Genomic DNA, 115,904 nt, shown 5'->3' on the forward strand with positions numbered 1-115,904 from the left:
CATGATTTCGAAGGTCTCTGTGATCCATATAGCCCTATAAAGTAACCTGAATTTGCAGAAGAGAGTAGGAATGAAGGGGAGGGGGAGGGGAAGGGGAAGGGGAAGGGGAAGGGGAAGGGGAAGGGGAAGGGGAAGGGGAAGGGGAAGGGGAAGGGGAAGGGGAAGGAAAGGCGGGTGACTCCATAGGGAACCGTGCGGCACCGCGGCCCGTCCTGCCCGGCCGTACGAGAAAGGCCCCTGTACGGCCCCGTAGCGCGGGGGGGCGGCCGAGGGGGCGGGGACGCGCCGGCACGGGAGCTGCTCCCCGCCCCTTACAGGCGGGAGCGCGCGTGCGCCACGAGGGTGCGCCACGAGGATGCGCTCGCGCCCAGGCCCGGCCCCCGCGGCGGCTCTGACGGACGTGGTGAGTCCGCCCCTCCCCTCATCTCCCCTTCCCTGGGGTAGGGATCGCTGGGTGGATGGGTTAGTGTTCGTTCGTCCGTCCTCGGCGGGGGCGGGAGTGCTCCCGCCGGGGCTGCCCGCCCTGTGCTCTGGCGGGCTGGGAGCTGTGTCCCCACTGCCAGGTGGGTTTGGCGGCGGCGTTTGGGCCTCCAGCCCCAGGGGCGCCTCGGAGAGAAGTGTCAAGGCCCCTCGGGCCCTTCTTCGCACGGCCTGGCTTGTGTCAAACGGGGGCAGCGGCGCCTCCCGCGCTGCCGCCTCCTCCTCCCCGCTGGCAGCTGCTGTTCCTCATCGCCCCGGGGGTCTCGGTCTGCGTGGCTTTAGTCAGGGATTTGGCGGAAGACCTCATCATGATACAGGCAGGCTCTTTTCGGTAGTGCCAAGCAGTAGGACAAGAGGCAACGAGCAGAAACTGATGCATAGGATGTTCCACCTGAGCACGAGGAAGAACTTCTGTACTGTACAGGTGACTGTGCACTGGAACAGGTTGCCCAGAGAGGCTGTGGAGTCTCCCTCACTGGAGATTTTCGAGAACTGTCTGCAGGCAATTCTGTGCAATGTCCTCTAGGACGACCCTGCTTGAGCAGGGAGATTGGACCACGTGACCCACTGTGGTCCCTTCCAACCTGACCCATTCTGTGATCATCCATGAGGAGCCACTATCAAAAGGCCAGATCCTCTCTTCCTCCTTTTGCAAAGCTCTGCTTCTTATTCATGAATGTTATTCTTGCATAATAATAATTCAAATAGAAAGATCTTGCACATGCAAACATTCTTTCAGGCACTTGTGGATCCCACACTCCAAGACCCTATTAATGTAGATAACTATATTATCTAAAATACTTCACAGTTATGCTTCAGGAACCAAACTATTTATTGTAGAACTTTGGCGCTCCAGAGTCACTAAAACCTGAAAGTCCTTTGCCCACAACTAAAAGTGTAGTAGATGATTATATTTTCATCAGGTATGCATATCTTGCATATTTCTCTTTAGAATACTTTTAATGGAAAGAAAGTTAGTCCTATGTTTTGTTTCTTTCATGAGTAACACTAACATTGCACCTGGAAGACTCTCATACTTTGTAAGTAAACAGTTATGTGATAAGGCTTTCCAAAGAGTCATAGTGTAATTATTCTTATAGGTGTTTGGTGGTGGGGGGTTAGAGCAATTAAGGCTGTGAAGCATTTCTTTTTGGGCTTAGATTGAGGAATACCCACACTCATCTGGGCTGTCACCTTTTGTTCCTCTCTGCATTGCCACAGCTGTTTTTGTACCACTGTGTTAAACGTGACTGGGAATTGATCTGTCTTCTGTCAATAAGAGGATGGAATCAATAAGAGGATGGGTTTCCATCTGCATGAGTTCTCTGATGAAGTTCATGTTAAAATGTCTGCAATGAGCAGTTCTGAGGACACAGTGGGGACTTTGGAAGGGGGCAAAAGCTGGGTGATCTCTATGCTGGCATAAGTGGCTCTCCTGTCAAATGTGAAACTTGGCCGTAGTTCTACAGGTTGTGTATGTGTCTACCCCCCTTTTTTTTCCTCCTTCTCCTGAAGCTGTGATTTCCTAATCAAAATGAATGCATACTTACAGATGTGCCTAATTACCTTTCTGCTTAGAGCAGTCCTTGGTTTACTTGAGCTAGAAGAGGACTTATATTATGGGAAATATGACATTTGGATTGAGAAAAAGACATTTTACCCAAAGTATTTCTAAATGGTAGAAGTATAGAATTACAATTTTTTTGTTTAGGCAGGAAGTGTGTTCTAAGGACTGTTTGTAGCAGTAGTCATGTAATTCAGGTACTGGCTCCAGCAACTGTGTGTTGCTGTGCCACTCACTTCCCTGTTTATTCACTGGCCTCTTGTAACCAGAGCAACTGCAATAATTGCTGGTGTGCTGGCATACTGTGGTAAAACAGCAGTCAGTTGTGGCTCGAGAGAAGGCATGTTGAAGTGGCTATTCATTTTCATTGCTTCTTTTTTCTCCTTAGGTAATTCTAGAAGCTATGGATATACTCTTCAGAATAAGAGGAGGCTTGGATCTTGCATTTCAGCTAGCAACTACTGATGGTGTGTCTATTAGACTAATAGATTTCTTAATATTTATATAAACTTTTATTAATAAACTAAGTAAGATATTTATTTTGTTTGCGTTTCACCAGCCATTAAGTGCTTCTTCCAAAAGCTGTAACAATTAAGTACCAAAATGTTATTCTTTATCTCCGTAAATTTTCTGACAGTCTTTTTCCATCACATGTTTTTTATTTTGAGCTTGACTCCAAAGTTGACCCTGAAATTCTAAGCAGACAGAGAATAATTTAACAACAATGAATTTGGTTATAACAAGATTGTATTAATACAGTTTTGGGACTGTGGTCCAGTCTTCCTAGAGAAATAGAGAAGGGGAATAAGTCAACTAGTCAGCCTACTGAATTCAGGTGGGATTGGCTACGGCAGTTCCAAGTGATAACAAGGGACTAGTCCATATGGTGTTAAGGGGCTCCTCTAGTCCCACACTGTTACAGTAATGTGACATCCTCTTCAGAAAGTCAGCTCAAAGCTATCAGCAACCTATTGAGCTGTCATATGGTGAGCTGCCATGTGGAAGGAGGTTGTCTTTAGTTCAAATGTCACTCATTCTGCATTTTAAAAGACAAGTCTCTGCTAGAGACACTGAATTCCATGTTAATGAACCTTGAAAAGGAATTTGGGCTTATTTGAGGTCATGATGTGCAGTGGAAGTGTGGAATAGATTTGCCTAATGCAAAGCAACATTTTGTGAGTTGCATCCTCAAAGAAGGGCTATTTATTTGGCTTAGTTTACAGTGTAGTGAACTTTAACTGCAGTGAAGCAGAGTGGTATTTGAATTGTCCAGATGCATGGTATTCACAGCTCTTAGTGTGTAAATATGACACACCGTTCCTTTTGAAGGCAGTAAATTTTTCTTTTGGAGCAGTTTTCTAATACTGTAGTTTTTACATACTTCTAGTGCAAAAGTTATCTAATACTTACCAAATTGAAGTTAGAGGATTAAAGATATACAGTATAGTCTTTGGTGACTTGTTAGGCTTTTTTAACTTTTTGTATTCTAAGCAAAGGTCTTTAACCTCCTCAGTGAAGAAAAAATGTGGGTAATGTGCAAAAGTTGCTCTGTCATGTGCAGTATTGGTTCAGGTTGTAAGGTGTGGATAAAACTTAAATAGTCAAGTCAAGCTCTGAAAGCCAACTGTCTATACCAGTAATAAAGCTTAAGGCAGATCAGGGTTACAGTTGCAGGTTTATTTTGGCCAGATCTTGGTCTTCAGTTGGAATGTAGGCTCTGCTTTTCCAAGCATTTAGTCTGTTTGTATTTCTGAACGATGATATGAAGTCAGAAACATGTGACTCAGGTTGAATCTTTCCGGGATTTAGTTAAAAGTTTGTCTGTATGTAGAAGTTTGTTTGCAACTGTAGGCTTGGTTAAGAATTATAGATGTGAGAATTGACTGCAGAATAGGTTATTCTTCTGTGATTCATTCAGCTCTTCATATTTGGCATCTGAGAGAAAAGAGAACTTTTGTTTAAGGAGATATAAATATGAATGTTTGAGGCAGACCTGCTAAGTGAAATCTTACATCAGTTTTTGTTTACCTAGTCATTTTTCTCATCCTAACAGCATTTAGGTTTTTATTCCAAGTTAAAACTTTTTTTTTAATGTATGCCCAGCAGCTATAAAAAAAAGAGCAAGGGAATTTTCTAGTCTAATTGTATCCTTATTGTGTTTCAGAGGCATCAACAAAAAAGGCATTAGGATATGTTTTCAGTGATCTTGCAAACAAATTGTCCTCAGAGGTTCTTGTATTAAGAATTTGCCACAGTTCAGTGTATGTGTGGCCTAACAATGGTATGACCACAGTTCCAGATCTGACTGATGAGTCTGCATGTAAGGAGATAACACGATTTATCCAGTGAGTATATTAAAAATTGGGGGGAATAGCAGATTAATTTCTTATTATAGTAATTTCTCTTTCTGTTGATACTTCAGATTTGATCAAGATGACGAGACCAAACGAAAGCCTGGCAAAAAGAAGGATAAGAAGTTACAAGATACGGTATGTCTCTCACCCCAGTAAAAAATTATGTGAGACAATTTATCATTTAAACATTTTCAGACTTGCCCTCCCTGGGCTTTTTTGTGCACAAGTAGACATTGACATGAGTTAAAAGAATCATTTTAAAGTAGAAGCACGTAGAAGTTTGATGTTTCTAGCTTTTTTTTAACCCAGATATTTCATTACTGAGTTCAATATCAAATATCTACAATCTTTCTTTTGCCTACTTGATGCATGTGTAGTTGCAGATGTCCTATTGGTGTCTTTATTCTCTCCAGCAGCAGATAGTCAATGTAGACCTCATGTTGGAAATGACATCTTCTTTAGCTGCTTTGGCTCCAATCATTGAAAGGGAAAATAAGGAACACCACTACATAAATATGACATTACCAGTTGATGTTGTTGTATCTGTTTCTCCAGAAGAAACGTGGGGAAAGTAAGTGTTATCCTGAACTTGTAATTTTTCAGCTTCATTTCTGCTTTTTCTTGAAGTAATGAAGTAAAACTGTATCAGTCATCATTTTAATGGAAAGTATATAGTATTTTTAGAGTGGAATTTTAACTGTGTAAATAATAAAAGGTCATGTAGACAGCTGTTACCTTTAATAATCTTGAGAACAATCCTTTTGCTGCCTGCAAAAAATTGAGTTCATCAATGTCTGATAGATTTGATAACTCATAGCTATTACTTAGCAATGAGAAAGGCAGGGAAATGTTCTAAAAATTCTTGTAAGTATGTGAGGTGAATAAAAGTGAGAGTTGGGGTTTATTTGATGAGTCTTTCTAATCTCAGCCCTACACTAGGGACTGCAGCTAGGTAGGTGCAGATGGAAAACGTTTGAAGCTGCCTCTGTATTTTTTCCTTGTATTTTTCCCATAGGATTTGACTCTGAACAATACTAAATGGAGTGGATAAAATGGAAAAAAAAAAAAAAAGAAAAAAAAATCCCAAACCAAACCAACCAAACAAAAAAACCCCCATGTAGTCATATATGTAATTTTTATTTTGGCAAATGCTCATAATGGTTGTGTTTCTGATAAAAAACAGCATACCTGCACTTTGGAGGATTGAATCACTAGGGACTGGTTTCTGTGTGCAGACATGCCTTGACTAAAGCACGGTGAGGCTCTGCCTTTGCCTGTGGGAGCAGAAGCAGGAAAGTAGTACATTCATCTGACCAGGTGCAGCTATGCATATAAGTATTGCATAACTGCCAGAGCTATGAGAGAAAATGATCCACCATCGCTGCTCTGCTTTTTTAATATTCTCCTTTGGACTTTGCAGGGTACAAAATCTCCTGGTGAAAGCAATTCATGGGCAATTAGATGACATGGAAAGATGTATCATGAAATACGTGAAAGGAACATCAATTGTGGTACCAGAACAATTTCACTTCATGTTACCAGGAAAAAATCATCTTGTAACAATCTCATATCCTACAGGTATTTCAGATGATCAACTGGAAAGTTATAGAAAGGTAAAGCCAACAAACAGTTTTATTTTTATTTTTAATTGTTGTAATTGAAGCAGTGGTAAAGCTTTTCATTTAGTCAATGCAGAATAAATACTAACAGATAATGTTATTTTTTTTAAATTTATTTTTATTGTAACCAAAGCAGCATACTGAATGTAGAAGCTTGATTTATTAGAAGTTATTTTATAAAATATGTGCCAGATCTCATTTTGGTAAGAGAACAATAGAAACTTTAAAAGTACATAAAATTTGGTTTAGATAGATTTTATCTATCCAGTACAGTATTCTTTGAATTTATCCACTTCCATGATAGAATATCAGATTATGTGTAGCGTTTTTCTACATTCAGGCTTTAACACATGTCCTGAAAGGGTTAATGCTGGGAGGGTTTGTTTGTTTTGGTTTCTTTCTTGGGGTTTTGTGGGGTTTTTTCTGTTTGTTTGGAGGGGGCTGCTTTTTGTGGCTTACAGCTGACCAGGCTTAGCTAGCTTTTGGTTTGTTTTTGCCTTCTGGGTTGACACATCTAGAAAAAGGAGGATGAGGTGGAAGAATGTTGTGATGGGGCAGAACCTTCAGATTGAGACTGAGTTCAACCAGGTCACACATACTGAGAGTAGGGAAAGAATATTCTGCCAGCTTAGAGATGTAGAAGCTCTGGCGATTTTTCATTTTCTTCTGTGTGAAGCATTCCTAGGTCTATAAAACCTAATCTAGCCTTGCACTTGCAGAGGCCTCAGGCACTGGTGGCACACTGTCTTTCCTGCTCTCTGTCTGCTGTTCACTCTTACCCACTGAAAGTGTTACCTCTGCCTAAAATGTATTACCTGTGTTACACACATTATCCTAGATGATCTCATCATTCCTTTCACTTTTAAGCTCTGTGAAATAAGACAGTGTATCTCTTTAAATGTGGCTGCTGTGTTATAAACAGGGCTTAAGAGATTTAAAAATAGACTGAATCTGCTTGAGCCATAAGCTCAGTATCTTTAGTTTGTCTCAATACAAGGTATTTGTGTGTCTTCAGTATCAGTTAAGATTATAATTCAGTGTCTGTATCTATCTACACTACTACATAGATAAAACTGTAATTCTTTTCTGTGATGTATTTTATCATACTTCCATAACAAACTTGTTACTCGTGGTATCTTCAGTGGGGCTCCAGTGGCAGGCATTATGTAACAGGACTGCATAAAACAGTGGGCCCTTTAGACAGGAGGTAAGCCTGCATGAGCTTCCCTTGAGACGTGAGATGTAGTAGTAAACGTACATGCTGAATGTTTGGTTAAGCATATTTTAATAATTTGCTAAGCTATGCTGTTAAAATTATATATGTCTTTATTGCTACTTACAATTTGATCTTTCTTGTAATCCAAAATTTGAATTGTGCTCTTTATTTTTATTCGAACTTGCATGTAGGAATTGCATGGGTTATACAATCTGCCTTGTGACAGACCATATTTCAAGAGAGCAAATGCTTATCATTTTCCAGATGAACCTTATAAAGATGGATATCTCAGAAATCCACACTTACATCTTAATTCGCCTGGTATGGAGCCTGGTATGGTAAGTTTAAGTTGAACATTTGTCAGAAAGTACTTTTTATTTTACTTGAGTTTGTTATTAAAAGCAGTAACTTAGATCGTCAGTGTTGTGTAGATGAGAAAGTGAAATAATTGGCCCAGCCTTTTAAATCAAAGGGCTTCTCTGCGCAAAATGGCATTGCTTTAGTTTGCTGTATTTGTCCCAAAGAAATTGGATTTTCTTGGAAAAGGATGTACACATTTTTAGCATGTACTTTAAAAGTTTCTTAGAACCAGGACAAGAAACTAAAACCATGAACAGAGATGTTTATGAGACAAAAACAGGAGGAGTAATCATGTGTGAATAATGACCCTTTGATTCTTCCAAAGATTTGCAGTCCTCAGCTGAAAACTTTTACAGTGCAAGTGACAGGTCATATGGCTTCTCTGAAAGCTGATTGCAAGTGTGATCAGATTCTTTTGTGTTATCTCTTTCTGTGCAGGTTTATTTAGTACATGGTGTGTATAGTTATCACCACTATATGCAGGATGGGACTGATGACAGTGGTTGGGGCTGTGCCTATAGGTCTTTGCAGACAATCTGCTCTTGGTTCAAGCACCAAGGTTACATTGACAGACCTATACCAACACACAAGGAAATTCAACAGGTATAGACCATTTAAGGAGATTCATTATTTTATGCATATTTGTCTAGAAATATTTGTGTAGATTATTTTTTAAAGATCCAATCCATATATTTTGATTTGTGTGATATTTTTAATTTATCTCTTAAATTGAACTAGTGGTTCTGAGTTACTGTTTTTAACAAGTTTTATTATAGGAGATCTGTCTTCAAATGTTTATCACTGTTGAATGACATTATCTGTACAAATAAGACTCCTTAAAATAGTCTTTTAAATGTTTCCTTGGATTAATGTTCTTTTAGAAGCTGAGATTATGACATTTTCAGTGTTTTTTCCAAATGAAAAGAGAACGAAGAACCCAGTGTGTCATACTAAAATCAGTTTTAAAACTGACTTTTGTATTCAGTGACAGTTGGATTAGTCCCCAGATGCTATGCATGAATTTACTGACGCCTTTTGCAAATTTGCCTTTGAGAGCAGTATGCTTTTCCTGGTTTTTGAACTCTCCTTCACTTCTTTTTCTGTTTTGAATTCAACTACATACCTGAACGTGTTCATTTCTCTTAAGAGCACTGAAGAAAAACTGTAGACTTGGGTAACTAATACTGTGTGCCTATCCAGAAATACTGCAATTATCTTCCATCTTCTAAAAATAGTTCTTTGTGTTCTATTAGTTAACTGAACATCTTTAGCAAAGTTTAATCCAGTTAATAAAACAACTTTCATCCTACCTAGCAAGGACGTGAACACTAAAGGTAAAACTGCATTTCCTGAACATTGCTCAGACCAGATCTAAAGCTAAAAGCTCCCAAAGTCTCTGCACTCCTGTAATATTTTTAGGCATCTAGAAGAGAGCAGTAGCCTGCAGGAGACTTTGTGGGCTTTGTATCCTGAGCAGAAAAGGACCCTCTCAAGTGCTGCGTGTAGCATATAAGCCTCAGAACAGAGAAGAGTTTAAAATAAACCACAACTTCTGGTGTATTTCAGTGGCCTCTTTCTCAGAGCACTATTTTATGGATCCTTTTCTGAGATGCTTTGAATAGGAATCCAAGCCCTTCAGCCTATGAAGTGGCTTCTGCAGTGTCCAAATGATGCATTATTAGACAGCTCAGTGCTCACCATCCCAGCTTGAAGTCTGCCTGTGGACCTGGGTTTGTAGTCTGTGCTTATGGACACTGTTCTGTGTTACTGCTTAAAGGGACATTTCCAAAACAGAACCCCAGTGAATGTATTTGATACTTATTTTCTGCTTTTGACTGGCTAGGTTCAAAACACATTTCCATAAATATAAACCAACTTTATTCACAAAAATGTGGTGGAATTCCCTACTATATCTTGTTGCTCTTTGTTTTTCTTCTTCATCATGATGTTGGAAAGGCACTGGTTGATGCTGGAGACAAGCCTGCAGCATTTGTTGGATCACGGCAATGGATTGGTTCAATTGAGGTACAGCTTGTTCTGAATCAGCTTTTTGGAATAACATCCAAAATATTATTTGTCAGGTAAGAATCATTAACTGTTTATAGTAGCTCAGTAATTGTTAAAAAGACTGAATGCCATAAAAAGCAAATTATGATTACAGTGGTTGGGAGAACGGGAATAATTAAAGAGATAAATCCTTTAAGGGTACTTTGTTCATAAGCCTTATATTCCCCCTTTATTTTTTGCTAAATGCTTGCAGATAAAGGTGGTGTTAAATTTCTTGCAGGCTTGGGGTTTCAGTTTCCAGTTGCTATAAATTGCTTAAGGATATGCCAACTGCCCAGTTTCATAAAGCTACAAATGTGGCTCCCATTGGGTGTGCTTAATCCTATAAATTGCCTAATGATATGCAAACTGATATGGAACTCAGCCTATTTCTTTGCATCACATTTTTGAAGCAGACAAAGAGTCTGGTAGCCGCAGAGAACTGAATGCACACTGATAAATTATTGCTGTGTCCACAGAGCTAACTCCTGAGGGTTGAGGCGAATTGCTGAGCAGCCTGGAAATAATGTTCTCTTTTTTGGGTTTGTGTGACAAATAAAACAAGGAATTTGTTTTCATTCTGACAATCTGATCATCTTATAGGATGACCAGAAGGACCATGAAGGACCCTACAAAGATATTTTTGGATAAAAAGAATAATGTTCAGCATTTATCAGAAGTAAAATTACCAGATTTTTATCACAGAGGCAACACCAAGCAGACTAACAAATCCCTGAATATGTTGTGATAAATAAGAGTCATGAAATAAAGAACATATACTAACATAGTGCATATGAAAATTCAAGTCAAAATACTACTCGTGTATTTAGAGTAAATTCCACTGTAAATATTCTAAATAAGCATGGTGATGGGGATTCTTAATCTTAGGAAAATAGCTCAGTTCTTAAATATCTTAATCTTTGTTTCTGTTCCAGAGCTTGTATTTGCAGATGATCCAGCTATTATTTATGATAGCTGTGACAGACCCTGCCATTAGGAAGATTTTTATTCCTGTATATAAGAATATAGAATAAATTCTTTTGTGAACTGAGTAGAATTGCCTATAGTGCTGCCACAAGGGAACACCAGTTTTTTTCAGGATTATGAAAAACCGACATCAATACCGTGCTGGGAAGAAGAAAACGTCATGCATCTTTTTTAGCTGGTCACTGGCAGTGAATGACATTTTTGGTTTGGGTTTATTTCACATAGCACCTCTAACCTTTAATGGAAATAAGACTTCACAGCTGCACCAGCAACACTAGTACTGGGTCCTGGATCCACTATCATAAATGCACCATTTCCCAGAGTTCCAGTTTTGTATTCTGTCTGCATTTAATCCATCTCTCCAGGAACTTGGGAAGTAGGCGTGCAGGCTTTCTTTGGGTTTTAAAAAAGTTAACCACTCTATGAAGAACTATAATGACAAGATATTAAATATATCTGTATTAATTTCCTTGCCTAGCTTTTGTCACCACTTTTGGGAGTACTGTCAGTCTTCTAAGAGGAATATAAGTGTCCATCAGACATATGTCTTCAGCTCCAAATCCTAGAGTATGTGCATGCACTGTGTGCACACCTTTCTCTTACATCTAGATTTCTTTTGTTAGTGGCTGGTCTACATAGTTGAAAAAGAAAGCAGGGAGAATATAACAAAGCTAAGTTCAGTGTTGCTTTTGAACAGATTACTAATGTTATTTGAGATTTGTTTTTCAAAGCCAACATGGGTATGAATATTGCGATTGCTTGTGCAATTACAGTAGAAACTTACCTTCAGAGATGTAATTATATGCACCTTTATCAAGTCCTTATTTTTGTTGTTTCTTATGAAGGTCTGTTACTTCAGACTTCCCCTTGTTGATAGATATGGCCAACCTCTTTTTCAGCCACTTGGAGGGACCTGTTGGGGTTTACCAGCTGTCCCCACTGTGGGAGATGAGCAGCAGACACTTTTATAGAGGCTGGATGACTCCGGATGCTCCACAGTGGCAATGAGGCTTACAGCAGATTCATTGGTCCAACCAGGATCTCTGAGTTGCATTAGAAAACGTTTTTCACATTGTCTCAGGAAGTTTACACAGTAATAATCCAAGTGACCTTCTAATCGGTTACCTATGCAATTAACAAGTATAATGGATAATTAGAGAATTAAGCCTAGTAAGAATGACAAATCTATTGTTGTTTTTCTTACCTAGCAAGGGTTCTGAACTAGCATTGCAGGGAAGAGAGCTTGCTAATCATTTCAAGACTGAGGGAACTCCAATTATGATTGGTAAGTGCTTGAATATTGAAGAAAGGCAGTGAAAGTTCATGGCCTCCATGCGCTGAATTGTATTTCAATTAGAACCTGTTCAATTTACTGTACAAGAGTTAATCGAAACTGTAGATGAATTAAAAATTATGGTTTCCCCAAGGTAGCTTCAAAAATGATACAATTTAGTCTGTCTGGTATCTTTTAATTCAGTATTACTCCCAAGCTCAGTATTAAACATGGTAACAAAAGTCAATCTAAATGGTGTTTTTATAAATTGCTTTTAAATCATCACTTGAGAGCTGACTTCTGCTCTCTAGAGGAACAGATGATCATACAGTTCCCCAAAACTTCCCCTCACAGAAGCGTAGTGTTTCTCTTGCTTGGAAGAGAAGTATATTATCCAAATTTTTTTTAAGACCAGTTTTAATAATCTGAAATGTTGTTAAGGTAAGTGCCACTCCTAAGAATACTGCAACTTTAATTGAACTATTTCCAAGCTGTGGTTTATAAAATTAGTAATATTGATATTATTATTTTCAGCTTTAATAAAATTAATTTTAGCATTTTTTACAATCCGTATTTGATACTCCACAATATAGTGTTACTTTCTCAAATTAGAGGTCCCAGAAGTCCAGGCTTTGGTATGATGATGGTTTAGATTATATGTTAGAAAGAAGTGAGGGTGGTGAGGCACTGGAACAGGTTGCCCAGAGAAGTTGTGGATGCCCCATCCCTGGGAGTGTTCAAGGCCAGGTTGGGTGGAGCTTTGAGCAAGCTGGCATAGTAGAAGATGTCCCTGCCCATGGCAGCAGGGTTAGAACTAGAAGATATTTACGGTCCCTTCCAACCCAAAGCATTTTATGATTCTATGAAATATTCTTTGTCTTTCGGCAGCCTTTTTGTCTGAATTTCAAGAATTTAGAATCCTGTATTGAAAAATCTTTTAGGCTGTAACTTATTTTTCCCTGTAATGCTCTCTTGTAGGTTGGTTTAATGTTTTTTGTTGTTGGAGGTATGGAGATTGGCTGTTTGGAGGTGGGGTTTGGGGGTTGTTTTTAGTTGTGTTCTTTTGCAGATTTTGCAATTCCTGTCTGTTGTGTGGAGTCATTACTACAGTATTGAAGGGGCATAAACTTCTCATGTTATCTGAAAGAAATGTGCAAGAGTTGACCTGTCCCCATCTCATCAAAATATCCCTGTTTACAAGCTAGAGAAAGTTAAAAGTTACTACTCTGCCCCTAATATCCATTGATGTAAATTAGTAGAAAACAGCAGATAAACCTTATCCAGCAATTCTGATTTCTGTTCTAACTTTAGTCATTTTACAACCAGGAAGTTTTCCAGATTTCTTTTATACAGTTAAGTTTCTTTAAAGAAAAAGTGCAAAACAGATGTTTGAAATACTCTTGACTTCATCTGGTGAAAGTGTTGAGGATTTAACCTGCCTTGCTGACTTGGAAGAAATTTGAAAAGTAAATTCTTTACTTACTACAACTAATCTTCCCTAGTTGTAGTAAAGATATGTTATTTAATAGTGTGAAGAATCTTATGTAGGTCAGCTTCAGAATCATCTTGAATAACTAAGCTAATCTGTTAGTAGAAAGTGTTGATGTATTTTTATTTAAGCCTTGCCCATTTGCCAATCTCAGTAAAAAAAAATTTAGCAATTTGTGTTTCTCCTATTTTAGGTGGAGGTATTTTAGCTCACACGATATTAGGAGTGGCTTGGAATGAGATTACAGGGCAAATAAAATATTTGATTCTAGACCCACATTACACTGGAGGAGAAGATCTGCATGCTGTTTTGGAAAAGGTGAGGCTTCATGCGTATATATACACACATATTTATGTATATACATAAATCAAGTAATGTACAGCCAAATACTAATTGGCCATGATATGGCTTCTCGGTTCCTTATGGAGGAAGTGCTGATCCCAGTTAACCTGCATACTGCTATATGGTACCTATTGGCAGTTTCTGAAACTTAGTGTCTTTGTAGAAGATGTATCAGATCAGCAACTGTTATTCATTTTATCTGAAGTAACCCATCTCCCTCTTCTACCCTGTAGTGTATACAATAACTCTGTTTAGGATTTTGAATGAAACAGAAAAATCTGTTCAGCCTGTAAAATGCTGAAAATGAAGCAGAGAAGATAGCAGTTTATTTTAAATTTTAAAAATTATTTAAAAAATCCAACACTAAGCATTCTCAGATCAGGCCTTGAACTATGTTTAAAGGTCAGGTAGTGACCTGTTTTAAAAATGTGGGAGAACTCTAAAGAAAAAACCTCCAAAGAGCTAAAGGGTATGTAATATTATTTCCACATTTAAAGCCACTAAAAGGGATGACATAGCGCATTACAAAACAGTAAACATAGTGTCAGAAATGTAAATTGTGAAAGTGGATAAAATCTCCTATAGGTGTTACATAATCAATTTCTTCTCTGTTCTTCATATTAAGTTGCAAATAGTAGCTTTTATTTTGAATCTCTATTTGATATCCTTGTGTGGGGCCCAACAGAAAAAGCTGTTTTAAGAAACATTTTGCTGGACTGTAATTATCAAAGCTTGACATGAAAACAGAAGCAATTTCCAAAGAATGTGTAGGACCAAAGGCTGTTACAGCTACAGTTGTTGAGAATGGTCCAGGAGGATAGAATACATGCAGAACCTACTTTCCTCATCAAAAGTGGCTGGGGAGGAACTGAGGTGGACTACCATTTTGTAGCTGTTTCCTTCAAAAACATCTCCAGTAATTCTGTGGTACTCTGCAAACTTAAGAGCTTTGTTAGACTGCTTTTTTTTCTGCAGAATCAGGATGAACAGCACAGTTTCTGATATTGAAAGCTCTGCTTGGGGCTGAAATATCAACTATTACCAAAGAAGGCAAGGATTCAGGATGAGAAATGGGAACTGCAAGAATGATTTTAGAATAATATTAATCTCTCTGTAGCAGCAGAAGAGGTAGTGGGAAGGGGGCATGGAGTGCAAGAGATGATACTTCTAGGAACTAAGCTGGGGAGGTAGGAAGAGGGAGAGAGAGTCTCTGTAATAAATTTTCCATTAATGTGTTTCCAGGCATATAGGGAACTTTCTGAAAATTGTCATTGCATTCCATAGCTATCTGAAAAGAATTCATACAGCTTAGTAAAATGATTAGTAAAATAAATCCAATAGAAGTAGGTAAGAATACTAGAATTCATGGTAGATTTAAAAGCTATCTTGCTTTTTCTTGGACAGGGCTGCTGTGGATGGAAGGGCCCGGAGTTTTGGAACAAGGATGCCTATTATAATCTGTGCCTACCTCAACGACCAAAAGCTATTTAAATTCCTCTCTTGTGCTGGAACATGCTACACCAGAATACTAGCTGATCTAGATAAAACTGCCCTGTTATTTATCAAAAGAATGCTTTAAGTCAATCAAAACTCAGTTGAAATAGAAACGTTGCTGGCGTAATTTAAATTAAGAAACTTTTTTTTTAAATGAAACCTCTAGAAATAAGAGTTATCTGCTGTGAACTGCATTCCTTACAAATGCATTTATTAGGCAACTAATATCTGTTCTTTTCCCTAATGCAATTTATATTTATATAGCATTTTTTGCTATGCTAAAATCTTTACAGATTAAATGCCCAATCCTTTTATTTTATGGATTTCTTTCATGACGAAAAGATGAACTGTCCTCTGCCTTTCAGATTCCACACAGCCAGCTGTCTTGTGCACTGTGAATCTGTTCAAAGGCATCGTTTGCTGCTGGTACTGTCAATGATGGCCTTTTGGGAGTGGGAAAAAAATAGCTATATGTACTGAATTTTATGAATTCTGCTCTCATATTTACACAGAAAAAAAATCAAGAGAATTAATTGTCACACGCTCATTTATTTATAGCTGTATGAATACAACTATTGGGAGGGAACCACAACATTCTTCTGTAAGAAGTAACAATAAACAAGCTTTCCTCCTTCTCAGAAGGAGACAATGTCCCAGCATACACATCTGGCTGCTCAATGTATCATCCAGTCATGTTTCTTCAGACTTCAGATTCCCCATATTTCATGTTGGGATTACAGGCTGTTTCTTCTGGCAGCAAGGAAACAAGATCTGTCCTGAATAAACAACAATAAGTCTGTAGCTTCTACATCAGTACACCAGTAAGAGTACCTATTTTTTTCCCCTTTGTTATAGTCGTTCCACTGGCATTCCCCATGCACTGTCCGTTTCCAAGAAGACCATAACCTTAACTACCTATGCAAGTTCATCCTTACTAGCAGGCTTCTATATCTAACTGCTATGTGTCTAAAACCATTTACTTGGACGCTGAAAACATTTAGAAAAATATTCTGGATTGTATTAAACTAACTGTGTTACACACCATCTGATCTTCTCCTCTTCCTGCTTATGGATCTGCTGGTTTTACTTTCTTGTTTCTGTGCAGTTGGATCCTCTCTCAGCAAGCCATGTTTGTCACTTAGCAAGTAGCTGCACCGTCCTTTCAGTTTCATTGTCTGAGTGTGCTGAATTGTCTTGAGGAACTTGGCACATTCCAGAAAGCCATAAGCAAGTGCAAGATCTGCTGCTGTCTGTCCACTGTTGTTGCACAAGCTGAAACACAGAGTTAACAATAACCAATTACACTGGCATATATATTATGAGCAACCACTGATTAAGGGGTATATTTAGACAGATGTATAAAAACAACTACAGAAAATCAATATCAAGAGGGTTTGTCAAGGATAGCATGGGGCTCATACAGAGGGCTGGCATTAAATACAACAATAATTATTTTAAAATAAATTTGTCATCAGACTAGGATTGGCTTATATCAGAAAGGCAAGAAGAAGATGAACACAGCATTGGAATGGAAAACTAACAAGGAGAGATTATGATCAGGAATATTCTCTCAGCAGTTATTACAGAGGTATTTAACATGTAACAAAATAACAGCATATGGTCCATGCTACTTTGGTGCTTATCTCAGTTTCTAATACTCTTATGCTGTAGTCATGCTATATTTGCAGCCTTAGCATGCACATTCTGAACAAGTAGAAGTACTGTGTAAAATACACATCCTTTGATGCTGTTACTGAAATTAATAAATGTAACTCAGCTTACTCAATTTTGGCATCGCCAGCAACAAGGAGAGCGAGACATTCCAAACTTCCAGCTTTTGCTGCTTTATGAATTGGGGCTTCTCCAAGGCAATCCTAAAAACACAATTTACATATAGCTTTATCCCATTCCCCTTCTTCAAATGACTGCTATCTCATTCCTTAAAATGACTGTGTATATCAGCCTGTTGAGAGTTGAGAGAGAGTGTACTTGATAACTGCCATTAAATGTTTAGTGTATTTGTCACCACAAAGTAAAAACGCTGTCCCTTGCAATACTAATTTTTTAACCTTTGCCTTCTAAAAGATAATTTACACAGAATACACTCTGTACACTGATTAACAGCATCTTCAAGCATCATTCAGGGATTGCTGTGACCAACAGCTTGCTACCAGCTCAGAGGTATAAGTAAATTAAACTTTGCAGCTAGAATCCTTATGTGTACTGGAAGTACAAAGGACAAAATTTTGGAGGAAAAATAAATAATCATTTGTGTAAAAGAATTAAATTCTCTGGAAATCTGCATGCAGCACTGTGTGAAAATTGCATTATTACAGCAAATGAAATTGCTAACACAATATAGACAGGATTTCTAGTTCATGCTAGAGCTTACTCTAAAATAAGTGACCCCAGGTACCTCATGCCATACTACTGTTTATAAAACCTCTCTTAGATAAAAAGTATGTAAATAATATTAACTGGAATTACTAACATACCAGATTAGAAGTGGAAGAAATGAAACATGTATTTTTACCTGTTGGTTCAAATTCGCTCCTGTCTGCAGTTGCCAAAGTAGGAAAAAAGCTTCACCACCACAAGCAGCCAGGTGAGCTGGAGACTGACCAAAGGCATCTGCAGGTGCGTTCACAGCGGTTCCTGCCTCAAACAGATTGCTGAAACTACCAGACTGAAATAAACAATAAATCAAAAGACAAAGAAAAAAAGGAAAAGAAAGAATGTTACTGCCAGTTTAAGCCACAGCAGATCTAAGCACACTGCATTATGGCAGGAAACATCCCCCTCGCAAATCGTCGACCTTCATGTTCCTTGAAACTTCCCTTTAAAAAAAAAAAATAAACAGCTCCAAGCATGACATTTTTGGCTTTTAATCTCATAATCAGAAATACCGATCGGCGGCGGCAGCGCCCCAACATTCCGAACAGTTCCAGGCAAAGTACACTTCACCCTGTTCCGTGTCTGGGCTCCCGGTAAGACAAAACAACAGACCCATCTTCCCCAAACCTCACCTCTAAACTGCAGTCCAGCATCAACATCGCCTCCCTTTGCTGAGCCCGCCGGGCTGGCGGGGCTGTGGCGGCTCCGCGGCGGCTCCGCGGCTTTCGGGGCTCCGGGGCTGTGGCGGCTCCGGGGCTGTGGCCGCCCACCCCCCTCACCAGCCGCGCGCGCAGGCAGCTCCGGCTGCAGCCCCCGCCCCCCGCGGCCGCGTCACGTAGGCAGCGGCAGCGCCCGCCCGGCCGCCATTGGCCGCCCCGGGGGCGCCGCGGGGCCGGGGCCGGGGCGCGCTGCCGGTGGCTGTGCGGGCAGCGGCGGGGGCGGCCATGTGGCGCGGGGCGGCTCGGCACGTCCCGCACACACTCGCAGCCGCGGGAGCGCCGTCCCGCCCGCCATCCCAGCGGTGTCCGCCATCCCGCCGCTGCCACTCCCGGGGAGCCTGACACCGGCTGCGGCACCAGCCAGGAGCGGGGGTCTCCGGAAACCCCTCCTGCCGCTGGCAGCCGGGAGCCCACCGAACCGTGTACGCGTCATACTGGTTTGCTTGGTTTTGCTGTAGCTAAGCACAGCCTCCTGTGAGGTTCTGCCATCGTACCTTGGGGTACTGCTGGATTGGGAAGGCAAAACCAAGGCAGACTTGGATCTAGGAAAGAAAGCAATAGAGGATTAATTTAGAATTTCCCCCGAAAAAAGTTCAAGTCAGTATAAAGAAATCCCCTATGCAAGCTCTGCCACTAGGCCAGGGAGACTGACCAGACCTGCCACGCTCTATGAAACCCCAGGCTCCCTTTCAGCGTACACACAGCAAGTTCATCACCAGTCTCAGCAGGACTAGAACTGGTGATGGTGGAGGTGGACACAGCTACCTGCTACATCTCTGCTCAAAACACACTTGCAAGAAGCACAGATTTGATTGTCACGGACTTGAGTTCAAAATGTCCTAGACAGGGTCAGACCACGTGAGCCAAGGTCGCAAACAGGCTTTCCACCCATAGACTTGTCTGTGCTGGAAACCAGAACCTGACACAGCCATACTCAAAGGCTGTTTCCATCAAAAAGAAGTACTTGGAATCTGTTTTGACCATGGTGCAGTGGCATTTCATGGTGCAACCTGCCTTCCCCTCACAGCTCGGTGCCCATGGCAGCCAGGAAAAGCAAGGGTGGAAGGGCTTAATGCCTCTGCACAGAGAAACCACAGTCGCCATCAGTGACTGCTTTGAGTTTCCAAAAACAGTTGCATAACTTCATTTTGCATGGACAGCCTTTGCAAAGATTATGTTTGAAAGCAACTGCCTTTCCTTTCCATGCTGTAAAATCCAATTTGACAGAAGATTCAATTAGTACTAATCATGCTTCACAATTAAAAGACTGAAGACCAGAGCATACTAACCCAGTGTCCAAATGTACATGATTCTGTTTCCTTAGCACTACAGTATTTTCTTATCTGTCAGATGCCTACGTGTTTCTTAATGGAAGTTAACATTACTTAAAAAAAAAAAAGTAATGTATTAAAAAAGATATTATTAATTGCATGGTTTCGATAAACAGAATTAGAGGAAAAGAAGCCTAACAGGCTTCTACCCTTTAGGGTACATATAGTTCTGAAATGAATGCAGAAACATGATGACAATTACCTCTTGTTTCGCTTTTGGAAAAGAAAATATAAATTACTTAAGTAGTGGAACATGAGTGTATACAGCATCACTTTTAAAGGTGCAGAATTCAGGTAGATAGGCGATGTATCAATTCAGCAGAATTATTTCAGTAAGTGACAGATTTTACCTCTCCTTTCATATGGAAAGAAATACACCTGTGTAATTACAAAATGTTGTGGGGGTTTTTTTTCCCCTGAACAGCTAGCCAAGAAAATTAGTGAACAAACAAAGAAAATCCCTACACTTCTAACTATGCATTGTTAGGGAATAATATGCCTCTGCACAGATGCCCAAAATCCACAGTAATTTTTTATGCAATTACAAAGACTCTTCTGAAAACACACATATCCAGAATTAGTTTAAGACTAAATAGTCTTGGATTGCCCAAGAAGTTTGGACTTTTTTTTTTTAAAGATCTTTCCTCCCCTACATTACCTCAACAATTTAGAGGTTTCAAGCTGTACCCAAGGAATCATATCTTTCCAGCCTAACCACCTATACAAACTTTTTTATCCAGTCAGGCACAACTCTCTTCAAATTGCTGCTATTAATTAGTTCTTGAGCTTCGGGTCACATTTTGCACACTGCATTAGTGCCTACAGAACTCTTCTGCCTCTGAATAACTGGTATGTGTATTGGTTATAAACACAGAAGCAACAATTCTCATCTATTTTGTATAGCCCAATCCAAGTGCCACTTAAGAACAAGGTTTCCTGGCTACAGTTGCTCTGGAAAAAAACTTGCTAAAAATTCCTCTGCACTTTGTATCTCAAACCACACATCTGGCTCAGTTATCAAGTAAATGAAATTGGAAAAAATGGTTCTAATAAATGTATGTAAGCATTGCATAAACCAAGGTGTACTGGTGAATCTCAAACCCTTCAGCATTACAAGCAGCTGCACAGCCCAATGTTAATTATTTTTGCTGAAGGGCAGTGTTGCTTTCACAAACTGTTCTTCACTCTGCCTGTTAAATCAAGTAATTTGTTGGTGCTTTAAAAGAAAAAGTTCATTTTCCTGTAGGTCTCTTAGGCTGTATCAAATACATAAAATTAATCAGGATGAATTTTAGGCGTTTTTTGGTACTTAAAGCCAGTTGGGACTGTTGGAAAACGTGATGTAGAGCCTACAGGTTTAACCACACAAATCTGGAAGCATCACTTGTTGCCTCTGTCCCTGTTGCTATAGAAACAGATTACACTGCCAAAAATGGAAGGATGATAATTATCTGGAAAAAAAGGGAAAAAAAAAAAAGATGGGAAAGCAGCTAAAGATTATTTTGAAAGCACTCTTGCTACATTTTGGTATTATTTCCCTTTCTTTAAGAGAGACAGCCAGAAGCGATCAACAGAAGTGAAAGCAACGCCTTACATTTCAGGAGAAATAGCGTCAAACAGCATTTTCCCGCAATTATCCTTTTACGTTTGGTAGTATCTATATAGGGAAAACAAAGTACATTACAACAAACAGTTTCTGATCCCTGGAAGTGCTGAAGTCCCATTTGCTAGACTGAAGTTTCATGTCCTGGTGCCTTTTTCACGAAATTAAATTCAGAGTTTCTGCTCCTTTTGCCTATAGCCCCATTCTGCAGAGCAGTTTGGGCTTCTGCGTTTAATTTCGGACAGGATGGGCAGGAAGAAGGAAAGGTCCGGTGTGTGCCCAAACCGCAGCGTGTCCTGTCACTTACTCCCACAGTTTGGCATTGGACAACGGCCGGAGGTGGAGCAAAGACCAAACGGAAAGTGCCATCGTTACAGTCCCTGCTTTCCTCTTTCTGCCTCAAAGGCCGTGGGACCCCAGCCCCAGCCATGGAGCGGTGCCAGGTGCCGCCACAGGCCGGGCTGGGCCGCGGGGGGCCCCGGGTCCGCAGCGGGGGACGCTCCGGCGGCGCGGGGAGCTCGGACCCAGCGAGGGCTGCGGCGGCGCCCCTGAGACACCGTGCCCCGGCCCGGCGGGACCGGGCTCCCCCCGCCCGGCGGGCTCGGCCCCAGCCCCCTTCGGGCGCGGGGCTCCCGGGAGGCTTCGACCGCCGCTGCTGGATGGCGCTGCACAGCGAGCGGCTGCCGCCGGACTGCAGCGCCCAGCCCGCCCCCGGCACGCCAGGTACCGCTCCCAGCCCGCCCCGGGGTACCAGGTATGCTCCCACTGCTCCCAGCCCGCCCCCGGCACACCAGGTACCGCTCCCAGCCCGCCCCGGGGTACCAGGTACTGCTCCCACTGCTCCCAGCCCGCCCCCGGCACACCAGGTACCGCTCCCAGCCCGCCCCGGGGTACCAGGTACTGCTCCCAGCCCGCCCCCGGCATGCCAAGTACTGCTTCACCTTCGCCGCTTCCACCTGTTCAGGTTCGCTTTTAAGCTCTTCCAGGACAAACTTCAAGCTCACAAGTTTGTGAACAGGCTGTATTCACTGAATGCTTCCTTCAGGCTTTTAGTGAACTTTTGTTTTTTATAACACATCCCTCTCTCTCTTCTAATCTTAGTCTTTTAAAGAATGTATTAAAAAGGGGACCCGGCCACTTCAGACCTTAGGTGTGCTCACTGATGCTGTCCCATCTCTTTGGGGACAAAACCAAATGCACGTCTATTTTTAAGGAGATGACCGCATCTACGCTGCACTGTTTGCAAAACTGAAGGAGTTGCTGGCGTGGAGGGCATCAGATGGAGATCCTCCAGCACCTTTTCTGGATGGACAACGGTACTATGAACAGGTTGTGCTTTCCTTCTCTTAAGTAAATATTACAAAGTTGACAATTTTCAATACCATTTCAGTGGGAAAAGAGACATCTTAAAAAAAAAACCTACAAGAGGTTCCTATGCCTGTTTGTATCCCATTAAAATCCCACCAGGTGTTCCCCCTAAGTTTTTTTTGCACTTTCCCCAAGCATCCAGTGATGTTTTCCAGTTCCCTCTCAGGTCTCCTTAGGACCAGATGAAAAAGAAGCAGCCTATCCTTACAGTTAACTTTCAAGCCAAGTTGTTTTTTTTGGCCAGCTGACTGGCCAAGCACAATGCACTGTGTTTTCAGTTACCAGGGGTACTGATCCCTGACCTAGACACAGCTTTTGATCTTTGTTCCCCACCTAGCCACCAGTTTTGATGAAACTTGTTGAAACATGTTATCTTTGAGATTCCTGTCCCTGCCCACTTCAGCTAAAATTGGTCGTCCATATCTTTGAAAGCAGGTGCTCAGGGAACAGTGTAAGACTGGCTGGCAGGTGAACTTAAACCTCAGCTTCTTGTGAAAATTAGAACTTAGTTCAGGAACATGGAAAAGAATGGAGTACAAGTACTGATTCAGGTATTTTCCAGTGTGACGTGCATGGATTCAGTACTGTTTACACTGTAGCAGTGGCACAGTGTAAATCAGTCTCAGGGTTTGCAGCAAGAAGAGAATTAACTCACTCAGGGTTTCTGCTTTCTGGGCCCTGTCCTTCATGTTTTCATTAATGAATTACTAGATTTTGGCATGATCAAGACTAACTCCATGGAGCATAAGACCTGTCTGTTTCTTGACAAGCTGGCTTGGATGTCCATGATATATATATACATCCTTAAATTTATTCTTTGAGCCAGTTTTAATGTTCACATTTTTTTTAATATATGTCTGTAGTGCCTGAAAATGCACGTGCTCATAGTACTGCACTTTTATATGTTAGAAAAAAAACACTGCCTAATCAGAGCCATATGTCTCCTTCTTATAGCACTAAATTCTCAGGAAATGTAAGAATAAGTGTACCTCCAGTACTTCTTTTTCTGATATTCACAACAGCTAGTTGTGAAAAAGAACTGTTTTTTTTTTCCTCCTGAGTTCTTAAAAAAAACAAAGCCCACACAGTCATAATGGGTAGGTCCCAAGACAATTAGTGGTTTACACAACAGCTTGGACAGTATTAACAAGGGACGATTTATCATTGTGATGACATTTGACTTACTGTTGAACTATTGTTTGGTTTTAAGCTTTTGCAGTCTGACACTGTTTTATCAAAACATACAGAAAATTTGAAGGAAAAATATAGAGAAGAACATTTTAATTTCAATATTGTTTTTACTTAGTATGCATGCATAAAAATATTTTAGTAAGGACACGAGGCTCAGTTAACTGTTACACTGCAGTTGTTTAACAGTATTTTTAAATATAGTTTCTTCTTAATGCAGAAGCAAATACTCCCTAAGATTCTTGCTTAGAAATGAAAGTATCTCTGCTGCTGCAGTTGATGCCTTCGTAAGAAATGTGGGGCAGACAGATGGGTCCGTAAAAGTCTCAGACATCTGAGTTTACTAGTCTTTGTGAAACCAACCCTTAGTTGAGATGTAAAAGCAGACCTAAGTTAAAGGATGTCAGATAGATAGGGCAGGGACTCTGAATTAGATTTTATCTCCTTAAACTAAAAAGATGGTGTTTTGGAAGAGGGCAGGAAAGTTTTTCAGAATGTCTTTTGGTTATCCAACTTTCTTGTGGCTGTTGACTTACTCTGTTTCTGTTTTCTGCCAGTTCTATGGTTCAAATTTTTTGGTTTTTGTTCATGAGAGAAATGCTATAGATTGAAAAATTGTAAGGCTGTATATATTGGAGAGTTAAGCTGCTGTATTAGTCTTCATTCTGTGTAGTTCGTTGTTTGATTTGTCTTTCCCAGGGGTTGTATGAAGAAGCATTAACGCAATTTAAAAAAATTGAGGATACAGATTTTCAAGCCATGTTTCAGCTTGGTGTAATGTATTATGATGGACTAGGCACTGAAAAAGACCCTGTGAGTAATCTAGCTGCACACTTTTTACTTTTCTTCTACTATTAGCTGATAATTACTAAGAGCTTCTTTGTAAGCATGATTGTTTAGTTTAAAATAAACAGCTTTTTGATTTAGAATTAGTTTCATAAAGTATAGATGTTTACAGAGCATCATTAAAGAGAGGGGGTTCTGGGTTGAGGAAGTTCTCAAAAATGGCTATAATAAAATAGATGTATCTGAAAAATGTGGTAATTTGTATTTTAAAATGTAACTTCTAAGGGCTTGATTGTATATTGTGTGGAAGCTACATTTAAGTATTGCTATTAATTTGTTACTTTTTAATAAGCAGTTCATATAAATGAAAATAAAGTGCGCAAAAATGGAAATCAAACAATTATATTTCAAAACATAAAACATCTGTTCCACAAAGACTTTTTTAAAGTACTTTCTATTCTTTTAGCACAGATGCTAAAGATGATTGTGCTTCTGTCAGTGGTTGACAGTAATATTTTTAAATTAGACAAATGAAAAACTACATTTGCAAGAAGTTGAGGAATTCAAACTTAATAATTATATTACAAAACAGGAAGACAAAGGAATGATTTGCCATCAAGAGTTAATTTATCAGTAAAGATGATCTTAAAGAGTGGCATGAGGAAAGAATACAAGCAGGATGAAAGAAAGGGTAAATTACAAGACAGGAGGCCAAAAAAAAAAAATTAACCAAACAGTATATTAACAAATGGGACTCTAGCCTGGTGCTTACAGGATTGTCAGCAGAATGGAAAATATTCTGCTGGGGTTTAGAGGTGGTTCATTTGTTCTGTATGCCTGCATGATTACCACATGTATTTACTTGCAAATAAACATTTTAGCAGAGTTTCTTCCTTTTTTGTGTATTACAATATGGAAGTTGAATAACTGAGAAACCTTTTATAAAGCACTGTTTCTAGTGTATTTAAACAGGGTGTCCATGCTAAATCTTAGCAGTGTAAATCTTGATTAGAAAATACTTTTGAGGTGCAGTTGCTCATATGCAATGTTCTCCATTTGTTTATTTAACGTTATCAGGTTTTGTCCTTTATGAATCTAAGGTATTTTAAATGAAGGGACTTGAAAGTGTACTACGTATCACTTTACCTTCTGTTAAGACTGTTTTTTGATTTCACATACATTATGCAATATGAAAAAGTTCAAAGAATTCTGAAATTGGAAGTGTTGCAAGTTTAGGATGCAACATGCAATTATGTAAGCAAAATAATATTTTTTAGAAAAATTTTATCAGTGAAGAAGAGTAATATAATACCAGCTGAACATTTATGAGGAAATGTTTCACATTAAAAATATGTTGGGGTCAAAGATCTAGGGGCTATTAACTAAAGATCAGTTCTGCTTTGGTATGAACTATTTTCCTACCAGTATGCCTCAGCCTTTCTTCAGAGTGGAAAAATTACCTTTCTTGCAGAAGTTAGTGTGTTCTCAGATTCTTTATTTCATCCTCTTCACAGTCTGAACATAATAACTTCAATGGCTCAATTTTAGGAAAGGGCAGTGGAATACATGAATAAAATACTCAACTCTGATTCTCCAAAAGCAAGACACCTGAAGGTTGCAGCTGCATACAATCTTGGCAGGGCGTATTACGAAGGATGTGGTGTTAAGCATTCAACCGAAGAGGCTGAAAGGTAAGGGCAGTCAGTGATTTTCCTGACAAATTATAAGCTTCTGTGTTACTTAAACTTTGTTGTCCCCATTTTCTTAGGTTGTGGCTTATTGCTGCAGACAATGGAAATCCAAAAGCAAGTGTAAAGGCCCAGAGTACTTTAGGAATGCTTTATTCTATGCCAGTTCTAAAAGATCTGAAGGAGGTAAAGTCCACTTGTACCTTTTGAAATGAAAATGAGTCCAAATTAATTTTTAATTTTATGGAAATATTACAGTGATATATTTGATTCTGAAAGATGTATTTTAAGTAGTTAAGCAACATTTAGCATTATCCATTTAAGCCTGTATGAACAGATGGCCAGAATCCCTCATTTTGACTCACTTGATGCTTCTAGCCAAGATTTATTTATATTTTTTTTTAGTGAGAGTATCAGGAAGAATGATAGAATGGATTAAAGTTTTGCAACCTTTGGTAACCTTCAGAAATCAAGCAGGTGTCACTGATTGACAGCTCTGACAGTAAATGGAGCAGGTTTGAAAGCCTTACAAGGATTCTGCCTTCTTTTATGTATAAGCACTTCTTACAGTTTGGTATAAAAGATTTTATGGAAACAGTATACAAGGAAAGCAGCTAAAGTAAATATATACTGCAACTTTGTGTCTCATTTAGGCCTTTTTCTGGCATTCAGAAGCATGTGACAATGGAAATCTGGAATCACAGGGAGCACTTGGCATTATGTATCTCTATGGACAAGGTATACGTCAAAACACTAAAGCTGCTTTGAAGTGCTTGAGAGAAGCAGCAGAACGTGGAAACATCTATGCTCAAGGCCATCTTGTAGAATATTATTACACTAAAAAATTTTACTCAAAAGCTGCTGACCTAGCCAAAAGGTGAAGTTAATTTTGTTTTATTTTTCATTATGGTTCATGCAAGACCACATAATCCAGATTAAAATTATTAATAAATTAATGCTCTTGTCTTTCAAACTCAAGAGATCTTTGAGATAATGAATTGCAAAACCTCACCTTTAAAGATGGAATAGCCAATCACAAAATGAATACTATAAGGTTCTCAATTACTCAGTATGGTTAAATTTTTCTTTCTGATCCTGTAAAGCAAAACAGCCTTGAACTAGAATCCAAAGTAGATGTCCACACGCAAGCCTGCCTTTCTCGTCTCTTCAGTCCACGATCTCCTCTAGGTTCCTGCCTTCACCATTCCCTTTAAACGCCTACAATCATAGAATCCTCAGGTTGGAAGGGACCTCACAGATCACCTGGTCCAACATTTCTTGGCAAAAGCACAGTCTAGACAAGATGGCCCAGTGCCCTGTTCAGCTGAATCTTAAAAGTGTCCAATGCTGGGGAATCTTACCACTTCCCTTTACCTGCTTTTCCATTTCTGTTATGCTCTCTCTTGGTTTTGAGCAGGCTCAGAAGCTCATAGTTAAGCCAAGGGGGTCTCTTGTCCCACATACTTTCCTTACCTTAAAGGGAATGAATGATTTTTGTTCTTCCAGGAGAGCATTCTTGAAAACCTTGTCTTAGTACTAACTCTCAGTGAGCTCAGCAGGATCCCAGATCCACAGTATTGTCATCACTGCATCCAAAGCTATCACTGAGATATTACAAAGCAGATTTTCTTGGTTTGTGAGGAACAAATCCAGCAATGCCTCATTCCTAGCTGGTGCATCTGACATTTGTACAAGGAAGCAGTCCTCTACTGCTCCATGCCAGGAGCTGGATGGATGTTTTGTGAGTTGCTGTATTCTTCCATCTAATGTCTGGGTAGTTAAAGTCACCCATAAGAACCAGGTTCTGTTACCCAAAACTTATTAAGTGACCCAAATATTGCCTTGTTGGTCTCATTGTCTTGGTTTGGAGGTTGGTAGCAGATGCCTGATGCAAGATGCCTCTTGGAAATGACCCCTCTGATCTTGACCCAGAAACATTTGATAAGGCTTCTAAAATTGTCATAGTTGACTTCTATACATTCAAGTTCTCCTTAACACAGAGCATGATTCCTCCTCCTCCTCTTCTTCCCTTCCTGTCTTTACAAAGCAGCTTAGAGCCATCCTTCGTGATGCTCCTGCCAGTGAGTTGTTCCACTACGTTTCAGTTATTCCTGATTGCATAGCTTTCTGACTGGGTGCAGAGCTCCAGTTCCTCCTGTTTGTTCCCCAGGCTGTGTGCACTGTATACATACACTTCAGGTAGTTGGTCTTCTGGTTCACATCTTAGGAGTCAACTAAAGAATATTTGTTGCTGCTCTGGTTGGCTTGATTTATTCCCCATTTGGTTGCAATGGCACAAGTGCTACCACTTTGAGTCCAAAGTACCCCCAAGTCCTTCTCTATAAAGCTTGCCTCACCAGGTTAGCTAAAGATTCCCTTGCTTCTTTAGCCAAGCAGATCCCATCCCTCCCTAACGGGCTGTAGTCAAAGAATGCCCTGTTGTCATAAAATCCAAAAGAGTCATGACAGGACCAGCCAGAAAGCCAGAAGTTTATTTGTATTGTATGTCTGGTTTTGGCCGCATCCTTCCACCTAACTGGTAAAATGGAAGAAAAGGTAACCTGGCACAAATACTGTTTGTGTATACCTCCAGGCCTTTGTAGTTTTCCTTGATTCTGTGGTGTCACTTGCGCCCACATGAGAGAGTAGCAAAGGGTCTGTGGCACCCTCTTGAAAGCTGTGGCACCCTCCCAGCAACATCTTGGACCTCAGCTCCTGGACAGCCGCACACCCCTCGTGAGTCCCCCTCAGGCTGGCAGAGGGGAGCCTCAGTGCCCCTTCACAGAGAGTCACCCAAGCACTCCACATTGATTTTTGTGGTATCCACTGTGAACTCCTGGTAGAGTTTCTCCTTGCAGACTTTGCTTTCGGGTATCTAGAGCAGTTAAAGCTTCAGATCTGACTTTGGTTGCAATGCTGTAGGGTGGTAAAGTCCTGCTTTTGTGGATCACCAGGGTCCAAGGTGTCTCATTCTCTGTGGTGTCCGCCACAGGAGCATGATTCCAAAACCACTTATCTGTCTCAGCATTTCTAATACAAAGAACACAAGTATTCTTCCACTCTCCACCTACCCCATCTCAATATAATTTCTATCCACTGCCTCCCATCCACCATTTCCTTGCTCTGTGGCTCAGTGTGCTTTGGTCTCGTTCAGGAAATGCAAGCATTGATACTGGTGGGATCCTGCAGTAAGCACTCTCAGCAGCACTGCCTGGGACTTACAAGCAGCTGCTGCACACAGTGTCAAGTTATCACCCTTGAGCTCTTCATCAGTTGCTGCTTATGAGGATGCATACTGTACAGGCGCTTTTAAGCCTGTACCACAAACAGGCATCTGCAGGCAAATGGTTTCTAGTGATTATCTTCTTGCCTGAAGGTACTGGTCTGAGCCCCAGTTAGGCAGCACTGACTGGCCTTTTCACAGGCAGTCACTGTGGGACTCACTGCTTTACCTACACACTCCGCAGTGGCTTGTGTATTGAAGAAATAGCGGCTTTTGTGATAGGCTGCAGTATTTAAAATAGTCTGCATCATGTTTCTGTATCTTGAACTAGTCAGGGAGAACAAGAGCAATGTTGGTGCCAGTTCTACAGCTGATAAACAGCTGTAGATTTCTGTGACAAACCTCCAGAACTCAGTGTATAAATTCAATCTGTCAATCAGATTATTGATTTGCTGGAAATAAGCTGCAGATAGACAGACTACTTGCACAAGCTGCACACAATAGCATTCACGCCTCTTGGGGTATGTTTATGAAACTGCTGCTGCCTGGCAATAAACAAATAACAACTTACCATCTTAAAGAAGCTGCACCCTGTATATGCCACCACATATACAGCTCTGGTAATTCATAAGTTCAGCTATGAATGCTGTTTGCTATACTCTTTGCTGGAAGGGATTGTTTCTCTCTGAATTGCTGCTTTTCTTTCTTTTGCACTGTAAGTAGACTGATAGCTATTCAGTCTAGTCTAGCCTGTCTTGCTTGGAATGAATCCCCTCCAGTCAATGCTGCACGGTAGATTATTCAGACAAGTAAACTGTGCATTTCATCAGCTGCAATTGTGATTGCACAAAATAGCAATGAAATCCCACAGTACAGTCAGAAGTGACAATTTCTGAACCAAAAGATACTGCCACCATTAGAATTGCAGTTGGCCTTGAGGCAAAAATCTCAGCAGTTCAACCAGTAGTATCAAGTACCAATACCTTTTCTGCTAAAATTTGTCCTTCTATGTTCACACCAACTACAGTTTGTTACATTATGTACAAGCATACAAACATTATGTTATTATGTACAGTATAACCTTGCCTAATATTTGAAGTCTGGATTAGCTACTGATACTTCACTTCAAATAATTTAGTTATCCCATATGGTTCTACTTACCCATTTCTGCGGTATGTTCTTGAAGTCAGCTGTGATGAAAGTGTCTTTGCCTAACTTGAGTGATATTGTTATCTGCATCAGCATCCTGTGGTGTATCTTTTGGAAAGGAAGCAAAAATGCTATGCATCAGGAAAGATGAGATAATTGGTTACTGTTGTCATATTTGAATGTTCTGGCTACTAAGAACAGATGTGTTACTGTATTTGTTAATAGGACCAAATTAGGTGGGAGAATGTTGCTCTCAACACATTCAAGTGATTTAGCAGGCACTGGCTTGAAGAGGGCTAATTGGGAACAATATCCTAGTAAGGACTTGGAATTTTAGAATCGTCAAATCATGGAATGATTTGGGTTGACCCTTTATAGATCATCTGGTGGCAGCCCCCTTGCTGTGGGCAGGGACATCTTCTACCAGATGAGGTTGCTGAATTACAACTGCCTTTCTTCCACATATAATTTCCATGAAATAATTTAATAGGAACAATTAGTGTAAAATACGTTGCCTTTTATAACCAGTATGACTATAATGAATGTGACTTCAAAAGTTATATATTTGTTTGCTGTTTAATATCACCATATTCAAATAAGACTAACTTTAAATCAAATACCGAATAGAAAAATCCTCATAAGAGGCTGAATACATGTAAATTGCAGCTTACTTTGGATAATACCAGAAATGGAAAGGAAGCATTGTCAAGGTTATATATGGTCAACTTTAATTATAGCTTGAACTAGCGTTATCTAACCTAATGCTCTAAATTCCACAATAGGACCACAGAAAACAATGACATCAATATGCTAGCCAAGAAAGCTGATTGCCATCCAACATATGTAGCCAAGGGGGTTGCTATGGCTGCTTTCTACTTGGCTAGATGCCTCCAGCTTGGCCGAGGCATAAAGCAAGATCAAGATGCTGCTAAAAAATACTATTCTAAGGTAAGTTGAGAAAGTCTTAAAGACTAATTTATATCTCATGAAACTGAGCAATACCTTGGATTTGAGTCTTTCAACTTGCTGTTCTGTTAAAAACTCCAGCATTATTTGTATTAAAAAAAATCTGTGCAAGAAAAGGTATAGTGATAAAGTGTATTGAAAACTGCTAAAAATTGTCTTGAAAGGATGCTATCTGGCCACTTGCTTAAGCAAACAAAGCATTCTACAAAACCAACAAAAAAAATCCATGGTAGTCACCACAGCAAAGAGCTTGGTAACTTGAAAGATAAATTAGCTATAACAATTTGAATAATTCTATCCCAAATCAATTTGCTTTCTGTCATTCTCTAAAACTGAAACATCATTACTTTTCCTCTACTTTAGATTCTCTAACAATTATAACCTTCATTAAATTGGCCATAACTGGTTCTCATGCTTATTTTTATAATTACATTTTTAGCACTAACTGAGGATCTACTGCTTTCCCTGTTCCCTATACCCAGGGAAAAAAACCAGTCACATTTTTTTCAACGTTTAATCTTGGAGTAAGATTTATTGCTTCAGGAAAAATATCAGTAATTGCCTCTAGAAGATGAATCTGCTAAGTAATATCTGTGATGCCTAAAGGTACATCAAGGCTAGGTGATTATATCAACTGAAGGGAGCATAGAAAGTTTACATCTGTGCTTTAGAGAGACTATGATTTCTGTGCATGTAGTGACCATTTGTTTCTGCAAGTAGAATACTTTGATTTCCAGCTTGATGCAATCTAAACAAATGGAGAGTTATGTAAATGATAAATTATCAAATAATTTTTGTGGCTCCTGACTCGGGGAAGCCACTGGTATGAGGGTCTTAGCAAGGCAGGTGATCTTCTGAATACAGGCATTTTAAACATTTTTGTTCTTCTGCTGTGAAAAGTGTTATAGAGGATAGGATAAGGAAAGGAATCTAAGCTGAGGTGTTATGAAGACTGTAGCATTATTCCTAGCTACATCTTAAGGCATCGAAGAGGTCCATCAGGATTAAATTGCTGCATGGCTTTGTGGGAGCCATTGTCTCCTTAAGTCTAGCAAAACCACCACTACTGAAAGAAGATTACCACTTTTACTCGTTATTCACTAGCTGTACATCTGATACTGATCTATGAATGTCACTACCTTCTCAGTATAAAAAGAGATACTTCCTATTGACTGGTGCCATGCATCTCTGAATCAGAAAAGGAACATTATATAAACAAGGAAGCTCCCTGAAACAGTAACTTTAGGACAAGTAAGAGTTGTGGGGGTGTCCAGTTTCTTTTTGCCTGGAAAATTCTCATGTTAACTGTACAATTACACCTACTTAAAATTTTTTTTTTGTTTTTTAATTAACTTCCCTGCTGTGGTTTTGGCATACCTTTCATAGACTCAGTCAGTTTTGAAAGAGGTGAGAAACAGAAGATGGGCACCTCCTAAGGGTACTGAAAGAGAGGATGGAAGTGAATGAAACTGATCCAGTCTGTAAGCAGATTTATATTTCTGACTGAAGCCAGCACAGGCCATGCCAACAGAATTTAAAAAAATAAACCCAAGATTAACACTATAGTCAAGTATGCTAATTTTAAATTTTATTGTAGCTATAAACCAGAACACTTGTATTCTTTGTTTTCAAAGGCATGCCACCTGGATCCTGCTGTTGCCTCTGACCTTGAAGTGGCAGCTAATCTTGGGAGAATTTAGCGCTTCCTTTAACTATGACTGGTATATAAATGTATTTCCTACAGTAAATCATCATTAATCTCCAGCAATTACAGACTGTGCCTTACTTACTGCTTGTTTTCAACTTTCTCTAAATTCTTATTTAAAGCAATTTCCTGATTCATTTTATCTAAAATAAAGAAAAAAGCTCACTCTTTCTTTAACTGAGATGAAGCCAAGGCAGACTTTTTAAAATAGTATTAAAGACTTAAAGTTCTATTAAGGACATTTATCTGGGAACAGATATATTTTCTTTATGTCATACTGCTATATAGCACATGAATCAAGCCAAAACCAAATAAAAATAGTTTTTTCCTTTCTGCATAGGTAGTGTTTCTTTTAATATTCTGAAAAGTTTCAACCCAAACTTGTCTAGTTTTCACATACAGTCCATTCCCAGACTACGGCCATTTTTAAACCTTATCTTTGTTAGCAGTATGTATACTTTCTTTCACATGCTTTCTAATGCATCTAGATCTACTTAAGTGTCTTTACACATTTTACTCTTGGATTGCAGAGATTTGAAGTTGGAAACTGGCCTGTAAGACACTAAGCTTTACAGTTCAAGCCATGCCAGCTTGTAAAACTATTAAATACTACTTACAGAACTATGGGAAAAAACCTCCAAACATGAGTAAGGAAATATTCAATATACATTCTCAGCATGAAGCCTGTTTTCCTTAATCCTTCATATTGCATTTACATTGCCTCTGTTTGTGTTAGAAATTGTTGAAAACCTTTTGGCTAGGAGTATGTCTGAGCAATGTCATGCTCAGTCTTTTATCAAAAGATACTTTGATTAACCACTAGTAAAACTTAATTGCTATGGTAAGCTTGCACATTTCTAAATACCCACTTACTTATAAAACTTTTTAAGTGCCAAATTTGGCTTGCTTCTTAGAACTGTGCCATGACCTGAAAACTTTCCTGAATCTGTTGGAACAGAAAGCTGGATGTTACTAAATTGTTGATTAAATATAGAATACAGATGGCATGTACCTTACAATACAGCCAATTTTAACTGCAAGTAGTTTTTCTAAGAGCACAACTGTACTGAATTGAAAAGACAGTAATGAGTGTCACCTTGGGATTTCTGATGATGTTTAATTATTTAGATGTGCATTAAGACCATATTTACATATTTTTACATAAATTAAAAAAATAACCAAAAGCAAAAAACCACTGAAGACAGTTTCCTTTCCTGGTATAAAATAAGGGAATATCTGAAGGTTGTTTGAAAGTGGGGTATTTGAATAAAAGAGCCCTGAGTAATATCAGGGAAGTTATTAGAATGGTTTAATTAAATGTCTGCTTGATCATTCATAGAAGCAATTCATAAGCAGTGATCTCTGAACTAACATTTAACACAGGCATTCTGTTAGGACATACCAGTTTACAATACATAATTTTGACACAGACTTCAAAGCAATGTAGATATTTCTTATGAAACTAGTGCTGTCAAACTCATTCATTAGTTGTCAGTACAGCCTCACTATCAAATACTACAATCCAGTTGTGATATTTATTGCTTACAAATGCTTCAAACTACAGGAAATCTTTGGTAAAAACAAAATTGATAAAATTTTCACAATAGCTTTACATGTAGTATTGCACAACAAGGCTTTTTCAATACACAAGAAAAAAAAGAGGAATGCTCAGATCCTCAGTGAGGAGATTAGAACTGTACAACATTCATTAGTTTTCCACTATAAGCAAAATTTCTTTTCATAAATGTTTAAAATATTTTCTGGTTTCTTTCAGCATATATGAACATTTATTTTTCAATCTATATTTGAAACAGAAGAGTAGTCAAATAGAACAATTTAAATAAAAATTGGCAGCTATACAGCATTGTTTTGTCTACCCTACTACAGCATCAGATCTTTTCAAGTCTGTTTACTTCACAAAAAAACTCAAGAGGAAAGAAAAATGCTAAAAATAATCATAGTCCTCAGCCCTCTATGGAAAAGAGGAAAATAAGTTTCATGTCTATTATCGAACATAGACATTTCTCTAGTGGTCCAGTTGTGCAGATTCAAACCTAAGTGGTGTTAAGCTGCTCTAAATGAGCTCTCAGCTCAGGACACAGCTCAGTTAGCAGCAGTTCCAGCAAAACCTGAAAAAGAGAAACAAGTTAAGATGATGCAGGTGCCAACCAAATGAGAATTTGTGCTTCACTTCTGTCATGTTTAGAGCATCACAGATAACAGAAGCATGTACATTTGATTCTATTCATCATTCATGCAACTACTTTCCTTTCATCCTGAAGTGAGCCCACGTGCCCTACAGAAAACATGGGAAATGTCTTAAGGCTGAAAGGAGGCAAGTGCAAAGGGCAGCTGCTTTCAGATGGGGATTTCCCACCCAGTATAAACTGTCGCTGTTCTGCCAAAGACTCTGCAGCATGATAAGCAAGCACCAGAGCCTGCATCTCATGCATCTCCTGAACAGGCTGCATCCTCTCCAGTGCTAAGGCTGCACTGTGTGACAGTCTAGTGCCCAAAATGAGCCAGAAGAGACTGACTGAGCGTGAAGGCATTATACTTAGATCCAGCTGCATGCTCCAACATAGTCCCACCAATGGCTGAGGAGTGGGACTTTTGGAGTCCTGTCATGTCCTAACTACAAGCCAGTCCTGGAGCCCTCCTTCCCTAGGATTCTCCAAGATATATTTATTTTTCTAAGCTGTATGAAGAAATTAGTTTGCACCTTATGAAGTCAGGAAAGTTGGATGTGGTAGAGGATCTCTTTTAGATAAAAGCAATGCTGCTGTTAAACAGCCTTTTGTTATTTAAACTTAGTCAGGGGATCAAACCAAGTACATTTTTCTCACTGATTTTAATAACAAAAGAAGTTACTTGCACACAGACCAATAGTTCAAACTAAATCACTGGCTTTAATACTGAGTGAATAGAGCTCAGCAATTAACAAGATCATGAAGTTAAAAAGCTACTTTTCTGGTTACTTACATAAAGTAGATGCTTGTTAGCCTTCCTTTCTTGCAACGCATTGAACACTTTCACTACACCATGACGGGCATTTTGTTGTCCAACAAGATTCTGCAGAGTATCTGCAACAAACGTTACTTCAGCTTATATTGCTTTACTCCTGCTAGGCAAAACCTCCAACCTATACTACCACCCAGAATCACAGAATCAACCCCATCAGGGTTGGAAAAGACTTTCAAGATCATCTGGTTCAACCATAAGGACCCATAAAGGAGGGGAAACAAAGCCACTGCACTTCAGTGGCCCTTGGTTACAAGATACACAGTGTCTAGTCAACAACATTTTAAAAACACGGGTAACTTAGGTCATAGCTTGTAAAGATACCCTTATTCTCACGTCACCCAAGTTAGATAATAGTGTATAAATCTCAATGACAACGCTTTATGTGTTTTAACATGATATATAGTATGCTTTTTTGGTAGTTCACCTCACAGAGTCAAGTTTAATCTCATACATCATCTCATACATCACTTAAATTACTTTCACCAACAAAGATAGAATTCCTACAACAGTTAAAAAAGATTTAGCACTTGAATTGCTTCTCAATCTTCACAGAGAATACTTCCCACAAGTAAGCAGTTCAGAGAATTCTGTGTCAATTATTTACATTTTGGATTAAATTAGAGAATAAATAGTGATCCAATGCTCCACCATTAATCTAAGGTGCATTCAGCTATGTCCTGTCATACGGCTCCAAACTCAGAAACAAACAAACAAACAAAAAAATCAAACAAACTCACAAACTATGGAAGGCTATCTAGATAAGTAGGTAAGTACATAACACAGGGAGTAAACGGAGAGTTGTTTACATATGAAATATTTTGCATGCATACCTGCTGCTTTTTTGCAGTAAAATTTGATTAAACAACCTAATGCACAGAGTATCTACATGAAGTCATAAAAGAGCTCATCTCTTCAGATGAAGAGATAAAAAGCATTCAAGCTATGTTTAAGTGCATTTCCAAGTGCTAAAAGTAATGATATTGTTTCTTCCCAGTTAGGAGCCTTTGGTTTGCATGATCTCTGAGGAGTCAAAAATATATAACTGGACTTCTGGTCCTGTGAATGGGACAGGATGGAGCATCTCAGAATGCTGCCCCAGAAATGTGCTGGCTAAGAGGAAGCTGCCTAGGCTTGGGAGATAAGGGTAGGCAAAGGAGAAAACCCACTCAGCCTAGGATCTTTTTCTGTCCAGGCTGCAGGTCACTCTAACATTCAGCGCTCTGAAATTTCTTATCAGAAACAGACAGCAACACACAGCCTGACATTGTGGCTAGACCTCTCTCTCCAACTTTGAAATAAAAGAGGAAGAAGTAATTAGGGTGGTGTGACTCTCCTATTTGTCATGTACTTCCAGGTAGCAGAACCACCTGGTATTTGCTCACAGAGAACTAGCAGAGAGAAAGTCTCGACTGAGGTTCCTTGATGAATATTACACACAGAAGTACAGCAATACTGGATTTTGCATCCACCGATATCTGAATTCATGCCCTTTACCAGACAAGGAGGAGAGGCAAAGAATAAGGCCAAAATTATCCTTATTTATGCAAATAATCATGATTTAGAACTCTAAAGGAAAAATAATTTGATTAACCAGTTTCCTTACTAGCTACTCAATCTGCGACTAAGCAGAATAAAAGTGATCTCACCTGGAATGTTTTCAAGCAGTTTTTGCTGTGCTCTCTGTTTTGTCTCTTGCTTTTGTTCATCGCTCTTGGCTCTCGGTGGTGGTGCTAACTTTCCATTTGGCCAAAAAGCATCTCGAAACACACCAATGTAGTAAACAAGCATTGGTTCACTGAACATCCAGTGTACAGTGTCACGGATTTGCCTGTAAAGAAGTGTTGAAGGGAGCTCATCAGAGTTAGTCTTTCATGTTTTATACAGATTTATTCTTTTTACTTTTAAAACATACACTGGAACTACATTTCAGGGATGGGCACTACAGAGGCTCCAAAGGGAAAAGATGTAAAAATCAGGTAACTAATTGTAGCAAACTCCAAACTAGCCGCATGCACAGATGTGCCTGCTAGGATAAAGACAAAGTTTTGATAGAAGCACAGTAGGTTCCCTCACAGATAGCAAAAAGCACATTACTGAAGGGATTACAAACAGAGATAGCAGCCTCCTCCTGGGACTGCAGCAGTCACTGTAGCCTTCAGCACCAAGAGTCTGAGGTAGAGAGCAGGCACTACTGCTGTGCCACACTACAGCCAAAACCCTTAAAGTCAATAAATGTAAAAATTCAGCCTACATGTAAAAAGCTATATAGCAACTTCACATGCCTGCTGTGCTCACACTCTGTCCCTCTCTGTCCTCTCTCAGACATTGTCCATCTTAGTTATCAGCAGTGTATGAAAAAATGAACCAATCAATTTAAAACTCACTGAGTGTATACTGTCAGAGACCAGTCCAATTTACTGCTACATAACATACATAAAAGGCTTTAAAAACCACACCGGCATGTGCAGATTTAGTCAATGACTGGACAAAGAGTAGGTTGTTCTGCTGGTAGAATACTTTTCCAAATTTTTTCTGAAATAAAAATTTCTGAAGTAAAAATACAGCTTTCCAAATGAAAGTGTGTGTATAGACAGGCACACTGACTTCATAGCCTCATCCAGGCCTCACTTGACAAAGATAATTCGCATACCTGTGTTTTCTCTGACCAACATATTTGTAAATTTAACTGTGTAAAACAAATGCAGATTGTCATATAAAACAAAATGTCCCCATTATTTTTTTAACAATTCTACTCTCAGCCTTTTTCCTAGAACAACAATGAAGGTTCATTTAAAGCAAAAGCTACTTACTTGTTGATAGTTCTTCCAAAAGTGACTTGTACTAGTGCAATTAATGTTTTCCTGACCCATTTGAACACTAGAACAATGAAAAAATATGAAAAATGATGACCAAGAAGTTAATAACGCTACAGAACCCATGATTATGTCCAAAACCTTCCCCCTGTCACCCTCAAACCAAAACCAAACAACCCATCCCTATAGTAAACACATTGTGATAACCCTTTCTAAGATTTCATTCATTGTGCAGGTCTCATTTTTCTTGATTGCTTTCCTTGTAGTGTTTGCTGTATGATTTTTAAATCTTGAAGATTACAAAAATATATATAATTTGCATTTTAGGTTATACTGTAAACTTCTATGTTTAAGAATATTTCAAGTTTATGGAGCCATACAACTACCCAAACCCCTTTTCCGCCTACAAAAATGCAAATGTCTTCAAAATTCCCACCTTTTTGTACCTGCTAGTATAATGTACAGCAGCACCATTAAAATTCTGAGAACATTTTCACTCAAATAAAGCAAGCAGTCAGCTTTCCATTACTAATAAAGGAAACAAATGTGAGTGCTTCCTAGTAATTACTAGTTAATCTTTCTTTCATGCTGTTCATTATCAGCACAATAAAGCCTATATTTGGAAGATACATCTGCCATTTTTGGAAGGTGCTGTATTTTGTAATAGTTACCCTGTAAATCATTTTATAGAGCACCATGTGTGGCTGCACATTCAAATAGAAACAAAAATAGTTTTTCTTTATTACCATCATTCAGTTACATAAAAGAGAAAAAAAAAGTCTAGTATTTAAAGATGCCACAATTCTAGCATCTTTTCCATTATACAAATTGTAGAGCTAAAGTGCATACATAATTCACTTTAAATGGATATTAAAATTGTATTTCTTTGCCCGAGACATGTTCTATAATAAAGCCATCATTCCTTCCTCAGAATTTATATATTCTAAAAAGCATCCTATTTACAGAAAACATGCTACTACTCTTTTCTGGTTTTTTCCAGATTTTTTTTCATGAAGAACTTAATTCTAAATGCAAATGCTCTCCCCTACCAGCTAAATTTTTATTACTATTTTATATTGGAATTTCACTTTTGAATGAAAGCTCCGAAGTTATGAACTACTGAGGAACAGCTTGGTTCCAAACAAACAAACTGGCTATAGAGATTGCAAGAACATTTCCACTTATTGAAACAGCAGAAAAATCCAAATTACAAAGTGCCACAGATTTCTGAGCCAACAGATTCCAATAGCAATTAAGCAGGTTCACAGCTTACTTCCTCGCAGTTCAAAAATCTCTCCAATCAGCATGAAACATGGTTCAGCAAGAGAGTCCTTTTTCCCATCCACCTCCTCTCCATAGTCCGACAGGTCACTATCCTCTTCTGTTTCTTCCTAGAAAGAGAGGCACAACACGAGTATGCACTGCAGTTCCCCATCCTTCATCCAGAACGGATTTAGTTACTGCCATGCTCTGGGAAGGAGCACAGCCAGTCATCTCACAAAAGGGCATTAGGGCCAAAAACTGCTGCTGGCAGGATCTGGCAAACAGGAACCTCGCTCGGGATTTTGAAAAAGGATTGCACTTCCCGTGGGACAAGAGTGATGAGGACACTCAGCGCAGCTCAGGTCATCATCACTGCTATATCTGCTTGCAGCCTTGCCTAAGTAAGCAACTCAATGCTGCCCAGATTTTCAGGGTCTACTGCCTATATTGCCCCACCAATACTAGCTGGATAAAAGAAAGCAGGTGATGTGGGAGTCACGTACTGCTAGGAAGCAGGTGAGAGCTGTAAGGAGGAAATGGCACTCAGAGGTGTTAGTGACTACAAAGCCTCCTCTGATGCAACACCCAGGAAGGACACCCAGGATGGGGAGCTAGCCAGCTGGAGCTGTTTGCAACACGAGCAGCTAGGAAGAAAAGGGGAAAATCTGGTTATTGCACAGGGAGAAGCAAGGAGCTGGCTCCCCTGGCAAACAGACAGTGCCTTCACAGCTGAAGCCATTCAGTGGGATCAGGCACTGAAGGCTGTCTCTTGCAGTAAGCTGGGAACAAAACCAAGCAGTAGAAAGAAAACCGGCCACTGCAGAGACAAGCACCATTAACGACAACCAGTCCCAGGCAGAAAGACAATATGGTGATACTTAGTGACCCAAGCCTGAGAATACCCAAGCTCAGAGCACCAAAGGGAGCAGAGTTATTCAGAATAGACTCACAAGAGATGAATGGATTGAACAACCTCAGTTCTGGTAGTACCATTTATTCAAGAATGTAGGGCAGACAGCAGGTTGTTCCTCAGTGTCATGAAGATCTGCTTCAGAATCAGGACTGTAACACCTATCATTACTCATGGCAGCTGACACACCCCTTTGCCTTCCTGGATCCTCCCCTGCCCACCCATTCTTAGAGCAAAGCTGCAGAAAGGCAGACCTGATCTCCACTGAGGCTGGTGCAATGCCCCAGTCTCTGGATCAGGAGTGGTCAGAATGCTGTGCAAGTTTTCTTCTTCAGCCTGATTTTCAGAGATACCAATCATCTCTTTCTTTGCCTTCCTTTCATCCTTATCATTCTAACATCCAATATTGGTCTATTTTTCTCCTTTTCGGTAAATGCCCTATCTTGTAGAAAATGCAACAAGAAATGTAAATTCTTACATCACAATGCAATTTCTATCCATTAAAAGCTTATAAACCTAAAAGCCTTTCTTCTAGATTGTATCAACTACATTTTTTTCCTCTGATTTGGTTTTGGTCTTGAGAGCTAAGACATACATTTAAAGCTAGTCCTGTCCAAGGAGTTGAATATAGAAAGATATATGAAAATGCTGCAGTATTTAATCCTGAAAACAACACTCAAGAGGTAATACTATTGGTCTAACATATATTTGAAAAATATGAGATGAGATGTAAAAGGCAAAGAGTGAGCTGAATGAGAGCATTCTCTACTACATAGTCCAAAGTACAAACTAAACCAGGAGTTCTCAGCTACAAAAATACAGTTGTAACAGTTTTATGTGTGGTTTAAGACAACTAACTTAATTTATGACCATGCACCAACTGATTTAACCCTAGTTTAACTGCTTTGGCAAAGTATCCAAAATGCTGTCAACTAGGCATGACACTGAAAGATATGGGTGTTCAAAAAACAGCAGAGCTGATCCCAGACTGTCTCACAATACCTCTCCCTCCATTTAATTTTATCATTATTTTTACACCAGGACAAACATTTGACACTCTAATTCAGAGGTCTAACAGTTTGCTATATTCCCACCATCTGCATTTTGTTCTCTTCTCTTACATTTAAGTTTAGGGAAAGAAGTGAGAAGAGGGGGAAGGCACATGTGAAGTGGGGTGGTCTTTGCCTGCATCTGCACAGTGCCTGGCATAATACAATGTAGCTGAAATTAAACTCCTAGTCCAACAAGTAATAAGAAATAGTATTAAATTTAAACTCAGTAAGGAGTTATCACAGAATCACAGAATAGGTTGAGTTGGAAGGGACACACAAGGATCATCATGTCCAACCCTTAGGCCTGCACAGAACCATCTCCAACAGTCACACCAGCTGCCTGAGAGTATTGTCCAAACAGTTCTTGAACTCTGTCAGGCTTGGTGATGTGACCACTTCCCTGGAGAGCCTGTTCCAGTGCCCAACCACCCTCTGTGTGAAGAACCTCTTTCCAATATCAAATCTAAACCTCCCCTGACACAACTTCAGGTCCTGTCACTGGTCACCACAGAGAAGAGATCACTGCCTGCCCCTCCTCTCTCCCTCACAAGGAAGTTGTAGAGTGGAATGAGGTCTCTCCTCAGTCTCCTCTTCTCCAGGCTGAACAGACCAAGTGACCTCAGCCGCTCCTCATATGCCTTCCCCTCAAAGCCCTTCACCATCTTTGTTGCTCTCCATTGGACACTCTCAAATAGCTTAATATCTTTCCTATATTGTGGTGCCCAAAACTGCACACAATATTCAAGGTGAGGCCGCCCCAGTGCAGAGCAGGACAATCCCCTCCCTGGACTAGCTGGCGATGCTTTGCCTGATACCCCCAGGACATGGTTGGCCCTCCTGGCTGCCAGGGCACTGCTGACTCATATTCAACTTGCTGTCAAACAGGACCCCCAGGTCCCTTTCCATGGCACTGCTTTCCAGCATCTTATTCCCCAGTCTGCACAAACATCCAAGGTTGCCCCAGCCCAGGTGCAGAATCCGGCACTTCCCTTGTTGAACTTCATATGGTTGGTGATTGCCCAGCCCTCTAATTTGTCAAGGTCTCTCTGCAGGGCCTCCCTGCCTTCGAGGGAGTCAACAGCTCCTCCCAGTTTTGTGTCCTCTGCAAACTTGCTTAGTATCCCCTCCAGTTGTGCATCCAAGTCATTTATGAAGATGTTGAAGAGCACAGGGCCCAAGATGGAGCCCTGTGGAACCCCACTAGTGACAGGTCACCAGTCTGATGTTGCCCCATTTCATTATTACCCTCTGTGCTCCACCCGTGAGCCAATTGCTCACCCACTGCATGATGTGTTTATCCAGCTGTGTGCTGGACATTTTGTCCAGAAGGGTCCTGTGAGAGACTGTATTGAAAGCTTTACCGAAATCCAAAATATTACATCAACTGGCTTCCCTTGATCAACCAGCTGGGTTACCCTGTCATAAAAGGAAACCAGGTTTGATAAGCAGGACTTCCTCTCATGAAGCTGTGCTGGCTGTGACCAATGACTGTGTTGTCTTTCAGGTGTTTTTCAATACTTCCTAGAATAATCTTCTCCATAACTTTACCAAGCACTGAAGTGAGACTGACAGGCCTGTAGTTTCCAGGGTCCTCCTTCTTGCCCTTCTTGAAAATCAGGATATATGCCAGCTTCCAGTCAGCTGGGACCTCTCTGGATTCCCAAGACCACTCAAAAATCATCAAGAGAGGTTTTGCAATGACATCAGCCAGCTCTTTGAGGATTATGGGATGAATCCCACCAGGCCCGATAGATTTGCAGAGATCCAGCTGGAGCAGCAGATCCTGCACAATTTCAGGGAGTTGGTCATTCTTGCAGTCATGGTCCTCCAGCTCAAGGTATTGAGACCTCCTTGGTCTGTCATCCGAGTTGAAGACAGAGGCAAAGAATGCATTAAACACCTCTACCTTGTCTCTGTCCCTGTTTGTGAGGTGATCACAACAGGCTGTAACAGGCTGATGATATTTCTATACTGCCTATTGCCATCAATTTCCCAGATCTTTGTTCGCGAAGCCTAGCCATGATTGCCATCAATGTATTTGAAAAAACTCTTTTTATTGTCACCCACATTTCTGGCAGCTTCAACTCCAGCTGAGCTTTGGACGCACAAATTTTCTCCCTGCAACGGCAAGCAGCATCTCTGAATTTTTCCCATATCACTTGATCTTGCTTCCACTGGGCATACACCTTCCTTTTTTGCCTTACTTCCAAGAGAAGATTCCTGTTCAGCCAAGCCGGCCTTCTGCCTCGCCTGCTTGACTTCCGACATTTGGGAATTGCTGCTCCTATGCCCTTAGGAGGTCATGTTCAAAACGTGACTAGCACTGATAGACCCCAGCATCTGCAAAAACATCTTCCCAGGGGATCTTACTTACTAATTCCTTGCTTTGTTTACTTATTTTCTCTTTCCCATATTTCCTATTTCCTCTCTTTGTGTTCACATAATACAATATACACGCAGCCTGGCTTTTGTCTTGAGGATGTTTTTCAATTAAATAGCAAAATACAAATAGCTGCATGCTTCTATGCTTTTATGCTACTTCTTAACAGTCATTTTAGTAAATGCACTTCTGGTTTTAGAACTGCAGTACTTCTACTGAAGTCCAAATCTAGTTTCTCCAACTTTCTTTATATTTATTACTCTGAAATGAGGCACATGCATTCAGCATCTAGATGCAAACAGAATATAATTTTGAAAAATGTATATAGAATTTTCTTATTTCTGAGAGATGCAAGACCACCTCTCTGCCTATTAGGAGGCTAGGACTGCACCTATTCCCCAAACTCCAATTATCCTGCAGAAGACCCATCCACTGCAGACAAATACAGCACATAAGAAATTAATTATTTCATATGAATTTTGTATAACATATAACTAAAATGGGGAATAGAAACAACTCCTTGAAGGTTGCATATCTGCAACATGAGCAACACAGAACAGAGTGCCATGGAATTATGGTTGATTCTAGTCAATAAGCTATTTCAGTCACTAATCTTTTATTCACTGCATTTTGATAGACGTGTTTTTTTATGGCTTAATATCAAATTCTCCAACTGCTTTGCCCACATAGGTTCCTGCCTGCATTTCCAAATTCCCTCAGTAAGCCTGCACTACTCGCCAACATTTTTGGTCAAAACTATCTTTGCTTCAGAAGTTGTCATAGAATTATTAAGGACACACAGCTCCTGCCAAGAAAATCTTCCCAAGAGAGAATTATTTTTACATGCCAAAGCTCCTCTGAAATATGCATATCAAGACCTCAAAAAAGAGGCAAATTCCGCTATAAAAAAATAAAACAATCCCATATGGACTACAGTTTGTTTATTTGTGATAGCTTATGCATTTGCCTATATGCATTTATCAAAGGGCAGGAAACTTATTTTGTTAATAAACACCTTTTAAATTCATAGATAGCTCTTATTTTTGACTCTTCGTTCACTTCCAGTAAATTACAAATCACTTTTGGAAATGTCTTCCAATATTACCTACCATTCAAACACTAATGATGACTTTCCCTGCTTACTTTGTATAAGTAATTAAATTTGGGAAGATTACTTTTCTACTACTTACCTCCTGATGAGAAAACAAATCACCAGGAAGTCGTTCGAGAAATGAGGAGAGTGAAAAAGATGACTTCTTTCCTTGCACATCAATAACTTTGAGGTGCTCTGGGGAAGGGCTCAAGAAGGCATAAAGTGCTTCACTCTGGCAGAGTCTTTCATCAGAGAGTAATTTCTATGAAAGAAAAATAATTACTGAAACATGTCAATTAAACATTTCTTGTTAAGGAATAAGATGTGTCAAGCCATCCACTATAACCAAGTAAGTCATGGCTCAGAGGCAGTGTGATGAAAATAAAATCCATGTCTCACAAAGATACTATAACAAGCTAGGTCTAAAGTACTGGAACTATTAAGACTGAAGTTTTTAATCTTACAACTTTCTTTTTTTAATAAAAGTTCTCATTTTTAAGGAATTTGTTGAGAAGTGTTGTAGCTAAAAGTGGCAATTACAGGATTCATTACTTATGATTTCTTAATTAACTGAAGTTTAAATTAACTTACCACTGGAGGAATGGTTACTGTCAATCAAACTCATCTTAACTTCAGGCATTTTAGACAACTTCGACATTTATATCAAACCTTACATCTGACCCATTTGTTCTAGACTCTCTCTTTAGGCAATAAAGAGACAACATTCTCTCATTCTGCTGTTTAGATATCTGTTGGTTTTGGTTTTGTTTTCTTACCTGCAGAAAGTTATTAAGCTGGTTCTTGGATTTCTCCATGAACTTCTGGTCTATGGATTTGAAGGGCAGCTTGCTGAGAGAAGGCAACTGAACTTTTTTTAATGATGGAAAACACTGTGTAGGAGAGAGGAGAGCTCACTTAAAATGCATGTGGAGTAAAAGACAACTGGTTCAGAATGGAAATGAAGAGACTCTCTTGTACTCTCATCTCCCTTCCACACCCCTCTCAGCACCCTGAAAAACACCTCCCTTACCCACTAGAGGCTTCCCTTCCCACCACCATCATCTATCCCTTATCATACAGAAAGGTTAAAGCGCTATAAAAAGAAACATTCTCTGTCCCCAAAAGCTGTCATTTCTAATACTTCCCTGGAAGCCAGAGACAAAATCTAGTTTTTACAGTCAGCTCTTCCATGACAGTGAAGAACATATAGCATTCTGACATTGGGTTAGTCCAGTAAAACATTATTAAGAGGGAAAAAAAAATTATAAATAAGTCTTATAAGCATCTCTCTCTGTAAGAGACCAGAAATATTCAGACAGAAAACTAGCTCTAAAACGCTAAAAGCCAAAAGGCTGCATTAAAACTGGCAGTATTAAATTTTTATCATTCTGACAAATTTCAGGAATTTGTATCTTCCTCCCTTAGCTGAGATTCGTACCTCACTGAGTTTGCGGTGTAGGTTCTGAAACTCACTGAGCTTCCTGGGAACAGTCCAGTTCTTAGTTTCAGCTCCACCAACTTCTTGTAAACTCACCATGACAGAGTAACAGGGCACTTGTTCTCCATTCTCTTCTAAAACCTTGTGGGGAAGAAACCAGCAGATAAGTTATACTACATTGAAAGTAAAACAGTGGAACATATGAGCTGCCAGATGACTGGCTTGCAAACTCAGTCATCATCAGTCCCATGCTTCTCTTGAGATTTGAAAGCTACATATGGAGCAACACCCTTAATGAACTAAACTTCACCCAAATGCTGTGCCAGTCCTGAATCAGTCCTCTAGCTAACCACTATGGTACCTCACATAAAGCTTAGCAATGCTGTCCACCAGCAATCAAATCTCACTGACATGTCTTATTCAAACAGGTGAGTGTATTATTTCGGTTTTTAAGGTCCCTATCATATAGCTTTCTGATTATCAATACTCCATTCTGATTATCAATACTCCATCTCTCCTATCTGCATTTACCTGAGTGTTCTCCCTTTATTCCCACGCTTCCTTCCCAGTGCCCTGTTGAGGTTCATCCACATGCCAGGCACAGCAGCTCTGCAGCTGGGCCCTGTGACAGCTAGTGCTGTCTCAGTGATTTCTCTACTCACTTGAGCCATTCTGCATGCACAGAGGATGTGGTATCCATGCAGTGTTAATGTCTGAGGGACTCACAACTTTAGAAAAATACTAATGAATCAAACTCTACAATCCTCAGTCAAAGGAACGAGAACCAATTAACCACATTGTGCAAATGGGAAAACTACAGCAAAGAAGTTAAGCAATTTTTCTTGAGACCACAGCAGCAGTGTGACCACATTATTTCTTCATTTAATGTAAGAACTGACATAAGAATTTCATCCTTTTGTTCTACTCGTAAAAGATTTTTGTTTACTTATTTTGAGGAGACAGCTAAATTGATTATGAAAGGCAAATAAGGGAAATGCATAAAATACTTCACTCTAGGAAGGCTTTGTCTTTACGTACATGCAAATAACTGAAAGGTAATTATAAAATACCACTTTCACAATCTTTTTGAGGAAGTTATAATTTTCAAGCTTTTTCTAAAGAATAGTTGAACTAACTACCTAATTAGGATAAAAATAAACTTTAAAATTCATATAATTATGACACATTTTCTGAGAACCCTGCAAAGGCTGTAAAAGTCTGACAACACTTAATGCTATTGATGGATAATTTGACAAGTGACTACATTACCATTGTAAAAAACACGCAGCTAAAATATACCTTCATATTTTTAGGCCATTCAGAGCTGTACATGGAGAATATTCCTGTGATTCCTAAAGCTGCACATGGACAACTGGGAAGACAAATCTGAGTCCCAGATTTCACATATCTGTGTAAAAAAGCTGCAGCAGAACCCAGACAGAATACAAAGCACCAGCTTGAATGCCTGAAGATATGCCTGTTTCTCAGTGCAGCTATTTGGGGAACTGCCTATCTCCTGCCAGAGTACTGCAGACATGCTTGAACAGCCTCCAAAATACAGTTTAGAGAAACATGGCCCAGAAGAATTGGGACTGTGTGGGACAGTCTCTACCCTGTGTACCCCTGAGCTAGACTGGATCTGTGCTCACCTACAAGCTGCAAACACCTCCTGGCTGCAACTTTTGAATACTGGGAGATCAGTGCTGAAATTGCTGATTAGAGTCATGCCTATCATTTTCCATTCTGCATTTGTTCCCAGGGCAAGGATTTGCATGTGTGTAGGGTCATCTGAACTGTAATTGTCAGGAGAGAGTCACTGCTCTAGAAGCATATTCTCAGAATGAGAGGACTTAGTACTCCTGCTTCAAGTTAGGATCCATGCGCAAAATTATTTAAATTCTGATTACTAGATGGAGACATATTACAACTTTCTTCAAGTACCCTCAAATTCTCTCATATAAATACTGAAAGTCTTCAGAATCTTTTTAAGAATGCAAAATTCTTGATCAACTTATGTACTTGTGCATTTGTTTTTCCAAATTAATGAGTCAACTGGAAAACAGAAAGATGGGATGTTAGGAGGTCTTCTAAACCAGGAGAACTAGTCCTCTGCTGTTAACAGGCACCATCTCATACAACTGCTATCATGAATAAATTCAAACTAGAGAGCCCTATTCCTCTGATTCTCTCCCTTCTGCTAAGTTAAGCAAATGAAAGTGCTTTCAGAATCACTTCTCATGGGAGAAGATCCTCACTCAAGGCCCCCAGGCCTTTTTCCACTGAGCAGCTTTCTAGTCACCTCTTACCTGAGTGTGGGGTGTGGTAACAGCAAGAAATACGCAATTTTTTTCCTCTTATTCAGATCTACAAACTTGCTTATGAAAGCAATAGATTTTTTAAAAGATGTTATGCTCTGAAACAGTCATTCTTTGGACAAGGAAGACATGGGGTTTTTTCAAATCTTAGGTAACTCTAGTTTTTTATGTGCTATCAACTGGTTTAGTAATCAGTTTAAAAGGTCAATGATAGGCTATTATACTTTCAGCTTACTTCTATATCCAAATTTACTTTTACTAAGCTTTACTGCAAAACAATAGGGCTACCAAGTTTTTCTCTCTCTAAAATCACAGAGGTACATCCTGGGATTAACAACAGCATATTTTGCAGATAGGAAGACAGTGTCATCTACTCATGCCCCTGAAATCAGCTACAGCCAGAATATTCTCAAGCAATTAATTAACATAGATAATTACAACATAGATGTTTTCTCCAGCCTATCCTTTGAAGCACAGAGCCACAAACAAGACAACTAATGCAAAACTACAGTTCATTACCTATCCTAGTACTACTTATAAGTTATAGTTAAGGCAGCAAGAAATTAGAAGCCTCTTCCAACTTCCATCTTATTTAGCCAAACTACTTTCTCCTCTGGTAGTATGGGAGGCACTGGACAGTTGTGTATGGTGCCCCTTACCACAAAGCTGCCCTTCTGCAGTTTTGCTGCACACAGCATTGCCAGATTTTAAAACTAGGCTTCAAAAGCTACAGATAACTCTTAAAAGACAACTTAAGAGCTTCTCAACTCTCAACTGTGTCACTCGCAAACAGCATTAAAACAAATCCAAATCCAGATGTTTGCACATGGAGAATTTGGTTTTAAAAATGTTATCTTAAGTTTTTAACCCGTTGGATTTATTTCTTCTTTTACAGACAATGACTATAATTGTTAACAGACCTATCAATAGCTTGCAAGAGCTTAAGACACAACCAAATAAACTCAACAGCACATACTTTTCCTTCAACAAAAAGTTACCTCAAGATAACTACTTATAATCGTTCCAGGAATATTTTCTTAATGATGTAGGAAGGCAAGCCAGTAGAGACCCAATTAATCTTTAATTCTCTGTAGGGATACTGTCAAGAAGATTGCTTATGTTCCTGTTACGTACTACATAACAAGCATTCACTGACTGGCAAGTGTTAGAGAGCTAGGAGATGGTAATACTTGTTTTCATTATGCATTTTTTTACATTCATTCTACAATTGTCTGCTTACACCCAAATGGAAAAGCAGAACAAGACAAAAAAAAAATGTAACTTCATCTTACAGATATAAAGCACTTTCTTTCTGGGTATTCTAGTCCCCTGAAACTGTACTGCTATTAAATATAATACTATAAAACAATGAGTGTAAGTACTGCATCTTTGAGACACAGCAGAGACACAACTGCACCCAAGTGCAATAGCATGGTAATATAACAAGAGACAGTTCTCATGAAAAACAATGCCTCTAAGATAGCAAACTGTCAAAACCAGTTTATGTTCATGCAGGTAATTTTTATAACTCCATTACAACTGTGTTTGAAGAACAGAAATTTTGTATATGCATCACAGTAGCCACTGGGAAACAAGAGGAACTCAGAAGAGGGTTCCTTCCCCCACAAGTCAGTATTTAGTATAAACAGTGTACACAAAGGTATAAGGAAAGTAGCTACGCATTTTTCCTCCACTTTTCATGCAAGTTTGAACTGACCCAGAAGACAAAAAGCAATAAAAAAATCCCATACCTCGCCTGAGACAATGAAGGCTTTCCACATGCCAAGATTCTCACACCACCAGTCCGTTCTTGCAATGTGCAGCTGAAGATCACTGTGCTCTCTCTCCATCAGAGTAATTTCATCTTTCAGCTTAGAAACAATCTGAAGAGGAAAGTTTATTGATTACAATTGGTAAGAAAAAGCTCATACAACATGCCTAGTTGTGTCCTTGGGGACAGTGTTCATAAAGAAAAGGTACAAAAGCAGGGGGAGAACAATTCACACGGATTGGAAAAAAAAAACAACCAAAAGTGAGAGAATCAATGATGCCTCTTATGATCTCCTACAATACACAGCAATCTTAACGGTCGACCCTGATACTAAAATAAAAAACAAGTTAGAAGTACACGCTACTATCACACTATCAGCATAAACGGCACTTGAGACTGGATTGTATACTACATACTGAATGCTTCACACAAAGTTGAAATTGCCATTATTGAAATAGGCATTGCTGAAGACATCCTCCTTATCACCTTCAGGTATACACTACGCAAATAGATTTCATTTCTAGGAATTTAGCTATGTTAACAATAATTCAGGAAGTTATCACTTATTTCATTTTAGTATTGAAGAGGGAAGGATTTATTACTGTGGAAAGCACAAATTTAAAAAGACATTCTTGTCAAGATGTAACTCACCATCATAATCTAATGAAGGAGAAATAGTGTCTCTCATCATATCAGAAAAGAAAATAAGTAAACAAACACCCTTCCAGGAGACAGAATGACAACAAAAGGTGGAAGTATACATAAGATGTGACGTTAGAAATATGGCAAAAGCAGCTGACACTTTTTTACTTTATTTTTAAACATGATACACCACACAGTCAAACTGATTAGTTCTATCACATGTACCACAAGTGGTGCATTCTACAGAGCTACAGTAATTCTGTCTCGTTCAGAATTTTTTTCTCATGCTAAATATGAAATGTTATCTACATGACGGCTATAGAACAACATTCTAGCAGATACCTAACGTTCAGAATATTTTTTTATTTTAATTTATTTACTATCAACATAGAGACTTGCTCTACAGTCACATTGCATTGACTCCAGTGGCATCCAGGAACATGCAATAATACAGAAGAACTGCTAAGGTTTCAAAGGTAAACAGCTGCTACATTTACAAACAAAACACAGACTTTACAATGATACTGGATCCATTTTACTATTCTGTTCCAGATAGATATATATTTTCAAAGACAAAGAATATTTTAGAAACAAAAACATACAGGGAAAAACCCACTACTTTAGTAGGACTACAATCCCTGCCTCCCCAAGAGCTTAAAGTATAGAAAGAATATAGCTATTATGTTTCAAGAATGCAAAGGGAACTTAGAAGTGATACATCCATGTGAATGGAATAATATATAAAGGTTTAGTCATACAGAATCATAGAATGGCTTGGGCTGGAAGGGGGACACCCCAGAAGAGCTGCAAACAGATTTTCAGCTGTCTGCAGTAACCTTTGGCAGAAGGAAGATGTGCAAGGGACAGAGGGAATAGTTAGCCAGGGTAGCCTCAAATGCTAGTGTTCACATCTTTCTCTTAGAGATAGCTATCCTCAGAGCTGGGGTGGTAGAGAATGAGTCAACTTCTATTCAGACCAGCATCTAACCATTCACCCTGAGTGAAGGAACAAATATATGAAAAATCCAGCTCCTGAGCAATGACTAATGCCCAGGTACATTTTTGTCACCCGAAGCAGGAGGTCATTTTAGGGAGATGCCTTGGCTATTTGTTAGTCTCACCCACCGTCTACCATTTGCAACCAAGCAGTCTCAGTACACCTGACAAGCTTGGCCCACCTGCGTCTCAACAACAGTCCTGTAATATCACCCCCGGTAGCAACGCAAATGAGTCGGCCTAAGCCATATGCAAATCACTTGCTTCTCCTGGAATATTGTCTCAGACTGCTTAACTGTTTCACTTTGCAAGAGAAAAGGAGATTCTTTTGTTTGTTTGTTTTTAGCCCAAGTCCAGAGTGCTGAAATTTCACATCTCTCAGAATTTTTCATCTGGTGACAGTGTGCTTTCTCCTAGTTCCTAATAAAGGAAATCAGTCACTTTTATAGGTTTGGGGCTTTTTTTATCCCTTTATTCGACCCAATCCGCCACAGCTGGGTTATGGAGCTGTGCTGTGCTCTTCACAGCCAGCAGAGGGCGCAGGAGTTGAGCAGCACATCCCTCCGCGGCAGCGCTGCAGGAGAGGCAGGGGCAGGACACAGGCTGCCACAAGGAATTACACGGACTCGGCAGGGCAGGGAGGGAAGGAAGGAACGCTATTTCCCACCGACAAAGCAGCAAGATCACTAAGAGAGTGGTCGTTATTCCATGGCAAACAAAGCAATATAAATCATATCTGCAATTTTAGTTAAAATAGCTTTTAAAAAATTGAAAAAATAAACAATTAAAACAGCTCTGATTTCGCCTCCTATTTAACAAGTTGATTGAAATAGCAATCTGACCTGTGCAAAGTGTGACAACTGGATATTACACAAACATACACATAATATTTTAAAAAAATCCAAACAAACCAAACCAGAAGACAGTAAAGGTACTTACCTTTTTGTCGGGTTTTGGTGAATTACATATGGAATTTAGAGCCTGTTTCTTATACTCAAGCTTGTCATTTAGCTGGCGAAGTTTATTAACAGCATAACTGGCCTGTTCATTAATTCTTGTGCTGCATTCTTCAGTAGCTTCTTCACAACCTTGGCTCTAGAAAAAGAGAATGGGGGTAATTGCAACATTAATATAAAAAAAAGAGACAGTTTTCATAGAATGATAGAATGTACGGGCTAGAAGGGATCTTAAAGGTCACCTAGTTCCAATCCCCCTGCCATGGGCATGGACACTTTCCACTAGACGAGGAAAGCTCAGAGCCCCATTCAGGCTGGCCTTGAATACTTCCATGGATTGGGCAGGGATGGGTTATTATTTGCTTGTTAAGCATTTTATGTGTAAGAACACTTCTTGATGTAGACAAAAATGTATGTATAACAGATATTCCAACCACCGGATCCAACACGAAACATCAGTCTGTTATAAAAAACCAAACCAAATCCCCAAAACCCCAACAGACAAAGCCTCATTACCATTCCTACTACAGTTCTTTGGCAACTCTTGCCAACTGTGTAAAATGACCTTCAAGCTAAGGCTTTAGTGTAAGTGAGAGGTAGAATTAAAGTTTATTTTAAAAGCAACAACAGCTTAATAGTCATGATCAATATTCAGAGCCAGATAGAAAAGCAAATACTTAGCTCTGAGCTGAAGGACAATGAGATGGGGCAGTGAGGAACAAAACCAAAAAAACCCTACAGTTCTAACAACATTCCTCCCACAAATCTTCACAAAACGGAACTGTCATCCTGCAGAACAATTTAAACAAAGTCCTTTTGCTTCATAAACAGATTTTAATGCTATTTTTAGAAGTGCTAATAAAAATGTGTTAAAAGCCCATATGCCTTACCCTAAACTCATAAATCATTATCATATATTCATTCAGACAAACCAATAGCTTTCTCTGTCTTGTGTACTACGGGCATGCAAAAGATAGAAAACTTCACATCTTTATGTGACATTCTCTTTAACATCTTTTGGCATTTGCCTCAGTCTCGCCTTCTTACTGTACATCCCCAAATAGGCAATGGAGACCTTGAGATACAGCAAACACAGCATTCAGCTTTTATTCTTGCCACATTCAAAGATCATTGAGGTCTTTTTGTGACTGGATATATCTAAATTTATCTGTAGGAAGCTGAGTTTCATCTCATGAACAGGAGCTCCATGTTCTTTAATGATATTCCCACTAAGTAAGCTGTATCTTTATATAATTAACAAAAAGCTAACAGAAGGAAGTCTCATCTCTACTAAATTATTTAGTTTTAGAGGAGACAATTCTACCGTAAATTCCCCTGTATTTTACAGCTTAGTAAAAAAAGTCTGAAGAGATACAGTAGCAACAATAATAACTGCCTTAGTGTGATCCTCATAGGAGAGGGTAACATAATGTAGAAGTCAGGAGTTCTAGGCTAAGAAATCCATGCCCTTTCCCAGCTCTGCATTTGCCTGCTATGTGGCTGAGTAATAAACATTAGCTCTACGCCCTATCTTTCCTTCTGTCTATTTTGCATGGACTGTAAACTCCTCAGGTCAGAGACTGCCTCCAAGCATGTGTACAGACTTCAGCTCATGGAAACCTGTTGTCATCTCACGGAACTACAGTAATACAAATAGTAATAATTAACAATAATGGCAGTTATTCAAAATGGCTTTCTTTCTAAGAGTGATGCAGAACATAGACTTCAGTCTTATTTTAGCAGTGCAGCACCAATGCAATCCCCACACCCTCTTTCCTCAAAGTGCTGAATGCAAGCACTGCTTGCGTCTGTATTTCTACTCATGACCTTCTAAACGAGGTTTGTCCAGGAAACAGAAAGTGGTAACAGACTGGAAAGAAGAAGAAAGAGCTTGTTCCACTTGCAGCAGAACGCACAGTCTGGCCTTGTCCTGATTCCTATCTTGTAACTTGATTTTCTCACGTTTAATCAAGGCTCATCCTTTTGTCCTCGCCTCCATGAGTGCACTAGATGACTTTTTACCTATCCAGCTATAGCAGTGAAACATATAGAAAATTAAGAAAGGTAACTCCCATAGTGCCCCAAGAAGTAAGGATGTAGACCCAAAACCCAAACTAAGCCAAAACCAATCACTACTTGCTAACAAAATGTATCCCTCCAGAAACATCTGATTTCTGAGCTGTTGTTTCGTATACACGGGAGGGAAAAAATTTCAGAAATGTATTATACAGTACTGCATTTTTGCCAACATTTTAAAGACCAATGGAAGCTTCAGAGAGAATTTCTTATAATTTTTTTCCACCTCAAAGACCCTGAAGCATGGCACAGTGCCATTAGAATTGCTCTATTCAAGAGATACTCTATCAGTATACACAACTTCACACTTAATTAGTTGTTAAAAATTAAAAAAAAATACCTCAGCTTTAATCCTATAAGGAGACTTGACAATATATCAGTCTTTAAGATTTCAGGGCAGACACAGACTTCAAATCTGCCACATACACATCCAAGGACTCAGAGGAAGGACAGACGATACTGATGTCAAAAATCTAATTTTTTTGGCAGCTACAGTAGATATTATCTGACAGAGATCAGCTAGCCCTAAAGTGTTGTCAGTTTTCTTAGAGAAATGGCCATCCGTGTCAGAGTCTGAATAAAGCATATAAAGAGATTAAAAAGCACAACATTTAATGTTTTATAAAGTACTGGACAAAACTGGTAAAGACACACAGTCTTTGAAGTACCTACCACCCTCAACACATAGCTGAGTTAGCAGTGAGAAAACTAGAAAACATGTCTTGGAATATTCCATCAAGGGAAAGAATACAGGGAAAAACAAACAATGAAAAGATTCAGCAAGCTCTAAAAGCACATATTGGAAGTAATTTACTTATAACAGCTCATCTCTGCAGATTTGCTGATATGCAGAATAATAACTCACCTACAGGAATGAAAGCCATATTTAAGCAGTAAATACCAAAGTCTTATGTTCTGGAGAAATTGTTTCTAAAGGGTAGAATGTAGATCACCACTTCTGGATTCTGCTTATTTGTTTATTTAGATCCAGTTTTAGACAAACTGTTACATTTCATTGTGTTCTGAGAAAGTTCATAAGTAAAATGAAGATATCCATGCTGGTCTGAAGCAGCAGACTGACTGAAAGATGCACTCACTAGTCTGAGACTTGCTCTTGTCAAAACGTTCTTAGATAATTGCAACACAAGTTCCCCTGACATGACTGATTTACACAACCCACGGAAAAAACCCACCCCAAGAAGAGTTGCCATTGGATTATTGCTTGTGACATTTTGAATGCTCTGGTTTAGTACTTAAGACTTCTTGTGCTAGATTAATCTTCTAAAATGGCCTATCAATTTATTTTCAACTAATTAATAAAAACCACACTGAGATTATATTTTTCATTCCTTTTTCTTCTCTTTTGTGTAACTTTAATACCTACTTAGTATCTAGGAAATGTATGAGAGACCAGCACAGACAACATCTGGGCAGAAACCTACTGATGTTTCAGTGAAATTTTCTTCACTGAAAAGCAGACCAGCTGAGCTTCTATGAGGTATGTTACTAAGGAGCATAATGAAAGATGTGAAATACAGAAGGTTTGGAAATCTGAAATATCTACCTTAACTAATTTTAAGTTTAAGTAGTCAGTCATTTTGTACCATTTTGTTTCAAAGAGCTTGTAAATATCCAAGTGTTAACAGATGAAACTATAAGAGCGATGACACTTATATCAGGAATAAAGAAGAGTAGTCCAAAGCTCAAGGACAGAAGAGGCTACTATATGCTTTTCTCAGGATTATCTCTCAGATCAGCTTAAATAAAAGGGAAAGGAATTGTTTGCGTGACTCACCACTTCATCTTTGTCCTCAGGAGTCAGCTGAGCAGAACTTCTTTCTTCTTCCTTCTTGACTGATCTCTCATATAAATCACTGACAATGAATGAGGGGTAGTATCTGTCCTTTAGAGTTTCGTAAACATCTGCCTGAATTCTGTAGAATACTTCAATGCCTTTATTTCCCACAAGACTTTGCTGTATTTCTTTATAAAGGGATTTTTCCACAGGTATTTCTCTGCTTTCCACAAAAAAATTCTGATAAATTTCACTCACCAGCTGAGGTATTTCAGACTAGGAAGAAAGCAGGAAGAGGGAGGGAGAAAAGAATAACGAAAACATGTTAAAAATATCAGGATGACTCAGGATCCAGGTGCATAATTTGAAGGATAATCAAGCTAATTTCCTATCCAGATGATGAGAACACATCTGTGAACCTCTTACGGAGAACGAGCATGCTGTCTGCCTGTGCACCTATGCTAAGCAGTCAATTTTACAAGCTAAGTATTTATATTTGTCAGGACAAAAAACAGCTGTGCTCTAAAATTGTCATAGCTTCCCCACCCACTGCTTTTAAAAGTATGCTCCAAAAGCTGGTATTAAAAGGAAGAAAAGTGCTAGAGCAACATTGTGGTCAACACTTTATGTTTAGATTGTAAAGCTCAGCTGTATCAGCTCTATCTTCTGCTGAATAGGATCAACTCACTTTATATGTGATCATAATTAATTTCAGAGACAAAAGGGGAAAAAAAAAAAGAAAAAAGAAAAGAAAAAAGCACAACTGAAGAGAGATTTACCAGTACAAGAGGCTGGGTATTTTCACAGAGCATAGGATTGAACTTTGCATTAATGAACGGGAAAGAGGAAGTAGTGCAGCACAGCCCATGATCAGATCTCTAAATCGTCGTCTCCCTAAACTGATCTGAACTAAAAAGGCTTTATCCACTCCCTCAGTAAAGCATAATGTTCTTGCCTGCCTCGTCTGACAATATCACAGCCACCCGGTTGCAGGACCTTACCTTTTTGTAATCAAAGCTGCCCCTGTAGTGGCATATACATACAGATACATATGTATATACACATAGTTTTGAAAGCAAAGAGCAAAATCACAGCTGAAAGGTCATAAAATGATTTATAGCATCTTTTCCAATCACAAGCAGTTTGCAAATCAAAACTGATTTATAGAACTCTCTTCACAGCGCCTGACAAACCATTTTTATGAACACTCTCTAGCTTGAGTTGGTTGTTAGTCATTTCTTCAGATTGTATCAATGGGTCACACTCCTCACATTCAACAGTTTGCCACTTTGTTTTCAGAATGTTATTTTCCAATTGACTAGAACCTTTATACATAAGAGGGCAGTAAAATTACAGTAAATAAAAAGATACCTGATATCGATAATGAAATTCGTATTTCATGCTAGTGTGAATCCTGGAGGTTTAATAGTCTCCCCCAAAAATCCACCTCACTGCTCACAAACTGCAAATTTGTCCTCTACTCTTGCTATACAGCATTGGTTCAGGAAACTTCTTGCAACTTTAACTGGTATTTCCTATCCTTGTTTCATGGTTCTTATTCCTACTTTATTTTAGCACAAATTACAATATAGTAGTGTATCTTCCCTCTAAGAATAGTGTGGGATTCCTGGAGAAACTTACTTGCTTATATAAGCAACAGAATATGGAGAGGTCTTTTAAAGCAAAACCTCTCTTCCAGAAGGATTTTAAAAACATATATACACACGTTTACACTGTTTTGGATTGAATGGGCTACCTGCAATTAGCAAGATGAGAAGCTTATGTACAGACTATCCAATGGGAATGAACTTCTAGGTTTCACGTGAGCTGATACAACTAAAGCCAATATATTACTGCAAGTTTACTCTCTGGTGGAGGGGGAAATAATTGTATTACTTTTACATATAAAGTATCCCTTTTATGGGATGTTGCTACACCAAACAACAGTAAATCATTATCACAACAGCCCACAAATTTTAATTGCAATATTATCTTCTAATATTGACATGAAGTAGTCAAAAAAAAACCAAATTGCTTAGCACCCATGCTATGTTATTGATATTTTAAGATCAAGAAATTTCCTAACATGAAGATCACAACAAGCAGAGATTGCTGTCAATGTACAAAGCCATATAGGCTTGCAATTTCTCCCACCTTGTTAGCACTCTTCAAATTCTCCACAGACTCCCAAAGACCGATCAAAGCCATCTTGTCCATCCTTTCCATATAGATTCGGAAGTGCTCTCGGTATGAAGGGTTGGCCAAAATTTCTTCGAATTGAAGAATCTGAGGAAGGAAAAACTAAGAATAAAAACTGGGAAAATGCCTAACTCTAGCTTCTCTCCATCCCTTATGGGGAAAATCTTTTCACTCGATGTGCCCGTGGAGCATTATGAATTCCACAAACATGTACTAGATTCAACTACAAAGACCTTCTACAGTAATAGTTTTGCTTCATAAAAAAAAAAAAAAAAGGAAGTTAAGTACTTAGAAGATAAATGCATCTATGCTCCTATCAGATAGTAAATATCTCCACATCTTTGTGACCAGGAAACAAGACTACATTCCAAAGGACTAAGATGGCATTTCAAGTCACTCGTTAAATGCTATCATCAAAAATTTAACTTCCAATGTTCCTGCAAAGCAGACGAGCCAAGCTGGAAGCAAACTGATCTGTTCTTTACTTCTTCCAAGCAAAGAATAACACCACAGGCCACAGAACTTTGAGATGTATCTCAATTATTACCAGGGACACAGAGAAAGATGGAATACCTTGGCAGCCAGGGCATTTGCTGGCCAGTTCCCACTAACTGTTATTGAAAAACATCTATCAGAAATGCAGCCAGGAAAGAGTATGTTCTGTGATAAAGTGCTCAGGACTTCTCCTGAGAAGAGAGACAAGGGTGTACATCAGGTAGAACAGGAAATGAAACACTTCCCATACCCAAGCAGATGCTGCAGCCATTAAGATGTTGCATTAAAAGGCCATTATCACTTCCTTATCCTCTACTATTTTTGTGAACCCGAGAGCCTTTTCTTTAAGACAAATACCCGAAAAAAACCCTGACAAAATGAACAGAACTTCCCATGATGAACAAAATGAACAACCTTGTCTTTCTTTGCAAAATAGGACCAATTTTCAAAACACCTGATCAAAACCAAACACCCCTTCCTCTCCAGCTTTTCAGTCTGAACCAGTTTTCATGTCTCTCATTTAGTGCCATTACTTATACTGCCAGGAATCCAAATACACCAACCAGAGTGGTTTTGGTCTCTTGCTTTGTTACTCAATGGCACCAACCAACTCACAGAAAAGCAGGTCCTTAAGCACTGGGGCCCATGAGTCTTATCTTCCTATGAATTTGCATTTTATAGTAAAGTTCATTGGTATGGAACAAAGATATGAACTCTGAGACTGAGGCATTAATAATTTCTCTAATATGGGTTTTCCGATACCTTAATAATAATACAATTCAGGTCATGTATCAGCATCTCTTTATTTTTGGGAAGACAACTAATTTTTCTAAAACTAATACCTGTGAGACTCTAACACCAAGTTACATGTAGGAAAAACAGTTTCCTGGTCTCAAACTATATGAGTGGAAACTACATACATGGGCACACACTCAATTACTAGCACAAGTTACTTCCTCAATGAGCCAAGTTAAGGTGGTTCTTTAACAACTGCAGCCACTTATGTTTTGTCTGAAATAGCTCCCCCCAAATTATAGGCAGTGTTTAAGTAAATTATATTTGTCTCAGCTGAAATGCTCATTTTCATCTTCAAAGTCCATGTGCCATTCTTCTCTTCATCCTTTACCATACCAATATCTCCTGGACATGACTTACTCAGGTATATGAACATCTGCCTTTCAGAGCTCACTCTATAATCCTCACTGAATGACAGAGTGCCTTGCTTAAGCCAGGCTTAATACAGAAATGATGATCAGGCTGTCAAAGAGAACAACACAGAGATGACAATTTAAAGGCCAATCTGTGGTTTAGCATTGCTGTGTGTCATCATACTTTCTATGCAATCATTTTACCAAGGACAGTGATTTAAAATACAAGTGGGAGAGGATCTTCCAGCCTCTTGAACAGATGTCTTCATCTCAGGGACTGTCACCTCTGTAAATAATAGCAGAGGGAGCATGTGGTGTCACTTCTTGAGTGAGAGGTCACCTTGGTCTCTACGCCTCTATTATCCAAGGTATCCCCACTCAGACTGCCAGCAAGGAGGGTAACTAACAAACCTCCTCTCTCAAAGGTAACTGGGGTTAAGTGCTGCTGCAGGGAGCAAGGCAAGTGCAAACATCTCTCTTGCCTAGAAAGGGCCCATTGCACCGGTGCCCCAGGGTAATCAAAGTGGTGGTACCTAATAACAGTTTTACACAAATCTCCTAATAGTTACCAAGCAAACTAAAACACTTTAAAAGCTAAATTAATGGGCAGAAAAGCCTATTTAAATTTTTTTCGCAGAAATGAGACCTCACAAATATTTTCTTGGTTTTTCTTTGTTTAATGCTAGACTATCCTGGAATTATTTAATATGTTTCAAATGCTGTTCTAAAAACATTATATTAAAGCTTCAATGACAACAATGGTAGACACAAGAGGTTTTTAGTTTTGAGGTGGAAAGTTATCATAAAATGCATGTGTGCTGGTTTTGGCTAGGAGGAGTTAATTTTTTTCCCAGTGGATGATATGGGGCTGTGTTTTGTATTTGTGCTGAACACAGGGTTGACAATATAGAGATGATTTTGTTATTGCTGAGCAAGGCTTACAAAGAGCCAAGGCCTTTTCTGCTTTTCATACTGCCATGCTGGCAAGGAAGTTGGGGGTGCATGGGTGGTTGGGAGGAGACACAGCTGGGACAGCTGACCCAAACTGACCAAAAGGATATACCACACCATAAAACATATAAAGTGGGAGGAAGAAGGAGGAGACGTTTGGAATGATGATGTTTATCTTCCCAAGTAACCACGACATGTGATGGGGCCCTGCTCTCCTGGAGATGGCTGAACACCTGCCATCCCATGGGAAGGAGTGAATTAATTCCTTGTTTTGTTTTGCTTGTGTACATGGCTTTTGCTTTCCCTATTAAACTGTCTTTATCTCAATCCATGAGTTTTCCAGCTTTTACCCTTCTGATTCTCTCCCCAGTCCTGCTGGTGGGGGAGTGAGAGTGTGGCTGCATGGGGCTTTGTCAATGGCTGGAGGTTAAACCATGACAGTCTTTTCTGGCACCCAACCATTCTGTGGAGGGTCTTTCCATTTAAAGAAAGAGGTTCTGCAGTAAGTTGTAATCCTGAGCAAAAGATCATTTTATAACTCAGTATCACTACAGATTAGAGTACAAAGCTCTAAGCTATGCTGGCACATCTGCGGGCATTAGGGCACATGTACACACCCTCAAATCTAATATCCAGTTAGCAGATATAATCTTAGAATTATTAGCCTCAACAGCAACCCTTCAAATCCTTTTAACTCGAGAGCAGCTTCTGGGTTTGGAAAAACCAGCTGCTTTACTGCTGCCACATCAATTCCCTACTCCAACAGGAAAGCAACTAATATAGCACAGCTGGTCACAGGCTCTGCCTAAGACTAGGAAGGGTTTAGTTTTTTTATTTTTTTCCCCAAGCAGGCTGCTTTAACCAGCATCCCTATCATACGCACACAGAAGAGCCTTGTTCCTGGCCCTACAAAGCAGAGACTTGGTTCTGGCAGGCCCCTGAAGACAGATATAACCTCTCTCTGTAGAGGAACATAGAACAACTAGCTAATTTGGAAGGGTCTGCATGGCCACCCCACATGGAATAGATGCATTGTACTATATTTCTTTGCAACACACCAGCTTCCAATTCACTACAACCACATTGGCCTATAATGAATAAACATCTGATAACAGCACTGCAGATGGTTGGGATGAACAGAATTTGGGTCACTAGGGGAGATTTTCTGATGGGATGATGGCACACAGACAGACTGCAGGACTTCTGGTTGCTGCTTTGGATTTTTTGGTTTTTGGTAGAAGACAAGAACAAGTGGAATGTAAAAAATAATTCTGGAAAAATACGTCTGTCTTTCCAAGTTGCATTGACTAATGCTTTGTCTGTATACTGACTAAAATTACAGCCTATGTTCATCTTTTTATGTTTTAAAAAGAGGTAAGTCGTCAGGAGACTGTCACATAAAGCAGTAGCTGAACTAAATGTAATAATTAGTTACATATCAGCAAGTACATACTAACTACATAAGCTACCTAGCTATTTTACTGCACATACACTAATGTAAAAATCCCTGCCTTGAGACTCACATGTTCAAGAACATACTTCTGTCATAAGAAACCCCATCTTCAGGCAATAGGGGAACAACAATTGAAGCTTGTTTTCTTAATATTCCCAAATTCTGTAACATGATATATCCTGACATAACATGATCTTACAACCTGAAGCTCGGAAATCACAGAGAAAATCTGGTTAAGTCATCAGTTAAATCAACACCCATCCACAGACGAACGGAAGCAAGTTCTGCAGGAGTTTCATCTTAGTCCTCATCCCTGGATTATGGACAAGAACTGGTTCCACCTCAAAATACACTCAGATGGTTTCCTTGCTATTTCACAAGTAGTTAAGGATCAGATCCCCAGATCTCCTCCTACAATTCATGATTCACAAAACAGCTCCACTAAAAAGGTGCTATGACTCCATATGTCAGATTTCACAGACGAGGTGGTGTGGCTGTTGTACTGAACACGGTGTGTGTGGGGGGGAATCGCTGAATGAACACAGACAACAAGAACTCAATTACTAAAGTACTGTGTAGGCACAGTTTCTAAGAAAATGGACTGAAACTGCACTGACCATTAAGAAGAGATGCTTCATATACTACACTAATTCGAACTGCATTTTCTCTGAAAACAAATCTAACATCATGGGCAGAGTACAAATCAGTATCAGAGCTAATGACAGAATTCAGATTCAGAGAGTAGCTGTGGTTTATCTGTTTGTTTCTTTGCTTATAAGCATTTGATTATAATTCACATATTCAGGATTTCCCTAAAGAACCTGGATTCAGGAAAATGAGGTGAGTGAAATGTGGACTAAGTCAAATGAATAAAAATCACAACACTGCATAATCAAACCAGAAACTGACACTGTTTTATAATTATTTTCTGCTGTGAAAGAAAAAAAAAATGTATTTCAAAGCACATAAATTCTGTTTCTTATATCTGTAAGAGGAGAACGTTGACAGCTCCAAATAATCCATCTCCATGCATTTTTACCAGCAATGCTATTACTCCCCTACTACTGCAGTAAAGAGAAAGCTTTCTGTAGGATGCATAGCTGAAATCAAAATATAAGTTTAGTTCACTAGTCAGTTCTTTGTTCAACTAGTATCAAAAATTCCACAGAGTTTATAACGTATTCAAGCTTCTGTACCACACTTACATAAAATATTAATTCAAAACACCACCAGTAAATGGCCATTTCTGACCTTTTTCATGCAAGTTGAAGAAAAGAAAGCAAACTTACAGTTTCTTCTGCACAGACTAGTTATTCTACAAGTTAGATGCTACCTTAACAGAAAAGCTGACACAAAAACTCTAAGGAGAAATTTATGGGCCACCAGCAGCAACATACCAACATTATTTTATCTACTAAATCCCAAACAATGCCTTTCCCTTTTGCCTAGAAAAAAGCTTGAATGTTCAGTCAATACTGCCCATATAGGAGGGGTCAACATTCAAAATAACACTGGCTGCCTTGAAATGAGAATCCAGACTGCAGCTGCCTCAATGCTAAAAGAGGATGGGAAGAAGCAACAGTGAAGAGAGACTGCTTCCTCAGCTAAGCCTTGGGCATTTTTCTGTGCTCAGAAGGGGACAGCATAGCCTCTCTCTCATCTGGCCTTCGTTCAACCTCCCTCAGCTTCTTTCATGGCAACTGAGAGTTGGGGACAACAGAAGAGAGAAGCAGTTTTCCTATTTTCTAAACTGACATGGCTGTGGAGGGGGTTCTAGGGCTTCATCACAGAAACACATCAAAAGCTTAGAAGCAGAGCTGCCTCAGACCCTGTTGTTTCCACCACCACTACAACAAATGCCTGTGCAAGGAGTCTTTATTTCTATTAATAGTACCATTAACTCAGTATGGAGCTGCTCATTGGTATATTGGCAAGATATAATCCCAGGTCAGCAAGTGCCACCAAAAAACTATTGGTTTATAAAACATGCAACATGAACTTCATTAATTCCTCTGATTTAAATTATAATAATATATTTTATTATACTTCTGGCCAATCCCTACCCCTATCCAGTGCAGCTTCACTACTGGACTCCATTCCTGAACAAAGTTCGTAACATCTCAGCAGGCACCAAAAGTGGCATCAGTGGCTCATGCAGAGCTGCCACATGCTTCCCTCTTTCCTTTTCTCCTTGGCACCTCTTGCTACGCCCAACTTCAGGAAAGAGATCAGGACTGCCTTGGCACAATCTAAGACAGACCATCTGAAATCATGCTTTAAGAACAAGTGAGGAGTAGGGAATTGTTCTGTTTCAGAATCTTGCTCAAGAAAAACAAAATATAAATAGTAAGAACTATTTCTTCATCATACTACTTTTTCTTATATGCTACTATTAACATGTAACACTACATGTTACAATTATTATAAGGACATAACAAAAGCTAAAGATCCCTGCACGAAGAGAGACTTTATCGTCTACCTAAACGAAAAACATAAAATCATCTTTCACATTTGAATATGCCAGCTTCTGTGCTTTGCCCAAAGGGGACAGAGAAGATTACACAAAGTCGACACTAAAATTATTAAAGTTTTGCAAGACTAAGTAGTCATGATTTTATTTTTGTAGATGCTGACTAGTACAACAGTGGTTTTTTCTAATTCCAGACTATAGTGATATTGAAAACCAGCATTCAGTCAGCAGCTTTACCAGAGTTTTTCTGCAACAACTACCCTGAATTTTGTCAATTGCCTTCCATAATTGTTAGCTTTTGAATAACGTAGTATTTCCAAAAACCACAGGTATTTCCTAAAGTGAATACAATGAGGGCCAAAGAAATACTGCACATATGTTGGCAAACTTTTACTTGAAAGCAAGTTGCTACTTTCAGGAAGGCTGTTACCATGTCCTTATTAACTCTCTGTATGCAGTATATCTGAAAAATCAGAGATGCTTACAATCCACTCAGTCCTTTATGAAGTTTCACATTTAGCTACATTCCAAACTGAGAGATCAGTAAGTCTTTTTGGGTACTTCAGTAATCTTTTCCCAAGATAAATAAACTATGCAGCAATTAATTTGCGCTTCACTCCTGGGGGAAGGGTGGGATTAAGGACAGTGAGGTAATATGAGCCAGTGCTAACGCATTTAGAATAACCTTCAGACAATGCAATTTATACCTTCTGACTCTGAGGGCCATCACCTTCATCAGAAATGCCATCTTCCTGCTGATCATAAGCAGGCCCTCCCAGGAGCCTTATTCTCTTCTCACATTGCTTCTTTGCCACCGTCAGCTGATTAATATACCTCTTCACATTGCGAGCCCTTAGTAGGTCAGCTTTCATTGCTGCAGTTTCTTTTCCCTTTGAATCTAAGAATAAAGCAAATCAGAGACAGTATTTTACAACATGAAAACATCATTGTACCATTGCCTCTGCAGCCTGTCTGATCAAAGCATCTGTCTTTCAGGAATCAACTATGCACATGAGCACAGATACTGGCAAGTTTCTATTTGAAACAGAATGATGATTTTGAAACATTCTCCAATGATAACTCAAGGGTTTATACAAAATTGTTCAGAAAAAGTCCTTACTCCAGCACACAGAGAAACCTGACCCCTCCAGCTCTCTTTCTATAACTTGTTGGAAAACACAGGCACAAGACCTCTACTACAGAATGTACATGGTGTTAGGAAGTTACCTACAGCCATGGCATATGATAACACAGGGAGATGATGGCTTATGTACCTTACTGAACATAGCACTGACTGCCTAAACTCATGAGGGACTGAGCTCTATCCCCTGCAGCCCAGCATGACACATTCCCACACATCTCATTTGCAAATCCAAATTTCTTGAGCCAGACAACACTGATCAAAGTTCACTCAAATGACTAAGAAAAAATCTTATGATGTCACAATGTCAAGACTGCACAGTACTGTTAGAAAGTGAAGTAACATGAAGATGATAACTGAATTAGACTTAGTAATAACCGGTGTAATATTTGTGTATTCTACATTCCAGCCTCTTCAGCTAATTACCAGGGTCTAAAAAAAGAAGCAGCAGATAAAGCAGATATAAAACCCTATTGTGTTGAAATCAGGATACAACTGATTCACATTTATACACTGATTTTATTTTCCTCTTGTTCAGTGAAAACACTCCTGTTTTTTTGGGCTGCAACTATTGCTCGGCAGCAAAGTACATGACTTGTACTTGGCTCTGGATTAATTGATTGCTCAGGGATAAACAGTAAAGATCTATTCTACTGTGTTTTCAAAATATCAAATGCTAGTAAAATCATTTAGATGAAAGCAGCATTCGATTTTCAAAACAGTTGCTGTTAAGAAACAACCACATGGGTTTGTGAATGCATACACAGCAAAAAGGAAGTCTCTCAGAAATTATTTAAAATATATATTTTAAACACTTTTCTAATACATTAGAGTACCTTCTCCTTTTAGGACTGTTTCCATTCTTTTTTTTTCCCCCTCAAAGCCACATGTAACCACCACATGCAACCGTAAGTTTTGTCATTTGCATACTTAAGGACAACTCAAGGTACATGGAGCTCCCTGAAGTTCTACATGTAATATAAGTCTAGATATTCTCCCATTATCTTTTCCCATACTTTCAATCTCACTTTATTTGCTGCGTGTATCTATCTATCTTGGTAAGGATCCTTCCCAATTCAAATACTGTTAGTGTTTTAATGGATAAGCATCATTTGCACACGAGCTGCCATATAATAATGAACTACAGAGATAATACTCACTGAAGCAAATGATAAAATTACTTTACTATGAAAAAAAACCAAAAAAAAGCCATCTGTTTTCCTAGTATGTTATCTCCACAGGGAAGTCAACAGAGCATTTAATTTAGTGTTTCAGTTCCCTGACCAGAGGTACCAATATTATTGAGAGAAAAGAAAAGGAAAAGATCTTAGGACAAAAGAATGCTCTCCCTCAATTAAAAACATTTACAGCTATTACAAATACATCAACAGTAGTTTAAAGTGAAGATTAAACCCCACCATTTCCTTCCTGCACTTGACACTAAGATGATTTTTAGAAGTTCTCAATTCTTTCAATAGCTTAAATGCTTTGGGCTCAAAATGCATACTTGAAATCCCACACTTTCAAAAACCCACAAACAGTACTATGCAATGATCATTCAGCCTTCTTAAAACAATAAGTACCCTTCCTGGTGAAAACAAGGCATTCTTGGAGGGTTCTCAGTGTAAGCATGTCTACTTTACCTGAAGTCTTATCATCCTGTGATTGCAGCAGGCATCCAGGAGAGATTAATGATCCCTACATCCCACCTGCTTCCGATGATTAATTACTGTATTAACAAAGATCCTTCAAAAACATTTACCTCAGCTCTTCATATCCATAAGGAGCCACTCCACCTAAGAAACGCTCAGGGCAGGGATGAATATCATGCTGCCAGCCTGTTCCTGATCCATGGATAAACAGGGCTTTATAGTTATTGTAAAGCCTGGCAGCGACATCTCTCACAAATAAACAAGAGCCTGATGAGGAGCAGCCCATCATGGAATGTGGCCAACATGTTACAGTGCAGGAAAGACAGCGTGGAAGCGTGCACGAACACTGTACATTACTTCCCTCTTCCACATCATGAAATATAATCTAACAGAAATCTGGAGGAGCATTTTTAGCTCAGCTGAGGAAGGTTAGGTGGATCACTAGTTTTCTTCAAACCCTAATCTGCTTTTGAGATTTTGAGGTGGCAGTAATGTAACTCTGAGCATGGGAGTCAGTATGTACTATACAGTAAAATAACATCCACCACGTATAGCCTCTGTCTGTAAATCCTTGCATCCCCTTTGGTCACATACGTATCAGCAGTCAGCCTCTTCCCTCCCTCCTCCATTGATGAGCACCTCTCCAAACCAACCGTGGACAAGATGCATTACCCTCAGTAGCACACACAAAGAATCTCAGGAGCTGAAAGAAAAATTTCCTCTATAAAATTGATTTGAAGGTCACAAATCAAAACAAACAAATCTACCACAATTAGAATCTGTAACCTTTACCCTCATCCACGTGGATTCCCTCCACGCTAACTGCTTGAGCATGAGCTCTTTAAGCCTTGCCAGAAAGCTATACAAAACTAATTGCATATGCATGTTTAACCCTGTGTGGTGGATGCAGCTGGGGGGAGGAATCATAATACAGTCTTGTCATAGTTAAGTTAGATGGCATCTGTAATCCACTGGAACACACAAGTATCCATTTCATTTCACTCTAAATTATCATCTTGACAAAACCCACACATCACAACCCACACACCCAAGTTAGCCTGGAGCCCCAGTTTCTAAAAAAAAAAGTCTCTTTTTACAGCTGAACATTCAAGCCTCTTTCAGAACCACAGTACCTGAGAGGCCTAACCAGACAGTTCTGGTTCTGTGCTACTTGTCAGCTTCGTTTATAAAAGCAAATATCCAGACACACAGTGGGAAGGCTTATCAGGAGAAATCTACTGCAACGCAGCAGATCTCTATAGAGAAATGGCTGCTTATTTGATCTGTCTCACAATCCCTGCTTGAAAAGGAGCAGTTTTCTCAGCAGGGATGCCCTGGGGTTGATTACACTGTGGTGTCTGAAAAACAGTCCCATTCAGTCATCCAAGGGTGTTTTCCAGTCATGCTGTGAAGTCACATGTAAGGCAGAGGGCACAAAAAATTAAGCGTCAAATCGAACCAATCCCTTTACAAAAATGCCTTGGAAAAAAAAAGAAAATCTGTTGAGAGCTGTGCTCTGTGTTGTCCTAAGACAAGGTATGTGACTTCATGGGGTTTTGGCTTTGTTTTAATAGCAACTAGTAATAAGAAATCCTTACTAAAATTCTTGTAGGATCCTGTAATACAATATCAGTATGAGAAGAAACAAAAATGTTTTAAAATTAGAACTAGTGTATTTAAACAGCTTCTTATTCATATTACAGCAAATATCAAGTTGTTGTAGCAACTTACTTTTGTTGCTATTTCATGATTGGTATGTTTGAAACATTTTCTTTACAAAAATTAAGATTTACTCTTGCTTCTAGAAACTCACATCCTCTGTCATTCATACTACAATGCCCAGTCCATGTATTTGTCTTCTCACAAACCACTTTAATAGATCAAAATGCAGTAAACATTTTCAGATAAGCATTTCTAGCCCTTCAAAATCTTTAGCAGATAAATTTTGTAGAAAAACAAACAAATAAATAAACAAAAACAAACAAACAAACCACAAAAGAAAACCAAAACCAAACAAACCAAAACTGAAATACCTAAAATCTAGCTTAAATTTGGTTCAGTACTTTGAAGGAATCCTTATCAAAACATAAGAAGAGGAGAGAGTTTTATAGTTAAAGATGTGATTCTTCCATAGCACATGTGACTGTATAGAAGGGTACTGTCTGAAAATATCAACAGGAAGAAAAAACAAACACAAATTTAAAAAAAAAAAAAAAAAAAAAAAAAAAAACAACACAAAAAAAAACCCAAAAAACCCCCCAGAACTACCATCAAAACCAAGCCTTCTAGCCTTCTACTACAGTCACTGCTTTAGTGATTGTGATCATTTTGGAAGAATATATATAGGAAGACACAGTTGGAGAAGTAAGGTAAATACACAGATATACCAGATTCTGTGCTTTTGTACCAGTGTAAATGAGGAAAGCAGTGCAGTGTCAGCATGCAAGCTTCCATTTACAGTGGCCTGCACTGCTCCAAAAAACCTATAACATGGCATTTTTTAACTACAAAGGGTTTAATACAATGATGTTTAGAAGTACTTTAAAGTACTTTCTGATTTTATTAGAGGGCCCTAACAGCTAAATATTTTGCCAATAGGTGGCACCAGCACTAGTTAAATCAAGTGCAAAGAACACTGTCCTTACTGAGGAACAAGCCTTCCAACAAGTTTCCAACACTGCTGGGCACCAACATTAAACATATACTTTGGTATCACCAGATAAAAATAGTATAGAGGTCAGATAACTATGCAGTTCCTATGAGAAAGTCATCAGTCTGAAACCTGGTCCTCAGTCTACTCATCCTTTAATAATAGACACCTAATCCTTTTATAAAAGAAATATTTTTGGTCAGTTTTAGAGACTTAATTATGTCTCCTTAACCAGTAGCAAGGGTACACAATCCTGCTCAGGCATATTTATTGCTAGTCATGCAGTTGCACAAAGCTTCCTTGGCTAAGCAAAGCATAAATAGTATAAACAGTAGCTAAGCACTTAATGCTGCAGAGTAACGGCCACCTAAGTTGCACTAACTACTCCTCAGGTTTTTTGCTGTACCTTTTTCTATTGAAAACACTGCCTCAGAAAGCTCCCATGGCTCAAACTGATAGAGGCTCTCATGTGGGACCCCACCTGTATTCAGCTTTGGAGACTCCAGCACAGGAAAGACATGGGCCTGTTGGAGCAGATCCAAAGGAGAACCATGAAGATGATAAGAGGGATGGAACATCTCTCCCAAGAGGAAAGGCTGAGAGAACTGAGGTTGTTTAGCCTGGAGAAGAGAAGGCTCTGGGGAGAGCTGATTGCAGCCCTTCAGTACTTAAAAGAGGCCTGTAAGAAAGATGAGGACAGACTTTCTAGCAGGGCGTCTTGCTTTACGACAAGGGGTAATGGTTTTAAATCAAAAGGGGGTCAACTTACATAAGATAAAAGGAATAAGCCTTTTACAATGAAGGTGGTGAAACACTGGAACAGGTTGCCCAGAGAGGTGGTAGATGCCCCATCCCTGAAAACATTCAAACTCAGGTGGATGGGGCTCTGAGTAGCCTGATCTAGTTGAAGAGGTTTCTGCTCATTGCCAGGGGGTTCGAGTAAATGACCCTTAAAGGTCCCTTCCAATTCAAACCATTCTATGATTCTATATCCATGTACATATTATTCTATGCTTGCCCTACTCTTACAGTTTGAGAGTGGACATCAGGCTCAACAGAATGCTGGCCAGCCAAAGTTCAGCTGGCTGTAGCTGAACATCCAGACACTAAAGAAGCAGTTACATTTTCAGGACACTACTTTGCCATAGGAAAAAGGAAATAGCTACCAGTAAGACTCTCTCTCACCAGCTGGAATCAAAGCTAAGAGATGCCTATGACACTAAAAGCAAGAGCTCAGTTACTAGTAGGAAAGGAGAGATTTATATACATCCAACACCCATGCTCACACGTCATTGCAGACATGCACTAGGTTCTGGGGGAACAGATTAAAAAGAGAAAGATAGAATAAGACTGTGGAAACACACTTCCATTTTGCATAAATCTTACATTTAGTTATTCACCATTAAATCCAGGGGTAGCATTATGCTCTAGCATCCAGAAAGAGAAATATCGAAAGGTGACATTTAAGTAGTGTCTGTTCTCCAAAGATTTCAACAATCTTTGTGTTAGCAGTGACCTGTGCTAGGGTTTTTTTGTTGGCTTTGGTTTGTTTTAAGGAAGGCAGCACAGCTTTTTTCTTTAATCTTTTCTTCTTAATATTCAGGAACATATTAGATTCATTAGCATATTACGCAAAATGTCTCTATCTACTTCAGGAAAAACAAGACACAGAACAGCCTTCAGAACTAGATTTTAAGCCCCTACAGTTTCGATACCCCACTTGAAGTTTATTGTACATAGATAAAGCCTGAACATTTTTAATAGATGAAAACCTTAGTGGAATAACTGAAATGGCTTAGAAATCTGCCCTAAATTTGTGTGAACTATAAAAAGATTGTATTGCATGCCTCTGTTGGACATGTGTCAAGCAAAAAAATGTCACCTGTTTCTTGAGACACAATGTGAATAACTATTGGCTATTTAATAAATCAAAGCTTTAGCCACAATAGTCCCCACTGGCTAACATAGCCAGCAGTGGTTATCAACCCTGTTGATACAAGGTTGCCATAGGGCTGAACTAATAATAAAAGTCCATACCATAACACAAAACTTCAATGGACCGGCTAGTGCAATTTCTGTTGGATTTTTTTTTTAAATATGGATAGAAGTCAAGAACCCATAAAAACGCAGAACCAACTTCACCACAGAATAAGTGAAACCAGATCTATAATCTTTTTGTATCTATTCTGCAGTACCAGGCACCTGTAGCTTCAGAAAAAACATCTTCTGTTCAGTGTTTAGAACACTGGATAGTTAAATAGATGAAATCAAGTGAGATAGAGAAGAGTGAGACAGTAATTAATTGTAGGAACCTAAACTGTATAAAAATATTCCCCAAATCAATTCTTGTCTCAAAAAGACCAATGGCAGCACAAATGGAAATACAGGCTTAGCAAGATTGATTTTTCATAATGTACTCAGAGTTAACTTCCCTGTTTTCATTTTATTACTTTATGAAACAGACTTTCCATTAAATTAACTTTCATCTGAGAAATATTAATACCAATATCTATAATGTACACTTGAATTAAAACCAGCGCCAACTTTTCCTTTTATCTTAGTTTGACATAAGCAATATACCCTACTGGAATGCACATTCAGCTCTATTTTAGAATGTAAACAAAGTCTATTTGTCTAAGCAAAAATTTGGTCTGTAACTTTGCCATTAGTATCATCCCCTGAAGATATACCATAGTTTTACTACATTTTGAGAACCATAAAAACAGTATATATAATAAATGTAAATACAAATATAAGATGCATGTACTTTTAAAAAGGCAGATATTTCCAAAACATTGTGGAAGGATTTAAGAGCACTCTTTATTGTAACACAAAAATGAAGAGTCAAAATAAAGTCTGACAATTATGTTGTACCATTCCTTTTTCTGTGTTTTGAAAGAAGAACAGACTGAAACTCTGAAGAATGGATTGTATGAAAAAGAAAGAGGAAACAGGATTCTCAGCATATGAATTTGTAATGCCAGAAATCCTAGCTACAGCAAGCTGTAAAAAAAAAAAAATAAAATAAATGCATCATAGATATGACCTTTCTCATGATCCGTCAGCTTAGGGTAGGGGGATAATCACACCATGGGAGTTTCTGGAAGATTCAGACAAAAGAAACGTGAAATACTAAAGACATAGCATTCCTAAAATCTGTCTAAAAAACCCACACACACTGATTGCATATGTATGTCGGGAGTTCAAACAGCTTTTCAAAATGAAAACAACAGATGTGACTGAGCAAAATGGAATCTTACCTTTCTGCCTCTTCATTTGGGGAATATTGCTGATTGTGGTTGCCTGAACTATTTCCACTACAATTTGATACCTAGTTTTAAAAAGAGTAGGGAATAAGGATGAAGAGGGAGAAAAGAAGAAAAGATGGTATTAATTTTTTACAATGTGTTTCTCATACAGCACTTCAGAATTAATAAAAATCAAAACAGTTCCAGCTCCTTCTCACCTAGAAACAGATTAATTTCTCAGTATACCTGCAACCCAAGGAGCAATGTGCACATGGAGTAGAGAAAAAACATTATCTTGAAACAAAAAGAAAACATTCAACTAACAATAATATTACCCTCTTCTCTCAACTGCTGGCACTGAACAGATAATTCATATTCAGTAAACACAGTGTAAAGTCACACTCTAAACATTAAATGTCAGCTTTCTGTAGGAAACTAGGATGGGATTTCAGTTCAGAAGTAAAGAGCTGTCTGTAAGGTTCTTCCAGCTAATGGACTCAATACATATATGGAGCATATATAGCTCAGGAAAAGCAAAAAATTTCACTAAAACTTGTAAAACATTAAAGTACTATGCTCCAGGAATAATTAAAACATGTTTATTACCTAAAACTATACTACACATAACAGTAGACCATTAATGCAGCTAGCGAACTGAATTTTAAGTAAAACTGATTTTTCAACTAACAGGCACTATGCACTCAGCAAAGAAAATGACTGTCAGTTAAACCTTTCATAAATGTCAAAGACCTGGTCATAACAAACATTCAAATTCTTCTCAGTGCACTTACTTTGGTAGCTATCAATACTGGTAAGAAACCAAGTATTATAGCGAATTTGCTAACTATCAAGTTAACTCCTAGATGAAAGCTGAAGCTCCTGGAAAGGCTGCTATTTCTGTGACTACTTTTTCTCCATTTAAGAAAGAACCTCTGATCCTTAAAAAATATTTCCCTTCTTCCACATAAATCTTTATTTCACCAACATCACTCAATTTCCTCCATTTCTCTTGCCTCCTATAACTCTTTTAGGATTTTGATTGTCTCCAGCTCTTTCTACAGACACACAGTTTTATACACACAATATACACTCACTCACAACTACACTTCCAGAATTAATTTTTTTTCTGCAGCAATCTTTAGTCTACCCAAATCCTTCAATTATCAAGTTGAAACCTGAAAATCTGTTTGCAAAACTTCAATTTTTTTAACCCTATTTCCATTTGCCATTACTCTATCTTGGTTGTTTCCATCCACCACCACAGTTCCTGCCAAGTCCAGAGGAAGGACAACCCCATAGTAAGGGTGGCATTCTGGAGTGTAAGAAGTCCCACAGCTATTTCCCTGCTCAGACAGACTTCCCAAATTATTCAAGGCAGCTCACTTGGACTTCTGATGTCTTGGTTATGTGACCTGTAAATGCACTGCAACAACACTCATTCACCTCTCTCAGGTGTTGTAGGGTAACTGTGAATATTACAAATTTATCAAACTAGGTACAGAGAATCAAGTAAATACTGCACATGGAAGGTAGTTTCCACTTTTATCTTGCAACCTTTTTCCTTCTAAATTTACCCTCATTTGTTCACATTCATCGTTTTACATGTTTTCAATACCAATAGTATAACACAGCATCTCTTTTTTTTTTCTGTTCCTCATTGTATTATCTTAAGTATGGGAGATGCTCTGAGTTACATCCTCAAAGATACTATTTAGTCTGTTCCTCCTAAGTGCTGGGCTCTGGCTGTAAATACTCGATGAGACTGCTGTACAACACTGCAACACAGAAACACTAGCCTAGATACACTGCCAGACCATGACCCTTTCTCATTTAAAGTCTATTCCAAATATTCTAGCTGCTAGTGGTGTTGATGACCAAACATCTATGAAATTTTTAAATGTGATGTGTTAATTTAACTTTGAAGAAGTGACTGCACTTGATAAATTGGACCATTCATGGCCTCACATCCACATTACTTCTACCTTCCCACTTTTACCTCTTACCTATTTATCATATTCATGCCCTTCCCTCATTTCTTAAGTGAAAGATTATATAGAGCCAGTAATAATGGTCTTTCTTAAAATGAATTCTTACCATGAATACCTTTTGCTGCTGTAATAATAAATAACAAAATAAATAGAATGGTGATCTTGAAAGCAGAAGAAAAACTATCCACCAGTTTATTTCCTTATCACTATTTGCTCTCAACTATGTTTTTAATTCAGTGTGTCTTTAGTCTTTTTCTGACGGACAAAGTAAATTTTTTTCACAGCTGATGTGGAAGAATTCATCTTTTCTTCCTTATTTGTAGCAGACTTCCAATTAATCCATGCTAACTTCAATCTAAGGGGAAATGAAGGTGAAATTTCACTGTTTAACTTTTTCTTCTTCAAAGACATAGGGATAACACACTTTGTGAAAACTTGATAACGCAGGAATAAAAGTCTGCCTCCCTTCATGACAAGCAATAAAGAAATGAAACATTATGAAGAGTGGGTTTGAAGGACATTCATAGATAACCACACAGTGATTCCTTCTGTGAAAGCTTCGCTGGTTCGTTTGTTTTTTTCCCCCCAAACAAATTCAAGTTTTCAGAAGACAAAGTTCTGACAAAAAAACAAAAAAAGAAGGACAAAATAGCTCCTCAGAAATCAGCAAATTATTTTTTATGAAAGGGATGTTCCAACAAAAACAATAGAGATAAGTTCTGCTAAGCAATAAAGTGACCGAACATTAGAGGCCCACTACAGATGCTAACAAACTACAAGTTCAAAAGTATCTCCAAAATTAAAAGTCATTCCTGCACCATTTAAATAAGTTCTAAACTAAAAGTCATAAAAGAAATGCAGAAAATCAATACAATATTTCTTCTTACAGTAATGCTTCCAAGCTAGGAGAGAAACAAGATTTAGAAAATCCTCGAACCATTATTATCCTTTCAGGGAGAGCTATTTGCGTGGCAGAGAGCTTTACGCTTGCTTACAAGGAGATCTACACAGCCTCTCTCTCTTTTCTGATTTCCTGGCTAAGAACAACACACACCCTTCACCCAGAGGTTTCCACTGATCCAGCATCCAGCCAGGGATTTTCCCTGCTTTCCCCACCACAAATACCTGGTTTTAATCACAAGAAAGCCTAGCAAAACTTTGTTAATGAAATCAGTCTGGAAAGATGCCTTATGGCACTTCTCTTGAGTGCTCTCACATGCATACATCAAGGAGCACCCAGGAGTCCATGCCTTCTCGACTATGGTCAGTCAAGAGTCTCAGGAAATGTTTATCAGTGTCTCATGGCCTTTTGAATTGAGCAAGGTATTTTATGTTTATTTTATTAAATAGATAGTAATCAATCTGCAAAGTTAAGTATGGCAAGAAAGTTTCATACAAAAATAATGAGTTTCCTAGCAGCTGTAGTGCCTTGGGATAAATTTCCCTCAAAGCTAAATCTACACAGAAAATTGCTACTACTTATCTCTGTTCTTTACCAAAATGTTAGGTGACAGCATGAGCAGTAACAGGAGGAGGCTTACAGTTCATGAATGCCATGCATGGCTTAAAATAGGCACTGAAAACTTATTGCCAAATAAAAGCAAGGAAAGGAATTCTTGATGAACAGATTATTACCCAGAATAGCATCTAACTGGGAAACCTATTTATGTACACAATGCCAGTAATTTATTTGTTGTAAGAAGAAAACTGGAAGCATTTTCCCCATTCCCACCACTCCAATAGATGCTTCCTGTGCTTCTCAGTGATAATTGCACAGCAGCTTATTTATTTCTTCCTCTAACTCCTTCTTGATAGATTTTCCCTGTGGTTCATGAAGAATTACAACTAATTTTTTTTTTTTAATCCATACACCATATAGGGACCGCTGTTTGGTTTTCTTGATGCAAATCTGTAAAGTGTCACTGGTTAATCATGAAATCTTTGCTAAATATACTACACAAATTTGAGATGACTACAGGTTGGCCCATCTCTCTCTGAGTGCTCCCACAGTGCTGGAGCCCAAATAGAACACGAATATCTTCTCCCAAAGCGAAATGCTCTTTAACCACCATCTCAGAGACTGGCTTTATACAAAATGAGGAAGGAAGAACAATGCCTCCAAAATCAAATACTATTTCTCTTCAAAAAGACGATATATTTTCTCAGACATTTTCTATTAAAATACTGATCAGGCTCAGGCTGATCAACATTTTGTAGAGTGTAGAGGAACACGTTTCAAAAATGATGATAGTTGGACTCCATAGGCTAGAAAGCTAAAACGTAAGTGCAGCCAAAACCACACTATTTCATAAAGCAAACCTGCTCTCTGGTATTGCAGAACACAATTTCAAGTGACCTATCAGCTAAAAAGAGAACACACTGAGCATTAATGTGCTTGAACAACAACAACAGAAGAGTTGGGTTTCTTTTGAAGCAAGCAGATCCATTAGTGTGATTATGCTAATAAATATGTCAATTAGGTTTTAGGAAGAGTCTAATAGAGACTAATTTCTGCTCTCAGGAAAGACACACTGTCCCAGAGTAAAGAGCAAATTTTACAGCAGATGAACAATAAGTAGCCAAGCAACAGAATAATTTCACCATCACCTAAATGTATTTTCCTATCTCAGAAATGCAAGTGGTTTCTGAATCAAAGACAAGAACAAGAGAAAGTACAATGTTTTTATGCAGTCCACATGCTTCATCTTGGTTAGCCATTTCTTGGTCTGATCAAGCCAACTCTAATGGAAGTTCAGAGTCACAGTAGATGACACAGAATGCACCAAACAATGCTGATATGCCCATGTATTTCAGCTGTTGCTGCAGCCATTTAAGAAGACAAAGCTGACCTGCAGCAGCAACAGAAGGGAGTTGGGAAGAAATGCCGGTTCTGGCTGGTGGTAAGAGATTAGGACAAACACTCTGGAAATGGCTTCAGCAGCCCTCCAAAGTTTTGCTCTGCTCAACAAAACCAACTCAAGGACATCTAGAGAGGTTCTAAAACAGCAGTATCTCCATTCCCTGCTTCCCAATCATTTGTTCCTTATCCTTTCATATATCTCAGAAATCAGCTCAGCTATAAAGATAAGGCAAGCATAAAACACTGGTTCTTGGGCAAGCAGGTTTGACGTACAAGTAATATCTCATGTTAAGATTAAAGATGTAAGTAGGAAGAGATGAGATGGGGGTTGGAATGTGTATGAAAGTGACCAGGTGCTATTTGCATTAGAAAACAGGAAGATCAAACAAACTCATTATATGTAGGAGCTCAGTGGTGGTTTTTTTGATCTTTAAGGAATTCTTCAGAGTTCATTAATATGTTTGAGAAGGACGCGAGTGGCAAACACCTCCCTGCAATAGTCCAAGAATACATCTTATCCAGTGGCAAAATGTGCTGGAACTCAAACCCTTCTTTCCATGTTACAGAATCATAGCAAGCTGTTCTGAATGCTCAGTGTCCCTAGGGTCACAACAGTTCACAGCCACCAGACCACTGCAGTCAGTCATAAGTCATAAAGATAATGAGGAGATAACCACACATGTTAGTGGAAATTCAACATATTATTTCATCTAACTCTGCAGAAGCAAGCTGTAAAGAAGAGTCCAGTGTCCCTTTCCTACTCTTCAAGCATTTATACCTTTCAAAAGAACAGCCATCTCCAGTATACTACTAAGCAGCATTTTTATGCGTTTTCTGCCACTGAGCTAAAACGCTGACTATATGAGAGATCTAACAAATGTTGTGGCTTATCATCCTTACTCTCTCTGCTTCACCAAACAAAAAGAAATCTAAAATTAAAAAGAAAAATCACAATTCATTCAAAACTCAGTAATTGGCTGGAAAAGAAGCATGTTTAGTTTTGAATGAGCTACAGTGAAACATTAAATACCTCAGTTGTTTCAGGAACTCAACATCGGAGCTGCTGTTGATGAGCTTGATGAACTCCTCATAAGAAGGAGCATATGTGTAGTCTTTCTTCTGATGCTCATTCATCTGTTCTCTGTACTCCAGCTGGCTGAGTAGCATTCGGTTAATATAATCTGGATCACTCAGCAGTTCCACCACTGGTTTCAGTACTGAAGAAGAAAAATATTTTAAAACGAAATCCTTATGCTGAAGAATAACTGCTGTCTTTCAAAAGAAAATTGTAGATAAAGGCAAAAATTTTTATGCAAGCTGATAAAAATCCAAAAATACAAAACCGGTCTTCTGGAACACATAGTATAATTGAGATTCCATGTACCTTCCCGATAAAATTGTTTGTTCTATTGCGCAAATTGATGCACATTGACAAAGCTGAGCTCTATTTAGAAAATTCCAAGTGCTTTTGTTCTTTCTGCTGTGTGCTTTGAAGGCTATGACATTATAGCCACTATAAATGAAAATTTAAAAGTAAACGGAATCACACAATATACTTGAGACTTCGAAATTTCTGAATTTGACTTCAGTGACATAAAACATGCATAGTGTATTTATAATCACAATAAAGTGTATCTGATAAAATAAAGAGCAAACCAGAAATCCCTCAATTAAAAAAACCACACTAGATAAATCAAAGTCTAAAATAATGAACTAAACCTAATATGATGATTCAGTTATAAACACATCCTAAAGTCTATGGATTCTATGTATCTGAATATAAAAGGGCAGAATTATTCATATAAGCACTAAAAATAATGCCAAGGAAAACTGCAAAAGTGTTCCTCTATGAAAAAAATAGAAAATGGGAAAAGACAAATTGTGTTTTATCCTAAAATGTGCTAAACAGCCTGGCATCAAGTCGGGAGAGTTAAGTAAGTACATGCTCGATTTTGAGAATTTAAAGTGTCTTACTGGTTATCAAAGTAATTTAATTTCAGAACGTAAAAGTAGAGCATAAAGATATATATAATGAAGTTTGTAATTGCTAATATTGTATAGGTGCAAATGGTTAATCATCTCTGATCTTAGATCTACCTTTTGTTGCAAGTATTTCTGCAAGGACTATGCGCAAGCTGACAGATTGGACATCCTTTGAGGGTAGGAGACAATACACCAGGACTTGAGAACATTTTTGCAGAAATCTTACTTCTTCATCAGGGCTCCTCAAGCATGAGTGCAGCAAAAAAGGTCTTGGTGGATCTTCCTGCCTAAATGGAAAAAAATTTTAAAAAAATTAAAAAAAAAAAAGATAAAGGAAGGAAAGAAGAGAGAGAACTTACAGATCACTTGTATCATGATCAGTCGCTAACTGATAAAATGCTGCAGCATGAAGCACTGGGTGGGTGCTGTGCACCACTGAACACACACAGCAACATGCTGCTGGGTGAGCAAGCCCATGATAGCACAGTGTGTTGTTTGCAGATTTCTCATAAACAGGTTTTCAGATGACAGCTCTGAAAGAAACAAGGAGCAAACCTTCTGTGCCCAATACTGTTTCACAGGTGCCAATGTTTTTCTGGACTTCTCAGAACACGTTTGACAGAACGCTGCACCTTTTCTTTATACAGAAATAGCTGTAGAAGCAGAGACAAGGTACCCTAGCAGTTATTTCATGGCCACATGCCTGATGTGCTCCAGTCCATTTTAACAGCAAGGTGACCAAGCCAGTGGTTACAGCGAGACAGACACAGTGTCACCTGAGAGATGCCCTGGTAATTTACAAAGGCAGCCAGAACTGGTCTTCAGTAGAAGGCTCTAAGTTGCTACAAGGGCTTGGATCTGTCACGTCTCATACCAGTGCCTCCTCCCATTTTTCATAACATCTGCTTTCTTCCCAGATCTGGAGGCTGCTGTCCTGGTTAGTCAACTGACTCTTACTCACAGAGCTGCTCCAAGCCCATCGCCTCTGTATGTGAAAAAGTGACCAAGAACTGTATACAGTACAACCAAAAGTTTTCAGCTAGACACTGCTGTATGGCCACTAGTAACAGGCAGCATTGTTTAACAACTGATTTTTGCCTGTCAGTCTGGGAGGATGAAAATATGTTGGAATAGTAACAATAATTGTAATTTTGTTCTAATAATACAAGTAATTTGCCGTAAGGTGACGAAAATACGTTTTATAACTAATTTGGAGCACAACATGAATGTAAAGATGACATTTGGTTTTGATTTGACTGAAGCCTCTTATTCAATTACAAATCAAATGTTTTGTTTGCAAAGGTGGATCATGGAGGGGGTTTCAATTGTTATAAGTAAGACAAATTTCGAAACAAGGCCCTTAGAACAGCTTGGATGTAAATACTCTGTTCTGAGGAGCAGTGGTTTATGAAGATGATGTGTAATCTCCATTATCAACCAGCCCAGGTGGTACAGCTGACTGAGCTCAGAAAGATGTTTACCTTGTTCTGGTAGGATCTTTTCTCTGTGGCAGCTAAATATGTAGTTATTTTCCTCAGTGCATTTCCATTTCTCTTGCATATTCCATACCTATCCTAAAGCCTCCTCTACACCACATCAAACATTCCCCATCATGTTCTCCCCTAAAGGCATTCATTATTTATCCAAAACCAGACATGCCCCAGGCAGATCACTGACAAAGTCTGGGTCATTTACCTACAGCCACCTCTTACCGTGGAAATAAAGTCTTTGTTTTCCAGACAGGTTGTCGCACCCAAAGTCAGCCACCTAGAAACACAGCCAGAAGCATACGCAAAATGCTGGCAAACAGGATGACTTACAGGAAACATAGAATAGTTAAGGTTTAAAAAGACCTTTTAGATTGACAAGTCCAGCCATTAACCCAGGACCATCAAGTCCACCACTAAAGCATGTCCTTAAGTGCCACATCTACATGGATTTTTAACACTTTCAGGGACAGTGGTTCCACCACTTCCCTGGGCAGCCTGTTCCAATGCTCGACCATCCTTTCAGTGAGAAAGGTTTTCCTAACAATCTAAACCTTCCCTGGAACAACTTGAGGCCATTTCCTCTTGTCCTGTCACTTGTTACCTGGGAGAAGAGACCAATCCCCATCTGTCTACAACCTCCTTTCAGGTAGTTGTAGAGAGCAATAAGGTCTCCCCTGAGACTCCTCCAGGCTAAACAACCACAGCTTCCTCAGCCATTCCTCATAAGACTTGTCCTTCCCCAGCTCCGTTGCCCTTCTCTGGACACGCTCCAGCACCTCAACATCTTTCTTGCAGTGAGGGGCCCAAAACTAAACACAGGATTTCAGGTGCAGCTCACCAGTGCCGAGGACAGGGACTATCACTTCAGCTGATTCCTGTGTATTAGCAGCAATACAGAGTTAGAACTAAAAGCACGTGCAAAGCATGAAACAGAGCCATAATGCACATAAAATTTCACTGAACTGAGATTAGTCTTCTTTGTCTTCAGTATCTCTCTACAAGTCTCCTGAGAAATGCCAGTCTGTTTGGGACTGCAAACACACTGAAGCATTAACTGCATTTATAATATCACCCATGCAAGATAAGTCTGTCTCCCTGTTGTACAGATTTATTCCCAGTCAAGAGCCAACACATACAGCTTCTCCTAGTCGGACCTATGCCAGGACTTTTCTGACACACAGTCAACAGAACACAAATGGAAAATAGAACAGAATAAACAAGTACATAGACAAATATTTGATTCTTGCCCTTCTAATTTGTCTAATGTGTTCTTGCCTACAGGAATGCAAGGGAGGGTCAGAGCTGCATAGTCTTCAGTTTACAGGCCATTTAAGAAAATTTCAATTTTTTTCCTGGAGTTATCTCCATTACCTAAGAAGACAGGAATCTCTAGAAGAGGAATTCTTTCAATGGTCTTCCTAGACAAACTGTATCTAAATGTGATCTAAAAAGCAAGAAGAAAGATTTTTATGAAAAAATAGAAAAACAAAATCTTCAGGCAATTAAACTCTAAACAAGCCTTGCATATCAGTGCTAAATGGTTGTGTCAACAAATCCTGAAGTTTTCACTGCTTCTGGGCAAGAGAAATAAAAGGAAGACTGAAAGCAGGAGAGGAAGCACGAGGGGAGGCTTAACAGCTACAGCACAAATCAATATGCCAGTGATAGAAGACAAGACATGCAGCTTATATCCTCCTTTGCATGTATACAGGAAGCATTACACTTCTATCTGTCTCAATATTACCATTGATCAGCTTGCAGGGAAATACTGCGTGTCAACAAAAGGTCTGCCCAGTAAACAGCAACTCTTTTAATTCTGGCTTCCCCTTTAGTGATACACATAAAAAAGGGAGAAGTGAGCAATCACAGAACTATTAACATCACTGCTCAGTTACCAAACCACGTCTGTTTACTATCTTGGAGCAGGAGCTAAGATGTCCTGATCAGGCATATTATTAAGGCTTGATATAAAACCCAGATCTTCAACTCTGTGGGAACGTGGCATTGTTCATTTTGCAGAGACCAACAGGAAAAGTAGAAACTTAAGTGCAGCCCGCATGCACGTACCCAAAGCAGGCTCTCTCCAGTGTCAATAAAGATATTAAACACTATTAAATAACCTAAATAGTAACAGAGACATTATTTCTCTTCCCATCTAATTTTGAGCATGTGTTATTAGGACTGTGTGGTTGGATTTTCCAAACAAAAGGTCACTTAGTAATCATAGAAAACTCTGAACCAAAATTGTGTGCAGATATTTTTAGAGAAAGCTTTGAAAGCCCAGTCAATTATCCATAAATTCTGAGCACAACCGTGTGCAGTGAACTAATATAAATGTGGCACTCCAGCAAACAGTTCCAAAACAGGCATGATACAAGCTTTGTAAACCAGGCTCATCTAATCTGCTTTACAATACACAAATAATGGCAAGTGGCAACTTAATTCATTTGTGTCTTCTTGAACAATCAAGACTGAAGTAATGGTGACATTTATTGGTCTATCAAGACACAGGTGACTTCAGTGATTTAAAACAGTAGACAGAACTCTACACAGTATGCTTACAGGTCATATCCATCTTCACTCCCCCGTGAGCTACAAAGCCAGCCTTAACGTTGCCCAAGTTTCCTTTCCGTAATTTTCATTTTATGAAAAGCCTGCTCTGAATTTTTAAGACTATCCAATACTTTTTCATAGTGTCAGAAAGCAAAGGGATTTCCTTCAGCTGCCCCTCAAAGCACTGGAAGATAGAGCAGCAGAATATGAACATAGAACCATAGATAGGGCCTGCCAAAGTGAATTCCTTTGTACTAGTCTGTTCTAAGCTGTACTTTTCTTTGGGAACAAAATGACACCTACTGGAACTATCCTTGCTCTGAGACTGCTTTGTGCAATTACCGACTGTGTATCCCACAGAATGTCATCAATATTAGAACTTTACCCCTTACTGCTGCAAACCTGCAAGTTCATCCAGCATTTTATAAAGGAAAGAAGAACAGCAGATTTGCTGTGGTATTGCTGAAGACACTACAAGTGTTATAGAAATATCATAATTTCCTTTTCCATACCATAACTAAACAATTCTGCGCTAATATCAGCACCTCCTTAACAACAATCCTTCATTTCTCAGGAATGCAGAACCCACAGCTGTTCCATAATACTGAACTATCACCTGGGCTTCCAGGTTTCCTAATACACTGACCTCATGGAAATATCTTTTTTTTTTTTCCCTAGGATCTACTCTCGATATCCACATTTTTGACCAGGACCATCTGGTAACTCTCTCTACTGTAAAGACTCACTGCAGTCAGGAGTATTAAAAGACTCCTGGTATTTGTGGTTGGGCATATGCTCCTGATGCAAGGCATCTTTGAAGAACATGATATGTCAGTCTGCTTTGAAATTAGGAAGAAAGCAACTAAATAAATTATGCACACACCCCTCTTCCCCTGAACAAAAAAAAAAAAAAAATACACACCAAAAAACTCCAGAGCATCTTAAAAAGCATTAACAACTCCTCTACAGGAAATTACTTCAGGGTTCTTTTTTCCATTAAATAAATAGATAGACAGATCACAAAGTGTTCCCTTCAGCCTTGTGATTTCTTTACTTAGTCTTTCAAGAGAGAGTCCTGCAGAGATACATTTAAGTCTTAATCAGTACAATTGTGAGTTGAAGTGCACATGCAACTCGCTCTAAATGACTGGCATCAGTATATTCAACATTCACCACGCACTTCCATTAAACTGATTCTGAGAACTACCAGAACCACAGGCAGGCTGCATCTCTTCACTTGTATCACCCTCAGAGCTCTAAATTTCTTGACAGTGCAGCAAAGTAAAAATTGCTTGATCTATTTGAGCTAAGAAAGGAAAAAAATAAATTTAGACCTTTACAAGCCAGAATAACAAAATACACCTGAAAAAAAAAGTACCTACTGAAAGAAAAAAAAAAAACAAACCCACAACTCTGAAAACAAACCACATCAAACCCAGAAAGCACAACAAGGACAAAGCCAAACCCAAAATTTCCACAGCTGCCATTTTATCATGATAAATCAGCAAGCTTTATAAATCACTTCAACTAATGCTTATTGTGAATAAAATTATTTATACATGCCACAGCTACCTCTTTCAGGAAAAAGCATTTGATACGTCACACTAATAACAGATGCAAAGAGTGTACAAATGGCTTACAAGCTTTGGACTGACCACATCAGCACCAGGACATCCTAATGCTTCTTGTGGTGTCTAGGTTATATTCAACCATTAACAGACACGCCAAACTTCCAACACTGAAGCTTGAGAGCAATGGTGAGCCTTAGACCTGGTGCTACTCATGAGTTGACTTGACTAATCTGCTCTTGGCTTTTTGTTACTATTTTCTACTCAGCACCTTCGTACAGCTGCTCTCATTGCAAAAAATATCTACAGTTTCATACTAATCCCCTTGATACACCTTTCCAGAGGCTGATTGTGAGAAACAGTTCTGGATATTCCTGGTTTGTGGGTGGCAAATGGAATTATAAAAGAAAAACAAGACTTGTGGGAGGAGTTTAGTTGCTATCCAGGTAACTTGGATGTATCTACAGGATTAACCAAATTAAATCTAAGTTCTTAAACTCCCTTTGCATCAGTCTGCTCTTGATCAGTTTGTGGTGGTAGCACCTTTTATTTTAACTATCTTATCACAAGACATACTGAAATCACAAAAAATTGAAGTTATATATACTATACACGGGAAGGTACTCACATGGGCTAAGAAAATTATGAACTGAGTTCATAATTCTACGTATTACCCTGTTAGTAATACATAGAAAACAAAAGGAATATTATCAAAACATGAATGATACAAACTTTAATCCCCAAACTGCTTATCATATTGATCACTCAAACAGTAACTTCCCCACAGCACTCTCCCCACTCATACTTTTCAAGAGTTTTGAGCTCTTAACTATGGGTTCTGAATCAGCCCTAGAAGCAGCCCCCAGGCACTAACATTGCTAAGTTTGGGCACACATATACATAAAAACACTTCAGAGTATCTCCCATCAGAGATTGTGTAGTAGTTAACTATCCAGAAGCAGCCCGCAATACCATGTATTCATATTTCTAGAAACCAATTCTTCCTCTGTCTTTGGGATCAAAGGTGCCCCAACTGTGGGTTAAAGACAGTTTACAACCAAAAAATGTAGGAAAAAAAATAGTAGTAATAATAATAGTAACGACGACAATAAGAATAATAAATCGGCATCCCTGTGACCTCTTTGAGGTTTGTTCAAAAAGCAGGGGGTTCAAGGGGTTCAAGAAGAGGCAAGGATTACTACCTTCACAACCCACTTGTCTACTGTACTGGTTTTGGTTGGGGTAATTTTCTTCACAATGGCTAGTATGGGGCTACATTTTAGATTCGTGCTGAAAACCGTGATGATAATATACAGATGGTTTTGTTATTGCTAAGCAGCGCTTTGGACAGCATCAAGGCCCTTTTCTGCTTCTTGAATCATCCTGATGCTGGGGGGGCACAAAAAGTTGAGAGGAGACACAGCCAGGACAGCTGACCTCAACTGACCAAAGGGATATTCCATACCATATGACATCATGCTCAGTATATAAAGGTGGGGAAAGAAGAAGGAAGAGGGGGACATTTGAAGTGATGATGTCTGTCTTTCCAAGTCACCGTTACATGTGATGAAGCCCTGCTCTCCTGGGGATGGCAGAACACCTGCCTGTCCATGGGAAGTGGTATATGAATTCCTTGTTTTGCTCTGTTTGCATGTTGTGGCTTTTCCTTTACCTATTAAACTGTCTTTATCTCAACCATGCGTTTTCTCACTTTTACTTCTCCCATTCTCTCCCAAGGCCACTGGTGGGTGAGTGAGCAGTTTGCATGGGGCTTAGTTGCTGCCTGGGGTTAAACCACGACACCTACTTATTTCATGTAGAAAATCTTATTTTGCCTATGCTGCACCCAGCACAGGACTTTATTTATCAAATATTAATTGTTCTGTAATAATACCTGAGGCAGTTATTCTTAGCCCACAATAAGTGTAAGGGAACTGCCTCTTCCTTTCACGTGGACAGCTTCACAGAAAGACTCTTACTTTGTGTTTGTACCTTGCTAAGTCCTTCTGACATGATTTCATCTAGAAGAATAGCTATCTCTTGCTTTCAACAAACATGCTACCAGAGAAAGATTACATTCCTGGCATCGCTCAGCAGCACAAATTTCATCTGTAGTGTGTGAGCACAATGTCACCTTTCTGCTGACTTTGCCATAGTACGTACAAAGCATTTAAACCCTCTCTCCATCTGCCAAGAAACATTGAGCCCTGTGCAACTTCCATACAGCTCCCTGGACCAAGTTTGGATGAGGAGCTTGAGGATATTCTAGTGCTTCACAACTTGTATCATGCAGCATTGTGCTGCTGATCTATCAGGCACATTAAAACCAGATCTACCTCCCGGTGAATTCACAGCCTTCCTGTGAAAAACAGTCAATGGATCCAGTTCCAACCCCTACAAATTCAAGTGGGGTTGGTTTGGGGTTTTTTTGTTTGTTTAACCCGCTATCACATTAATGCTTGACGGGATTTTTTTCACTACCATGTTAATGCATCCTGCCTTATTCAGCACTGACTAAGTGCCTTTACCACTCCCATGTGAAAAAGTTAACTGGAAAATAACCAAGAGAATTCATTTTAGCTCTACATAGTGACAATAACAATCCAACAAAGACCAGATGAAGTGGTCATAACTCTCAGTAGACAAGATATCTCATCAATAATCAGCATCAATAATATTTAATAATTCTGCAATTCTAGATTCTACATCCCCAGCTTCAAACAGAAAAACATGTAGATTTAAAATAAAAAAACTTTAAAATCAACATCCTCATTCTTTAACTGTTCAAATCAAACTCTTCCCAAAAGCAAGTGCTTGACTGTGATAAAGGACAAGTGCAAGCGTAATACTTAAAAATCAAGGAGCACACTTAGGAGCTTTACCTGACCAAGAGATTTCTACCACATTCCAGAGCTAAAAGAAAGTAGTACCTGGAATTCAATGCAAGATTAGTGCAAAGTAAATACACCTTTATTTCTTCTTTTCTTGAACACAACCACCCTTTAGTTTCTTTTCCATCTTTACTTTTTCTACACATTACCTGACTGAGAGCTGAGGTCTACTACAAATATGTTAACCCTATCTTCTGCTCCAGAACAGAAAGAAGTGTCAATGCTAACAGACAGATTGGTCACTAACAGATTACCGCAGATCTTTTTTCTCTGAAGGGATGTCAAAAAAAATGTGAACCTAACTGTAGGCAAAACTACTGCACAGAATAAATTACAGTCTAAATCTGAATGATCAAAGCATATTTCAATTTGGATAACTAAAATGATGTAAGCACAGACATAAGCCCGAATTCCATGCACAGTTAGACAAATTGTGCATTCAGATGTGGGAACTGCATAGGCTGAGTTCCCATTTGCAATTACAGTTTGGGTGCAATTCTAGTACTCAGTGGAGAGCTGACTTTTTCAACTGGACAACATAGAGGAAATTCATGAAATTAGCAAGATAACCTACACAAAGAAAGAAAATACAGCCAACTATTTTTCCAGTAGAAAAATCTTGCTACGGCAGGACAGGTCGCTTAGAAAAATCACAAGACTTTGCTTCCTGGGGCTAGAAGAAATGGAAAGCTGAATGGAATTAACCTTGGTGCTATTTTGGGAAAGGTGCAAATAACAATCTTCTTGTCTGTTGACTGCTTTGACAGCACCCCTTCTTTCCCTTGCAGGTTGACACTACTTTGCAGGAACTGCTCACACAGCCCACCTCCTACTGTGAGCAAAGGATTCAAGGATGAAACAGAAACAGTAGTGAAGCCAAATTCTGAGAAAAAGGAGCACAAGTGTTTCCTTGTACAGGTCTCACAGATATCCTGAAGCCTGCTTGATCTCTAAAACTGGTAATAAGCTTGGACTATTTTCTTTATCAGTTCTCTACAAAAGCGTTACATTCTTCATTACTTCGATATAGCGCATCTGAAAGCAAAGAGAAAAGCAGAAAATTCCAGTGAAATGCAGAGGTTTTTTTTTACCTGGCATTGGCTCCTTTAAGGTCACAGAAGTGCGAGAGTAAAGCTTTCACTACATCATTGCAGACAACTTTAACTACATCAATGTGACTCAGCCTCTGTCGCAGCTGCTTGGCAATCTCCCAAAAGTCTTCAGATAGCAGCTGGTACAGCTGCCCTTCATCTCTGCTGAGTTGCCCATACCAGGACAGGATGTAATCTCTATAGCTGTAGTCAAACACTGAAAGGAGAAACAAAACAATTAATAGCAAAAATTGCAAAATTAGAAGGCACACCCAGATAGGAAAAATATAATCCTCCACCTTTCTCCTCAAAAACTGGATGGGTAATAGGCTTCATATCTAATTTTGGGTTTTAAATTCTTGCCAAAGAAAGTAAGGTTGGTGAGGTTACAGCAATCTGCACCTAACAGGTTACTGGAGGTCACTTTGCAAAGCAAAGCCTGTAAGTGGATTTGCTCAGACAGTCAGGTTACCAGCTACACACAAACCTCAGACTAATACCTGTCTCTCAACCGTGGCTTTATATATGGTTTTATGAACTATCATATAATCTGACTGTGGCTAAACTGTTGCAGACTGAAACTAGCCTTCAACAGTCTCCAAGGTTGCAGTTAAAAGGGCAGGTGGTAAGATTCTGGGATTTCAAAAGACATATAACAACCCCAGAAAAGTACATTATAGGATCAGAAAAGCTAAAAGAGAACAAGTAGATTAGTGAGACTACATGAACTTCAAAACTGATGAAGCATTCTAAATCATATCTATAGGCAACCACCAAGATTACAGTAATTTCACTTCCCATGGCAACACCATCTTCTACCATTATGACTTTTCTTTCAGACAACATTTGTGTGTCTATTTATCAGTTTTTACTGCTATTTCACACTAGCAGATGTCCCTGGAGGTATGAGAGGGAGCAGGATGTGTTCAGGGAGCACGTATGCTAAACGCATTTACAACAAGATAAGGAAAAAGCTGGGGTTGCAAGAGTCAATTTGCATCTGCCAGAGGGATAATAAAAAAGGGGGAATAAAGTTATATGCCTGATAATCTGAGCAGCTTCTTTACCAGATATCTTGATGTTTTCATGACTTTTTATATCAAAAGTACACCTCATCTGTCAATGTAAGCCTGCAGTACAAAGTAATCATATGACTCCACTATTTCTTACTTTCCACTTTGATAGAAGTTGTTTGTTTGGCAGTTTACTGAACTATTAAAATTTCCCTGGTACTGTGAAAGTGAACTATTAGCATACTAATAGGACAACAACTTAAACTGAATACTTTTGCCTGCCTTTTCAGGCAAAACCAGCAAACCTCATCCAATATCACCTTGTTAAATACATTTCAAAAGAAATAGCTAAAATTGATAACAGTTTCCAGCCAAACGCTTCATAAATCAGCTTCCTCACATTTATAAAGAAAGCAGCCAAGTCACTTCAATGAGTATGTTGAAATATATAGTTAAAAGCCTTTTGCTAAGTCATTTCAAGGCTTTTTAATTAATAATTCAGAAAAAAAAAACCACACAGTTCAATAAACAAATAAATAAAATGTTTGAAGTATTTATTCTTTTTCCTGATCTAGAAGAGAAAAAAATATGCAGAGCCATATTGCAGGATGGGAACTTTCAATATTGAAACATATCCCATTGCATTACTTTTCTAAAATAGAAGAAATCATATTTCATTGAAAACTCTCACCTGCAAATACTACAAAGTGATAAAAACAGTTATAAAAAGTAGTGGTCTCCTGATAAGCAAGGTGAGGAATAATCCATTGATACACCAAAGAGCAACTGGGACCAGCATTTTAAAAACTGAAGTTTTTTTATTTATCTCAAGTCTCCCATTGCAATACCCATTTTAGGTATCTAGTTTTCCACAGTGATCCCCATGTCCTTCTGCAGACATCTTTTTCTTATAGCTTAGTTACTCTCTTCTGTTGCAAGATCCTAAATGCTGTAGAAAGCTGACCACAGCACAAATTCTTCCTTTTCACCTACTCTGTAAGAGACCAGTAATTTCTCAAGCACATTCAAAACACACTGCATTGTGGGATTTGTTATCATCACTGGCAATTAATGACTTTTTCAGATTTTCTTACAGACACCCTCTCTACCTTTTGCAAAGTAGCAGATTTCTCCAGCATCTTTTGCCTAAGAAGACAAGCCATGCATGGAGAAGTGGCTCCTACAGATGTCTACTCAACAGAACCCTACAAAGCAAGAGTACAACATACAAGAGCAAAACTCATATCCTGATCCCTTAGACTATATTATCTTTCAGAACACTATGTATTCCCAATAACTCTTAATTTATAGCTCTGTTTCTAAGCAATTCCTCCCCAAAATGAACTCAGTTTCTAGCACAGTACATAATACACATTTTTTGATTTATTTTAGCTGCTCATGACTTCTGTCACGTTCAATGGTACATCTCTGTACTCTAGGAAAGTACAACATTCAAACTAATTAGAACTCTTATATCAGAGTACAACTCCTGCAACTTTACTACACCCCCAACTGGAACACTTGAAGCAAGATCTATTATGGTGGGAAGACTCCTGCTCAAACAAAGCAAGGCAACACCACTTTAAACCATATTTTCCTGCACCTATCTTTTATAACCCTCTTCCTTTACATGCTTTCTATAGTTTCCTTGTCACTTCTGAGCCTTCCTGCATCACAACAGTGCTGTTCTCTACAAAACTCAGGGTTCTTTAGAGCCCAGAATGTAAGTCCAAATACGTGGTGAGACAACTTTAGGACTTTGTTTAAATAAATCAATAATATTTAAAAAGGACACCAGCCACAGACACTAACGGCAGTCTGTTTAAGACTGAGTAAGACACTGCCTCATCCATATGTATCATCCTGGCCATGGTGCACAGTTGCTGCTTTAGTTTCACGCCCATTGATGCAGCTGGTGCCTTTTTCAGCACTCTAAAGAAATACAGAAAACAAATGTAGGCATTTTATAGAGAGCAGCTTGCTTCCTTCAGAGGAGAAATCTGCTCATGCATCTATTATCATTATTTTTATACAGCACGTTCTCTAAAACATAGAAAACAACTGGTCAGAAGACAAGGAAGGAATGAAAAAGAGAAGCAGAACACATTCAGGACAATACCTTACTATGACTAACTCATCCACTACAAACATAAAACAAATTTCTTCTGATAACCATTAAATGCAGTGACCACCATGAGTCTGGTGCAAAATTGTAGAAACTTCTACTGGGTCTTCTAAACTAGTTCCTGAGTTGTTATGATGTGATTAAAAGTCATTCCCATGTGAATTTGAAGTTGAGCCTCTTCAATCAGTCTTTTAAATACTGTGAACTAAAAGTGTTGGGAGTAGAGAGCCAGAAGCTTGTGTGGAGGTTTAGTGAGCACTCCCATCTAGATCCTTCCTTCATTCCTACTCCCACACAGGTCCTACAGTAACTGCTATCCCTTCTACCATATTCATTCATTCAGAGGTTCAGTGGCACCACAAGAGTTACCTGGTCAGACTAGCTTCAAATCTGCAAAACTTCACCCTAGACAGTTTTTATGCTGCCAAGATTCATTACCCAACTTTATTAAAAATAACATAAAAATCTGAAGAACAAGGATTAAATACCTAGTCTTTTTCCCAAAGCAATATTAAAAAACAGAGCATAAATATTCTCCCTACTCAAATGCAAACACAGACTTCCAAGTTTCAACAAGAAGTAAATATCCTTTCCTGAAAGCACTGGAGAGGCCAGAACAATTAATTTATAGTCAGATCCAAAGCTCTCCTGTGACTGTGTGAACAACAGAAGAGAAGGTATAGCTACAAAACTGGATTCTAGAGCAGCAAGCATTGCAATCTGTAAAAGTAACATGCAAGGTTAATATGGGACACTGCCCCAGTCACTAGCAATAGTAATTTAAAGATTTCAGTTCTCTTGTTAAAGTTTGTGTTTGGAAAACCACTAGTATTTCTTGGTTTACTTGTATTTTATGACATTATTCAAACCCTATGAAAATGCCACGTTAACAGTCTAAATGTTATGATTGTGTATAGGTAGATGGGCCCTGTGCAAAAGCAATCATACCCTGACAGTCCATTCCACATTCTTTATTTTTATTACAATTTCCTTGACATTTGTGTCTTTAATAATTTTTACGAATGTGAAGGGTAAAAAAAATGAAATTTTCCAAATAGATAAAAAATAGAGAAAAGTGTTAAAAAGATCTAGGAAATGTATAAAATAAAAAAAAAAAATCGGACAAGCTCATGTCCAAATAGTTTTCCACATGTACCCTTTGTGAAGAGTTCTTAGCTTTCAGTGTTTGAATCCCAGTGCAGAGAGAACAAATTCAAATTGTCTTGCTGATATTTTGGACCCAAAAAAACAATTTTTTGAAAGCTGTGAGGAAAAAAAGCCCAGATTTTCACATAAAGAGTGGCAGAAGCTACTTCAAATTTTTATCTAAATGCCAACGTGTGGATCTTAAGTTGGGAAATGAGATAGTCTAGGAAAAATCTTCTTCTGTAAACGGAAGTACTGCCTTACATCCCTAAGAGAGTACTTCTAAGGGGTCAACACAGACAGGCAAGATCTGATCCTTAGGAACAATCTAATTAAATTCCCAAAATATTTCCAATGAGGTCACCTCAAGACAGGGTTAAAAGACAATAACCCACTATGAAAGTAGAGATGGCTCTCTGGCATGAAATATTTTAAGAGCTAAGAAACACAGGGGAATTTTAGCAGAACAATTTCACCAGTGGAGTTCTGCTGGGATCTGTGCTTTGGCCTGTCCTGTTTTACTTACACATAAATGACCCAGTAAAGCAGCTAAGTGATATGAAGACCAATTTTCTCAGTACGACTAAAACAGTAGAGACAAAGACTGACTGTGAAGAATAACAAAGACCCCAAGATGTGGAGCAATAAAAATGGAGGGTGAAGTTCAGTTCCCGGGAGACCCACTACACTCAAGGCAGACAAATCTACTGATAGCTACAGCCTTAGCCCAGACAGTATGCTGTGCAACAGCAGCACGTCTCACTGAGCACAGTCTCTCTTAGGAGACGTTATTACCACACTACCACACGAGATGGGCTGAAAACAGGAAGTGACCAGACAAGCAACAGGTAGCGTTAAATGGTTAAAAGTATTTGTAGACATGGGTTATCTTTTATTTTTGTAAGATAAATGAAGGGCAAACAAGAATCAAATCAATCTATCAAGAGAAAGCATGAAAAACTTCGGACAACCATATTTCAGTGTTAGTCACTCAAGTATCACCAGCTGAAAAAGGCATTCAGGGCTGACAACTAAAAGGCCTTTTCATTTTGCCATATTCAACAAGGAAAATCTCTTCATAACATTACACTTGTTCTGATTTTGAGCACTTAGATTTCATAAAACACACCACACAGTAGCCGGGCTAATTCACAGCTTTCCCTCATCTAGTATAGTTAGTAACTAACAGTGAACCCCAGGCAAACTTAATTACACAATGGCGAAAAACAGAGGAAGAAGTCAGAATTAACCAAAGGGCTGTCTCTCTTCATACCCAGCAACAGCAGACAGATGATGCTGGCTCTTCCAAAAATGTTATCCATGCATCTCTAATGGGCATACCTAAAGAGAAGTAAAACCTGATTCCAAAGGAAAAAAAAAAGAGCAAAACCTCATTGACTGTGGTAATCTGACAACACCTGCTCTAAACCTGAAGTGGCTGTAGGAGTCTGACCTGTTCCCCAAGATTAAAACCTCATGAGAACTCAAAGTCTCCTAGCTAAATGAATGAGGCGTTTTGAAGCATTTCTGTTGAACAGCATGTTACCTCAAGACAGCAAAAGTTATCCAAAATTCCTAGGATTTATACATACTTTAATCCTGATCTGTGCAAGACTGAAAACAGAAGAGCAGATGGTATTTCTTAAATCACTGGTAATAAAGTTTTACTTAACCATGAACTTGTTTAAAAAACAAACAAACAAAAAAAAACATGCACATCGAGACAACTACAAATTTCAAAACTGTCACAGGGCAAGAAGTCCTGCCTGTCTATTTTCAAACAGACTGATCATTTACTCTAATAAAAAATTAAAATATTGCTTTTGGGATTCATTCAGTATCTCAAACTTAAGCTGACTCAGTCACCTTCCAAACCCAAAATGCTTGCTTAAGTCTTTGCATGGTAGAGCAAAAAGGACAGTCTCATCTTTGTCAAACTGCATAACAGAGAAGTTGGCTTCATCACTTAGGCCTGGAAGAAATACAACAAAATCTGACAAGTTTGCTCTCCAAAATTCAGAGTGGGACTGGAGGGTAAAAGCTAGTTTGAAAAAAAAAAAATAGCAGAAAGGCAAGTGAGCTGTCACAACAGAAGGTACTCAACTCTAAAAAGTGAATCATTTACATATTAGTAACTTTCAGCCTTACTGAGTAGGGATGGCCTCACACAACCAACTGAATGATCTGTGGGATAAACACCTTAGATGAAGACAACTCCCATATTTTAACAGACATGAGTTACTCCTACATGCAAGTAACTGCAGGGAAGTGTAATATGACTGTCTTTCCCTCTATATTCCACAATACCTGTTGTCTGTCTCCAAATAACCCCACAACTTCCAATTCTGTGATTACGTCAAGGCTTCATTTCAAATTCTGAGGCAGGTTATCCAAAATGCAAAGTACACATGTGAAAGAATACTGCAAATAACTTGTCTGTGCTTGTTTCATTACATATTTCTAAACATGTAATGTTTAGACTCCACTATCCTTTTCACATGATCAGGAATCCTCTAGTCTGATTCCAGATGAAAATGTTTCCTAAAAATAAATTATAATTATGTTATAATAGTTCGCCTCCACAAAAACGTGACATGGGCAGGTAAAGTGTTCCAATTTTAGCTACCTATCCTGCGAACAGCTATTCATAAAAATAACTTGAAAAACATAACACATCCCAGGTTTTCGTAAGACAACAACCTGTTTAAAGCAATGATAATTTTCAAATATACTGTCAAAGATAAGAAAAAGTACTGCAAAGAAATGTTAAAGGAAAAAGTATTCAAAATTAGATAAAATATTTACAAAAGGCTGATAGACTGTATCAGCCAAAAATCCAAATGTTCATTATAAATTCACTTTTTTATGGCAAGAATTGCACTAAACGGGAAGACTGTATGCAAGAGTTTACAGGATTTATCAGTTCAGCAAAACCCAATCAAGAATATTTTAGATGTAACCCCCTTGTTTTGTGCACAAATATTAAGGACTGTATTTTAACATATTTCTGTTAAAAAAACAACAAAAAAACCCCAACCACTAGAATCATGAGATATCAACTGAATTGCAAAAACATCATCATATTACTTACTACAGTGGACCTCTTGGGAAGACTAAGACCTTGCGCTTTGTGTATTATATTACAGAGGAAACCAGGGTCATATTCTAAAATCCTGGAATACTGTGCAGTTTTCAGACTCCAGTGCACCTTTGACCAAGGTAAGACTCACCTTCTTTCAGTGCTTTATCCATATTGTGAGAAATAACCACTCTCCTTGATTGGATTGAATCATGGGAGCTTCCAGACCAATTACTCTGAAATTCAAACATAACATTCATCACAAGAGAAAGGAATAAACCAAAAACTTCAGAAGGAATAAAACTGGAATTCAAGGCAATAGTACTGTATCATTTGGTCTTTATACAAACATTGTCACTCCACACAGTTAACACAGAGGAGTGTCAATTATCTCTGAGATTATTATACATAGTTCATTAAGCCCATATTAACACTCACTGTTGAGTACAACTTGCCAAGGTTTTTTTGGTAGAAGGGAGCTGTATTTAGTTGCAATTCAATGTACTGACAATAGGACATGCATGTAACAGAATAACTGCAACTCCTCCATTCAGTATTTTCACAGCAAATATAACATATTGATAGCCTACTGTGACAATAGATTTCATCTAGCCTCATAAACTACTTTTAAACCAAAGAAAAGCCTTCAGATCTCCCACACTAATTTTGGTTCACATCCTTTTGGGTTTCTTCCTTCAAAGATACTTCCAGCTGCTGCATTTTAAACTGCTGTCCTACACAAACATCTGCCTGTATTGGAGTACTCACTCTTACGGTGTCCAAACAGGTGGGCACATGGAAAAACATTTTTCAGAGTGTAGACAAAGAGAGTCATTCATGCTGTATTTACATAGAAAGGAGTGTAATTCAGAACAAATAGAAATGGTCCCTGCTGTTGCCCAGCTTACTTTGCTCCCCTTGTTGGGAGCCCAGATTTTCTTTGGTAAGGAAATAACACTTCAGAAGCATCTCCATCTCTCCAACATTCACCAAACACAGAATAAGAAAGCAGTATAAACTTTAAGTAAAAGTGCTGTTTAATGTTCTTAAAGGTAATACACCATCATTTTAGCCAATTTGCAGGCTAATTCTCAGTATATTTTGGTAAATATGTTTTTCTCCACTGCAGAACAAAGCTCATCTAATGGGATCCAAATAAAGGAGTCTCAGCACTACTTTTAATGGCAAAACAAAGCTTTTCAGACTCACTCACATTTGACACACAGCATTATGATGGATCCTTTCCAGGCCTTGAGTGCCCTCCTTCTGCCCACAGTTGATTTGTTCCAGCTTTTGAGTGAGTGCAGCAATACTCCCTAGACTTCTTCCAGTCACCATTCTGAGACTATAACTGCGGTCTTTCACCTGATTTCTTCCCTCCTTGGCAACACTATCAGCACACTTGCCTCCATTTCAAGTCCCTCCTTAATACCAAAACTATAGTTAAAGAGGGGTAAGAACAGAGTATTTAGTGAACCATGACAGATTTTCAAGCCCTTTTTTACCTGAATACAACTCTGGTAAAAGCTGAAGCCATATCCATCTAAACAGCTGCAGAAAGTATTTTTGCTCTTTGTAAGAACACCTAACAGTATTTGTAAGGCTCCAAGACATAACCTCTAGCTGCTAATGTTGTCACACTTCCTCAACACAAAGTTGTGTTAATGCCAGTCACACAATTACTTCAGGATTTTTCTGCTTTATTTGCAGCAGGAAATCACATGATTCATAACCACTCCAATTTAAAAAGAGAAGAGACAGACTCACAGAGACATTAAACACCCTAAATAAATTAGGGGAGCGGGAAGGGATTCAGAAAGCCCAATTAAGCAAACTCAGATTTTTCTGTGAAGAAAGAGCTCCCAAACATGAGGCCACAGTTCTGACTGAAGTTCTGTGCTCAACACACTCCATCTTCCTTAGCACTCACGCTAGCTTCGGTATCCCACGAACTAAATCCTTCTGCTAAAATGCATCACACCTGCATAGAGGTCGGTCACCTCAAACAGCTAACTTAGGCATCAACAGTTCTCATTTGTAAATATGTTGCAGGGAGTGGTTTTTTTACAGCCTAAAGCATCAGTAAGTGCTCCGATGAAGCACTTGTCAATTTACTCCTTTCAAAACTAGTTTAAATACAAGCTAAAAAAAAAAAAAGCCCTTCAGAGGGGATCTGGGGATCTGTGGTTGCAAGCAGCTTGCTCCACATCCCTACACTATAATCCAATCTACACATTTCCACAAAGCAGGAACTGATCATTTTATGCTTCAAACTTGAACACTCGTTTTGAGGACAAGGCAGACTACTACTGCCTCAGCAAAATGCTGCCTCTTAAACTCACACCTCAGCTTGCAAAAACACATTCCATTGAGAGTGTCCTCTATGGTTCGTATGTTTGACTTCTAAAAGGCATGGACTATTCATTTAAAAAGAGTTGTTCAAGACATGATCAAAGAGAATGTAAAAGGTAAAAAGTGAATACCACAACTAGCAATGGTGATTTTGCTGCTGTACAAATGTTATTACTGAGGGGCAAAGGAAGATGCGTAGTATATCGGACTTTCTGAGAACTTCCCATAAGTATTGCATACAGTCATGAACTGCTGAAGAGAAAAGCACAGAACAATAAAAAAACCCCTTTGTTTAAAACAAGGTTTCAACTTCATTAAAAAATAAATTTTCAAGAAAAAAGAAGAATGTTCAAATACATTGGAGTGATCATAGAATTGTTTAGGTTGGAAAAGACCTATAAGATCATCGAGTCCAACCATTAACCTATGATATTGGTTGGGTTAGTTCAGGCTTAAGAAAAAAAAACAGTTCAGGCAGACCTTACCACTGACTGCAATTGCTGAATGAGAGGGTACAGAGATGAGAGAGCCAGAGTCTTCTGGCAGATGCACAGGACATTAGGAAACATTGCAACACAGGAAATTCCCATCACAAGGCAAAACTATTTTAATCATGAGGCTTGTCAAGTATCAGAATGGGTGTGCTGAGGCTGTAGAGTTTCCATCTCTCCATTCTTCTCAACAGGAGAAAATCCTGAGCAACATTACCCGATTGGACTCACTCTAAGCAGGAGGGTGGACCAGGTGCCCTCCAGACATTCCTTCCAACCTGAACATATCATGATCCCTGACGGCCCTTCAGAGAACCGTAAATTTAATTTCATGACTGATAACGCATCAGATCTTAAGCTGCCTTGTCTAAAAACAGCTTATCAAACTCATTTTTCCTTCCCATTTTATGAACTTGCATTTAGCAAAACCATGTCTCAAATCTTGTTAGTTTAGATTTGGTTTCAAAAAGTTCTGTTTCTGTGGCAATAATAATGATGAATTAATTAAATAAGCAGGCATCCCTGAGTTAGATAATATGTATGGCAACAAACACCTTAAAACAACCTGGTAACACAGGTAATCAACATCTGTGATAACAGAAGGATTCCAGAAAATTCATAGTCTAAACTCAGCTCTAACAGCCGAGAGAATGAAAAACTCAACAGATTTCACTGGAAGACTTTCTTCCCACCCCTGCCTCAAGTCTGATGGAGGGCATATGCAGAAAACAGGTTCAGCTAGAAAACCTAGATGTGAATGTTTTCACATTTTTCTTCAAGTCACTCATCTAAAGGAAAATGGTGCTAGATTTCATGAAGTAATTGGCATAACCCTGACTGAGCCAAAAATGTTTGTAAACGGATTTAATACAGTCAAAGCTCTAGCTTAGATGCTCTTTTACACTGATTAAAACCTGGCATGTTCCTCTAAGTTCTGCCTTGCATTATCACAGCCTCCAAAAATTAAAAAAAATACATTTTATTTTTTTTTTAAATTTGGGCTCTACTCTGTAGACTTCATTGTTGAAGATTGGCAAAAACCTGGTTGAAACTTAAAACAACATTTAACAAAAGGTTTGCAGGAATAGGGGTGGAGCACATTTGGTACATGCTAAGAATGAGGCTGCTAACAAACATGGAGGCCTATTTCCTGGAGCAGCGCAAGTTTCTTTGACTTTGTTTACAGGCTGAAAAAAGGATGTGTGCATTTCCTGTAGACTTCTGAATAACACTCATTGTTTGATACTTTTGAGAATAATTTAAGATGCAGAAAACAACAGTCTCAATGGGCCAAGAATAAAAGCCAAAAACACCAAGGCTGGCATTAATCATGAAATTTTGTCTTAGGTTCAGTCTCCTACTAATGCAAAAATAAAGTGTTTAAACATTGACATTATGGTATTAACTTAAAGTAATTTAAAATTAGTTCTGAGGAAAACAATAAATGTTAAATAATTAAGAATTAAGAAGATATTTCAACAACTACACTCAATAAATGGCAAAGCACTGAGAACACAGGAGTACCTTCCACTATCAAGAAATCCATCTGCAACACCTGGTCATCAAATGCAATGTTTAAAACACAGCAGCAGAAAGCCAGACAGCTGCTACAGGCATGCCACATGCAGCCTTACTCTGCCGTGGAATTAAGGCAAGAAGCAGAGAAAAATTTACTATTATTTCTACTACATTAACTCAATTACAATAAAACTAGAACAGAGCTCAGGACAGATCCCACAGTACAAATGAGCATTGTGCATGAGATTCTCAGTCTAACCACTGATGTAAAAGGCAAAGACTGCATCTAATTCAGCATACACGAACCATCCAGTTACCCATAGCTACTTGCTCCACCCACTGTTGCCCCACTAACTTTCCTCTTATCTTTGTAAAACATACATTAACATCAGACTGGACCTTGATGACAGCATCAAAGCTTCAAACAATACTTCACTGAACTCTCCACAAATTAGTCTTTAATTGATGTGGATAGACATGTTCTTAGAGTAGCAAATATTACTTCAACTTATGATGAAAAAATAAATTTTCTATTCACAAGATAATATTTTTAATTAATACTTCCAGTTCCATTTAAGATTACAAGGCAAGTATGTATGTGTCACATTAAGCACTAATCTACATGTATTAAGGGATACCATAACTACCAATTTAAAAATCAACATACTTAAAGCATATTAATCCTATTATCTTAAGAATCATTATCTCAATAATCATGTTATGATATCATCATAACTTATTTCCACTAACATAGTAGCTTCTGGAACATGCAGATTGTGGTTATTAGATGGGAATGTTCTATCTTAACTGTACTGTGTTCAAAACTAGTAAAACTGTAGCAGTGTAAAAACTTTATAATTAGGGCAGAACTCTCTTCATCTGAGATTTCATATAATACCAGACAGATAAGAATAAGAAAATGAAACATTTCTCAGGTAATACTTTCACTCTTATCAGTACGGCTAAGAAATAATTGGTAAGTTAGCATTCAAATTTCTGCTCAGCAAAAAATACAGCATTATTCTTTGCTCGGATCTTTAATATTGCCATCAAAATAAAGTCCAACATGAATTCTCAGGGTACATGCATAGCCTCAGCCTACTGAAGATTTCCACACCCTACTCCTCTGTAAAAGACAACAAGAATGTATGGTCTATACTTCAAGGCCAAAAGAGCCATATGGCATGAAAACTGAATTGCTGGCAAGACAGAAAAACCTGCACACTCCTGCCTGAGCTCCAGAGTCTCAGCTGACAATCAGAAAGAAACTCCTGCGTTGTCTATTGCTATACCCTCCCTCCACTTGACTTTTCACTGTACAAAGGTAGGGTGTTCTGCCTTTTCAACAGAGCATCACAAAACATGCTGAGTGAACTGTCATCATTAATTTTACTAACATTAACTTGTTCTCTTTCACTGTGCATATTTAATAGGGGAAAAAATGGTACAGAATGACTGGTCACAAACACCTCCCATGGACACAATACAAACGTGTTCCCCTTATGACTACATAATTTATTTTTTTTAAGCATTTAACAAAGTAACAGCTTGGGAAAAGATACAGCGTTCTACATAACTGGCTCTTTCCTTGGGTAAATTTTGCTGCTCATCTTTACAGAGAACAAGGAACCAAGACTCAGCAGTAAGAGGGAACTTGATCAGATTTTATTTTCAGAATGTTTCTGATATACGTGTCCAGTATTTTCAATGCCAAAACTACCTTGAGTGCAGGACCCTTTCACTCTTGACCTTATTACAGAGGGTTTGTATCCACCTCCCCTACAAGAGACTTGGACAGCAATATCTCAATGAGCCCACCACCTGCCCCTACTGACTCAGCATGGCTTGGTTAACAGGAGAAATTAACTAACTCCCAAGTTATATTTTCAGTCGTAAAACATCATCCAAGTGAGACGCAGTCCTTACAAAGGTAAAAACAGCCTGATTCACAGAAAAATATGAAATGTCAATCTAACACAACATTGAGAAAATAAAATGTCAAGCATAATACAGCGCAGACCTGAAGGTGACACAGGATACAATGACAGGAATCAGAAAGGATTGCATGGCAAGATAAGAAAATATACATGATGAATAAAAGGCTGTGCGGAAAACTAAGTCTGCTCACCGCTAGGGAGTTATGGGACAAACAAGCCAGAGACTGTGTCTGAAAAACATTTATTTCCCAAGGTCAGCCTCCTGTGAAAATAAAGTTATCACTTCAAAGTTAAGCCTGCAGCTAATCAGTGTATCCTGTCCCGACAAAGCTTCAATTCTGAAAAAGGTTATAAATCCCAAATTATAACAGATATTCCACAGATCCCTAAAAATAAACTACAGGCCCTTCCTGAACTATAACTGCATATTTGCAATTCATGCAACATTTTCTTAACATTTTAAAATATTCATGAAATTGGTAGAAAATGCTACAATACCTTTTCATTATTTTAATTCCAGGACTTTCCTAGTAGTAAATTAACCTGCATCATCAAAGGCTGACTGTTGACCTGCCTTTAAAAGAGACAGAACTAAGAACAGAAGTATGAGACTCTCGGTTTGTTAAAAACACATCGAAATTAAATATATTTTCTCCTTGCGACCCAGAAAGAACTGATCAGAATATTTGGTTCCAAGCCCAAGAGGACCTAAAACTAGCATGACAAAAGAGCAGCCAGCAGAGACTATTACTTCTGCCAGGTATCACAAAAATCCTGCAATATCAGAGCACTGAATATTGCCTGTTGGGCCACAGAACCAGACAGACCATAGAACATGCTTGACTTTGGGTTGAGAAAAACTCATAAATACTTTTGAAGACTTACTAAGGCATAAAGGTCAAAAGTGAAAGGAGTTAGGAAATCTCTCTTCTCCCTCATAGCTCTTCCAAACTGCTTACCACATCAAGAACTGCTTTGCATCTCACTTGAAATTGATGCCCACAGCTGGCAAACCTTCCCACAGCTGCTGAGGCTCCTGCAAGTTTACCTTTGCAAGCTTTATCTCATGGCAAAAGTCCAACAGTGAAGGAAAATAAATCACTCTGTGTCCTTCTCCTCTGCTTCCCTTGTGTTCCTCACAAAGAGCAGAACGCTCAGCTTGGATACCATGGCAGATACTCAACCTAGGCTAAGCTGCCATCCCATTAGAATCACTCAGACAACTTCTGGTAATCTCACTGCCCATCCTCCTATGGCTTAAGTAAAAAAACAGTACTGTGTTCCAGGATGAAGATATTTCATTGGCTACCTGATCCAATAAAAAAAAAGATTTACCTGTGCCCTCGTGTTAATGCCAGATTCACAAAAAAATTCACGTTCAAGGATGGAACAAGCGTTAAGGAACTTAAAACATGATCACATCTCCCTCAGGGATAGAATGCAAGAGGAAACTACTTCTGAAAATTAAGAGCTATTAAACACTAGTGAACAAGAGTGACCAAATATGTCAGGAGCAGAGTTTTAAAGGAATACTCAAAATCATCGACAACTTAATTGTAGGAAACTAAAATCAGGGCATTAGAATCAGTGTACCTTTTCACTGGAAAAAATCACATTCATTACCATTCTGTTAGTGCTGCAGACAGACTAGGTGGATCATTCTCTATACAGAATATCATTTATTTAATCTGAATTTAAAATACAGCATTTAAATATAATAAATAATCCTTGGGTTTAGCATTATTTAAATGAAGCTGATAACCTATTCCTCTATTACTCAGAGCTTTTGCTTTGAATTTGAGTCAAAACACTATGTAGAAAAGAAAACTCTGTCCTGCCAGGTTTTTTTGGCAGAGAAACAACTCATACTGGAAATGTGGGAAAAAGTCTTTTCCTTCCCCTTCCCACTAACTTGGTTAACATGGTTCTTCGCATGAGTCAAAGCCATCTCCTCTACAAACACACAAGTTAAAAGCAGTGTTGGGAGCAACCTTGCATTTGAAAAGGTGACACATGTTCTAACCAGGGCTATCTTTGCTATGAGTAAGTCCACTGACACTTGAGAATCAAAAATGCCCTCTGAGACAGATGTTTTTACTAAAAGTGCAATTGGGTCATCATGCCTTTTTGCTGTCTAGCATTTTGCTGTTCTCCTCCATCACAAATTAATCTGGTCCTACAACAGCTCCTGAGAAGTGTTCAAATATACCTGACAAAAATGTCAAGGAATCCTTCAATTCCCACTATTTAAATATCAACAGAAACTATTTACCAATATTATTAATGCCTGCAAGTACTTAAAGTAGTAAGTAAAACACTCTTATGACTTGCCTGTACACCTCTCTTACCAATGAAATGTGGAAGCCAGGAGACTTGCCCAGACATCCTGTGTAAACAGAGATGTCCCACACAGAAAAACTACATTGAAAGCACACCTTATCATAGGGTTATAAATCACACAGCTTGCTTTGCAGTTCTCAGCAGACTTCAAATGTTCTCACTGAGATACCCGACTTTAGCAGGAGCTCTTCACTTTTCAAGTCCCAAAGAGGTTACACAAACAATATTTAGGATAAAGCACAGCTTCGCTTTCAAAAATATGGCTTTTCTGGTAGCAAGTTCAAGCAAAATGAAGAAAAGGTATGTACCCTGTTCTTATGAAATCCAAACGTACAACACAGCACCTCCTCACCAAAGTTACTGGTATGAACAGGTCCAAGAAAATCCACAGCACTGAACTCACACACAGTAACTGAGAACATACAAAAAGCCTCTCTTTTTTCAGCACAGGATAAGGGAATCGATCCAAGTCCCTTTGAAGTTGATCAAGAGTACTCCCACTCACTTTCCAAGAGCTGAGTCTGACTCCCACTAGAGTAAATATTTATTACTGAATATTTAGTTTCCTCATCTGTTAACCCCAATGTGAAAATCACTCAAAGAATGAGAAGTGAACCTATAGAACATATGCAGAGCTAGATGCCAGTCATAATAACTTTTTTTTCAGCTTTTTCCTAACCATTAGGCCAACAGAGGGTTCTTCCCTATTCTGGAGGAAAAGGCACAAGGCTGAAGAAATTATACCTTTACAGTTATCCTACTACTGGCTCCCAGAAAAGATAACAGGATCATAAGGCTCTATGAAAAACGTGAGAGTAACAACTGAATTATAAGAAAGCAGTGTAAATGAAACAGGATGTATAATAAAAAGATTAACCTACAAATTTTTCAAAGATAAATGTATGAAGGAAACTTTAGAAGAAACATTTTAGTGAATGGCCTTCATTTCTACATGTTGCCTATCTACACAATTTTATTTTCTTCACCTACATGTTGCTGAAGCCCCAATTAGGAAATTTGCTACACATATACAAAATTGTGTTCAGAAAAAGTCTGTCAAGAAGCTGTGCGGTCCTGAAGCCACTCTGTATCAGAAAGAAATTAACAAAACTGTAAATTGAAAGCACAAAAAACCTAATTAAGATGCCTAGAATTACATCTTCTAAATAGAAAGGGTAAAACACCTCACTCCTTTTTTGGCTGTCCCTTTTATACAACCAGGTTAAATTCTGAGAATAGTGCAAAGAGGGAGGAAAGAAAAATTTTAACTGAATCAGAGAGAGGGTAAAAAAACAATCCTGGGAAAAGGGTTGTAGCAGGTACTGCTGCTTTAGCAGTGAATTTTAAACGTCAGATTTCACTTCCTTTCTGAAACAACACATACCACAGAACTATAATAAATCCAAACACAACAGATAAGACTAACAAAGCAACGGTGGATCTGCACTATTTACATATACAAATCCAGTGGATGGACACAAGAGAACATCAAGACAAATGCACAGTAACATATCACAAAAAGAAGGTGCAGATGGTATAGTAACTGAAGTGATTGTATTTGTCTCTGGACAGTTCTAGTTTCACTACTGTTCACTATGCTTATGTATTACATTTTTCACAAAAGGGGAGAAAAAGAGCAATAAATCTTTTTTTTTTTCTTCAAATCTTGGCTTCCCAAATTAAATCGATTTTTATTATTTGGCTGTTCATGAACCTGAAAGTTTCTCCCCATTGTGGCAGCAGGGAGATTTAAATTGCTAAGTTTACATATAGATTTTTTTTGGTACTACGTAAAAGTAAATTAACACACACGTATATGTTCAGATAACTGTACCAGTGCATAAATGTCACTGGAGAGATGGCATTAACACTGAAACATTTAATCTTATAAACCTAAAAGCAACAGGAATTGTTGTTTTGATGATCAACTGATGCATTTTTTTTTCATTTGGTTAGATGTGGGTTTTTTTCATTTTGTTAAATACAAAAGCATATAGTCCTTTACTACAAGGTGTTTATGCACTTAACACACATTTGCTCCATAGCACTCCCATGACAAAAACCAGCCAAACAATCCCTACCTGTATGACATACAGAACAGGTCCCACCTTTAATGCTTATACACATTATTTATTCTTCATTCCCTTCAAAAAGCTGACTATGATGTTGAGTCTTCAAAGGAAAGAGGATTTTTTGAAAAGTCAACCAATTAGAGAAAATGAGTATTACACAGCCACAAATAGATTCTGAATGCACCGTTGCAAGTTATATTACTCACTGAAGTCACCAGCCCCTGGTCAAATATCCCTACTGACAATATCCTGCCAGATTTCATTAAATGCAGGTCTGGAAATGCATATTCCTCCCAAACACAGGCTCTTTCTCTCCACAGGTCAAGGAATGAAAGAATAAACCACTACTGCAGGTTGTTAGCTGATTTGATTGAAAAAACAGAAAGACCAACAACTGTATCAGCAAATGATTTCTAACTGCCCTGACAGCACCCTCTGTTTTCTGCAAATTCAGCTGCACCAACTGCAGCCCCAGAAACACATAAGTGACAGTATTATTTATTTGCTGATAAGAAGAGTACACGTACTAAATGTAACAAACTGGCTTATCAGAACAGCTAGGCTGTACACCCAGGTGGCACGAATTATGCTCCTCTCCTTTGCAGACTACTCTCAGGTATCCTGTGTGACACTACTGAATGGAAATAGCACTAACACAGTACTGTCTACTGTGGCAGCACTTCACGTGCTAACACACCTAAAACTCACCAGTGAAGGGCCAAGGGCACCCAACCATAGTCACCAGCTGTGATATTAAACACCACGTCCCTGTGACCCACGGCAAAGCAGGAGTTGCAGGAGATCCTCATTTCCAGCAGTAATTTTTCAGGCCTGTCTAGGATCAGCTCCCAAGCATTGGATCACTTGATGGGGAACAGAGGCATGGATGGGAGGAAAGTTTCCAAATACTTTGTGCTACCACTCCCATTCAGAAGAAACCAAAAAGTACTGAGCAGTGAAGTACAAAGAGCTCATCAATTAGAACATTTTGTAGCATGTACAGAAAATAAAATTGTTTCCCTTTTGCACAGAGCTCTGCAATGGCTTGAGTACACACTGGCACTATGATAACACTATCTGAGCTGCCCAACTTCAGAGCACGCACTTAAGCAACGCTATGCTGCTTCTTTGAGCAAGTCGCTCTTTTACCAATGACATTTCGACGGGAGGAGCAGAAAAGGATTTGAGACAGCCTACAGCGAACTGCCGTGCAAGCGTTCCCGCAATCCGGAGGTCTCCCCCAGAGCAAAGTCTAGATTTTTCCCGTGCTAGCCTCCAGCACAACTTTTGCCATTTAAAGCCCCGTCGAGGGGCAGAACGCGAGCAGGCTCCTGCGGCCGCGGGAGGACAGCAGGACACCAGGTTTGGGTGGCGTGGCGCTCCGCGGCGGAGCGAGGGCCGCGCCACCTCTCTCCCCGCCGGCGGGCAGGGCGGCAGCCGCCTGCTCCGCTCCCCTCCCGCTACTCACCCCCGCGACCCGCCGGACCGGAGCGGCGGCGGCGAAGTCCGGCGGCGGCAGACGGCGGCGGCCGCGGCACATCAGGACGATGAGGGTGCCCAGCGCGGCGGCCGCGGCGGCGCAGCCCGCATAGAGGGCGAGGCGGAGCAGCAGCAGCGCCAGGCACGGCGGCCCGCCGCCCGCCGCCTCGGCCCGTTCCTGTCCCAGGTGGACGACAGACACGGCCAGCAGTCCCAGCCCCGCCGCCAGCAAGAAGCGGGACGAGCCGGGGTCCTCGTCCTCCTCGTCTTCCGCCGCCTCCTCCTCGCCGCCGCCGGCCACAGCGGCGGCCGCCGGGGCGCTGCGGCGGCGCGTCTCGCCGCCGGGGCCGTGCGAGCCCAGCGGGCCGGGGGCGGTAGCCCCCGCCGCCTCGGGCTGCCCGGCCGTGCTGCTAGCGCTGTCGGCACCGGGGAACATGCTGCTCCTGGCGCCGCTGGGAGCAAGCGCATCTCCCGCCGCGGCAGCCCCCTGCGAAGGTCGCCGCTCCCCGGGCCCCCACTCTCCTCCTCCGCCGCCGCCTCCTCCGCCGCCCGCCGCCGCCACTGGCACCGCTGCGGCCGCCGGGGGAGCCGGAGCTCATGCCCGGCCGCAGGCGGGTGCGCGGCGGCCGGGCCGCTTCCTGGCGGCAGCGCTGCCCGGCGCTGGGCGGCGGGAGCCGATGTCCGTGGCAGCAGCCCGGGAGGCCCCGCCGCGGCGCTCCGAGTCCGGCCGGTGAGGGGGCGGGGGCGAGGGCGGTGCCTACCGGGCGGGCGGGCCGGGCACATGTGCGCTCGCCGCACCCCCTCACGGCCGGGTCTGGCTTCTCTGGTGTGTGTCGTGGTGTGTTCTGCGGGGCTCCGCCGTGCTGGGGCTGGAGGCGGCCCCACGCACAGCCCAGGAAACGGGAAGGGTCGGACGAACCTAGGAGCGTGAGAGCCTTCCCGCGGGGACCCCCGCCGGCTGCGGTGTGGAGCTGGGCCCCACGGAATGCTGCCGGGCGCCTCTCCGCCACGGGGGCTGCGGCACACAGGGGGCGGCTCGGCCCAGAGGGGCCTGAGTGATCAGACCGCAGCACCGAGGCCTGGCCAGAGCTCATGACAAAGCCGTGACCTGGGACGCCGCTGAGGTCCAGACCCTCTCCTGAGTGAGCGCAGTTCGCACCGCTCTGCCTGCACTCCTCTCATCAGCCAAAGGAGACCATATATGACGGGATTTCAGAAATAAAAGATTGATAGAACAGCGATCAAAATGGTACAACAGTGATTCTGCAGAACCCAGCCCCACTACCCCAACGGAAGCCTGTCACCACGCTCTTTCCGCTGGTCTGATGTTTTACAGGTGCTTGTGGCAGATTCTGAGAACAAATTCCAGGAACAGCATAAGCCTTGCTGTATTTCAGCTGTGCTCAGGACATGCCTTGCCATAGGCACGGCACAGTTACAGCTACAGGTTCGTAGCAGCTACCAACCACAGCCCAAGTGGGAGGCCTTGATCTCTTCAGAGGAGGAGTAAAGGACAATGCTTTCCTTACGGAAGCTAGACTGTGCAAAGGAGGATTTACAAGCATTTACTCATGGGCTTTATTTTAAGAGCAGGTTCCTGTAAACTCTGTAGAAGTGTTTACAGTTAAAAATGTTCTGGTAAGCAGTTTTCAGATTGCCGCTGCTCTGTCACTTGTGAAGTGTAAAATAGTCCTGAATCTTACCTTTTAAACACAGCTATTGTTGCAGAGGTTGGAGTAGATTTATTTACGCTCTGTAAAAAAGTTGCTTCTGTCAAATGAACAATGCTAGCCTGATGAAGAAAGAAAGCAATATCAAGGCTCTGATCTTGGGAATGGTTACATTTCTGTATAACTTCAAGAGAGCAACTAGCACTGTTTATAACACCAGACTCCAAACTTCCCTGTGCTTCTACAATGCTCAGCAAGCCAAGGGCGCTGAGCATGAATAGTGCAGGTGTCCAAGGCTCAGTTACAGCCCAAGCATGGCACTTGTAACAGGGAAGTTGGGTATCAGCTCATGGTGCAGAACTATAATGGAAATGGGCACAGAAGAGGCATGCAGCTAGTCAGAATTCTGAGTTACAACTAATGTTTTACTCCATCACAGTATTTTCTAAGCTAGTTCTAACCTAACTCACCTAACTAACCAATGTGCGGTGGTCTGGTCTGGCTCAAAGCAAAATTGTCTGCATATATACCTGCTTGTGTGTAATAGAGGTTTGTATAGCAATGTATTTCCTCTCAAAATCCCAAAGTAGTTATGAAGGGATTTTAGCTCCCCTCTTGGTCGCTGATCAAAAGATACACTTCTCCTTACTTTGACCCAAAGTCCTTACAGTAACTTAAATATAATTTTATTACAGTTTGTTCTATTTAGTGGATATTAAATTGCACAAAATCCTTTTAAATACTAGCTCAGACCATTCGCAGTGTCCAAAATTGATTATTTAAGTAATGTCTCTAAGTGGTTGAAGGTGAAAATCATCATAGCCTAAAAGTGAAAGTACTGCTGCAATGGCAGTCCCTTCCTAGCGAATTACCTTGTGGCAAAACATCCTGATGCTTCACTGAAGAGCTTTGGGAACAGGGTTCTTGCAATACATCTGATCATTAAGACCGACAGAGAGATTCTTGCAGAGTCTGAAAGCTTTTGGATAAGGTCCAACATGCTAGAAGGTTTCCTATAACATTATTTTATTCTCATCAGGTAGACAACAGAAAGCAAAGATCCATCTCCCAGCACACGCTTTATCCATCAAAGATTTCAGAATATACAGGGCTTTGGACTGAGTTCAAGGTCTATTCTGGGATCTTAATAAAGATCCACACAAGGAACTAGACAGAGACCTTCTACTGCAAATGCATTCAGGAAACTGCCAGGGCCTCTGTCAGAGCTACTTAAAGGAATTGAATTTTAAAATTAACCTGAAGCAGAGCATGTAATGTTGTTAGTCCTGTGTAAACAGAGATTATTTTCTTATTACAGTATTAATTCTCAGAAGTGGAGAGGAAAATAACAAAAAAAAAAAACCTACCTGCAATTACGGTTTAGCCCTGCAGTGCTTATGCACAAAACCAGTTCTTGTCTGAGTGAGTAATCCCACCAATTTTAGCTAGGATTTACACATCATACCCTGAATTAGATATGTCTAAATCAATTCAAGTGTGTATCCATAGAGCTGGAAGAAGATTTGGTTCTTTTTCTTTTAGTTTTTAATAAGATTCTATGACTTTTCAACCTGAGCTACAATTCCTAATATTTTAGATGACATCCTAGCTCCACTGAAGTTAATGGCAATTTTCAAGTTTACCTCTGTGTTATTTGAACTTCCCTTTTTGTACTTTAAAAATTAGTTTTCTATGTGAGACAGAAGGACTTCAGAGGTCAATTTTCTGAACTGGGGGTTATTGTATTGTCTTTCTGTAACTATTTAACCAGTCATGGAACCAGTTTATGAGAAAAGAGATTCAAACTCTACCTTATTCAAGCATTAGAGCAAATATCTTTCCTACAAAGATAAGACAATTATAATCTTGTTTTAAAATGGAAATTATGTCTGGTTTGGGGGAAGAGTCAGCATCTTCACCTTTTTCCTCTGAACCAGGAGTATAATTTCTCTTTATAACATACCCTAGACAAAGCCCCACTAATTTGAAGCCAATTTTACAGCTGCCTTTAGTGACAATTTTTCAACTTGCACCTTCACAATACTGCAAACTTTACGCTTCAATAAATTTGCACCTTTAAAATGTTTGGGCAAGCTTAAAATGACTACTTTCTTATAGACTTTTTCACATTTACTTTCTGTTTTGTGAGCCTTTCTGGCTCAGATCCCATTGCTATAAACATTAGCAAGTTACCACTTCTCAATTTAAATGGAAATTTACATTATAGGCAAAAAAGGTGCATAAAGTGCATACTTGGTTTATATTTTTAGCATACTTACAACTTTGAATTAATTACATGCTTTTTTAATAACTGCTGTGGTGCTGCATTGCAGTTACAGTCATATTAATAGTTTATAGAAATTTCTAAGATTCTGGGTACAAAACCTACAAGGGCTCATGAACTTTAAAACCTGGTGGTAAACCAGGTAAACCTGGATAGCTAACACTGTTAGAAGCAATCATAGGAATCCTAGCTAACAGAGAAAGAGAAATGGAGATGGTATGTTATACTTCTCAGTATCTTAAATGTACAGAATATGTGAGTTACATTAATATTAACTGATTTTATTTTTTGCTACACCTTTTTGAGACAGTGGCATTGTATTTTGAATATTTGCAGGCAGGAACTTGACACACAGGAAAAAAGGACGAAGGCACCCATTTAGTGTCCTATGTGAGGTAACCCAAGACCTCACATGGTAAGATCAGGAAAGGCTCAGCATTTTGTAGCACAGTGTTTTCCAAATACAGCTTCCATTGATTTTAGATGCAGTGTCATTATTAAACATTTCAACAGTAAACTGAGTCAGGTGCCAGAAAAATAAGAATGAAACACACGACCAAGTATAAAAATTTAGTCTACATAATTTGCAGAACCTTCATTAAACACCACGTAGCACAAGTAGAACTTGACTCTGGTTAACATAGGCACGTTCAGTTGTTTTACTCAAGAGATTTCTTTCTTCTCTTGTAGTGTTCTGAC

The 115,904-nt window shown here is 39.2% G+C and overlaps 4 protein-coding genes across 13 annotated transcripts; 2 read left to right on the forward strand and 2 right to left on the reverse strand.

Annotated features, from left to right (window-relative positions):
• Window positions 1-300: 300 nt before the first annotated feature.
• Window positions 301-17,010, forward strand: UFSP2 (UFM1 specific peptidase 2). 5 transcript variants are annotated; one of them, XM_027735432.2, is made up of 12 exons: window positions 301-403; window positions 2,433-2,511; window positions 4,209-4,389; window positions 4,467-4,533; window positions 4,812-4,969; window positions 5,819-6,011; window positions 7,425-7,571; window positions 8,032-8,196; window positions 9,550-9,674; window positions 11,835-11,911; window positions 13,582-13,706; window positions 15,135-17,010. In XM_027735432.2, the coding sequence occupies exons 1-12, from the start codon at window positions 356-358 to the stop codon at window positions 15,219-15,221; spliced, it is 1,452 nt and encodes a 483-aa protein (XP_027591233.1). In that variant the 5' UTR covers window positions 301-355; the 3' UTR covers window positions 15,222-17,010. The 5 variants fall into 5 exon arrangements, with proteins under 5 accessions (XP_027591233.1, XP_027591235.1, XP_027591231.1 ...); XM_027735434.2 differs by lacking the exon at window positions 301-403 and adding an exon at window positions 463-563; XM_027735430.2 differs by lacking the exon at window positions 301-403 and adding an exon at window positions 602-904.
• On the reverse strand, window positions 15,754-18,394 carry ANKRD37 (ankyrin repeat domain 37). 2 transcript variants are annotated; one of them, XM_039388720.1, is made up of 5 exons: window positions 18,251-18,394; window positions 17,758-17,910; window positions 17,007-17,098; window positions 16,267-16,496; window positions 15,754-15,995 (listed from the first exon to the last, which is right to left on the reverse strand). In XM_039388720.1, the coding sequence occupies exons 1-5, from the start codon at window positions 18,275-18,277 to the stop codon at window positions 15,925-15,927; spliced, it is 573 nt and encodes a 190-aa protein (XP_039244654.1). In that variant the 5' UTR covers window positions 18,278-18,394; the 3' UTR covers window positions 15,754-15,924. The 2 variants fall into 2 exon arrangements, with proteins under 2 accessions (XP_039244654.1, XP_027591237.1); XM_027735436.2 differs by having other exon boundaries at window positions 15,754-16,000; window positions 18,251-18,360.
• A 3,279-nt stretch (window positions 18,395-21,673) lies between these two features.
• On the forward strand, window positions 21,674-53,548 carry LOC113995408 (LRP2 binding protein). 5 transcript variants are annotated; one of them, XM_039388728.1, is made up of 8 exons: window positions 21,674-21,994; window positions 22,485-22,600; window positions 24,527-24,640; window positions 26,162-26,304; window positions 26,382-26,487; window positions 26,955-27,178; window positions 31,456-31,621; window positions 48,631-53,548. In XM_039388728.1, exons 1-8 carry the CDS (start codon window positions 21,700-21,702, stop codon window positions 48,664-48,666), a joined length of 1,200 nt encoding a protein of 399 aa, XP_039244662.1. In that variant the 5' UTR covers window positions 21,674-21,699; the 3' UTR covers window positions 48,667-53,548. The 5 variants fall into 5 exon arrangements, with proteins under 5 accessions (XP_039244662.1, XP_039244658.1, XP_039244660.1 ...); XM_039388724.1 differs by lacking the exon at window positions 48,631-53,548 and adding an exon at window positions 40,182-40,336; XM_039388726.1 differs by lacking the exon at window positions 48,631-53,548 and adding an exon at window positions 37,723-38,154.
• Window positions 33,213-111,805, reverse strand: SNX25 (sorting nexin 25). The gene is made up of 19 exons (XM_027735446.2): window positions 111,241-111,805; window positions 99,214-99,298; window positions 91,700-91,916; window positions 82,221-82,393; window positions 81,154-81,340; window positions 75,288-75,358; window positions 67,292-67,482; window positions 60,023-60,154; window positions 57,869-58,144; window positions 53,981-54,136; window positions 51,384-51,515; window positions 47,318-47,458; window positions 46,656-46,769; window positions 45,977-46,141; window positions 40,455-40,572; window positions 39,179-39,245; window positions 38,015-38,196; window positions 36,327-36,427; window positions 33,213-35,473 (listed from the first exon to the last, which is right to left on the reverse strand). Exons 1-19 carry the CDS (start codon window positions 111,685-111,687, stop codon window positions 35,399-35,401), a joined length of 3,030 nt encoding a protein of 1,009 aa, XP_027591247.1. The 5' UTR covers window positions 111,688-111,805; the 3' UTR covers window positions 33,213-35,398.
• Between the last annotated feature and the right edge of the window lie 4,099 nt (window positions 111,806-115,904).

Source organism: Pipra filicauda, unplaced genomic scaffold, assembly GCF_003945595.2.
Source record: "Pipra filicauda isolate LSUMZ 115617 unplaced genomic scaffold, ASM394559v2 scaffold67_size6003252_pilon, whole genome shotgun sequence".
NCBI classification, from domain to species: Eukaryota; Metazoa; Chordata; class Aves; order Passeriformes; family Pipridae; genus Pipra; species Pipra filicauda.

Bases quoted from the DNA above. Each gene is read 5' to 3' on its own strand.
- LOC113995408 (XM_039388724.1), top strand. From the start codon at position 21,700: ATGGAGCGGTGCCAGGTGCCGCCACAGGCCGGGCTGGGCCGCGGGGGG. The intron at 22,601-24,526 runs GTTGTGCTTTCC...TGTCTTTCCCAG, and splicing joins GACAACGGTACTATGAACAG to GGGTTGTATGAAGAAGCATT. The intron at 31,622-40,181 runs GTAAGTTGAGAA...GGTTTTTTCCAG, and splicing joins CTAAAAAATACTATTCTAAG to ATTTTTTTTCATGAAGAACT.
- UFSP2 (XM_027735430.2), top strand. From the start codon at position 854: ATGCATAGGATGTTCCACCTGAGCACGAGGAAGAACTTCTGTACTGTA. The intron at 4,390-4,466 runs GTGAGTATATTA...TTGATACTTCAG, and splicing joins GAGATAACACGATTTATCCA to ATTTGATCAAGATGACGAGA. The intron at 7,572-8,031 runs GTAAGTTTAAGT...CTTTCTGTGCAG, and splicing joins CTGGTATGGAGCCTGGTATG to GTTTATTTAGTACATGGTGT.
- ANKRD37 (XM_039388720.1), bottom strand. From the start codon at position 18,277: ATGTTGATGCTGGACTGCAGTTTAGAG. The intron at 17,911-18,250 runs GTGAGGTTTGGG...TGTTTATTTCAG, and splicing joins TGCTGGACTGCAGTTTAGAG to TCTGGTAGTTTCAGCAATCT. The intron at 15,996-16,266 runs GTGTGTAACACA...TATTCAGGACAG, and splicing joins GAAGAGGAGAAGATCAGATG to ATCTTGTTTCCTTGCTGCCA.
- SNX25 (XM_027735446.2), bottom strand. From the start codon at position 111,687: ATGTTCCCCGGTGCCGACAGCGCTAGCAGCACGGCCGGGCAGCCCGAG. The intron at 60,155-67,291 runs GTATAAATTGCA...TTCCTTCCTCAG, and splicing joins ATGGCCCTCAGAGTCAGAAG to ATTCTTCAATTCGAAGAAAT. The intron at 51,516-53,980 runs GTAAGTACCTTT...TTTCCTCTTCAG, and splicing joins CACCAAAACCCGACAAAAAG to ATTGTTTCTAAGCTGAAAGA.